General features: G+C 41.7%; 1 protein-coding gene across 1 annotated transcript; it reads right to left on the bottom strand.

Annotated features, from left to right (window-relative positions):
• Window positions 1-79,696: 79,696 nt before the first annotated feature.
• inhbaa (inhibin subunit beta Aa) lies at window positions 79,697-108,846 on the bottom strand. Its single transcript, XM_079259894.1, has 2 exons — window positions 107,679-108,846; window positions 79,697-84,509 (listed from the first exon to the last, which is right to left on the bottom strand). Exons 1-2 carry the CDS (start codon window positions 108,214-108,216, stop codon window positions 83,689-83,691), a joined length of 1,359 nt encoding a protein of 452 aa, XP_079116020.1. The 5' UTR covers window positions 108,217-108,846; the 3' UTR covers window positions 79,697-83,688.
• Window positions 108,847-144,179: the final 35,333 nt, after the last annotated feature.

The following is a 144,179-nucleotide window of genomic DNA, read 5'->3' as shown; positions in this document are numbered from 1 at the left end:
ATTCTGGTTCCTTACCTGATCAGTAATCTTAATTTATTTTACCAGAAAGTCCTGCTGAAATCAGAAATGTAATTTACACAAGGGACCCAACAAAAATGGTGGCTGTGTAAAATATAAACTATATAAGAAACACATATATGATACACAAATGAACAATAAAACAAAAAGACAGCTACTTATGAGTGGTGCCCTCTCAGGTGAAGTTATGATGTTCATCTTTCACTACATTGTTTTGTTTATGGGATACGGTCAATATGATTAATGGATGTTGGGGTTTGGGGGCGAAAGAGGAAAATACCAGTGTCTGGGAATATTTAAAAGTAATCACTTGAAGATGTGCAGAGCAAGTAGTGGAGCTGATAGTGAGAAAGGTGCTGAAGATTTAGAGTTTACTCAGCTGATAATTATACTATAGATAAATTTATACCAGTGACAGCTCTGACAGGTCTGCGGTTGACTCACACTCCTTTCCATTTGGTGGAAGTAAAGCTCCTCTCCACAAACAAAATTACAGAAGAAGAAGAGCAAGAAGAAGAAGAAGAAGAAGAAGAAGAAGAAAAAAAAGAGGAAGAAGATGATGAAGAAGAAGAAGACGATGATAATAAAGAAGGAGAAGGTGGTGAATGTCAATGAAAACCTGCTAAATGCTGTGGTGAGTGACAGATGTTGGATTTATAAAGAAATGTAAAGCAGCACGATACAATGAGCCAATGTTCCTCACCGTGGAGGAGGCTGCTTATCCCCAAATCACACATCAGTCAAAAAAATCACATGCTACCCTAAATGAAATTGATGTTTGCATGCTAACTTGCAAGAGTTACAAAGTGAATATTGGAAATATTAAACCTAATAGTTATGATCTTTTTCAGATTTCTTTGAGAATTCAAACATGATGTTGGTAGCATTTAGCTCAGTCAGTTGCTTTAATCATCGCAGCTGTTTGAATTGATCATTTAGCTCAAATAGTTTCTGTTTGCAATTGGTTTGGTTATTGACTGCTATTAGGAATTAAGCTCAGTAAACTGCTTTAACCATTTAGCTCAGTTGGAGGGTGTTAGCATGTAGCTTAGTCAGTGTCGGTTCACAATTAGCTCAGTTAGTTGATATTAGGAATTAAGCTGAGGGGCTTTAACCATGTAGCTTAATTGGCTGGGTTTAGCATTTAGCAAAGTTACCATCTGTTTGCTAAAAGTTTAGTTAACTTTTATTAGTATTAAGCTCAGTTAGGTGATGTTTTTATTTAGCTCAGTTAGCTTCTGTTTGCAATTAACATGTTTAGCTGATATAAGTGTTACGCTCAGCTGGGTAATATTATCATTTGACTCAGTTACCTCTGTGTTAAATTCACTTTGTTAGAGTGATATTAATATTAAGCTCAGTTAGATGCTTTAAATATGTAGTGTAGTTGGCTGATTTTGTCATTTAGCACAGCTAGCTTATGTTTGGTGTTGGTTCGGTTGTATGCTCAGTTAGTTGATTTAACAATTTAACTCAGTTCCCTTCTGTTAGCAATTTGCTCAAAGGATATTAGTAAGTTACCAACTTTAACCATTTAGCCCAGTTTGCTCCTGTTTGCCTTTAGTTCAGTTAGCTGCTGTCACTATTTACTATGACTTTAACTATTTTAACATTTAGCATAGCATAACATTTAGCATAGTTGACTACTTCTAGCATTTAGGGTGGTCTTCATGAGGAGTTAAATATGAAAGGTTAACATTTTTCTTTAGCATCCTAATTTGTTAAATATTTGCAAGATATTTGATGTGTTGATCTTTGTCCAACTTATTTATTTAAAAAGGGGGGGTGGGGAGAAAGTAATGCCACCTGAAGTTAGAAAATGCTTAAAATTTTTAGTTTTGTTTATATATTCTTTTGTTTTTTTAGTTCAGTTTTCTGAATTTAGTAATTACTCTCTGATTTCTGAGTAGGATAAATATGACCATGAAAATAATATGAAAACATTCTGAAACTGAAGAAAGCATATGTTCTCAATGAAATCTACTCAACTTATTTTTGACGGTCACTGCTGTGACTTATGAAAATATAATTTTTCTCATTTATCGTTATTTTATTTTAAGTAGAGTGAACTCTAAAACACTGTGACTGAACATATCAAATAGCAGTTTAAACAGAAAACAATAGACTGAAATATTTAATATTGAGCAGCTGTGAGTCCCATCAGTCCTGTGTTTTATCAGCCTGTCAGACCGCACTGAGGGCCCATTGTTGGATGATTGTGGGTCTCTGGAGAGGACCATCCAGACACTGAATCCATTGTGTTTGTGTGTGTTTTATCTATTAATTTCATGCGTTAACATTAACTTTTAAGAAATGTTGAGGCTTCAGAGGAAAAATGTTTTTTTTTCTCAGATTTCCTGACACATCATGAAAGAAGTAACTTTATTTGAATTCAAACTATAAATAATCAATATGTCTTTCAGATTTAAAAGTAAATATTTTGAAAAATTCTAAAAATCTGAGAAAAATCAGATAATCAGCAGGTGAAATGAGATTTCTTCTTTAATTAGCTATTTCATGTCAGTATAATTTGACTCTTAGTATCAGACTCCTTCTTTTGTCACCAACTTCCTGAAGGTATTGTTGTACAAACACCCTTGGAGGACATTTCAAAACCCAGTCTGGTTGACCCGAGGGTGTGTGTGAACATGTCAGTTATATAACTGTAATGTGATCAGTGTATTTACAATATCACTTACACAGTGTGTAAATGTGCTCCATCTGTGTGTGTGTGCTAATGGTCTCCATGTGTGTGAATACTACAGCTGGAGGGGACACGAACCAATAAATATACACACACACTAGAAACCAGCTGTGAGGTCAAAGGTCAGCCGTTAGCTGGATGGAAACTGTCCTCATCCATTTCCAGTGCTGTGATAGATGTGTCTCTTTGTGTGTGTGTGTGTGTGTGGACATGTTTTGGTTTTGTAGTGAGGACCTGTTGGCTGATCTTTCTATATTCAGATGTTTGATGGTTGATTGTTTCAGAGACTGATCGGTGGGAAGGTTGTTCTGCTGTTTCCAGTGTTCATCTAAAACATTAAGAAGAAAGCAAAGACTTTATAAATCATCTGAAAATAACCCAAATACGACAGATCGCATGTTAAACGGGACGCACAGGAGCAAGAAAGGTCCAGAATAAAAAGCAGCTGGCTGGCTGAACGTCTCTTCGCTAATGATGCTAACTGGGAACAGCTCAGTAGCATGATTGGGGATAAAAAAAAAAAAGAGGCTTAAGTTACAAAGAATAAGTGGATTTCATCAACTGTGCTTGATAATATGATTAAAGATTAAGAGGATTAGCGAAATCTCTGAAAAGAAGAAATAAGCCTTGAAAGTGGCGTGTGGTGCAGGAGATGTTCAGGCATTAAAAACAGACATGACTGCACTGAAGTGGATGCAGAATTCTCTGAAAGCCATCCTATGGGAAGTTAAAACTCCACCGTGCAACCAGATAAACCAGAGCTCATGTAGGGTGGATGGGCCCGACCCTGGGGTCTCACCAGACATTATAAAACCAGTTTCACTGAGCTGAAGAGATGCAGGCTTGTTTGGATGAAGATATATACTTCCATTCGGAGGGTTGAGCTCAAAGCCGCACGTTTATGGCTGATGGCCGTTGATTGGCCCAATGTAGTAATGTCACCAGATGAGGGGTCTCCAACTCTGGTCCTCGTGAGCTACTATCCTGTTTCCGGTTTCAGAGTTTCCCTGCTGTGACACACCTGACCCAAATCAATGGCTCATGAACAGGCAGGTGCAAAAGATGACAAGTTGGAGAACCTTTACATTTGAATTGTGTGTGTTGTAGCAGAGAAAGACTAAAACGTGCACAATGGTAGCTCATGAGGACCGGATTTGGAGAGCCCTGCACGAGGTGGTGACTCCTAACCCTGCATGTAAAGACCACTGGCAACAGTGGATGTGTGGTTGCCATTCCATAGAAGAAGATAATGTGATAATTGTGTGTTTTTACCCATTGAGTGGTAAATGGCTGCCCAGAAATCATCACTGTGGTCCAATGATGAGGTGCTGAATCTTGTCTGCTTCGTGGCTGATGGTCTTATATTAACCAGCTAGAGTGGTTGCAACTGGGGCGACTGGAAGAGTGTCAAAAGGTCTGCAGCTTCGATCTCGGCAGCGGCCTCAGAACAGTGGACATTTATTTAAAGGCCGTTTTCTATTATATTCATAAGTGAAGATTGGTATGTTTGCAATTTTGCCACTTCAGCGGACATTAGAGTGACCCAACACACCGCCACTCACTGAAGAATAAACTAATATAGTATAAAATTTCATACACATACATGTAATTACCAATCTTAGAAATGATGCTAGTCAATTTCTTTTATAAATCCTTTCTATTATATAATAACATTTTATAAATATTTTTATAGAATAGATAAATGAGATAAAAAGTCTAATATTAAAAGCAGAGACTAGTGTCTCTATATGTCTGAAGGAGTAAAATATTCCTGGTATTGATTTCTTTTATAATTGTTGTACGAGAGGGTTGAGATGCTGATTCACACACAGAAACCTGCAACAGCCAATGGTGGGAAAACAGATAAACGCGGTGTAATGTGAACGTCATCACGACTTCCTTTATGTAATGTGACAGTTTCGTCCAACAGAAGAAGAAACGTCTCTACAAGTAGAATTTACTGTCTGTGTTCACAGTTCATGGTTTTCTCACCAAGAGCTGCATCCATCGCAGGACATTGGACATTTCTGCCATCTTCCTGGCCACCATCAGCTGCTGCTGCAGGATGTTGGTCACTGCTTTTCAGAAGGCAACGCCGCCTTCACTTCTCTCTGGCAGTTTTTAAGACTTGTCTGAAACAAACTTTAAATATATTTCATACCAGGTAGCCGTTAGAACGTTGTACACGATGAAAACTGCAGACACGTCAGCGTCCTCCATTGCGGTTTGTGTCGCACACAAATGATATCACATTTGAGACGCTTTGCTCCAGTGATCCCAGTAAAGCACCTAAACTGGGGAGAGTAGAGCCATGTACAAGTATTCATATGTACCTCACTTTGGATAAGTGTTTACTAAATGACTGTAGAATAGAAAAGAGTAGAAGTAGATTAGATTTTATTCAATGTTGGGAATGATCTGGAAGGACTTCTGGACAGGAAGTTTTTTTTAAGGAATTTTCACAATAAGGATGAAAATAGCAGAGGTCTGCACTCTCCGAGAGCTTTTTGTCTTTATTTTTATTTCTGTAGGTTTATTTGGACCAAAATAATTCAAAGGAAATTTCTAAAGGAAAATTTTGATCTTTAGTTTTTATTTTGTTTTGTATGATTTTGTTTTGTAATTAAGTGTAATTTTTTCCCTTTCTTTACTTTTGGTTTGATTGTTTTCCTCTGTTGTATACAATGTTTGAAATAATAGACTTAATAACCTAAAATTAAACCGAATTATTATAATAATTATAATAATGTTTTGGGGGTTTTGGTTTGTGTCATCTGAAAAAGTTATTGACAGAATTTTAGTACATCTTTAGAAAATCTTACAAAGAACATGTTTTACAACATTATTTATCGATAAAATACTTTTTTATTTTAAATTATTTTATGTTTTTTTTTTAAATGTAAAATAACTAATTATTTTAATATTTTAAATTTTTGTTTTTTTAATTTAAATTTATATTTCTTTATTTTGATATTTTAATTTTACTTTTTATGTTGTTATTTCATTGATTTATTCCTTTAAAAAGGATTCTTTATTTTGGGGAAATGGGGTCTTTTTGCCATTATAGTGTCCAAGTCAGCAGATAGCATCCAGAATTTTAAGACGTGATGGCAGATGTTTGAAGCTGACATTCTTTGACCTGGATTGCGTTGATAGTCGGGATCTGGTGATCCAGATGATTCAGAAAATAGAAGCTACTGGTTGGTATTTGGGGGGGTTTCTCAGGGGAGTGTCCCAGTGGTTTAGCAGAGGTCTGGTCTCTCTGAATGCTTCTACTTACAAATGTCTGACAAGGAGTCAACGCTGAAACTTTGGTTTGGTGCCGGTCCAATGAAACGTGGAAAGATGTTGTGAAGACAAACACATGATCTGGATTAAAAGCCGGTAAAGAAGCGAGGAGGATCGAAGTTTCTTCATTTTTAATTAAAAGTTTAAAGAAACAGCAGAGTTACAGACATCGCTGATAGGTGTGTTGATCCATGCAACGATGGCAACGAGATTCACCCCAAAGCTGCAGCGTGGAAGGAGAGATTGGTGTGTGAACTTTGGCTTTTCGAACTTTATTTAAAACAAATGAAAGGCTCTGCGAAGGCAGGAAAATCCAGAGGCTGAACTTAAACAAATAAAACTCTAGTAAGTTTAATTTTTTAAAGTCAAGTAAGCGCTGATTCCAACCAAGGTATGCGTAACGGCATCTCTGAACACACAGCACGGCCAAGCTTGAAGCAACTTGTCCCGTCCCAATGACGAACATGTTCCATGTGTTGTTTTGCCTCCCGTGTTCGGTAGGACAGTATATCTTTCTTCTCATTCTCAGCTGTAAAACAAAAAAACAAAAAAAAAAAAAAAAAAAAAGAAGTAGTATGCTCTTGTCGAGCTGCTTCTAAAAAATTTGAATCAAAATAACGGAGAGAGTGGTACTTTTGTAGTTTTCCAAGTTATGACAGAAAAGATGACAGGAAACAAACTCTGTTTATTCATGGGAGACATAAGTACCTCATGATTGCCCCCTGTCCAATCAGAGCCCTTCGCAACCCACCGCTCTAAAGCCCAATTAAGTAAGGACTTAAAGTTTCATGTAAACCTCCATTTGGAATTATTTCCATGTAAACTCGAAGGTGAATACTGTTAATTGCGGACTAAAAAACATGTAACCATACCTAATGATCATACAGATAAATCGCACAAAGACCCCCCTTCCCCCACACCAACATCGCCATCACCACCACCACCTATCCCATTATCCCATTTTCCATGTCCAACTCCATCTACTGGTATCGGACTTGATGCCTGATGAACAACAAGCTCCACATTTCCTGTTAGTTTTCTTGTTTTGTTCTGTGTTGTAAAAATAAACAGGACTGAGATTATTTATGCTTTTCTCTCCTGATGGAAACAATTTCATCATCTGTAAAAGTGGAAAATAGTTTTAAATGAGGATTTCAGTTAAGTGTGTGTGTGTGTGTGTGTGTGTGTGTGTGTGTGTGTGTGTGTGTGTGTGTCAGCTCTCTCTGGAGAAATAAAACTTTAAAGCAGATCTGGCTTTTATTTTCCTGCTTTTCATTGTCCCTGTGAGTGTGAAATGATTTTCCTGATTTCCTCCCCTCGTCTCCCAGGAGTTGGCGGTCAGCTTCATCCTGCTGAAGTGCCCTCCAGCAAGGCTCTGAACCGCTGACCTATGAGCTATATGTGCACATGAGGACTTGATGGAAACTTCCATCTCTGCGGGTTCGAACACTTTCAGGATGACTGAGGTGAAATTATTTTGCTTTGTGTCCTTTGAACACCGAGTTCTGAGACTCGGACTGACGGCCGACCGATCTGTTTGTCACACTGATTGTTGATGTCAGGAAGTCGTTTTGGTTTGGTTTAGAGCAGAAAAATGTGAGAAGAACACGTCGTCTGCCGTGCCCCGAGCGCGGTCTAACAGGCTGGTCACAGCTGTGGCACATTACGCTTTACAGCCTCTTATTGTTTCTTCATCCTGCTGTTGTTCATACAACTCACTCCTGGTAAATGTGAAGCTTTTGTTCCTTCAAAGCTACAAATGTTCGTGCTTTTTACTGCTGAGTAAAATTATTGAAGCAATTTCCACGAAATGGAGACGAGAGTTTTGGCGTTGATACTTTGAGCTCATTTAAACCATGAAAGCAGATTTAACTCATGTCATCTCTGTCACGTAGAGAAAACTGTGAGGAGACTTTGTCCACTGACATCAGATTATTTACAGACAACAACTGTTTGTTTGGTGGGAAACACAATCCTAAATCAGGAAACCGTTGCATGAAAATACACATTAATTCTCATGTTTTCCTTTTAAACCAAAGCAGAAAAGTAGATCCTGCACAGGTCCTTTGTGTTGATGAAATGTCACCATTACATGTTGACATGACGCATCAGACAGAAATCTGTTTCTCAGAGCAAACATTTACTTTTAATGAAAATAATCTGCAGAATCTGTTTCATCCTGAACATAAAAAGTGGGATCTGATGGTTTCTCTGTAGAAAGTGTCAATAAAAGCACCACTCAGCTGGTGATCAAAGCTGGTGATGTAGCTAAGAGCTAACTGAGCTAACGCAGAGCAGTGACAGCTAACCAGCTAACGGAGGTAGGCAGGCTGAAGCTGAGGTACTGCTAGCCAGGGAAAAACTGCGGTTATGCTAAACTCTGGCTTCTTGCTCTCAGATATCAGATACCTGTCAATCAAAAGGACATGCCCCTGATTATAAACCCCCCCTATTAACTTGACCTATTAAGCCTAAATTCGCTTACACTGCAACATTCAGCTGCAAGCATGCTTAGACCTTTTCAAATTTGACCTTTTTCATCAAAAATATGCAAACTGATATTTTTCTTATCCTCCAAGGTCTAAATTAACTAAATATACCAGTTATTTTGATCTTGGACCTTGGCTATGCCTGCCTTAAGAGCCATATAGTTTTATTGTTGACGTTCAAAAACAACTGTGTAAATTTTTGCTGGATTCTTAACTAACAATCTGAAATGAAGAGATTAAACATAATTAGTGATAAGATGGGATGTATGTGCATTAAAAGTAACAATTTCGAGATAGTTATGTGTTATATAATGTCATTCATAGCATAAAAATATGAAAGTTTGACATTGATTGAGCATTAAAATTAGTTCAAATTTACACAGATGTGAATGTGTTAACAACCATACGCAAGAACATTTTATTAGCTTTCATTTGGTACAACTTTCAATGCTATAGCCTCAACCTCTGGGAAGCTACAATGAAAACAGAAGCATAATATCCCGAATTTTGCATTGTTTTTTGACAACTTCAACAATAAAACTATATGTCTGTTGAAGCAGGCATAGCCAAGGTCCAAGATCAAAATAACTGGTATATTTAGTTCATTTAGACCTTGGAGAATGGAGAAAAATATCTGTTAGCTTATGTTTGATAAAAAAAAAAGTTAAATTTGAAGAGGTCTAAAGCATGCTGCAACCATTATGTTCAATACTGGAGGTCACTACTAGGGAGCAGTACACAACATGCTGTTAACTGTTAGCTATGAGTGTTTGTCACCATGAAATGGGGAAAATAATTATGAGGAGGCTGGTAGTTGCCAACAAGGTCCAAGAGGCGCTCTTCGAAACTTAAACGGCCTTGTTTACCACCGTTCTTGTGTTCATGCTCTTCTGTGCATTAGCACCTCAAGTCAAGTCAATAATGCACCTCATGCACGTGACACATTACCTTGTATCAATGCCAAAGGTACGCTGAGAATGCTTTGGCGCCATGATCTATATATGGACGTGTCACCAGCAACAAGTTTACCCCACGGTTAAAACATTTTTTGCAACATGATCTTTTTTTTTTTTTTCAACATGGGTGTAGGAGACATAGATGAGGAGGAGGTGCATGGTGCATTAGTATGTGTGTGTGTATGTGGTGTGTGTGGCAGAGGAGGTGGTTTGTGTGTGATTGGGCGTGTGAATGCACAGAGGGGTATAAAGGCGCATACTTACTTGGGTAACAGATGAGAGAGCAAGGGTGGGGTAGTCGCCATAATTTTGTTGACCGCTATCCACACATTCATACATCATTTCTGTCTGTTTATCTCACTGGTTAAAACAATCTGTGTATCAATCTTGGTCGCGCTGTTTTAGCTTGGAAACGCAATAAAAGTACGTAAAACACATCCCTGGATCTCGGCGTATCTATCAGAGAATTTCCTTGCATGTCACAAATAAGCGAACCAGAGGACCCGACCAAACTCTCAGCGGCAACGGTGGTTTGGAAGACGGAATAATGGGAGTCTATGGAGATTGGCTCCCTGTTGGAGCCCCTAGTGGATGAAGGGGGAACTGCAGTTTTTTATTCTTTAAGCTTCTGCGTAGGATTTACTTTTAGCCGCCCAATGTTGCCATTTGGGATGGATGCAGGATGAAACATCTGATGTTTCATAAAAGTCTGGGAACCAGAGCTAGAATCTTCATAATCAGAATCATTTATGTATTTTCAATAAACCTGCGTCCTGCATAATGAAATCAGCTGGACCATGATTCTGCTGGATGGGACTGGATGATGAAGATTTTACATAACTGGGCGGAGCTCTGAACTGGAAGAGGCGTGGCTTGGATCAGAAAAACCCCTTCATCCGAAAACACATAATGTAAAAGTAGCATTTGGTGCACGACTTCGTCATGTTTTGCTTCATCTGGTGGGATTATGTTGGCTTTCTCATTCTGACTGGTTGTTAACACATAAACAGCCATCTTTCAGCTTTTATGAGGGATGAAACATCAGATATCCAGTTGTGTTTCCCGGACAAATGAAATGTAAATACAGTCAATCTGTGATGACATTGATTCATATGGGTCAGCTCATTGTTGTGACTTGTTTATAAACAAACCATCACATGACTTTGTGTGACGTCATTACTTCAGGCGGGATAATGGCAGCGTTTCAAAGTGACTGAGCAGGAAAAAGTGGGAGTGTTTTGGTTCTGACAGTGTTTTCTGACACTGTGTGTGAAGCGTCTTAATCTCCTGCTTGCTTTATGCAACATTCCCTCCCTCCTCTTCCCCGTAGGCTGCTGCAGCCTCTCTGCTCAGCGTCTAGCGCACTGATGTCAGTCTGGTCCTTTAAGGTCAGCGAGCAGACTCCAAACGCTCGGTGGTTCTCCTGATCAGGAAGCAGCGTCTGGATGAGCCTCAGCTGTGTGTGTGTGTGTGTGTGTGTGTGTCTGAAGTGCTGCCACAGGCGGACGGGTGTGTTCTGTTTACAATGCACCATGGGAAATTAGGGGCGTGATGCTATGTGTACAAGTGAGCAGCTGCGTCTGGACGGAGGAGAAATGTCAGACAGCGGGCGTGGATGGATGAGAGAATCTTTGTTCTTCTGCTGGACGTGTTGTTCATCACGTTGTTCAGTCCACACAAACAGAACATCATGTCCATGTTGGGACTGACAGCAGTCTGCGTCGTCTGAAGGGCCACAGGAGGTTCTTGAAGCTGATTGGCTGTCCACAATGCTCTCTCTTGTCACCTGGGTAACCAGGTGAGGGACAACAGGTAGCAAACGTGGTGTTGGACAGTTTCATTGGAAAGAACAGAAGAAAACACACACGACGAAAAAAAAAAACCTGACAAAGCAAAGAGAAAAAAAATCTTGAATTAAACATAAAATAAACCTGCGGAAAAAATAACCCCAAAACACTCAAGCGGCAACTTCAGGCGGTTAAAAGTGAAGCTTATATGCCAAAAACTGCAGTTCCCCCCTCGTCCACTAGGGGCTCCAAAAACAGAGCAACTCCTCACAGACTCTCATGTTAAACAGACCAACTTCACAGCAGAAATAAACATGTTCACAGACTGGTACAAATATATATATATATATATATATATATATATATATATATATATATATATATATATATATATATATATATATATAATTTTTTTTTTTTTTTTTTTTTTTTTTTTTTTAAATAAATCATCTGTTTAGATGGTATTTAATCTAGAAATTCTGCATAACTGGGTGCTTGTCCTTTTGATTGGCAGGTATCCGATTTCTGATGGAAAGACAGCAACGTGAAGCACAACTGTAGCCTTTAGGCAGCCTATAGCGCGCCTTAGACTCCTAACTGTCAGCTACAGGTTAGCTCTTAGCCTCGGGCAGCTCGGAGTTTGATGGACATCAACCCTTAACCCCCACGTTCATAGCCCCCCATCCCAGCTCTCCCATTTTGCCTATTTTTGTATTTTTCAGAGAATGAATGAATGAATGACACGTGATAATAACTCCCCATGAGCTTCAATTCATCTCTTCAGAAACTACGGGAGACATCATAAAGGCTCTGCCCACCTTTTTACATTCAGTCTATGAATAGACTGCAAAAAAAAAATAAAATAAAAATCAACTGCAATGAGATGAACCAACAAAAAAGACATAAACTTACAAAGGGACTAAATATAACAGACCAAAAATATGCAGATACAGCCAAGCATAAAAAGTGCCTCAGATTAAAATAATTAACTTTAAGACCCAAAAAAAAAAAAAAAAAAAAAAAAAGATAAAGCAAATGATAGAATTACTAAATTTCCAAAGAAATGAGGTGCTTTTAATTCTAGAAAACATCTGTTTGACTGACTTAAAGCATATAACCAGCAGCTTTATTTAGACAGAATAAATTCAATTAAAAGCTTGTATTTTCTGTTTCTTGACAACAGAGAACCAGTGTAAATATGAGTCTCTAAATGTATTGGTCATTGAACTGCATGGCATTTTGGAATCTTAATGGTTTCTTCTGCTTATTTGAGCTGCGTTTACATGGATAATAAACATCAATATAATAAATAGATTAAATAACTTTTCTTTCAGTTGGCCTTTATTTGCATTTCTGCCCCAAAAATATCAATCTGTTCAAGCTGGAATGGAACGATACAGATTAGAGCCTCGGTATTGATGCTATTAATGTGTAATACCACACTAAAAACCATACAGACATTATATGTACCGTACATTACTTTATACAGACACACCTCCCAATCCACTCAGATAAACGCACATTTTTTACAAAATGTTCTAATTTAGCGTTTCTTCAGTCTGTTCTTGCAGCTTTGGATGTTTTTTAAAGCCGTTTCGGCCGACATTTAAAGCAGTTTATGGAAATGCAGCTCTTTAAATCATCTTTTGGTTAATTTTATGTAAAAGAAAATCAGATTGTATAAAAGGTGTGTGGCCTTAGGTTACGTCAGAGATGGAAGCTTTTCTGATGGTTCCTAATCAGCAGGGCGATGCTAAATCCAGCAAACAACCAGAGGCCATTTAGCATCTTGCAAACTAGTTTGAAAACCATCTAAAAATGTCTAAACTCAACAGGTTGTGTAATGAGTGAACAGTTCTGACCAATAAGAGGATGAGCGAGCAGGATGAATGAAAATGTCTCAGTATTTTGGTCTTACCTGTAATATTTACATCTGGTAGATTTGCACTGATAAACCATCAACAAACACGTCTTGCAGCTTTGAATTCTGGGATATTTCCTGCAGTCTTGCGAGTTTGCAACACAAAGGAGCTGCAGGAGGAAATAAAAAGATTGAGATGTTTGCAGATCAGACCATCTCTGTGCCGCAGACTGAATCAGTCTTAATGCGCATTATGAAGCACAGATGTTCACGATGAATTTTCTCTAGAAAAGAGGAGGGAATCCCCGAAATGCCCAGATGAAAAATGGCCGCCGCACCTAGTGAATCAACACCATCTGCTCCCATCCTGTTTGTTTCTTCTTCCTCCTCCTCGTCCATTCCACCACTTCAACTTTCCCACAACTTTTGCCGAAGTCGGCTCTTCTTCTTCTCGGTTTTCCTGCCTGTGAAGCTGAGTCTTGTGTGGCCTGATTTAAAACCATCTGCACAGACTGAAGAGGCGTTCAGATCACCGGCTTCCTGACGGAGAGCCTGAATGCAGCAGATTTGTGTTGATGGAAGTCAGTGATTGAGATGAAAACCATGTTTACAAGAAACACACTGCTGGTGTTTGTCTCCAAAGCTGCAAGTTAATGTGCTGCCGCTTTGATGATTCATCCTCAGCTTCAGTCATTCTTCAAACAAAACCTGTCGCTGTTCCCAGATTCTCACATGAATGAATAAATGGTGAATAAAAATGTGAATAAAGCAGGAAGGTCCTGCTGAGATGCAGCTTTCCTTCCAACATGACTGTTTCACAGAAAAAACGTCTTTTAAATCCAACCCAATATGAGAAAACTTGATTTGTTAAAGACAAAGAACAAGAGGGAGAATGTTTCCAGTTTAATCTGTCAGATCAATATTGAACCAATAAAACTATCTATATCTCCATGTTTACTGGTCACATGACCTTTTATTTATTTATTTATTTTTTAAATGTGCTGGCTCAAAGAGACGCTGGGACCTTACCTTGACAGGCAACATTTTGGCCAGTCACATGCAAGGAGAGACAAGGATTGTACCATTATGTAAAAGTAGGAAAGGGGGGGGGGGGGGGCGGTCAGAAGATGGGGAGTGAAGAGGAAGAGACCAGAGTGATGGAGAGAGATGTGGAGACGGATCTATATGACATATTGCTTTAAAAAAAAAGTAGTTAATCATAGATCCTAATTCTTCCTTGGTCTGTAACTGAGATAGTTTTTATCAAAATAACTAGAAACTCTGGAAAGTATATTTATTTTTTGTTGTTTTGAAGATGCACTAAAGAACTTTTGAAGATTTTCTTAGTGACATGCCTGATCATATACAATACCAAAATAGTGATACCTTTTGCTTAAAATTTTACAGATTTAATGATTTTTGCCTTAAATTATGGCTCATATTTATCATTATAATGATCCGAACACAAGATTTCTGTAAAAAACAAAAAACCAAAACATTTATTAATCAACAAAGTTTAAGCTGTTTTGTTTGTAAACAAAAGAAAATAATGTAACAAAGTAGCATAAATGTTTTCTACATGTTTTCTAAATGTTTTCTAAGTCAACAGTAAAAAGTGATTTAACAAAAGCCAAACTAGGTACTGATTTGTCTTCATTTACATTTTATGGCTTTATGACTCCAAAGTCCTCGGCAAGAAATTAGCAAATGCATCATGCTGGTATTGAACAATAGAGATGTTTGCCAAATCAGCCACAGTGTGCGTTGAAATCATGCGGGCTATGTGATATGTGCTTGCTGGAATGTGACGCAGTGTGTTGCAGCAGTGCAACATCATGCAGCATCCTTGTAAAAAAAAAAAGAAAAAAAGATGTAAAGTTTAGTTTTTTAGCCTCAGGATGCTGCTGGTGGAAAAGTTACATGTGTGTCTTTAATATGTTTCCTTTAATCTAATTATAATAAAACTGAGTGTATTAGATGAATAAAATTGAAAGTTATTACAATAAATTATTAACAAAAAAAAAAAATCAAGGACACTAATCTGAGCTCCATCTCTTGAAGTGGACATGAAGCAACAGTGTCTGGTCATAATAAACATTTTCTAATACCATTCTTGTCTTTTATCTGTGTGAGGGGAGTGTTATGTTTGATTCCAGGTTAAAATGCTTCCTCTGCAGATACCGCGTACGTCATTTAGCGGTGCAATCTTATGCACACACTGAGTTTATTTCAGGTAAAGATGATGCAGTATGTATACATAGAGGAGGAGGCGGCGGCAATCTTTTAAAAATAATTATAGAGAAAAATAAAACCGCTACTCCCGATAGTAAGCAGCAGTGCAACGCAGAGTTTTACAATGAATTTGAAAAGGTAAACTAGGGAGAAGGGCTTTGAAAAAGACTTGGACTTAGACTTTATTTAATCTCACAGTGAAGAAATTCACTTGTTACAGCAGCTCTAATGGAATAAACTACAGGGAGCAAAAAGAAAAACATGAACAGGAATCACAACTAATTATCTATCTATGGATCTATCTATCTATCTATCTATCTATCTATCTATGGATCTATCTATGGATCTATGGATCTATCTATCTATCTATCTATCTATCTATCTATCTGTCTGTCTGTCTGTCTGTCTAGAACACAAAGATACACATACATATTAATAAAGTGTAAGAAAAAGCAACCTCACAAGCCATCCATCCATCATCTGTTACTTATCCGGGGTCGCGGGGGCAGCAGCCTAAGCAGGTAAGCCCAGTATTCCCTCTCCCCAGCCACATTTGCCAATACTGTGGGGGGGGATCCCGAGGCGTTCCCAGGCCAGCCGAGAGTTAAAATCCCTCCAGCATGTCCTGGGTCTTCCCCGGGGTCTCCTCCCAGAGGGTTGTGCCTGGAACACCTCACCAGGGAGGTCCAGGAGGCATCCTGACCAGATGCCTGAGCCACTTCAACAAGCCCCTACTCTGATCTCCTCCCGGATGACCGAGCTCCTCACCCTATCTCTAAGGGAGAGCCCGGCCACCCTGCAGAGGAAACTCATTTCAGCCGCCTGTATACGAGATCTTGTTCTTTCGGTCACGACCCACAGCTCATGACCATAGGTGAGGGTAGGAACGTAGATCGACCGGTAAATCGAGAGCTTCACCTTCTGGCTCAGCTCCTTCTTCACCACAACAGACCGGCACAGAGTCCGCATTAGTGCAGACGCCACACCGATCCGTCTGTTGATCTCGCGCTCCATCCTTCCTTCACTCGTGAACAAGACGCCGAGATATTTAAACTCCTCCACTTGAGGCAGGACCTGACTCCCGACCCGGAGAGGGCAATCCACCCTATTCCTCACAAGCTACTGCATATACAAATTGTATAAATATTGCTTTTGTTTTGTGAAAAACTAAAATGAATCTGCAAATCCAGTTTAGGAATGGGGCAGTTCCAGTCCATAACCCACCTGGAACCAAAAGGAAGTAGTCCAACCAGATCTCTGCTTCCTGTTATTCCACATTTATTACTGTGGAGAATTCCCAAACAAAATGTTGGTGTTTCTGTCCACACAGCGTGTGTGTGTGTGTGTGTGGTGAGTCACCCCTGGGAGTGCTGAAGTGTGTGATGAGAGCCTTACATAAATATAAGGGTGGTATGATTTGTTTACATAATGTTTGCTGAAGGTGTCGTCGGCTGTACGGTGTGTGTGTTGTTGTTGTGAGGGCGTTGCATCACACCTGCACAGCCTCATGATGTTTCAGCTCCCACAGCTGAACTGCTCAAACAGGAGGGTCATCTCTGCTTGGCGTCACACCGACTCACAGCTGCAGAAGAACACTCTTTGTGGCGTCTCCATCTAACTGCAGCCATTATGCTGAACACATTTTAGAACTTCTGCAAAGGTAAATTTGTCCTCATTATTGCTGAAAACAGTCTGATTTTCTCTTTAACGGCTACTCAGAGAGAACAAAAATCACCCTAAAACCAGCGATTACTGACACCTAGTGGTGAAGTTGGAGATGGCAAACATCTTAAATATTGTTCATGCTCTATCATCACATCTGCTGAAAGGATGGAGACGGGAAACAGTTGCAGTGAATTATAAACCATTTCCAGTGATGTCACATTGTTTAAGCCGCCATGCCGAATGGCAAAAAGCTAGCTGCCGCTATCAGCTGTTAAATTGCTGGTAAGTTTCTTCTAACTGGGATGATGCTAGCTGCCTTCACACTTTCCCAACCAGTTCACTTCTGTGTTCAGGTCAGACAGCCAAATTTATTTCTAAAATGTGCTTGTTGGTACTCGAGACCTGCAAGATTTTCCTAAATTCTGGTTTACAAAACTCCAAAACTACCGACTGACTGCAACTTTGCCACCCAATTTAGCTCACCGCAGTATTTACACTGATCTAGTCAGTAGAATTAAAAGCTTTTAGGCAGTACAGGTTTATACATTTTTCAGGACAGGGTGGGAATCAGACCTCAAGCTGGGAAAAGTTCTCCAAAATATTTTTTTTTTATGAATGAAGAATAACATTCATGCATGTAAAAATGAGGATTTTCTCTGTTATATTTAGGAGTTAACATTACATTCACTGTAAGTGATCATTGTAACTTTACGTCTCTTTATAGACACCATGAAGGAAAAAACGTAACTTTTCATTAACACTGAAACTCTTGTCCCCATATCGCATTCACAACATTGTAAATGTGTCAAACATCGAATTAACGTCACCACTGTCTCATTTACAGCTGATATTCTTGGTTCTTTTGCTGCTTCACACCAACAACATGGTCCCTAACACAGCTGAGGGTCAGCAGGGAGTTTGCACAGCACCAACGCACCATTATTTTCCTTAAGACAAAAAGCTAACCTTAGTAGCCGGTCCGGTTGCAGTACGCCTGCTTTGTTTATCTCTTTGCACGCTGGTGACGTTCATGGGGGGCAATCACAAAGTCAGTGAAGAATGCTGCGAATGGTTTGTAGGAACATGTTGAAACATAAATGTAAACAAGCAGTCGGGTACGACGGCTTGAAATGAATAAAAATTCTCTGAAGGAGCTGAGAAAGATGGAGAACTTCTGATCAAGACCGCTTTAAAAGATTACAAGAAGTGAGGACTGGGTCAGGATTCTGGATCAGAATTGTCCTACTCAGATGTCACTCTGAACCTTTTTCCATCTGGGAAAAACCAGACCAGTTTCCTCCTCCTCCCTACGGTAGTTTGGCAGTTGTGGGTCCAGAAAAAAACATGGAAGACCACTTTGACCAGTAAAACTTCCCAGTCTGTTCTTGTATTACATAAAAACCTGATTCTCTACTTCTCAAAGTGATGATTCCTCCACTTTCTTCTTCTTTCTCCCTTCCGAGCAGGACTCTTCTTCTTGAATAGATGTAAACGGATCATTCTGATGTCATGAAAGCATGTAGATGCTGCAGAAATGGAGCTTTTAACATCATTAATTATATTTATTCTAAGTTATAAACTGCAAAGAGAAACAAAAGAATACCAGAGAAAGAAAGTGACTGCAAAGAGATGATGATGTACATTTGTTTTATAACCCGTTATCACTCTTCTTTAGTCGTTTCTGTTCCTTTCCTCCAGCTCTTTTCCATCTTTCCACTTCCAAACTCTCCTCCTTTTTTCTCTCTTGGCTTCCTGTGTTTTCTGTTTCCAGAGGAATATTTTCTTCCCTCAGATTTGCTCCTTCATCCCTCTTTTCCTGTGTGTGTGTGTGTGTGTGTGTGAACATAAACACACATTCAGACGGTGGAGACCGGCTTCCCTGATGGGAACAAAACTCAAGTCACTGTAAGGTAAATCATTACTTTGTAGATTTGAGACTTGGTTTGATGTTTGGAGTGAGTCTCCAGGAAATGATTGCAAGTTAGCATAAAGTTCTCTCTGTGTATGTGTGTGTGTGTGTGTGTGTGTGTGTGTGTTAGAAAGACCCTTTGTCTGTGGCGTCCGTCAGTTCCGATGTGTTTCCCAGACTTGAAGCAGGTCAGCCAGAGAGAAGTGACTCAGCTCTCCCAGTAGACTTGTACAACCCCATTACTGGATTCACACACACACACATACACACACTTCATTCATAAATCTGAGCTTTTGTCCCACAACATTTTGGTATATAAATATATATTACATACACATATATGCGGAGATACACACAACCCAATAATAGCAAAATAAATAACATAAAATCCATTACTAGTCATTATCCATCCATCCATCCATCTTCTGCCGCTTATCCGGGGTCGAGTCACGGGGGCAGCAGCCTTAGCAGGGAAGCCCAGACTTCCCTCTCCCCAGCCACATTTGCCAACTCTGCGGGGGGGATCCCGAGGCGTTCCCAGGCCAGCCGAGAGATATAATCCCTCCAGCATGTCCTGGGTCTCCCCCGGGGTCTCCTCCCAGAGGGACGTGCCTGGAACACCTCACCAGGGAGGTCCAGGAGGCATCCTGACCAGATGCCCGAGCCACCTCAACTGGTTCCTCTCGATGAGGAGGAGCAGCGGCTCTACTCTGAGCCCCTCCCGGATGACCGAGCTCCTCACCCTATCTCTAAGGGTGAGCACGGCCACCCTGCGGAGGAAACCCATTTCAGCCGCCTGTATACGAGATCTTGTTCTTTCGGTCACGACCCACAGCTCATGACCATAGGTGAGGGTAGGAACGTAGATCGACTGGTAAATGGAGAGCTTCGCCTTCTGGCTCAGCTCCTTCTTCACCACGACAGACCGGCGCAGAGCCCGCATTACTGCAGACGCCGCACCGATCCGTCTGTCGATCTCGCGCTCCATCCTTCCCTCACTCGTGAACAAGACCCCGAGATATTTAAACTCCTCCACTTGAGGCAGGACCTGACTCCCGACCCGGAGAGGGCAATCCACCCTATTCCGGCTTAGGACCATGGTCTCAGATTTGGAGGTGCTGATTCTCATCCCAGCCGCTTCACACTCTGCCGCGAATCGCTCAAGCGAGAGCTGGAGATCACGACCAGATGAAGCCAACGGGACCACGTCATCCGCAAAAAGCAGGGACCCAATCCTGAGGCCACCAAGTCGGATCCCCTCAACACCTCGGCTGTGCCTAGAAATTCTGTCCATATAAATTATGAACAGAATCGGTGATAAAGGGCAGCCTTGGCGGAGTCCAACCCTAACCGGAAATGAATCCGACTTACTACCGGCAAAGCGGACCAAGCTCTGACACCTGTCGTACAGGGACCGGACAGCCCTTACAAGGGGGTCCGGTACCCCATACTCCCGGAGTACCCCCCACAGGAGCCCCCGGGGGACACGGTCGAATGCCTTCTCCAGGTCCACAAAACACATGTAGACTGGTTGGGCAAACTCCCATGCCCCCTCCAGGACCCCAAAGAGGGTATAGAGCTTGTCCACTGTTCCGCGACCAGGACGAAAACCACACTGCTCCTCCTCAATCCGGGATTTGACTATCCGGCGGACCCTCCTCCTGAATAGACCTTACCAGGGAGGCTGAGGAGTGTGATTCCCCTGTAATTGGAACACACCCTCTGGTCCCCCTTCTTAAAAAGGGGGACCACCACCCCAGTCTGCCAATCCAGCGGTACTGCCCCTGATGTCCACACAATGCTGCAGAGGCGTGTCAGCCAGATCTGACCGGCCTCCTCCCCCACCACCTGAGCCAACTCACCACCAGGTGGTGATCAGTTGACAGCTCCGCCCCCCTCTTCACCCGAGTGTCCAAGGCATGTGGCCGCAGGTCCGACGATACGACTACAAAATCAATCATCAAACTGCGGCCCAGGGAATCCTGATGCCAGGTGTACATATGGACACTCTTTTGTTGGAACATGGTGTTCATTATGGACAATCCATGACGAGCACAGAAGTCCAATAACAAAACACCATTTGGGTTCAGAGGGGGGGGGGACCATGCCTCCCAGTCACTCCCCTCCAGGTCTCACTGTCATTGCCCACGTGAGCATTGAAGTCTCCCAGCAGAACAATGGAGTCCCCAGAAGGAGCACCCTCCAGCACTCCCTCCAAGGACTTCAGAAAGGGTGGGTACTCTGAACTGCTGTTCGGTGCATAAGCACAGACAACAGTCAGGACCCGTCCCCCCACCCGGAGGCGGAGGGAAACTACCCTTTCATCCACCGGGGTAAACCCCAACATGCAGGCACCAAGCTGGGGGCTGATGAGAATGCCCACACCTGCTCGGCGCCTCCCACCATGAGCAACTCCAGAGTGGAAGAAAGTCCAGCCCCTTTCGAGGGTACTGGTTCCAGAGCCCAAGCCATGCGTCGAGGTGAGTCCAACTATATCTAGCCGGAACCGCTCAACCTTGCGCACAAGCTAAGGCTCCTTCCCCACCAGAGAGGTGACGTTCCACGCCCCTAGAGCCAGCTTCTGAAGCCGGGGATCGGACCGCCAGGGTCCCCGCCCCTTGCTGCCGCCCAGCTCACACTGCACCCGACCCCTACGGCTCCTCCCGCAGATGGTGAGCCCACGGGAGGTGGGGCCCATGTAACCCTTTCGGGCTGAGCCTGACCTGGCCCCATGGGCGAAGGCCCGGCCACCAGACGCTCGCTCTCGTACCCCACCTCCAGGCCTGGCTCCAGAGGGGGGTCCCGGTAACCCGCGTCCGGGCAAGGGAACATTCATGCCCAGGTTGGTCGTCATCGTAGAGGTCGATGAGCCGTGCTTGGTCTACTAGTCATTATTTTGCATAATATGCCTGTTTTCTCCTATATCAAGCATTATATATTTTCTTCAGTCATTTAGCAGATGCTTTTATCCAAAGTGACTTACATATGAGTGAGAACAACACAAGCATGACATCAAACAGTAGAGGACATTATAGGAAGGTGCTCGTCGACTGTCCAGTTGGACACAGGTCCTTCTATGAAGTGCCACAGGCTGTTTTTTGTTTTTGTCTTTTATTTTTTTTTCTCCCTTCCCACCCCACATTATTACCTATGCTTAAAGAATTAATACCATAATGTTTGTTGCAAAGAACTGGGCTAAGTTCTCCAACTTTTCCGACAAATATAGCTAAACTAAATGTGGAAGTGCTCCTTTAAGAGCCAAATACAGACACAAGTGTGTTGATACCTTATCGAAAAGAATTTTTAAATATGTTATATTTAAATGATATATTTAAATGAAGAATAAAACATGATGTTTATGCTCTTCCTTCAAGGTTTCAATAAGGCATCAAGCATTTTTAACAATCTCTTCAGTTATTTTTATCTAATTTTTTATTGCAGAAAAGTAAACTGAAGAATCTGGAGGAAAGAAAGTGTTTTTACTGTGGTGGTTTAGCCTTAAATTTGACCCGCAGAGTTTCTCCAGATATGGTGACCTATTGCATCACCATATTGGTACAAAAAGTTGCTCAAAGCTCCTTTGTTTACAATCTACTTGTTTTCTGCCCCCTAGTGGAAGCCTTCAGCACTACAGTTATTATGAGATAAAACATGGGAATAAATGTTTGATATATATTGACTCAGGATTCATATATATGAATATTATCTGCATTACTGGAGTGTTGCCAGGTTATGAACAGATGGGTATTATGAATGTCCACTATGGCAGATTCAGCAAAGCCAGAAGACATTATAGGAGAAAGAGAGAAAGAACAAGAGACCAGACAATCGTCAAAGTAAAACTGACATTTACTGGATGGAAAGATCTGAGAGTACTTGAAAGCCAAGTCTGCCAGCAAGTGTTAATATAAGTCTTTTCTTTGTTCAGTTGATCCAGTAAATTAGCATCAAAATGAGGAAACAGAAACCGGCAGGAGCACAGCACAGAAAACGGTGAAAGGAAGAAGAAGGAGAGCAGCGTAATCGGAACTGAGGTGGCTGAGTTGTTATTGTTTCCCCTGAAATGATCCGTGTCACTGTAGGTGGCGGTTGAAACAGAACGGCTATGTTAGCAAAGTAATGTGTCCGTGTTAGCTCATGTGTTGCAGAAAGTTTAGCAGATTTCCTTGTTCATCAGAGACGCGAGTGATGCTTGTATTAATGTTGGCTCTGCTGATAACGCAACATTTTTCATCATAAAACTTTAAAGTATTGGGTATGTGTGTGTGTGAGAGCGTATTATCAAGTGTGTGATAGTCTTTATTGGAGTGTGAAGCTTTTATATATGTTGATTAAACTTTATTATTAAAGCACTTTGGGCTACTTCCATATGAAAAGGGCTTTATAATTAAAGTTTGATTTGACATGCTGGGCAGGTATTGAACAGTGCAATTGGACACCCTGCATGTGCATTATACCCTCTCTGGAAGCCTTTTCTGGTAGCCCTCTGCTTGTATAGAAGGGTTGCCGACTGCTGAAATGCTGCACGAGAAGCAGATTTCGCTTAAAAGACCAAATAAATTCATCAGCACAAACAGAACATCAGTGTCGTCACCAAAGTGTTCCAGTTTCCACGAACAGGAATCACCTTTAGTTTTAAGAAACTTTCCCGCAGGAGCCATTCTCAAACTATTGCAGTTTTGTCCAACATAAACTCTGTTACCGTGGAAACGAAAGGTCAAAACTCAACAAAACTTGCCTTTTGCCATCTGTGTCCTGTTCTTAGCTAACTGTCGCTACCAGAAAGTTGTGCGTGTATTCTCTTAATTGTGTCTAGCCTGTTTTTCCTGCAATATTTCCGCTTCATATATTCTCAGGTCCATTTTCCCCTCTGTCCAACCTGAAGTGATTGGAGGACATAAATCCAGCTCTGAGACCTCGCTCCTGCCTCTGTTTGTGGTTTCAGGAGGTGTGAACTTCCTGAAGGCGTCTACAAGTCGTTATAAAGTGATGGATTAAAGCGTTTGTCCTCTTTGGGCCCCTGTCCTGTAAATACAACTGGAGTCGTTTACATATCTTTAATTTTTACTGCCTCTATTTATCTGTCCTCTTCACTTTTCTTCCCTCCATCGTCTTCCTCTGCTGATCCCTCATGTCTGTGTGTTTTTGTCATCCTTTTCCAAAATATAACTTTATTCTTCTTTTCATTATTGTGATGATGTGATCTCTATCTATCTCTCTGTCTCTCTGAACCATCTGTCTATGTTTAGCTGGGGATCACAGAGTGGGATTCTGGCAGTAACTTGCTTCTTCTTGTGTTTATAACAATATCGTGTCTCAGCGGACCCCACCCCCATCGAGAGCCTGGAAGCTGCCACCACTATTTACTGTTTGTCAGGTCAGAGGTTGCGGCTGCTGGTCGTTCTTCACCCGAGCAGACGCTCACTGTTTGATATTTCGCCGTTGTGTATCACCGGCTGCTGTTTCTGCTGTTTTTACAGATTTTCATGTTTTTGTTTTGCGTGTTTTTAGCAAACGGAGATTTCCATCTCGTCCCTGGAGGCTACAGGTTTCTAGGAAGCTGTTATCTTCGGCGTATCCATCATACTCTTGCATGTATTTGAGTTTGTAATCATTTATTTAGCTCGGACAGTTTTCCATCTACTCCTCCAACTACCCGAGCAACACAAGTGTTTGCAAATGATCCTTAATTCCTCTCGATGGTTACAGATTAAAGCGGGTATCGAGTCTGGCTCCTTCGGGACTGGCAGTCTGGGTCTCTGGTTTTCCCTTTCAACCATAAAGATAGTTTCCCCTCTATTCTCATTCCTCCGTAAGTAACAGCTTACAGGCAGATGAAAGTACTCATCCAGGCAGCAGTTGGCCCATCTCGTGGCAGGATTTGTCTGAAAATTTGTTCCGAAAAGGATTCGCATTGATTTGGAAACAGTTGCGTTTCTGGAAAGCCAACCAGCCTTCTCATTATATATATTTTGAATATTATTTACTATTTGTCAATTCTTCAGAATGCTAGTTTGACTATTTATTGTTTCCTATACAAAACAGTCCTTCACATGTCACCGAGGAAACCAGATTATGGCTTCTGGAAACATGGAAAGCTTAATTTTCTCAACTTTTTATGGTTTTGCAGGTGACGATGATATCAGATTGTGGTATCAGAAGTAGATGGAGCGTGCAGAACAGGGGTGTCAAAAGTCTGTCCTTGAGGGCCGCTGTCCTGCAGGTTTTCAATGTATTCTGGCTTCAACACACCTGACTCAAATCAAAAGGTTCCAACAGCCTATGAACTTCTGCACAGTGACTCATTAATTTAAATCAGGTGTGGGATTCATTGAAAACCTGCAGGGTTGTGGCCCTCAATGACCGGAGCAGGACACCCCTGGTGTAGAAGATGGATGGTTCAAATTTTGTTAAATTTCTTCTTATCACTAACTGAGTTGCAGGGTTTTCCTCAAACTTGCTGCTGCTCTCAGCTTGAGATTGTTATCATCGCCTGAGCAAACGTCATTCTTTTTCTGTCTACAATTCTTCTCTTCAGTCCTCTATCACACTGCTGTTGCAAAGTTTAAAATAACAAGTAAATCAATATTTTCTGCAAAGTTACAGGTAGAACATGAGTTGGTTGTTGGAGCTTTACTACGATGCTGCTCGACTGTCTTGTTGACAAATCGGAGCTTTTAATGACCAAAGATCTCTTAGTTCCTTCTGCAGGTTTACTTGTGGGGTTCTGCAAGCATAATGGGTGGCAGAACCCAGTTTGTGTTCAGGTTCAGGTCTTTTCTTACTGACATATTCCTGGATCAGGCTGACTTGGTGACCCCTGTCCATCATTTTATTCTGCTTTACATTTTGGCTACACTGGACTCCTCTCTGCTCTCGTTCCTCTCCATGTACAATGTGTTTTTGTCTCTGTCTTGTTTCTTTTCCTCTCCAGAGTCTCCTCGCTGCTCTCCCCTGCTAGGTAGTTATTTTTATTGTTTAATATTTACAGAGTTATAATGCATTGGCCTGATGTGGATGATATAAAAAAATTGTTTTAATTGGATGATATCTGAACGACAATGAATTGTGTTGATTTGAACGTCTGTAAATCCATTGGGTTGACAGATTCCTTTAGTTCAGATATTATTGGGGAAAAATGCCATCTGTCTCCTTCTTTAAAGCTCCATTTCCACCAAAAGGTCTGAATCAGAATCGGGTAGGATAATATCCAATATGTTACCCATTTGGAGGTCTTCTATTGGGGTTCCAAACTTACCGATCCGACCCGACAGGGTGGAGGTGGACACACTGCAATCCAGTGGTTAAAAACATCATCACTTCCTGTGTGACTCAAAACAAAGCAGGAACAGCTTGTTTAAATGTATGGTGGGCGTTTTATTGGTTAAAGCCACATGCCTAAAGGAAAGAACACAAAGTTCTGGAGGTCCACCACTGTTCTTCGTTACAAATCAAGGAGGGAATCGCACCTCGGACATCAAGATTGACACTTCTATCCCTGACTGGTTGATACCAGGTCTGAGTACCGTTGGCTGTGGGAAGCTAACAGATATTAGGGTTTACCACACCAAACCGTTCCAACTGAAGCTGGATGGAAACTGTGCTTAAGGTCCCCCTTCTAGAAAATCCCGTCCTCTGAATGGATGGCTTTCAGAAGCCTGAGAAGAAGCTGTACACATGAGCATCACATCGTCGTCATGTCAACAGTTTGGTGGTTTTAAAGACAAACAGGAAATCCAATGAAAATATTTCTCATTTATGACTGAAATTGAGACTTTTAAATATGTTTGATTTTGAATCTAGGCTGCATGGTAGTGTCGTGGTTGGCACTGTGGCCCCACAGCTGGCAGGTCGCTGGTTTGAGCCTCATCTGTGGAGTTTGCACAGAGTACCCAGAGAGAACCCATGTGTGCATGGGTTCTCTCTGGGTACTCCACGTTCCTCCCACCTTCCAAGGACTTGCATTTTAGGTCAATAGGTTACTCTAAATTATCTGTAGGAGTGAGTGTGAATGGTTGTTTGTCTCTGTGTGGCCCTTTGAGGGACTGGTGATCTGACCAGGATGTACCCTGCTTTTTGCCCAGTGTTTGCTGGGATAGACTCCAGCTTCCCCGCGACACTTAATTGGATTAAGCGGTTCATAAAATGAATGACTGACTGACTGACTGACTGACTTTGAATCTATTCTGTGAACAAACTAATATTCCCTCTGTGTGTTATCTGCTGTGTTTACGTTTGACAATGGAATTCACCTCTCAAGTACACATACTGTTGATTATTTATAGATTAAAAAAGAGGATAATATAAAAGTACCAAACACCCACCAGTAGCTTGTTGGGGATTCCTGAGAACTTTGTGCAGCACTCTGAAGGAGTATTTGGGAGCGGTGATGTCCTTTGTGGGTATGACGTTGCTTTTGATTGTGTGGGAAATCGACTGTTCTCTGATTTCACCTCGGCATGGAAGTAGGAAAAACAAGCTGTGAAATCCAACATACCTCTACCAACTTTCCCCTCATCATCATCCCTCATCTCTCAAGTTTACAATGAACACCCGTTGCCGATGACAGGAAATGAGAGGATAATTCTCTTCACTTTAACTGTTGTTGATGAGCTGCAGCTTCCCTTTGTCCTCCTTCAGACCACATTTTGGAAACAAAACTGGGCTTTTGGTTTCCATCCTCTGCAGGAATCCCCTCAAACAACAGAGCTGGAAACTTTCTGCAGCTGGAAACTTTCCCACCAGGAAACGACAAACTGAAGCTCTGCAGATATCATCATCCTGTGTGTGTTTTAGGGTATAGCCACACATTTACTGCAGCTTGTGTGCAGCTGAAGGCTCAGATGGGACGCTTCACCTCGTTTCACCCTCATGCTGCAAAACTTTAGTTCAACTACACAAACGTTTTTGTAGAAAATAGCTTAAACAGTGATGCGATGACATCATAGCAGAGGTCAGCTGACACCCTCTGGGATCATCAGGGTGATTTTCACCACCATTTGTCAAAGTTGATTCATGCTGATGGCTGTTTGGGTTTGAAAGGAGTGAACTGATTGTTTTTACGTTGTTTTATAATAAATGCTTCAGTTTGCTCTCGTATAAGGACACACACACACACAGTTTATACGCAAAATGACTTAAATAAATAAATAAATTCACATCATTGGAGAGAAGAGGGAATGTGTAAAACTATACAAAATTAAATAAAACGATGAGTAAATGAGATGGACAGAAGAAAGGAGAGAGGAGATGGATGTGACCCTGCAGAGGACGGACCTCAGAGACCTCAGTCTAGACACAACTGAAAACCAGATTAACACACACCTACAGTGTGAGAGCTGCTGGTGGTCTCAGGAAGTGCATTACAAAGTGGAACTGAAACTTGTTGCTATGGTGGGATCTTCATCAGCAGGTTGCTGTTTGGGAGAGTTAGGTGTGACTGGAAATCGTCATCTATTTAAGCTCAACAGTTCAGCCTGTTTCTAGACTGCAGGTAGAAATACTAACAAACCCGATGCTTGAGACCTGAATTAACCATTTCTTTAGGAACATCAGGAAACAGGTCAGGTTCACCAGAGTTCCTTCGGGACAACTGTTTCAGTGACCTCTACAAAATCCTCACTCTCTCTGCATGACCCACACAGCCAACCAAGTATTCCTAGATTATCTTCAAAAATAACCTCCTCACTGATCACTACTCTTCAGGGGCTTCTGGACTTTTGTGATTGCCTCGTCTGTGTCCTGTTTAAAGAATCCTGAAGCCACTTCAAGAAAGTTTTCATTGACCTTAATACCATCCTTACCTTCACCAGGAACTTAAAAGACCTCTCATGACACGGGTGTTCAGCTCTGGTCCTAAAACGCCCCAATGTATTCCTGCTAAAACACACCTGACCAAATTAATAAAGTTCATAGGCTGTTGAATCCATTTATTTTGAATCAGGTGTGTTGAAGCAGTAATACATCATAAATCTGCAAGACGGTGGCCTGCATGGAAAGACTTTGGGCACCTTGGTCTTAAGAAAAATTTGAGGATTAGCTATGAACTATATAAATGTCTTTACGAGTCTGAAAGTTGGGTAAAATGTCCACCCCTTATCATTTTCAAAACCTTTGGATTCTTTGGAAAGATCTTACCTCTGACATCAATTTTTGCGTAACTTTATGGACCATCATTACCCAAAACCTTTTTAAGGTCTCCCAAAATCTCACATGCCTGGATCTCCCTCTTATCTCCAACTTTGTGTTCCAATCTGGGCCATCACTTTAAGCAACTGGATATCAAAACACTGGCGTTTTGAGTGTACTGTGTGGCAGAGAAAGGGACAGAGCAAGAAATAACACAAGATTCAACACCAGAATGACTTTTACCGGCTGGAGAGAGTGCAGAGAAGAGACGGGATGTAAGATAGGTGCGGCATTGCTATTGTTGCAGGGAAACAAAAATGTGAAAATCTGTTAAAGTACTGTTGCTTAAAACCTTTTAAACTACATCAGGAACATCTGGGAGAACCTTGTCATTCTCATCATTGTTTGTTTTAAACTAGAACCTTCTTACAGGCCATGCCAGTTCTCTCCAGCCTCACATGAAAGAATTCTAGGATCATTGATAAACCTTCATAAGGTCATCTAGATTGGATAATTTAGTCAGTTTATGGTTTTATTATTCAAAACAACCTGATTCATTAGAGGACCTGCAAAGTAACATAATAAATCTAAAACATCTACTACAACATTAAGTCCCACAATATCTTTCTCTAAAAACGTTTCTTCTATCTTTGCATGTTGTTGAACCTCAATGCTATCTTAAAATCCATGATATCCTCCTGAAACAGCCTTCTTGTAAACTTTTATAAACATCAACAAAACCACTTCAAGGACCTTTGGTTACTTACTTCAAAAAATGTTTGTACGGATTAATGTTCAGGTTCAATCTCTGAAGTGTGTTTTTGGGTGGGGGTCAGTCAGCTGTCATGTGGGGTTGATAGTTGACTGAAAAATGAAGATTTAAAAAGAAACGCTAAAGAAAATCATTTGATGGTTCTTTGAGACAAACTTCAGGAGGACCTGAACCGTAAATTTAGGTCAGACAAACAAAACGATTGTTCAATGTTTGATCTCCTGCTCAACTCAACCAAACAGGAACGTGGAAATTTCTATTCTGGGTTGGTTTTGACCAGAAATGAGTCACAATTGGTAATGACTACACTCTGGTGTGGATCACACACACCAAACATTGCATGCAAATCTCTGAACATAACCCAAAAACCTACATACCATCAAATCAAAGGCGAAAAGAACAGAAAGACTGGATGAAGTATGATGTATGAAGGATACTGATGTGGACTGAAGTAGAAAACTCAGACACACTCAGAGTTTTGCTCCTTTTCATCATCTGGTTCACATTTCAAACACACTGACTGAGCAGCTCAGTGGATTTTACACCAATTAAACAATTACATTTTCATTTGCAATTATCTCTAGCCAGTCTGGTCATGTAACATCTTTTTGTCTGCTTGTTATCCAATTTTGGTTCCTGCCTTTTTCCATTTTAGACTAAACAAATTATATTTTAATAATACAACTAAAACTGATTCAGACAACATATAAACATAAATACAGTAACCCAATAAACACCTGGTGTACCACATTTATATATCAAACATTGACAGGTTCAGTGGTGTATATCAGTTCAGAGAGAGAAGAATGTTAAATGTTATTTATTCTGTCTTCAAAATGAGGTAAAACATCTTGAAGATATTCAAAGCTATCAATAATATTTGATTCCAGTTTCTATTTTTCATGAAAATGGGAAGTGGGGTCCAGTTTATGTCAATGTAATTTGTGGTTTGGGCATTTGCTCGCAGTTGAGGCCTCATTAGTCTGAGAAAGTCCAACAGGTCACTCTATGGCTGACCACATGCAGAATACCAGACAGAGGAGATGAGGAACAGAAAAATAAAAAAAATAAAAAATAGGTAAAATTTTCTGGAAACAACAAAGTTTGCCTGTCACTGCTTTTGACTTCCAAAACAAAAAGAACTGCTTCATCTGCATATTTGTGTTTGAGGTTCTGGATGTACTAAAGGCATCCTCAAGGTCCAGTTAACTGCTTGTGTTCTGGTTCTGGTATCTATGTGTTGCAGATACATACAGTAGCTCATGTCATGCCAGCATGAACTGGTTCAGTTCAACAGACTAGTCAACCCGAAGGTCTATGGATTACTCAAGAAGAGAGAAGATGAGGTCTGGGTTTTAAATGCAAGTGTATTATGTACACAGTGAATATGTATATATATATATATATATATATATATATATATATATATATATATATATATATATATACACACACAACTGAGTGCTATATTCACATAGTATCAGAATAACAGATGTTCCAACCCAAAAGAAGTCCGACCCAATAGCAACCCACAGTCCACAGTTCACAAATAACCCACGTCTGGGTTTGATGTCTATCAGCAAGGGGAAAAACAGATGAAGGAAAAAAAAAAGATAATGGAATCTGGGATATCAATTGGACAGGGCAACAGGGTATGGGATGGTAAAATGATGTTTAGTGGCAATGGGAAAAAGAGAGAGCAACAGTGAGCCCCTATAGCCTAGCAGGAAGAATTTCATCCATCTTGGGTTCAGATCTTCAGGTCTTGCCTAAAAGCGCTGGACCTGCTCTGCTTGCTTACCACCCAGTGCCACAGAAATAATGAACCCCGTTGCGGATTTTGATGTGGTAGCGGGCTCCTGTAGCTCGTCCCAGTCCAGCCTCCCACTGCTCTTCTGCAAATCAACTACCGGCGCTTCATTTACGTGCACAATTGGCTGTGCCAACCTATATGACCACATGATGTCTTCAGAAGTGGCGTCAATGATTGGCTAATATCAAACAGCTGGACCAGCTGTAATTGGCTAGTACAATGAATCATTAAAAAGGTATTTTTCCACCCGGGTTACAATACCATGCAGTCCCAACATGATTCTCGGAGATATTTACAACTGTAACTAAAGATTTTTAACACTGAACTGATCCAGCCATTACATACGTCATACCAGGGACTATAGCTGGTTGGTCTACATGGGTCATGGGGATCAAGTTGCTTAGATGTTGGGGGAGGGGGGGGTCCTATGGTGCAGCCCTGTGGCTGTGGTGTAGTATCTCTACTTGGGTAGTTTCTAGTAGTGGCTCATGAGGCTGAGCTGTAAGATGAACACTGATATGTTTTGACTTTTTAAAAATGTTTTAAAATGTAAAATAGCTCTACATAACTTTATGATAACATTGTGCTTCTGCTAGTTTTGATTGCACACTGACCTGTTTTTTTGCACCTTACAGTGGCCATCATTGCTTTGCAACACTTCACGCCTACACCTGGAGCATTACATGACAGCTGAGTTTTTATTTTATGGTCACTAGATGGATGTGCACCTGGGCTGATTCAGCAAATAAACCCATGAGAAAATCATCTGAGGAAGTAAGGATAAGGGAGAAAGATAGTAAAAACGCAAAAGAGAAGACAAAAATCAACATTTTAGTGACTTTTACTGACTGGAAAGAGCTCAGAGAAGAGACTGGGTGCAAGACATGATGAAACAGCCTTTGTTAGGGACAATCAAAGTGTGAAAATCTGCCAAAATTCAGTAGTTAAACCTAAAATTGAACTACTGCATGTATCTGTTCATTCATGTATGAGGTAGAGATGACCTCATGCAGGTAGAAACCTTGTTTTCCTTTCCTTCCTACCTTCCTTTTATCAAAGACAGGACAGAAGCATTTCTTCACACTTTGATCCAAGTACCAAAAAATTGTGTTTGAAACCCGTCAGATGGAGCTAATCACCCAGCAGGATGGATTCATTCCAAATTTTAACCTTCAGTCATAACTCTGAGCAGGATTTCTTCAGGGTTGGTGCAGAGCTGCAGCTTTGTAACAGGAAACATATGCACTACTCTTCGGTTTCAGACTACGACACACTGAGGTCATATGTTGCTGTAAATGGACGTTTGATCATGATCAGAGCCAATTATGTTCGTGTCAAACCTGAAAATCATCACAGAGGGAATAATCCTGGTATGTGCCAGATTCACTTTATGTAGGAACTGTTTCAGTCCTGGTGCAATGAAACCTCAAGCTGTTCGACAGCGAACATGAAGCTTCGCCATGCTGCTTCCGCATTTCTCCAACATCATCAGTCTGGATGGATTTGACTCATACCGATTCAGCAGGGTTTGTAGTTGGGGTGATCAGGTTTGAGCAGTGTTTCTCAGTTCCGGTCCTCAGGACCCCCTGCCCTGCATGTTCTATAGGCAACCCTACTTTAATACACCTGAATGAAATGAAGGACTCGTTAACAGGTTGCAAACTTGATAAGGAAGTTAAAAAATCTGACTCGGGTGCTTTGGAGGAGGAACATGTCTAAAACAGGTAGGGAAGGGGAACCTGAGGACTGGAACTGAGAAACACTGGGTTAGAGAGACACAGATGTCAATCATGGATGGATAGTTGGAGCCAGTTTTCAGCCAAAGTAGTTCTGACTCTTGAAAAGTGAAGTCTTTTGGAGCCTTTAGCAACTCTAAAAAGTCATGTCTCCTCTTTCCTTTTCTGCAGGTGAAGACCACCGTTTATTCAGGAGTGCAAGATTGTTCTAGAAAAAGTGTTGAATGAAGCATCTCCAAGAAGAACATGAGGTTACAACACCATGAAGACAAACTCGTCATGTGGGCAGACATGACTCCAAAGGAGGATCTTCTACGAGTCAGAACTGGATTCCTGCGGCTATGAGATCAGGCTTACAGGTAAACTAGAACTAATGTCTGCAGGGCTTTATTATTTTATCCAGGATGACAGGTAAAAATAGCAAAGGTAGGTTGGAATGTAACATGCATGCAGCAGCATGCTGTGTCTGTGTGGCTGGTGTTGCATCATGAGGATACCCTGTCGGCTGGGTATGACACAAAATCCCTTGTCAGACACATGCATGACTAACAGCAGCCGTCTGGAGGTGTGCCCTCTGATCACCAGCTGCTTCATGTGACCTGAGCTTAGATGCAACAAACCGCCAGTCGTCATCATATCTGTACATGTGAGCAGGTAAACATAACAGGTTAGATTAGGTTAGAATTCACCCATATCAGCCACCTCTGACTGAATGAGTTCACTATGCTAACATGAAGCATCACACAGTTGCTACACATCCATGATGAGGATCTCCTCATCATGGATGAGATAGATAACTGTAACAGCAGCTCCTGAAACAGTCATAAATCTTCTCCCATCCCAAAGTTGCTCCATTGACTCATCGCTAAGCTCCACCTCCTATGGTTATGTTTGCTGCGCCTGGCAAGCTTTCTATCCGCCATTTTTCTCCCTGCTAAAACATGGGTTTCTCAGTGAATTCAGTTAAAGATATTCCAAAATAAATCACTTCAAATTTCTGGAGTAAAATTTGGGAAATGTCGAAGAGAAGTAGAAAGAAAGTACTGCAATATGCTTTAAAGATGTGCATTCATAACATCATTTGTCCGAGGTGCAATGGTGGCAAAAAAGAAATTAAAATCAACATGAAGGCTCTGGTTCGTAATAAGACTCAGTCACCCCACGTCTTGACTATTCATGAACAGAACAAACTTATTAAGGAACAACAATGCTCCTGCATTGCAGAGTTTATCAATATACTGTTTTATTTTAAGCTAACTTTAATGGATGACTTACTGTGGAAGTCAGTCTCTGTTATTTTTTAACCTGCTACTAAATATTGGCATCCAACGTTACTTGGTAGTCTGATATATCTATTTAGCCTTAAACAAGCATACATTCATTCATTCATTATCTGAACTGATTGGAGCTGGTGCCCATCCCAGCAGCCTTTGGGCGAGAGGCGGGGACACCTTGGACAGGTCGCCAGTCCATCACAGGGCTAACACAAAGAGACAAACAATAACATTAAATTAGTTTTATAGCAAACAACTGTGTGCTAGTTAGTGTTAGCATATTACCCTGGAACAGACAGTTTTTCGTTATATTCGATGGATTCGGTTGTTAGTGAAGTCTTTCACACTGTTTCATCCATATTTGGTATCTGTCCAGTTGTGTTTCGAGAAAGCAAATAATTCATTAAGCACGAGCCGTAAACACACCACTTTGGCATTTTGTACAGGAAGAAAAAGCTTGTCACACCCTTCTGTCTTAGTTACTGTTGCTAACGTATGATTGGTAAGTGGCTGTTCAAGGGCGGGACTTAGCATAAAATCCACTGGACTGAGATCTGGTGATTGTGGAGCCGTTGGAGGACAGTGAACTCATCGTCATGGTGGAGATGATGTGAGCTTTGTGACATGGTGCATCATCCTGCTGGAAGTTTCCATCAGAAGATGCTACACTGTGCTCATAAAGCAATGGATATGGTCAGCAGCAATAGTTTGTATTGAAAATATCCCAATACCACTACATCACCAGACGGCTGAAGCGTTGATACAAGACAGGATGGATCTATTTATAGACACACTTTCACATAAAATCCAATGACTGCTAATATTCATGACTAACTGCTGCAGTTTGATTGGCTGTTTATTAGCAATAGAACTGGTGGACCTAATAAACTGGCTGGTGATTGTGTTGTCTGCTTTTAAATATTTGAGGTGTTAGTGGTTCCAGATTGTAAAAATATTGTTTTCTGTGCTTCTGCTGTGATTAGCTGTTAGCTTAGCTCAACACGTAATCCTCCTCAGACTGACTCTACTTCAACACGACCAACTCATCCATTCAAAAGTACAGATAACTGTAACAGCAGCTCCTGAAACAGTCATAAATCTTCTGATTCATGTCCTGGAACATGACTCCTGCTGTACACAGACATTAAAATAACTACAAACACGTGGGAATACACTCTCACTGCAGTTTGTGACTCTGTCATGGAGTGACTGATACAGTTTAACTACCAAATAGGTTTACAGTGGAAGACTTTATGGTGGGTGATCAAGGCTAACCAGTCCATATTCCCTCTCACATGAGTCTTTAGCTTCTACTTCTTATTTCACCTCCTGTTTCAAGTCTCAACTTTCATTTTTTTTGTGTTTGGTAAACAAACAGACAAAGGCAAGATTCAGAGGAATTCACTTCTCGGATGTAAGAAAACAGAAACGATATATTGGAAGACTTAGGTCATATTTTAGTCTGGTCAGAGCAAAAGAGCAGAGATGGTCAGTTATCATTGAAAGCAGCTGCAGTGTCATTATAGCTGGAAAGAATGTGCAGCACATCCACGGGGTAAGGGATTTCAGATGCAGCACACATTTCCTGCAGCTGTGTGATGGGTTACAGGTGTTTTTCTCTGACTGCAGAGAAAAGGCTTTTATTACAGACAGAGAGAGATGTTCCCCAGCTGCTCTCCACTCGGAGATGTTTCAGTTCGTGGTTGGCATTTTAATGGAGAAGCCACATCGACGAACCTCCAGGTGCATTTAAATCTCCAGCGTGCGTGAATGTGCAAGACTAAAATAAAAAGAAAAAGGTGTTTTGTGGTGTTGGAGCCTGAGTGCACATAATCTGCATGTATTACTGGATGAGAATCCAGCAAAAGTCTGCAGTTTGTTTAAAAGAACATCTCAGAGTTTCTGAAATATGACTTTTTGGTGTCATTTTCACGTTGAGTTTGGTTTGTTTAAGATTAACTGGAACAGCGAGTCACAAACATGCAGAGAGCAGAAGTACACTTACTTTCTCTGACTTTGTCGGCATGATTCAGACAATTACTCATGGCTCACACGTGTGTGTTGTCTGTGTGTGTGTGTGAGTGCATTGGTGTGTGTCCATTATCCAGTCATGCTGTTTGTCTGGCCTTCTGTGTGTTTGTGTGTGATGATGTGGTCTGTGGGCGGGTTGACATCAGTGTGGGCCGTGCTTGAGGTAAGGATGGGCATCTCCAAGAACAGTCTGTCTGACACGGTGTGTTTGTGTGTGTGTGTGTGTGTGTGTGTGAGACAGGTCAGTCATAGCAGAAAGACACAATGAGCAACAGATGAAGTAAATAACGTTGATAATGAATTGGTCTGTGTGAAGGAGATAAGTCAGTTTAAAGACTTCTCCAGGTCAGCAGCAGTGGTACCAGCGGTGGTCTTTCGCTGGTTAACACAATGCCAAGGAGGAAAGACCTCAGCAGCGGATTTCGTGAAGAGATAGTTTGTTTGTCCATCTGGGATGGGCTATAAGGCCTTTCCAAACTGTTAGGAGTTCATCATTCTACAGAGAGAAGGAGGAAACGTGGTAGAAAGCTGCCAGTCTGCCCAGTAGTACACATCCCAGTAAGGTCAGCCCAATGCTCAGAGAGACAGCAATATAATAAAATTAGACTCTTCAGGCCACAGTTAGCCTGTTAAACGTTAAAGTTCATGACAGTCCAGTTACAGAAAGACTGAACATGTCTGGCTTGTTTGGGAGGGTTGCAGGGAAAGTCTCTTCTCTTTAAAAACATGACAGCGCCCTTTATCGACTAAAAAAGGTATTTTAGCTGTGGACATGTCAAATGTCACGCAACCTCCCCCTACTCCCATGTGTGCTTCGCGTTTCAGACAAAAGCTAACATGGTGACTGTGCAGCAGGTCTGAATAATTCACAGACACAAACATCAAAATGGAGCTAATACTTGTGATTAAAGACAGCACCACTTCCTGTTCTTCATTTCTTTCATTGATCACACATAAGCTATGCTACGCAGCACTGCCCCCGATGGCTTCTGGTGGTACTACTATGCATTCGCACGCTCTCTAAAAACACACTAAATAAAGCATACAGCAGACGGACAGAAGTTGCTGTCTGTATCTGTCTGTGAATTTAACAGAGAGTATAAATGAGGCTTTCGGTGTGAAAAGCTGTGTCTGAACAAAACACAAGACTTCTGAATCTGTGGTTTTTAGACAGACCAAATAAACACACCCCTGTTTACCTCGGGTTTTCTTTCCAATCCACAGAAACGCTGTGCTGTGTCTGGCTGCGCTGCAGTTTGCCTGATCTTGTATGTTTGTTTGTTCCGTTGTGTCTGACTACTCGGGTCAGGTTGTACTGTAAGTCAGATCTATTTGTACTGGGACGCCAGTTCATTGACGATAAATAAACTTGTGATTCTGATACTGATCTCAGCACATACGGCTAATCAAGTGGGCTGATGATTCAGGCTTGCTCTGCAGCCACAGGACATGGACACCTTGCAGTCACTGAGTGGATCATGAATTCCTGTAAAAGTCATAATTGTGGACCAGCCCTTTAGGACACTGGTTGTCCACTGATAGACAGCACCCAGCCTACTGGGATACACTCTCATGGATGATGGACAAACATTTTAGGAACATGCTCTTCATTTTTCCCAATCTTCTCGTGACGTGGGTTTTGTTCATGTATGATAAGACAGCAGCTGTCAAACTGGAATCAATGAGCTGTACGAATACTGGATATAAACAAAGAGAACTGTAGAATCCCAGTATCAATATGGTCGTGAGTTTCTCCCCATCACATTTACATGGCTACTGAGCTAGTTTTTCACCACCACATCGCTCCGGGTTGTACCTCTTTGCTGTCCTCTGGACACCAAAGTGGTCCGAGTCAAATGTTAGACCATCAGTCTCTGAACAGTCAAGGTGTTGACATGATCCAGTCAAAGTCCAGACCTTAACCTGGTTGGGATGGTGTGATGGACCTACACAGAGCTGCAGACACAAACTTCAATGAATATATGCAGAATTTGTGAAGAATGGACCAAAGTTCCTTCAAAATCCTTAGTTTAGTCCAGTAAACAATGACTCTAAATGCGTGACAAGTCATGTGCTTTTGTCCATCTGAAGTTGGACTTGATTAATTGTAAGACCTGGTGAGGACCAGATGATGTCCTGATAAATCAAACCTTTGAGATGAAAGACTGTTTTTTCTTATTCACATGACTGTATGTGTTTGACTCCTGGTCCATTACACCCAGAACACACACACACACACGTCTAGACACACCATCTGACCAGTGCGCATGTAATCCCTGTTCACCCAAACAAACACACATGAACACACAGATGGCCAGACGGAGCATGTGGTCTCTACAAAAACACCTAGAAATATTAAATATCACATGGATGGATAGATTGATGTGCGGATGGGTGGATGGTCAGCAAGGGAGGAAAAGGAGCCTCTCCAAATATAACTCATAGTTTTCTGAATCTTCTTCTCCTAAACACAATTCAGCCACATTCCTGTCATCCTGCACATTCCTCAGCCTGTAAACACATCTCGGTGCAGTCTGGACATGTGTTCGCAGAGCAGAGGATCTAATAAATATCTGACGTTGGAAAAACAGAAGCAGTGAGAGAGGATGGCAGCGATGGCTGAGGACAGGAAGGGGTGCAACAAAAACGTTGCTGCTGTTTCACTGAAAGCTTTTCTGTCAGAACGGCTGACCTGCAGCATTTTTCACCACATGCTGCAGATGGCTTTATGAAATGAGCCTTCATCATAGCATATGGCAACAAAAACAGTGGATGTAACCCTTAGATATGTCTATGGCAGGGACTATTCAACTCTGCCCTATGAGGTCCGCAGTCCTGCCGGTTTTCAGTGCATCACTGGAAAATTAGGGTATTGGTAAATGCATGATAAAGTCTAGGCAGTTTGGTGTGTGAAGGTAAACAAACCCAAATGAATGGTGCAAAACTTTTCAGACTTTGCTGCCCATTCAAACCAAGTCCCCCAGAATAAAAGTTATGCACATGACTTGTGTGCCGAAGTATGATCACATCTCCTGTGATTCCTTTTACTGGCTTCTAAGTAGATCTAGTACTGATTTCAAAACCTACTTGTTTGCCTTGAAGCCTTAGATGACCCCAAATACGTCTCAGATTCAGTGACCTGGTACGTTCCTCCCAACCACTCACCTTTTACAATCACTAGATCTGTTTTTGACAAGAGGAGGACTTTTTCCACCAAAGTCTCCACCTTCTGGAACTCTGTTTGCTGCTCTCAGACATATGATACCTTAATAACCTTCCTTAAAACATTCCTTTTTTATAGGATTTTTAGTTTTACCTATTCTATTACTGCTATTCTTCCTGCCATGTCCTCTCTTTACTGGATTAACACTATAAATTTGTTAGGCATGTTTTGTACATAAAACTTTCTGCAGGTCTCTGTTACAGAGTGGAACATTTTCTGTCACTGAATAATCTAAAGACTCATTACGTAACTTTCTGACCTTAAATATCAACATTAGATGACACAGTAACATCTACCATGTGCATTTCTTGAATGAAATGCTGATTAATTACTGATTAAGCAAAGAAACACAAGACGGTGAAAAGACAGAAAGAGACAAAACAAGAGTCATTGTAAGATCGTCTTTTGCTAGCTGGAGAGCGCTAACAGATCAGGTAGGATGCAAGATGGATGCTGAATTAGCCGCCGATAGGGGGCGTGTGATGGGAAAATGGCAAAAGTTCTGTAGTGAGTCTTTAACGTCCTCGGTGGTTTAGTTCAGGGATCACCAGCCTGGTCCTTGCAGGTATTAGACATTTCCCTCCTGTAACAGACCTGACTCAAAGCAAATGTTTCTCCAATCATTTTTTTTTGTTTTTTCATTCTGCACAAGCTTGTTAAGACCCAATGAGTTAGGCCAAGTGTGTTTAAAGCAGGGAAACATCTAAAACCTGCAGGATAGTGGTCTCCAGGGATCTCTGGTTTTACTAAGTTGACATGTACCACATGGCTCAGCTCCGTTCTGTTCTTTTTTTAGTCTCTACCTCTTTGTGGTATTGAGGTTCATAATAGGAGTTACCATTTTTATGCTGATGACACCCAGTTATACATGCCCATTAAACCTCAGTGATCCCGACTGGGGCCTTCGACATGACAGTTTAAGTTGAATAACAAAAAATTCAATAATATTTTGTTTGGTTTTTGCATTTTCACATGAAAGTCACTGATTGGATTTAGTCTTGGCAGTTTTTCAGTGAGCATCACCCAAACTAAACCATTCATATTTAATTCTAACCCTTTTCCTGAGTATCACGTAGTTTGGTCTTTCCAGCTGTAACCCTTTGTAGGGCACTCAATAAAATATGTTGAAATTAGAAATTTCAACCTAACAGTGTCCTTCTGGTATGTAACAAGACCTCCATTCCGTTGTAACATTGTAAAAGTAAAATAGTTTCATGCTGAAAATAAAAGAAAATGAAGTGATGAAAAGTAATTGCCCCATAAAGTAGGGATGCACAATTAATCGTTAAAGCATCGCGATCTCAATTCATACTCCTTGTACCACGTGAAACAGATGCCGGCTGGTAAGAAAAAACTTGGTGACTTTCCTGCTAAATCTTTCCAAACCCTGCTTGGCGACTGTTTTTTTTGTTAAAAGTGACGAGTGACAAACCTAGCGACTTTTACTGGAGTTATTGGAGACGTTTCTGATGTTTTGGTGACTGACTTGAAAGCACATATTGTTTAGCAGTTACTGTCAGGAACGAGCAGCGGGACCCCGTCCCCGTCCTAAAGCACTCCCAGGTGGCCAGTCTCGCAGTCGGCTCCAGCTGCACCTCAGAGGAGCAGAGAGGACACCTGCACAGTCAAAATGAATAGTGCATGTACAAATCCACCGCTGTTACCACCCTGGCTTACAGAGTGGGATGTAAACTTACATCATTTCTCTTGTCTCTGTTTGGTCCATTTAGATTGTTAATGTCCAGTTTAAATTGGCCATATGCATGTAATGTAATGGATGTTGTAGGAGAGAAGAATAATGTGGGAGAAACAAAAGATGAATCAAAAACACCCTAAATATGTTTAGTCCTATGAATAAACTCTTTTCTGTTTTTTTTTTTTTTTAAGTTTTTTATTTTGCCATTGAAATAGGTTCACTTTAAAAAAGTAGATTTTGAATACCTTTAGACCCACATTGCATAAATCACTTTTGTCCTCCATTGTTAAATGTCAGAATATCAAATTTAACCAAAGGAAATTTCTAGCTTCATGTCCAACCCTCCTGTTGTCTATATTTTAAGACACATTCCTACCTCTCATCACCTTATGCACAGAAAAAATATTGTTCAAAAATTTTACTATTAAAATCATTCAAAGTTTGTGTGTGTAAGAGAAGACAAGATAGACATTTATTGTTTTTATGTTCAGTGTCAGCCGTTGCAAAGTTGATGTGCTGGTAATACATTAAATAAAATCGTTAGAGAATCAAGATTTCGATTCTACGCAAAACAAATCGTGATTCTCATTTTATCCAGAATGGTGCAGCCCTGCCATAAAGGGTTAATACATACATTTCTTCAGAAAGTTCTCCATGTTCCATATTTTCTGGTTTAGAAGTTTTGTAACCTTGTTGGAAAGGGTGAAATTTTCATAAAACCTTGTTCATTTTTTTTTCTTTTACTATTTTTTGTTACCTTTTATCAAACGGAATTTTTTTTTTTTTTTTTTACTTTGATTGTATTTATTCATTTGTGGAAGTAAATTCTGCCTTCAAATTTCATCATTCATATTCAATGTTATTATTTTATATAACTCTTCATTAGTTTATAGTTTCATTCTCTGTGTGTTTTTTCATTTTTCTTTTCTATCATTAGCATTTTATCAGATCAGGTCTTAAGTTTTTAGTTCAGGCTGTTTTCAGTTTTGGTTGAATTTTGTGTGTGTGTGTGTGTGTGTGTGTGTCTTGCTTCCCATGTCATTTTGTAGTTTATCCCCGGGTGAATTTACTTCCCGTCCCTCCTGTCACACAAATCTCTTGTATATTTTCTGCCTGCTTTGCTTTGCTATCTGCGAGTTAACTGTTTCACGTGTTTTGGCTTAGTTAGTTTTATGTTTAGTCTCATGAGCATCATTTCAGTGAGTGGTGCTTTCATTTAGTTTTAGAATTAACTGCTTATCTAAATATAGGGATAAACACAGACAGTGATTTCTGGGAGTGCTCTTGAGTTCATGCAGTGGTTTCTAGTAGAGAATCATATCAGGGCTTCATGCAGTGCTGCCCAAGGGACCAAAAATCATAAGAATCCAGTTTTGATTTCACGATTCCTCCTGATTCTTCCATGGTATCATACACTGGGATCTTGAAAGTTTTTGCAAAGTTACAATGAGAAAAACTTTTGGAAGTTTTTATGCTGTCTAACAAAGATCATTACGCCACTGCCTATCCTTACATCTGAGGAACTCTGCCTCTCTGAAATGCTCTTTTTGTACCCAGGCATATTACTGACTCATTGCCTCTTCAACTAATTAGCTCTCAAATGCTTCTCCAGATTTGTACCAATGACTTTTCCAGGACTTTGTAGCTCTTGTCCCAACTGTTTACAGATGTGTTGCTGCCATCAGATTGAAACTGAGCTTAACGTTTCCATAAAATTGTAAAATGTCAGTTTCAGCATCTTATGCCATTTTTATTCTTTTGGTCTTAAAATATGGGATTTGTTGATTTGGAAATCATTGTATTTATTTATGTTCTACACAGTTTTATTGGGGGGGTGATTGATGTTGTATCCGCTTGGATCTGGATTAGAATCCAGATCCAAGCGGATATGTATAATCTTTATATATTCTGGTCTTAAATTGCGTAAATGAAGATTTCCAGTAAAGAATTACTCATCAAGCAACTGTCACTGTCAACAATCTGATAATTTACCTTCTCCACCCCTCTAACCCACCCACTCTCTCCCAGCACTTCCTGTCTGTGTGGGATCGCCAGCGGCCACATGGCCACATGGGAAACCCGACAGTGGTCCGCAGCCGTCAGGCTGATCGTATCTGACATCTCCTTTCACAGAACGCTGTGTTCTTCCACTGGAATGTGCTGACAGCCGACTCTTTGAAGTTTGTGGCATCGAATCATCAGGATTGGATCGGTACTGGCCATGTAATCCGGCTTTGGTGAAGGTTCAGGATTGTTCCTCACTCTCAAAAGAACCAAGGCGAATGGTTATGATTAAGGCAAAAATCTGGCTGTATGGGAAAATTTATGATACTTAAATCATTCATAGAGACAAATGTGGAATGAACACAGAAAATATTTTTAAAAATAAAATATAACTATATATCTTTTAAATTGCTTTGTAGGATCACAGTTAAATACAAGTGAGAGTTTGCTTTATAGTTTCATCTTTATTTACATTAGTAAATCATTTCAAATACTTATCATAAGACCGTTTCTGTGATGGATCAATAAAAACTATGCATCTTAGAAAGCCTGGGATTGTACACAAGCTGTCAAATGTTTGGACACACTTTCCCATTGGATTTAATGGGTAAGTGCATCCAAACTTTTGACTGGTAGTGTATATTATTGAAGAGAAAGTAAATGGAAATCTTAGCTGACTTCATTCAATGCAGAGAAGCAGCCTCTCTCAAGATGTCTGAAATCCTCACCTGATCTCTCAGCAGAAGCCTGACCACCTCCCAATGGAAGCTCATTTAAGTTGTTTGTGTCTGCAATCTCTTTTTTTGAGTGACTATCTAAATCTCGTGACCATGAGGTTGGAACATATATGACTCAATCAAAAGCTTTGCCCATATTACTGATGATAAACCCCAGTCTTACTCCTGCTTCTTTCTACCATCATCCTGCTAAAAGGGAAAGGCTGATTCCCAACCAAAGGCGCAAGCACTCCACCCTTTTTATAGACTGAGAACCATGGCTTCAGACGTAGAGGGGCTGACTTTCATCTTGACAGCTTCACGCTGAGCTGCAAACTGCAGGAACTCAACAGAACCACATTATTCTGTCCTTGCCATTTCCTTCTGCTAGACAGATAGATAACTCCTCCAATGATGACAAGACTGTTGATCTTTACCAGATGTTTATTGCACCATTGGCCAGAGTAAAACTGTAAACAAGAATAAACCATATTAACATAGTTTACAAAGGCATTTGCTACCTTATTTGTAAAATAAAATGACCCACTCGAGATAACTTGTTAGTATACACTAAATGCACACACAGGTACAAGGCTAACATGTAAACGCTAGCGGGCTAATGCTAACGCTAGCGGGCTAACGTGCTAACCGCTAGCTTAAATGCTAAAGGTAGAACCCCACACAATTAGCGTATTTTTCCAGAGCAGGCGTAATAAAAACCATAGTGATACTTAGTTCTAAGTCTAAACACTTAAATGAAGGTATTCTCATAAACATACAGGCTGTGCTCGCTCAGGACACAGGTGCTGGAGTAGGAGTGAGCCTTCGCGCTCGGCTTGCATGACAGGAAGTGAACTCTGCTATTTCCTGTTGCCCTTCACAATACGAACTAGACATGTGCTTTTATAAAACACAAGTAACAGTTGAATTAACCATAAAGGCATCAATTAACTTGAGATGGCTTTTGATGAGCCAGAACACTCCCCGCTTGACATCAGTAAGATGTCACACTTAACCCTTAACTAATCTTGTTGCACCGCATCAGATAAAAGAAGTACAACATCTGTAACTGGCCTTAAATACACTCTGCTAGTACCGTCTTTTACCACTTTAACTTCAACTTTCCTAACCCGTCCATCACTACTGGGGTGGGCTTTAGCTATCATCCCCATTGGCCATAAGTTCCTCTTAGAAAGAGGATCCTTCAGGAGGACAACATCCCCCTCTTGCAGGTTTGGTCTTGCAGAATGCCACTTCCGACGGCATTGCAGGGTGGAAAGGTACTCCTTCCGCCAACGATGCCAGAAAGAGTTGGCCAAACTCTGGACCCGTCTCCATTGCTGCTTGTAGATGCCCCTTTCTTCAAAGTCACCTTGAGGAGTATGAGGAGCGCCAATCTTCTGTGTTAGGAGTTTAGCTGGAGTGAGGATGAATGGGGAATCTGGGTCACTAGAGACAGGAACCAGTGGCCGTGCATTTATGATTGCAGCCACCTCTGCTAGGAAGGTGGTCAAGACTTCATGTGTGAGGTGCTGTGGTCCAAGTTGTGCGAGCTGGGAGTCCAAGATCCTGCGTGCTACTCCAATCATCCGCTCCCAACTTCCTCCCATGTGAGAAGAGTGGGGAGGATTAAAGATCCAAGTGCAACCGTTGTTGTTGAGGAATGACTTGATCTTTGGGTCAGTAGGGATCTTGGTGTCAAACTCTAGCTCCTTGCAGGCCCCTGTGAAATTAGTCCCACAATCAGATCTCAGCTGTTTTACGGGTCCCCTGATGGAAAGGAACCTGCGGAGGGCATTGATAAAACTTGATGTGTCCATTGATTCTATGACCTCCAGGTGAACGGCTCTTGTGCTCATGCACGTGAACATCACTGCCCACCGTTTGCTGTTTGCAAGTCCTCCCCGTGTACGGCGGGAAGTAACTAACCATGGCCCAAACACGTCAAGGCCTACATAAGAGAATGGGGGTTCAGTACTTAGGCGTTCTGTAGGTAGATCAGCCATCTTCTGTGTCTGTGTTGCTCCCCTTAGCTTGCGACAAGGCACGCATGAGTAGATTAGACTACTGATCTGACGTTTGCCTCCTAGGATCCAATATCCCGCAGATCTCAAAGCACCCTCTGTAAGGTGACGACCTTGATGCTTGACCTTCTCATGGTAATGTCAGATCAACAGGTTGGTTACGTAGTGTTGCCGTGGCATGATAGGATTTTTCTCTACACTTTCTAGATTTGAGTGGAGAAGGCGTCCGCCAATCCGGAGGAGGCCTGCTTTGTCAAGATAGGGAGAAAGTTTTGTTAAGGGACTTACTTTTGGAAGGTTCTTTCCTGCTTTCAGAAACTTCAGCTCCTCTGAGAAGGTTTTGTTTTGGACGGCTTTTATAATTGTCTCTGTTGCTTGTTGGAAATCTGATGTTGTCAGCTCATGACACATATGCCATCCCTTGCATTGTCCGTATTTCTGCTTTAGTGTGAAACTGTGAGCAATGTGGGCCAGCCTGGCAATGGCTCTGGTAAGGGACTCCCAGCTGGAGAAAGACTGTAAGTTTGCAGCTTTTAAACAAGGGTGTGATGTGGGGGAGACCGATGTGAGCAAAGGATGGACTTCTAAGTCTGTGTCGGGGTCTTGCAGCTGGAATGTGTCTTGTGAGCTGCTCTCTGCGGGCCTTAATAGAAAATCGGGCCCTGTTAATCATGTGCTAGACAACAGTTTGGCGGCTGGAAGGGATCTGGATCCGTGGTCTGCCGGGTTGCGCTCAGAGGCTACGTAGCTCCGTTGAGTTGGTTGTGTTGCCCGTCTGATGCGTTGCACACGGTTGTTCACAAAGACATGAAATTTCCTGGACTCGTTATAAATATAGCCAAGAACGACTCTACTGTCAGAGAAGAAATGCATGGCACTAATCTGAAAGTCCATTTCATCTCTAATGAGCTCTGCGACCTCCACTGCTAACACTGCTGCACATAGTTCAAGTCGAGGTATGGTAAGTTCGGGCTTGGGTGCAAGTCTTGCTTTTCCGAACATGAATGCAAGCTCCACCTCACCATTGTTGTTGGTTGCCTTTAAGTAAGCCACAGCCGCTATTGCTTGGGTTGATGCATCACAGAAGATGCAAATTTCCTTATGTTTTGCATTTGCAAGGGAAAACGAGCAGTAAGCTCTTGGAATGTGGGTTTGCTCAAGCTGTTTGAGAGCGTTTTTCCAATCTAGCCATTCCTTGAACATGGTCTCCGGGAGTGAGTCATCCCACCCACAAGTCTCTTTGGTTAGTGCCCTTAACAGTGCCCTCCCTTGGATGCTTACTGGCACTGCAAACCCCAGAGGGTCAAAAAGACTATTGATTGTGGACAGGACACCTCTTCTTGTATAAGGTCTTTCGGCTTCTGACACTCTGAATGTGAATGCATCTTTCTCAATGTCCCAACTTACCCCCAAACTTCTCAGCATCGGTGGGAAGTCGGTGCTGAAGTCTATGTCTTTGAGCCCGCTTGCCAGGTCCTCACTTGGAAACGCTTTCATGACTTCGGGACTGTTTGAGGCAACCTTATGAAGCCTCAAGTTGGAGGCAGCAAGCAGGTCTCGTGTGTCCGTGAGGAGTTTGACTGCCTCGGACACTGTAGGCACGGATTTTAATCCATCGTCGACATAGAAATGTCTCTGAATGAACTGTTTGGCTGCGGGAGAGTAGCACACGTCTGACTGGCGTGCTGCGTTTCTCAGGCCAAATATGGCAACAGCTGGTGAAGGACTATTGCCGAACACGTGCACCTTCATCCGGTACTCAGCAATTTGTTCTTGTGGGTCATTGTTACGGTACCAGAAGAACCGGAGATAGTTCCTGTGATCCTCTCGTACAAGAAAACAATGAAACATTTGCTGTATATCCGCCGTAATTGCCACTGCGTCTTCTCTGAAGCGGACAAGCACCCCAACAAGGCTGTTATTCATGTTTGGGCCTGTAAGCAACATGTCATTTAAAGACACCCCCTGGAACTTAGCACTTGAGTCGAACACGACCCTAATGTTGCCCGGCTTCTGCGGGTGATAAACACCGAAGAAGGGCAGGTACCAGCATTCCTCTTCTCCCCCCAGGCTTGGAGCTGGTTCTGCATGGCCCTTATCAAACAACCCCTGCATAAAGTCCATGAAGTGCGTCTCCATTTCAGGACGTTTCTTGAGTGTGCGGCGCAGTGACTCTAACCGGCTGAGAGCTAGACCTCTATTGTTTGGCAGGCGAGGCCTTGGTGTGCGGAAAGGAAGTGTAGCTATCCAGCTGTTAGAGTTGTCTTGGTGAAACTCTTGTTCCATAATTTGTAGAAAGGCTTGATCCTCTAGCGAGGGAGCTAGCCTTTCGTCTTTCTCACTGAGCTGAAAAATAGACTCACCGATTTGACATGAGCTGCGGGTGTCCCAGGGCTCATTGCGTGGCTGGAACTGTTCTTTAACTCGGAAGCTGTTCTGGCAGGGTGGCAGGAGACTTGGACGGCCATTCTCTAGGACGCAGGTCTTGTATGAGCCAACAACGGATGGCTTATGAGCTCCCCCTAGGCATACATCCCCGACAATGACCCACCCAAGTGCGAGTCTCTGAGCAAACGGAGCATTCACTGGGCCATTAACGCGTTCATACACCTTGTTGTTTAGATGTTTATTGCACCATTGGCCAGAGTAAAACTGTAAACAAGAATAAACCATATTAACATAGTTTACAAAGGCATTTGCTACCTTATTTGTAAAATAAAATGACCCACTCGAGATAACTTGTTAGTATACACTAAATGCACACACAGGTACAAGGCTAACATGTAAACGCTAGCGGGCTAACGCGCTAACCGCTAGCTTAAATGCTAAAGGTAGAACCCCACACAATTAGCGTATTTTTCCAGAGCAGGCGTAATAAAAACCATAGTGATACTTTGTTCCAAGTCTAAACACTTAAATGAAGGTATTCTCATAAACATACAGGCTGTGCTCGCTCAGGACACAGGGGTGCTGGAGTAGGAGTGAGCCTTCGCGCTCGGCTTGCATGACAGGAAGTGAACTCTGCTATTTCCTGTTGCCCTTCACAATACGAACTAGACGTGTGCTTTTATAAAACACAAGTAACAGTTGAATTAACCATAAAGGCATCAATTAACTTGAGATGGCTTTTGATGAGCCAGAACACACATCAATCTGTAAAAATGCAAATATGCAATCTTGAGGTTCCCAAACCAGATACCATCTTTTCCTAACTGCTTCTTATGACCCTGTCCATGAGTGTCTCAAACAGGATTAGTGATGAGGAGTATCTTTGGTGGAGTCCATAATGAGCTGTGAATAACTTTGTCCCAGTAATTTTGACACACAGCTTTTACTTTGGGACCTAAAAGTCTGCAACACTTGTGTGTGATACTGCAAGATTTGGTAAAGCTCAACAACCAAGTGCATAGAGAATAAGTATCGCTGATACCAATACTGATACTATATATTATAAATTAATTATAAATTATTCCATTAATGCAAAGAGATTACAAAATGGCCTTGTCTAATGCCCTGTCAATCGACGCCACACACACAGATGCACACACACACAACTGTACTCACCGGACGGTTGTCCCGAAGACCAATACGCCACCAGCAACATACCCATGGTACGGGGTTAGCAGCCACATTCTCGACATTTGGCCATCAGCCTGTTATTAGAGGTGCACACCTGATATGGGCACCAACCCTACGGGGAATGTGTTGTTTACTCACTGTGAGTTGCCATTTTGCTGTTCACGTCAGTAAACCTTAAGCCAAAGCTTAAGGCACGGACGTGTGTCGCAATGCGGGAGTGTCATCATCGTCACGTGCCGCACTGAAATGCCGCTTCGCGGCATATTATTCTGTTTATTTGTCACTGTACAATGTTGATTATCCTGCTGTTGGGGTTGTTAGAATGTACATCCATTCTGAATTGTGATAAAATAAATAGTTATGCAAAACAACTGGAAATGATGAAAAGCTGTATTTTCTGAGCTAATTGGTAAGCTTCCTGTTGTGGGAGGCACTTCAGGTATAAAAAGAGTTCACTCTGACTTGTTCGGGGTGGCAAGCAGGTTGGATTGAGTTGCAGAGCTGAAGTTTAGAACACGTATGATGAGAACCCCTTGTAAATACTGTAAATATTTTGTAAATATTGTACATGTTACTCAGGATCACTGTAAATATTGTTTCACATGAGGAGGAATTGGAAATAAACCACCTCAAACGAAACCATTACGTTCCCTTCATCACTGAGAACAGCAGAGAACCTTGTGACACTTGCAAAAGGACTTGCGTAGAAGTGGATCTAAAGAAGCTGAAGAAAAAAAAAATGCCAAAAGTTTATCTAACCTGCCCAAGAAGCCTCGAAAACATCTTCAATCGCAATTGTATTGGTTAAACCAGCCCACCTTGCAGTTCTGTGATGTTTTCAAATGTAGTAAACATGGTGGGCTGCAGTACTTATTGATAAACAATTTCCTGGCAATAGACTCCCTGCAGCCTCCTACTCAGGCTGCTGTCTCTCAGGAGTTATCAATGGCTTTAGAGTCATCAGATGTGGCTGCGCAGCGGCGTACCTGCTGGTGTGATCATGTCCTCCGCCTTCCCCCTGACAAGAGTCATTCTCCTGCTGGATGGAAACGGCCATGACTCAACCCTGTACTCAATGGCTGGACATTATTGCAGATGACCTCTGACAACAAAGAGTTACCATGGAGAATGCAGAGCAGCTGGCTCAAGACCGCCACGTTGGGAAAAAAAACTGGTTCACCTAGTGGTCTCAATGCTCAGGGATGCCCCCTCCCTCACTGAAGCCCTAGATATATAGAAAGATGTCAAACCATAGACAAAATGTTCACTGCATAACCAGGATATAGGCTTCCTTATTGCTCAGTCAACTTCACATATCCAGGATGCTTGCTGGTGTTTCATCACAGAAAACCAATGAACACTTTTTCCCCTTTAATGTGACTTCTCTCCTTTGACTGGACCAATAATGAAAACTATCTGGCATTGTTCTGATTTTCCTGGTAAAGAAGACTCTATGGAGAATTCCATGGATGTTCAAGCTTTCTAAGTTGTGAGCATGCAAAAGTGGAGTATGAACAAATTATGCAAATTATTATGCAAAGGATCTATTAATATGTTAAAACCTCATTAATGCATAAGCAGCAAAGTTATTTCTCATTCAATATTAAAGATCTGAATTTGACTGTATCTTGGAGAGAGAGGGTGGTTTGGGACATGCAGGTGCTTTGTCACAGCTTAACTGAATCCATCAAAAACCACTATATCATCCTTATTATTATGATAGTTTCAAGCCTTACAGTTAGAGGAACCAAATTTGGACCTCTTGGGTCAGCGTCCTACAGGTGTTTTGTAACACACCTGCCTCGAATGACATGGATACACCACCAATTGTGCTCTTGTGAGTCACAAATGTTTGTTCATGCTTGAAAAATCTGATTTTTATGTTTACTATCGATGACATAAAATACAACCAGAGCATCCAGAAATAGTTCATGCAGAGGAAACGCAGATATGTAACAATATGAGGTGTTTACTTCATGCTGACAACCACTGTCTGAACACACCCCAGTTTTTTTCCTAGTTGATTTACCTGGACAAGAAAGTGGTACCACATCTGTGGTTTTATATGCAAACAGACACAAAAAAGATAAATAAGATTTCAGATTTACGATGAAGGCTGAAGACTTCCAGCCTGCTGTTGCTTCTGCTGGACTCAGTGTGAGCTTGTATTAGTGATCTCACGAGGACCTATTTCTACCAGATTTCCTGTTTGGGGTTAGAAAGGATGTCCTCATCATTTAAATCATAAAATGTTGTGTGTGCTTCAGTCAGTAGTAATACCTGCCATCACTGTCCTTAGTGATGTGAGGTCTCATTTATGATAATTTTCTCGCTTTTACTTAAATTTAACATGAATTTAGGCTCTAACACTGGTTTAATAATCAGTGTTTTTTACACGCATGGCATTAGTGCCCCACACCAATATAAAAATACCAGTTCACCCCCACTTAAGCTGTAAACAGACTATCAGTAACAGTTGATACTGAATCCTGGAATAAGCTAAATATCTCTAAGTTAAATATTTACATTGTGAGCTTTGGAAATTGGTTGCGTGAGTAAAACGGTAATATGAGTCCAAAGACACTGACAGCTAAATAAAAGCTCATGGACATCGACAAAAGTTCTAACTAAAGAAATATCAATACTTTGGCCAACAAATAAAAATGACTGGTTCTGTCGGCTGCATCAGGCCACAATCCTCAACTCAGAACCAAGTGTGAAGATGCTGAGATGAGAATTAGCACCTCCAGATCTGAGACAATGGTCCTTGGCTGGAAGAGGGTGAAGTGTCTGGGATGATTCCTGCTCCAGAGAAGTTCGTGTTGGGGTTGTAATGATTATGGGAGATTAGGAGACTGATGGGGCATTGGCAGTGATGAGGACCTCTATATCGTGTGTTGTGATGAAGGAGGAGCTTCGAAAGGCCATGGTCTTCATTTAGTAGTTGATCTGTGTCCCTACCCTGACCAGTGGTCATCAGCTGTGGTTTGTGATGTGAATACAAGCACCTGAGTTGGGCACTGGTTTGAACATATGGTGAGCTCAGAGTCAAGCTGCTGCTCTTGCACATTGAGAGGAGCCTGATGAGGTTGCTTGGATCTGTTTAGGATGCCTCTTGAATGCCTCCCAGGAGAGGTTTTGCAGCTGTTTGCCATTGGAACAACACTCCAGGGAAGATTCAAGACATGCTAAAGGGACTACATCTATGGGAAACACCTCAGTATTTCCCTGGAGAGAGGGAGGTTTGCTTTGGGTACTGCCCCTCACAGCCCAGCACCAGAGAAGTTGGAAAGATAAAACTGAGGAAACAAGATCCAATCAGGCATAATTTAGTTATGTGGAAAGGTGGGACAAGTTGGGAAAAGATCCAGTTAGACATAATCTCTGTTTTTAAGGAACATGATTCTGATCTAACTTTGGGAAGAAGGTGCAGTTAGCGCTGATGAATTCTCATGATAGTAACGTGACAAAATGTTCGCACCTGTGAGAAAAGCAGGCAGGGACACACTTCAACTGCTGTAAAGTAAAACTGGATGCTTTTTCAACTGTGAAGTAGCCTTTAATGGTAGAAATAGCTCAGCTAAATTGACAGATATGCATGCTAAGCTATGCTAAGCATGAAGCATGCTAAAGCTAACTATTTATCATTAGGTGTCTTTTCAATTTTGCAAACTTAAAAGGTTCACAGCTGTTATCATCACTGAGCAGAAAGGTTAACCATTAATCTGAGGTGATGATGAATTAACATGGCACATTTAATAACTAACTAGGCAATAAATGACAACAGTGACTGACCTAATTCATTCTACAACAATTTAATAACTTTACATCAGGTATCAACAATGACTTCAGAATTTCATGGAAACCTTAAAAAATAATACATCATTTTTTCTGTATATATTTCAATCAACTAAATATGCCTTAGTTGGTCCACTATATTATTTTGTGAAATGCAGTAAAACTTGACCCAAACTTGCATTATTTAAATGACTAAATTATGACTAAAACTAAAGATTTATCTGAACTAAGCTCGTCTGCTAGTCTGTGTGATTGGGGGGGTTGCAAATTTTTTTTTTTTTTTTTTTTTCGTCTTGTCCAGCATTTAAGCAAGCAGACTGATGTTCTGGATGCTGTGTTCTGCTGAGCAAATTTATTTTGCAAAGGGGAACTTTTATAGATGTAATGATCCCCTTGTATTCCTGGATTCTTATTTTATTTCTCAATTTGTTTTGGATAATTGTTCATATTACAGAGTTTCTGCTGCTGGACCTGACTGGAAAGGATAGAAAAGGGACAGAAAGAGAACAGAAAAGAAAACAGAGAAAACAAGAGAAAGAGATCAATGCATACACGTACACTACTCACAAAAAGTTAGGGATATTTGGCTTTCAGGTGAAATTTATGGAAAATGCAATATGTTCATGCTACAGTGATATAATATCATAAAAGTAAGACATTTAAGTAGAAGGATGCACTACTGATTTCCTCATCTCAAAAAATTCATTCAACACAAAAGGTAACAACAATGGTAGTTACACCACAACAAAAAATTTGAACGTCTCAATATCTCGTCATGTGCCCTTGAGCATCAATTACAGCTTGACAACGACGTCTCATGCTGTTCACAAGGCAACTTATTGCCTGCTGAGGCATGGCATCCCACTCTTCTTGAAGGGCAGCCCTCAGGTCATTGAGGTTCTGGGGTGCAGGGTTTCGAGCCTCTACATGACGGCTCAGCTGATCCCACAGGTTTTCAATGGGATTCAGGTCTGGAGAGAGTGCAGGCCATTCCATTTGAGGTACACCAGTCTCCAACAGCCGTTCCCTGATGATGCGGCCTCGATGAGCAGGAGCATTGTCGTCCATGAAGATGAAATTAGGCCTGTGCTGTTTATGTAGGGGCACAATCACTGGATTAATGATGTTATTCAGGTAGTATGGGCTTGTCACTGTACCATTCACAAAGTGTAGGGCAGTTCTGTACCAAGTGGACACCCCTGCCCACACTGTAACACCGCCACCACCAAAAGCTGGCCTGGTGACAACAGTGGCTGATGCATAGCGCTCTCCCTGACGTCTCCAACATCGTTGCCAGCCATCATTTCTGCTCAGTGTGAATCGACTTTCATCAGAGAACAGCACTGAGGCCCACTGGTTCCTCGTCCAGCGTAAATGCTCCCTGGCCCATGCAAGACGATGATGCCTGTGCCTGGTGGTGTGATCAGGTACCCGTGTAGGTCGTCTAGCACGCAGACCACGCTGATGGAAACGGTTTGGAATGGTCTGACGTGACACTTGGGTGCCTCTCACCTCTCTTAAACGTGCCTGGAGTTGAGTGGCATTCATCATCCGGTTTCTCAGGGCAGTGTTCACAATGTAGCGGTCATCAGCACGGGATGTGGCCAAAGGACGTCCACTTCTAGGCCTTTCTGTGACTCTTCCAGTCTCTCCATATCTCTGTTGCAACCTGCTGATGACACTCTGTGACACTCCAAGCTCAGTGGCCACTTCTGTCTGAGAACATCCTGTTTGAAGCATCGCAATGGCAAGGGACTGTTGTTCCATTGTTAGGTGTCGTCTTGGTCTCATGATGTCAAAATGTGAACAGCATGATGAGGACAACTGTTTAAACACCAGCTCTAATTGAACCAGGACATTTATTGGTCAATTCAAGGATCACACACCTGCCGTGATTTTTGCCGTTAATCTCCTTGTTAGAGAACAGCAACTTGTGCAAAATTTATTGAAACATTTAACAGTTGGACATGTGCATTTAAAAGTTTATAGAGAAGATCACATTAAGTTCACCTGTACAGGTTTGAATGCATATTAGGCTTATTGTGAAATTTCACCCAAAAGCTGAATATCCCTAACTTTTTGTGAATAGTGTATATGCACATACATACCCACCTACATACATACTCGTATATACACACATACACACATGCAAAATTATTCTTATTAATTTGATTTAATATTGAGCTCAAACTAACAAAACAGCTTAAATATTGTGTTTCCATGAGACAGCAAAGTAAGACTTGTGTTTTTGGGTGAGCAAGAGTTAATGTCTGATCCATATCAGAGTTCAGTTGCACATTCACACCTCCCCAGACGAACTGGACTCTTCATAGAAATGAAGAAAGATTCCATCCATCAAGGCTGGTGTTAATAGCCCCAAATGACAATAAATCCTAATTTTATGTCAACATGGTCAAAACAAATAAAATATTGTTGAAAGAAAAGACTGATAATAGTGAAGCCATTTTAGATAGTACTGTTTCATAGTTAAGACCCATAAGCATTTTAATGTCAATACAGCAGCACTTTGACCACAAAATCTTCAACATCACCATGACAACATCAGTGTTGCTAACCAATACCACAATTACGTTGACCTAACACAACCAAAGCACCACATCCATGACTCCTGCTGGTAGTTTTATATTATTATAGATCTTCTGGTCTAAGGTTTCGGGTGTTGGCGGCTCATCAGTAGCTGATTCAGCTGCTGTTGGCAGTTTTTCTGCTTCCTGTCCCCACAGAACGCAGACATTGGAGGTGGTTTTCTTGAATCCTCATGCATGTTGTAATTTACTGATTGTCTTCATTTAGTCTTGAATTTTTGGATCAAATTCAGTTTATTGGATAAAAAAAAAATCCCAATTAGGTGCTGAAATGGTTCTTATTATGTCAGATTGTTAACACACATCCAACATGGCTTCACTCCACCTGAACACACACCTTCCTTACATTGGAGCTGCATGACCAGCAGTTATCGCCGTACCACCACATAACTGGTCCATCATCACAGTAACAGCTGTAACAGTTTGAGACTAGACTATGCTGAACCTCCACATCTGAAGCCTGTTAACCTCGCTCCCTGCATCTTCCCAAGGACTCCTTTTACTTAACTCTGCTCTGTTTCTATACTGCCTTTCTTCTCATCTCTGTGCATTCGCTGAGGAAGAACATTGTTGTTGAACCATCTGTGGTTTTGATTTACGGTGGGAACATTTCCCCCCTCTCATCCGCCACCTCTTCTTCCTCCCTCGTTTCTCATCCATCCATCCTGCAGAGATGTTTTTTAGTTTCTTTCTCCTTTTAAATGTCAACGCAAAGAGCCATAAAACATCTGCCTAAACGCACACACACAAAAACAACAAATGCACACATATGCATGCTTCGGCCCTTGTATAAGACCCCTGAGGTTTGCGGGGTCAAGCTTTTCTCTGCGTATATGTAGGAATCACAGGTGAAATTGAATGTTTTCTGTCTTTCTCCTGCTGGGTGAAAATGCTGATTAAGATGACTGTAAAACTACCGAAGTGAAACAATAAGCAGCTAAACATGGTCAGGTTGAGCTTTTGATGATTGAATTTTGCTGCTAAAATTCCAGGTGCGAGGAGCCCAGTGCATCATGGGAAGTTCCCCCAGCAGCTTCAGTCTATAGCTGCATAACTAAAGGGATGAAAAATGGTCACCAACCTAACTTTTACACTTATGCAAATAGAAAGTTTTAAGTCTAATCTTAAAGGTTCTTTTTCTTCCTGAAGCCAAACTGGGAGCTTGTTCCACAGAGAGGGATCTGATAACTGAAGGTTCTCCTGCTGGTCTCCTTTAGAACGTCTAGGAACCAGCAGTGGAGCTGCAGTCTGAGCAAAGCGTTCTGCTTTGTGCATCTCTGTTTCAGAATCTCCATGAGATGCAAAAATCTACATATCTGCAGCTGCAGCAGGTTGTTGTTTAGCAAGAAATTAAATGGTACCTGAAGACTAAATCCAGATGTTTTTAATGAGAACGTTTGGACATATAAAATATCCACATTTAACCAAGTTTTATCTGGTGGAAAACTGAATTTGTTGAATAATTTTCATAGTTAGTTTTAACCTTTTGGTTTAAAGAACAAGTTAGCATGTTATTGTGAAGGTGACTGAATGTCATGTTTTCTGGATCGGTCTATGGAGGTTGCAGATAGAAAGATGTTGATAAGTTTAACGTCCATCATGGATAACTGTGATGCATCCTGCTGTCGTGGCCTCGAGCAGCTCCTTCAGAGCAAAGCAATGCAGGAAAAAGTGCTGCTGGAGGTGCAACGCTGTGCCTGTCAACCCCATCACTTCCCACCTCTTACAGCATAATACATGTAAATTATTGTTGACAGTAAATTACTGTAATCTGGAGGTTTTACAGTCTTTTCATGTTAACTGAGGATGCTACAACATATTTTAATTATTCATTACAAAGAAAACGTATCGACTTTATATGTCCCAGGTTTACTGTGTGTTTATCTCAATGTTTCTTCCTCCTTCAGGTCAAAATGCTTCGCCGGTTCCTCTTTCTTCTCCTCATTCTGGATTTAGTTGAATCTAAGCTGGAACTGCTGCGTTTTTCATCACACCATAAATCTCCGGTTTAGTTTGGAGCGCTACCAAATGGCTTCTTTCCATCTTTCTGAAGTGGAAAACACACCAAAGCACAATGTGTACACACCAGGACTGGTATCGTTAATCTGAGGTGAATTTACTGTCCGCTCAGCTTGTAATCTCCCCTCAACGAGGAAGCAGCAACAGTTATTCATACGTTTCTGTTCCCGAGCACAAAGACTGATGATGAATGGAGAAATGATCAAGATCAAAGTGGTTAATAAAAATTCCAAACACAGCGTTAATGGATGAGCGGCGCTGCGTCGAAGATTCAGAGCAGCGGCAGGAAATGAGAAGGGAGAAATGAAAGAGTTCAGAGAACAGGAGGAGATAAAGAAATGAATGAGTGGAGAGAAGGATGGATGAATGGGAGAGACAGACAAACGAGTGGACATGAACTCTGTGACACACACTACAATAGAAGCTCATTAAATGAAGCTTGTTTGACGTCAGTTTTCCTGCACGTGTATGCAAGAATATGAGCAGCATGCCCACACACACACACACACACACACACACCTAATTATTCCAGGATCCTGTCAATCAAACCGCCTGACTTCCAGTCTCATCACTGCGGTAATAACCCTCCCTCACATTGTCCCTGTCCGAGGTATGAAACAATCATTTTCATCTTCAGTTGCAAAGATGGAAGGCGCTGTGAGTCACCAGCACTCCTCCACTGCCATGTCACAGAGAGACAGCCGGCGGCTCTGATTGGTGCAGAGGCGACTGCAGGAACGTGGCCGTCCACGATTCTCTAAAAACACACACATCCGAGTCAAGGTGGGTTACTGAGTTCATTTCAGCTGATGCACTCGCAGCGCTCCAGGAAAACTTCAGCTGAGAAACCAACTCAGACTTTCAGAGGAAGAGCTGGTCACGTCCAGCTCCCAGAAAACAGACACAAAGGCCATTTTCTGTTTCAATAAAAGCACAAAAAATCCAACAAGTCCACCAGTTCTGCTGCTGTTTGGTACCAGTAAGTTGCAAAACATGGAGGACACATGGCTCTCGGAAGGTCCACAGCTAACCCAGGTCTGAAGGTCCACCAGAGCGTCTCATGTAGCTTCAGGTCTGGAGGTCCACCAGAGCGTCTCATGTAGCTTCAGGTCTGGAGGTCTACCAGAGCGTCTCATGTAGCTTCAGGTCTGGAGGTCTACCAGAGCGTCTCATGTAGCTTCAGGTCTGGAGGTCCACCAGAGCGTCTCATGTAGCTTCAGGTCTGGAGGTCCACCTGAGCGTCTCATGTAGCTTCAGGTCTGGAGGTCCACCAGAGCGTCTCATGTAGCTTCAGGTCTGGAGGTCCACCAGAGCGTCTCATGTAGCTTCAGGTCCTAACGTCCACCAGAGCGTCTCATGTAGCTTCAGGTCTGGAGGTCCACCAGAGCGTCTCATGTAGCTTCAGGTCCTAACGTCCACCAGAGCGTCTCATGTAGCTTCAGGTCTGGAGGTCCACCAGAGCGTCTCATGTAGCTTCAGGTCTGAAGGTCAACCAGAGCGTCTCATGTAGCTTCAGGTCTGGAGGTCCACCAGAGCGTCTCATGTAGCTTCAGGTCTGAAGGTCCACCAGAGCGTCTCATGTAGCTTCAGGTCTGAAGGTCCACCAGAGCGTCTCATGTAGCTTCAGGTCTGAAGGTCCACCAGAGCGTCTCATGTAGCTTCAGGTCTGGAGGTTCACCAGAGCGTCTCATGTAGCTTCAGGTCCTAACGTCCACCAGAGCGTCTCATGTAGCTTCAGGTCTGGAGGTCTACCAGAGCGTCTCATGTAGCTTCAGGTCTGGAGGTCCACCAGAGCGTCTCATGTAGCTTCAGGTCCTAACGTCCACCAGAGCGTCTCATGTAGCTTCAGGTCTGGAGGTCCACCAGAGCGTCTCATGTAGCTTCAGGTCTGGAGGTCCACCAGAGCGTCTCATGTAGCTTCAGGTCTGAAGGTCCACCAGAGCGTCTCATGTCGCTTCCGGTCTGGAGGTCCACCAGAGCGTCTCATGTAGCTTCAGGTCCTAATGTCCACCAGAGCGTCTCATGTAGCTTCAGGTCCTAACGTCCACCAGAGCGTCTCATGTAGCTGCAGGTCTGGACTTTGTCTGGATCAGGTCCACACCTGGATTCTTTTCTTTGCTGCTGTTTGGACCGTTGTCCTGCTGCATGAGACAGATGGACTCATGTTTGACTGGAACGTTCTGGTATCCAGATGAGTTCATGGTTTACTGCACGGTGTCCAGGTCCAGATCCTCGTCCCTCCACCACAGTTTGGTCTGATGTGTCTCTGCTGACAGGCTGTGTTTGGACATTCGTCAATGTCGGCTTTATTCATTTAGGACATTTTTAAAAGCCAACGCTTAGCCAGAGAGCTTTACAGCAAGATGTATGCATCTAATAAAGCACATACATACACACATACACACACACATACATACACACATACACACACACATACATACACACATATACACACATACATACACACACACATACATACACACATATACACACATACATACACACACATACATACACACATACATACACACATATACACACATACATATACACACATACATACACACATATACACACATACATACACACATACACACACATTCATACACACATACACACACACATACATACACACATACACACACACATACATACACACATACATACACATACATACACACATACACACACATACATACACACATACACACACACATACATACACACATATACACACATACATATACACACATACATACTAAAATAAGTAAGAAAATAAGTAACAATGAAAAGCAAAAGAGTAAAACAGATGAGAAATAATGAATTGTGCTCAGACTAGGGTAAACAGGTGGGTCTTCAGATGAGTTTTAAAAGTTAAAAGGCGTGTTGCAGACCAGACATCCAGTCGTGATGAGTTCCATAATGTGGAACCCAGAACTACAAAAGCTCGGTCCCCTCTAGACGTCATTAAGGATCTGGGAACTTCCGAGACCATCTGGTCAGCTGACCTAAGGGCTCTACAGGGTTGATGAATATTCACAAGGTCTGATAAATAATAAGACTGTGACGATATGAATTTGTCCCGTTTCGATTCCAACTTTTTGGATGCCGATTCGATTTAAATTGCAATTCTTCAATATTGCTGATTTTTGTAGATTAAAAAGCAAAAAAAAAAAAAAATAAATAAAAATGTACAAAACCTTTTCTTGCTCTTCATTTTTCTTTATCAATGAGGAACAAACAACCCAGTAGTCAGACCATCATTCTGCTGCTGTGAAGCCCAAGAAGACAAAAAGATCAATAAAAAACAATAAAAATTACAAAACTTTTTTTAATGAATTATTTTTATCTTTGAAAAAAAAAAATCTATTTTTTAACAAAAAAAAAAAAATCTATTTTAAAACTGTGAAGCAAAAAATCCTGATATTTGATTTTTTTTTTTTTATTTAATTTTGATTTTCCCACCCCTAATAGATACGGTGGTGCCAAGCCATGGAGAGTTAAGAAATGATTTTAAGATTCTTTTAGGTGTTAACTAACTGGCAGCCAGTGAGGAGAGGACAGCGCTGACATCACGCGCTCATGTTTCTTTGTCCCGTTTAGCAGACGAGCCGCTGCGTTCTGAACAAACTGCAGACGACCGGCTCATAGCAGCATCACAGTCCTGTCCGTCCACGACTCGCCTTACCAGCTCGTTATGCTGCAAGTGACAACACGGTTTGATTCCCAGATTAATCAGTGTTTTTCTTTTCTTCACCTGACCATCAGACTCCTGATGATCAGAATGACATGGCAGGACTCTTCCTCTCTGCGTCATCATCATCATTTCCCTCCATTTGTCCTGATCAGAGGACTTTTTCTCTGTACCTGCTTTAGTGCTGGTAATTATTTCCCCTCTCACCTCGCCATGCGCCAGCGACCTGAGCGCTCTCTGACAACCACATACATGTGTATTATTACACTATATTGGTCTCACTCGCACTGGGCTATAAATTCTTCCTTTAATGCACTGACGGCAGGATGTGGACGTCAGCGAGATGGAGGATTTTTGAGGAAGATTTTTTCAGTGAACTTGAGTAATTGGAGAACTTGTTAACCCTGAGTTCCTCAGCTGCACGTCACTGCTGATTTATCCTCCAGCTCAATGAGTTCTGCTGCTGCTGCTAATATCCTTCATCTGCCTACATGCTTGTGTAACCTTTTCCTCCTTCCTGCTCTCCTCTTCTTCTCTGCTTTTAGTTTAGTCTTGCCGTTTTCTTCTCCTTCAAACTTCCCGTCTGTTTTCTGTTGATTAAACTAAATGGGTTTACTTTGTCTGATTTGCTGCTTTATGGCATATATTTTATGTGGAAAAGTTTGGTCGGTTTTATTGAATTAGATTTATAATACAAACCTGGAGGAAAAGCAGGTTTGCAGGTTTGGGTTATTGTAAGACTGCGTTTGTGCTGAAGGATTCTGGGTAAGCTGCTTCACCTGCACACCGGGAACCTGAAGGACTCGCTGTCGGCTCGAGGACTTGTTCAGTTTTCCCTCCAAGCAGCTGAAACTGTGGCCGCAACATCAGCAGGTCACAAAATCCCACAGTCCCCTCAGAGCAAGATGCTCACACAGGACAAAGCCCTGCAAGATTCAATGTTTCCCTGCTGCAGCACATCTGAGTTGAATCAAGTGTGTTGGAGCAGGAAAACATTGAAAACTTGAAGGACTTTGGTCCCTGAGGACTGCAGTTCCCCACCATCTAGGCTTATCTGAGTGAAGGAGGTCTACACTAAGACCAAAGTTTGAAGTTCTAATGATTTTATGTACGATGTGAATATTTTTTACCTTTATGGTGTTTGTTGACCTTTTCCCGTCCTCCCCACCAAAACCCGTCAACGCAAGTGGATACCCTTCCTGGTTCTGGTTCTGATTGAACTTTTCTTTCCTGGTTTGGGTTCTGTTGGAGGTTTTCCTCTCCACCGTCATCTATATATTCTACATTGAACTAATATAGATCATAAGGTAAACTTGTGTTTATTTGATTACAATCGGACTGTATCTCTAAGCGATGGTTTTGGCTTGGGTTAGGGTTAATTAGATAATAAAAACTGTTTGTGATGGACTGGTGACCTGTTCAGGGTCTACCCTGCCTCTCGCCTGCTAAGTGAAAGTTTCCAGCTTCCCAGCAACCCTGAGTTAGACTAAGCGGTTAAGAACAAACCAAAGAACCAGTAAATCTACCAGTTTGATAAGTAATGCTGTATGTTGTGGAGTCAATGTTACACATGTACAAACACAGAGAATCTGAAGGGATATATGTTGTAGACCTGTTGTAGGAAAGAAAAGGAAAACTTTACCCAATCTTTACCAAGAGACAACTGCTGGATTTCAGTGTATGTTAGAAAACCTGAGATGTTTTATGTAAATGCAGTTGATGTAAAACCCATTTTACAAGAACGATGTCACTTTGTTGGATACAAACTAAGAGTGTAAGAAGAGTTTGGGACCATATTTACATCAGATGGACCTGATCGAAGCCATTTTAAGTCACACTGTGTCATCTTTAGTGTTCTTTTTATTTTTAGATGCAACAAAGGAAATGGGAACAGATTTAGGTTTCTGTTGCAACCTGCTGGAAACGGGGAGCCTAACGATCTTTTATAGACTCTGTTTGGTTCTTCCACTGACTTAGGAGCCTATCTAACGCTAGAACAAGTCATAGGTCAAAGTTAGGTGAAAAACGCTGAAGTGCTGGACTGAAAACGAGTGAAAAAACAGAAAAAATCTGAAGAAAAAACCAAACTTTAAAGATTAATTGAAGAAATGTGTCGGGGACAACACCACATGCGAACTCATGAGAGGTTGAGATAATTGTCTGTGAAGCGGAGCGATTGTGTTATATAAGAGTTCAGGTGTTTGTTAATCCTGTGGAAACTGAGACGCTGAGCAGAGTGAAGACCCTGGAGGTGTTACACTGTGTGTGTTGCCTTGTGCAGTCATTTCCTCGCGGTGGGAATCATCCTTTATTAAACGCTCTAATCCTATTTTGACGACTCTGCAGAGTAAAATGATAGCAGGCCAGGAAATTAAACAGACGACACACACCAGAGGGAGTGTGTGTGTCTGTGCCTGTATAACCATCTCTGCAGAGACCACTTTCATTTTAATACGGTGTCCACTGACATCTGTCCGTCGTGAGGACATTTAGTTCTGTTCGTACTTTGAGACAAATATCAGAGGCTGTTTCGACTCAGGACTGTTTTTTATGACCACTAAGTCCTCACACCTGGATGAACAGTACAAAAAAAAAGCATAAAATATTTTCTTTTCTTTCATGTCTAAATGACTCTCCAAATCTGAATATCAGTGTCTCAGCGTGTGTCTATTCGTGTATGTTTTCTTTTTTTTAATAAGGTCTTTAGCTTCATTACTAGTTTATATTCATATCAAAAGACCACAACGTCACATTTTAGAAGGGATAATATACTGTAGATAATAATGCAGGTTTATTCTTTAGCTAACCAAACCTCATTGTAAGTTTTTTTCTTTTTAAAACTGGACCTGAGATGAAAATATCCACCCAGTTAATACCTGATTACCTCCAGATTAGCTCTGCTGCATTATAACTGGAAAAAGTTTGAATCATTTCACAACAAAGCTGAAGCTAAAGTGTCGTTTGGTTGAATTTCAGGAGAATTTTGAAATGAAAGCAAAGAGGTGATGGGATTCATATGCGCTCACAGTTGTGCTGTAAGACATCAACTCAGACCCAGAATCTGACGGTGAACTACATGCTGAACCATCATAAAGATCGCAGCAGGACATCAACTGTGAAACAACACGGATGATGTTGTCTTGCACTTCCTCACCATATATACATGGATAATTTCCTGAAACCTCCCATGTTAATAGATGCAGATGTGAGAAGGGTGGTAAACTGATGCTGTGGCAGAAAAACATCTGCTGCAAAAATCTAAGAAGGTAATGACGCTTACACACTCCCCCACTGTTACTTGAGGCTAAGTCGCTAATGACTTTTCCTTGTACACAATGTGTGACGTTTCTGAAGGGAACCTGTGTGAGGAACTCCATGTTTCTGAGCTGTTATGGCAGCGACACACAAATATGTTCAGCTCTGCACTGAACCAATGGATCAACAGAAATGACTGTTTCCTCTCTTAGCTGCTTATATGTTGTCCATTATGTGGTGAGTGGACAAACGGGAAAAAACAAGGCCTTAAGAGGCCTTGAATTTAACGATTGCACCAACCTGATCTTTTACTTTTACCAAAGGAGTTCATGTTTTTCCTTATTCGTCCATGCTCGTAACTACCTATAAAAGTTGGAAAGTTCGGGTGAAATCTCTATAAAGTTGTGTTTAGCAGGAAATTGCGAACAATGCCAGAGAGGAGTTTCATGTTTGACTGTTCCAGTCGAAGAGGAGAGAAGTCACGTAAGCGGGGAATACGTTTCCATTGGTTTCTGATTAAAAACACCAGCGATTCTGAGTTTTATGAACCAGCAAGACCAATAAAAACCCTGTTGGCCCCAGAAACATGTTAGACAACCAGGAAATGGCTGCGCTATGCCTGATATCTGTCTGTCCATGTGTATGGAGTTAAATGGGTTATTTTTTTCTCTGTACAAATCTGCCGTTTTGTACCAGACATACCATGTCTGGTACAAATAAGTATTTTGCTTAGTCCTCATCACAGGAATAGAAAAGGATTTTTAGTTTCTTGATTTCAGAAAAAGCCAAGAGAGCTGTAGGTCTGTGACATACCTGCTGAGGTCTGTTTGACCGCCCAATGGAAAGCCTGGAAGGTTCCTATGACCTGGTCGTTACTATGGTAATTGGTGTTTAATGGTAGAGTTGTGAAACTGGTCCCAGCATGGAAGACTACCAATGCTAGATCTGCAGCTTTGCAGCATCTCATTGTCTTTGCTGGCAAGGTGGACTGGTTTAACCAGCAGAAATGTGATTAAAGATGTTTTAGAAGGCATCTTGGGCAGATTAGAGTAATCTTCGCTGTTGACGGCCTTTGCTGGTTACGAGCATGCACAAATGTATGAATTATGAAAAGAATAGCTACCATTTACCCCTTTTCAAAATCTGTTAACTAGATTAAAAGCAAGGTGCGACTCACATTCAGGTGTGCTGTATGGTCTGGAAATTAATCCAGATAAAACTTTTTTTTTTCCCCCTCAGCTACCTCAACCTGCTGCTTTTACACAAACAGAAGTTTTCCAGGTTGAATTTCCACTTTTAAACCAAATGATCTTATAAATTCTCTAGGATAAAATAATCCTTCAAGAGGTGCATAAAAACAAAGCATGGCTTATAAAAGCTAATGAAGGCCTTGAACGTGTTCAGTTTGTCCACCGTAGAGCCAAAAAAAGCCCACTTACACTAAACGGTACAGCAGTGAGCTGCAACTTTGGGCAAAAACCAGGCTTTAACAAAAGCAAATGGCTGATCATTGATTTCAGCGTTCTACAGCACGAGTCATGAGAATCACTGGATTAGAATCCTGATCCCGTTCATTTCTTTCTGTATTTCCAGGAAAAACAGATCTTAAAGTGAATATCAGGCCTGTAAACTCTTTATCACAGTCTTGTCATTTTTTACGTGGTCTTCTCGAGTAGTTCTCCAGGCTTCTTCATGGACTTTCCAAAGCTCTTGTTTGGATATTTGTTCTGTTTTCTGTCCAGATGATGAGGTCCAGACTCGGGGGAGGATCCATACCTCCATCACACCTGTTGCTGATTTTCGGTCCAGTTCTTGTCATGTTTCCCTTCCTTAAGAAGGGCTTCTTGTCAGCCAGCCTGCATGGAGACCATTTCTGATGAGGCTTCAGTCAACAGATGGATGAACTTAAGCTTCAGATCCTGGTTCAGGTCTTTGCTGGATTTTTCCCTTATTTCTTCAGGACATCACATCAGGTCCTCTTCATCTGCTGGAGATAGTTTTTACATGCATGCATCCTCTTTTGTCCTCCACCTGTCCAGTTTCCTCAGATGTTTGAAAGACATCATGCAGATCGAAGCAAAGTCTCCAGCTAACAGCTCTAAGAATCACTCTGCAAAAATCCAGTTTTCTGTCCATGAAGGGTCTTTCCAAGCAAGCAGCGATAGAAATGGGAGCTAATTATTTGTCTTACATGACAAAAAGCCTTTAAACCTACTTTAAACCTATTTAAAGTAGGTTGCTTATGAAGTTGCCTGTTAATACGTTGACAAATCCCCTGAGGTGGGAGCCTTTATATTTTTGAATGAATCATAGGTCAGAGTTAAGAGAAACACCTTGTGAAAATGTTCATGTTCAAGGACTGGGATGAAAATCGGTGAAAAAGCAGAAAATGTGGAAATAAAAACCTTGAAAGACCTCTGAGAATTATTCATCAACACTGTTTAAATGATTATAAGAAGGGGAAAAGTAAAAATTTGAGTCCTGGATCAGTTCAGAGATGACAGATGTGTCCTTCAGGTGGTTGATTCATCTTTCTGTGAGTCTGAATGACTTATTCTGCCTTTTTAATGTGTTTTATAAAGTCATTTAGCCGTTACAGGAACAGATTTTCTCTCCAACTGGTAAAAATGGAGGATCTAATTTTAAAATTGTGCAGATTCATGTTTCTGCTCTGTGCTGCAGCTCAGCGGGATTTAAATGCAGTCAGTGCTGCTCAAATCATCCAACCTGACATTTAAAGAGTTCAACAGCAGTTCCAGAAATAATCTCGCTGCCTGCTTTACCTACCGACTGTTCATGCAGCTCCATATATATGCATTAGCCATACTTGGTGTTGTGCTGTGGGAGAACAGGGTCATGTACACCTGGGAGAGGAAGGTATTGGATGGGGAGATGATTTAAGGAGCACAGGGAGGCCCAGAGATGAGTTTTCAATTCACAGCAGGATTTAGGAGGGAAAGCAGTAAATATGTTCATGTGACAGCAGGAATCCCTCTGAAAGGCAACACGGACAGTCGGTCAGGAACCATCCAACCCAGTTTGTCACTGGTAGGGAGACAAAGAACCTGAAACATGACCGACAACAGCGTCTCCCCAGAATATTCACAGGAAATCTGGTGGAAGGAGCAGCTTCATACCAAACAGCAGAGCAGGAGGAGGCGCCTCGGACAAAATAGATGAGTCTTTACCATCATGACCTTTTTAGCCCTTGTGGACCCTGATGTCTGGTACCAGTGGTTTGGTTGTTCCTAAAGTCAAACTAAAGCTTACGGCGAGGCCTCTTTCCATCATTAAGACACCCAACTGTAGCTGTGTCACCATCACACCTAGAATTGCTTAAAAACTAAATATCACAATAAAAATGCGAATGGAAATACTTCCAGTATGAAAAAAGACTGAAATATTGCTAAAAAGTTTTTATACTCTCATGAGGTGGTTTTTCAGACATTCTGATAAAGAAATATATAGCAAAAGTGTCACAGAAACACTTTTTGTGCATTTCTGTGTCTCCGGACACACGTGGGGTCGTGACAAGTTGATTTCCTGCAAAGAAAATGAAGGAGAAAAGCCTCAAAAAGCCGTCAAATTCTCCACAGCAAGTAGAAAACCGCCCAAAAAATGCTACATGACGACCTTATAAAGGCCACAGTTCTCAATATTCGCAATGAAATATGACAGCAGGGCAAGATTTTACAAGAACCGAGGCTTCGCTCTTTATGAAATAATGTAATGGAAATGCAACTTGTGGAACATCCTGACAGAGAACGTCAGGACTGCAGACACTGTTGATGTTTTTAAAATGAACCAAAACCTTTTCAGCTTAAGTTTTAATTAAATCACTTTTGTGAAATTTATTTCATTTATATTCCATTATTCTAATTTTAAAATGACCCAATTTGTAACTTTTTCAGTTTTGTTACGATGGTTTTGTTTTACCAAGGCACATAGTATCAATTTAAATTTTAATACTTGTTGCTTTTATTTGATCTAATTGTTTTGAGAAAAGGTTTATTTGATTTTCAATTTTTCTAAATGATAAACTTCAGTGTTTTCTTTTTGGAGATCCTTCTGACAGGAGCATTGCCTGCTTGGTCTGCAGGGTTGTTGCAATGAGGAGGACTTTGCCTGGATGTCTGCAGGGTCCTGCATTATAACTCCAGTCTGTGGTTGTGGCATGGCCCCTCTCCTGCCCAGATGTGGGCTGTTCCTGTGGTGGTGGTCTCTGAGGTCATTGTGGCTCCATCCAGTGTGGATGGATCTCCAAGATTATACAAACTGTGTTGTTGTGTAAAGCACTTTGTGCTACTCATGGAGAAAACCTGATTAATAAAATGTGGGATTGTTTTAACAAGTTAAACAACCCCGCTGAATGGCCAGTCAAAGTGAAGTATTACACTTAACCATTTTATGCAAACACACACACACACACACACTAATATTGGCATTGATTGTAAAAATGCCTCTGGACTGGCAGACTGGGGTGGTGGTCCACCTTTTTAAGAAGGGGCACCAGAGGGTGTGTTCCACTTACAGGGGAATCGCACTCCTCAGCCTCCTAAGGTCTATAAAGGGGTCCTGGAGAGGAGGGTCCGTTGGAAAGTCGAATCTCGGATTGAGGAGGAGCAGTGTGGTTTTGTCCTGGTCGTTGAACAGTGGACCAGCTCTTTACCCTCTTCGGGGTCCTGGAGGGGGCATGGGAGTTCGCCCAACAGGTCTACATGTGTTTTGTGGACCTGGAGAAGGCATTCGACCGTGTCCCCTTGGGGACTCCTGTGGGGGGTACTCCAGGAGTATGGGGTACCGGACCCCCTTGTGCGAGCTGTCCGGTCCCTGTACGACAGGTGTCAGAGCTTGGTCCGCATTGCCGGCAGTAAGACGGATTCGTTTCCAGTAAAGGTTGGACTCCGCCAAGGCTGCTTTTTTTTTTTTTTATCACTGATTCTGTTCATAATAAAATAAAAATGAAATGAAAAATACTTTCTTAATCCCCAAAGGGAAATTCAACATTGTATTCTATAATTAACTTGAGGAGGTCTTGTTCTAGAGGCTGATGGCTGCTGGTTAGGGTTATCTTCTGCATCTTTCAGTCTTACAGCAGACCTGAAGAAGCCTCTCACTGAACACACTTTGTTGTTTCTTCACTGTGTTGTGGAGAGGGTGTGAAGAATCCTCCATCATCTTCAAGATTCTGATAGTTTCCAAGCCTTAGATATAGATGATTTCATTTATCCCTAAATTAACTATTGCATGCTTGCATCTAATATTCTGGTCCACACTCGGCGGATACTCTGGTCTGGACCGGTGTGTCGTGCCGGTAATGCACCGAGTAGTATCATGCACACTACCAACAAAACAACAATAAGACATTGCATCTTTGTAATGTTTGATCCTGACCAGAACGTGATGCAGGAAAGCTTTTTATTTTTCAAAATGCCAGAATTTTTTATAGAAGTGTCGGATTGGAACGGTGTCACCGATACTGGCTCTAATTTGACTTGGTGTTAGAAAGGAAATCAGTGGTATCGCACATGGCCAACAGCTACACACACACTGAGATCTTCCAGGTTATGTTAGTGTGTAAAACTTTTCTGATTAGAAAAACACATGCAAAACTCCCTCTTTCACACCACTTTATCATCATCATTTTCTGTGTCGTCAGATCGTTGTAAATTATTAGTTGATTAGCTGATAAACAGAGGAGCAGCTTTGCGGTTGAGGTCACTTCCTGATGAAGGCAGCAGATCTTCATCCTCACCGATCTGCAAACTATAAACTAAACGCTGATACAACTTCCAGCCCGAGTCTCATTAACGTCTGCTGAGCCTTTAAACACACAAAGTGTTTTCCAAGAACGGCAGTAAATCAGTTTGTACATCAGGAAGCCTCAGTCTAACCACTGACCTCAGATCTGATCCTGCTGACCTGAGACGGCATTCATGCGGCCTTATGTGGCTTTCTCCAGGTTTAGCTTCATTTATGTTTTATGTTGCGATTAAAAATAGCTGCAAAGGATTTTTAGGCTCTACATCACAGTCATACAGACATTCCTCAGCTGGCTGCAGATAAAATAAGACTTAAAGGGTGGTTTAGTGAGGAAATGCTAGAGGCACTTAAATATTTGGTAACAAGTTGCTTCAGTCTGCTTTATATGTTCCCCCATAGATCTGGAATTTAAAGCACAAGTGGAAAGATGTTTCTGATCTGTGGGCTTTACGTTAACTTTCTGAAAGTTGAAAAAAGTGCCGACTCAGAGTTTTCTCTCATGCAGAGGTGTGTTTAAGCTCTAAAGGAAAAGCTCGTTGGATGATTTACTGCAGCATCATTGCATGAACTCCGACATTTCAACCCTCATAGCAAACATTTTGAAGGACCTGGATGAATCTTAAGATTAGAACAAACTGAATTAAACTTTCTGACCTTAAAAACGCGTTTCTGACTAAAGATGGATCTTAAAGCAAACCGCTCCTCTCAGAGTCATTGGAAAGAATGGTTCATTCCTGTCATTTCATTTTCTTTTTAGAATTTAGTTGCATAACTCATCATGAAACTTGAATGTTCCAACAATATACACTCTGCTGGGAATTATTCTGAAATATTGGTCATAATTTCATTTGTCTTTGTGTTTTCATTGTAACCATTTCATAAGATGAGTCCATATCCACGTCTTAGACTTAGATTACTACTTTGTATTTTCTTTCACCAAAGTCTTTATAGCACAAGAAAATTGAAACAATGTCACAACTTTATTTCTGACTTTTTATTTAGAAATGTATTTCCTATGTTCCTCATTAAAAGAGAATTAATGTTAATGGGCATTCAACACAGAGTAAACAAAAACAACAAATACTGAAAAATAAAAATAGCATAAATAAAAATGGTCACACCGAGAAAACGCTGTAAATGTAGAGTTATGTGTCTTGTCTAGTTCAGTAACCTTAAACAAAGTTAAAGAATATTTTTAAACACTCAAAAAAATTAATTAAATAAAAAATAAAAAAGCATTCTCCGGGTTAAAAAAATGTAAGAAAAAATTACAAATTTAGAATAAGATTTAAACATGAATATATAAATTACCCATTACCCGGGTTTCACCTTCTCATGAAAATACATTTAGCTTACTGGGCAGTCACATTTTCCATCATGTAGACTAACTTTCAGAAAAGGTTTCATCCAGTTAATACTTTTTCTGAGAACCATCAACAAAATATGTATTATATAGCAATGCCCTGTGGTAAACAGATGGTCTGGGAACGGCTGACTCATTTTAAAAGGCACAGTAATTATTATGTACATTCCTGTAGCTGTTGCTGCCCAGCTGCATCCTGAGGCTGGACCACGGTGTGATGAGTAAGTTTCACTCTACGCTGAATCCACTTTGGATGCTGTGTATCAACACATGAGCCTTTTATAATATGGACCATGGCTATGTCATCAAAGAAAGGCAAGAGGACATTATAGGAGGAAGCAAAACAGAAAAGAACAAAGCAAAAGAAAAGAAAAGAGTCAGCATTGGACTGACTTTTACTCACTGGAGAGAGCTCAGAGTAGAAGCAGGATGCAGAATGGATGCTGAATTATCCACTGTAAGGAGGCATCTCATGGAGAAAATCTGCGAAAGTTTAGTCGCACTTCTTTAAAACCTTTCAGAAGAGGAACATTTTCATTTTTAGAAGATCTCAATGCCAAATTACGGAAGCCGCATGTGTCCATCTGAGTTCTATTTTGGGAAAAAATAGGAATGTTGACATTTTCTGATATTCTATTGAGTGGCTGGCAGGGAAACTTTACCGCATCAATAATCGGGGCAATGATGTCAAGTTTTCAAGGATGGCAAGCTTCTATCTTCTCTGTGCTTTTGCAGCAATTTTCCATCAAATGATACCAATGATCTCCTTGTGGGCTCAGATAACAGATTTGTATCTGTACTGGTCCTATTGGATCTTAGAGCCACATTTAACACCACATATAAAAACATTCCGTTTCAAAGGCTTGAACATGTTATTTGGATTAGAGGTGCAAAATTACATTAATGTGAGCCATCAGTAATCAGTGAGTCTTGGGAGTTCCTCAGGGTTCCATGCTTGGACTCATACATTTCATGATATGCCTGCGCAAATGAGTTCCAGCTTGTAACTCAACATGATTTATACTTTTATAAAGTCCAACTCTAAGTTTCAGTGTGTAGATCAGACTGGCTTTACAGGGTCTGATGTAGTTTCCTCCATTTTCCCCAGATTGATCAACCTTGTTCCCTGCAAATAAATGAATATAATCCAGTCCTGTAATTCTGAATCCATTTTTCCTGAAATGAAATAAAAACATCAACAACTGGCATATTCACCTGAAAGACTTCTGGTTTCACAATGAGTTTTTGTACTTTCCCAGCATCCCAAGCAGATTTGTGGACGCTGGAGGGGAAATGAGTGTGCTGTCACACCCTCTGTACTGTAAGCTAACTCCCAGCAGCCTCCCTTTCACAGGGAAAATGCAGTCATTTGTGATAATTGCCCTGAGTAATTTTATTCCTGTGCAAATCGTCCATGTCTGTAATTTGTCAAGAAAAACTTCCACATTAAATTACCCAGTGCTTTCATTACCAGAGCCGCATCTGATCCTCTCCACCCAGTGGACTTTTTCAACACTACTCATGTTTATCAGCAATTCATCACAGCAGATACACATGTACTGAATGACTATTGGCTCGACAGGGTGCAAAGCTCTGATGAAGCAAGTAGACAATGAAAAAAAGGGAGCATTACGAGCAGAGGAGCCTTTTATTCCTCATTTTTTATATTAGTATTCTGTTTCTTGGAGCACATTTTCATCTTCTGTTGCTTTAAATGAGGCAGATTTATCTGCTGCAGCTGCTTGCAGAGCTTTCTGGTCTCATGTTCAAACCATAACAACCAGGTTTGAAAACATACTTGACGGCAGATTTTAAATTGATTCCCAGGAAAAAAAAACATCATCATTGTAGGGCTGATGCAAAAACAAATGACATGTTAGGTACATAAAGCTTTACTTTTGGAATTTTGTCATCAAACACAAGTTAACCCTTTAGTTGCCAGAGTTTCAGGGTGGCTTTTTATTTGAAACTCGGGTCTTCTACCGGAGTCCTGGGAGCTTGAAGATCCAACGTAGTGTGTTAGCTGTTCTGGATGGAGATGACTTCTTCAGCATGGGGGACACAGCCCCCCCCAGTGATCCAATGACTATAGGTACTTTACCTTCCAGGTGTTCCATTCTCTTTTCCTGATAATTCCATCATTGCTTTGGCTTTCGTTTGCTGTTTGCCTATGATAATCATGTCTGATTGGCTGGCCACCAACATTCTGTCTTATCTGGAAGCATATATACTCATCCCTCTCATCCCTCACCCACCCTCCTGATCTTTCTCCACGTATCGATTAGCAGAGGTAGAATTAGAATAAAGTAGTCCTGCCATGTTTTTGGATCTACTGATGCATTTAGAACAGGTGTTTTCACTAACAGGCTCATCTACCCTTCTATGGAGCTGGGCTAATTTAATCCAAATGGTTTAGTGACTGGTTGGAAAGAGCTGCTAGACAGAACTTCTACTTCTACTTTATACACCTCTGTCGATTAGAGCCACTTGCCCAGCCTGGGAAAAAACCCCTGGGCCCCTGTGACTAAGGGTACTACTGTTGATTTTATGTATATACAGTTCCAGTTTGGACACATATTCCCATTAAATTTAATGGGAAAGTGTGTCCAAACTTTTGTGTATATACATTTGGAACCATGTATATAAAAAAAACCTGTGATGGTCTTTCTGAGTTTTCTTATGTCATCTTGACATAATTTCCCAGTGAAATGACACCACATCTGCATTTCCTCCCACCGTTATGAAATATGCTTCCATTGTATTTTGTCTGAGTTTTCCAACAACACGTCATCTCCTGAAACTGTTGAGCGTGAAACGTCGGTCGACCACGATGGCCACCCTGCTGATGGGGAACCTCCCTGCTGTGGTCTGCCGCCGTCTCTGATCTACACACACACACACTCAAACCATGTCTGCTGCTGTTCACGCGAGCACCACAACCGGCAGCTCATTCCTGTTGGGTCCAGCTTTAATCTGGACCATTGCATGCTGTCCTCCACCTCAAGCCAGGTCTCCAAACGTCCTCACTTTGCTGCAGGGTCCTCATACTCAGCTCGGTCCCCACAGAGACCGTAAAACCAAGAATACTGTTGATCTTTTGATGTGCCGCCACCAAGGCGGGATGGTTTCATCTGCAAGTCATTTTACTGTCCTCCTGTCATTAAAAGTGCCTTCTATATATACCCTACACACACACATTCTCACACCATCCTAAACATGAAACCGAGTCTTCTGGCCCTAAAATGCTGCCGTGTGAAGAGCTTTTTGATGTAGCACACACATTTCTTCCCATCTTCTTCAACAAAAATACAATTCTGTTCATTCCCCACAATGCAACACACACATAAACCTCAGTCTATTACTCCCACTCACTCCCCAACACACACACACACACACATCCACACACTTGTGCACCATGTTTTTGAGCTGTTTGTTGGGGTTTCTTGGTATGTTGTGGCAGCCAAAGCCATGGCACACACACACACTGCCGATCAGTCTAAAGGCAGATTCTGACTGAGGGATGTGTTTCAGCTCTAAACCATTAGTGGGATTTTCTGTGGAAAACAGAAGTTTCTGACAATAAAATCTTAACTTGAACCTCGCGGGATGATGTCACGAAGAGACATACAGGAAACAAATCAAAACGGATAATGCTAGCTGGCTCTACCAACCACGTTACGTCTTCATATTCAAGGCTTGTTTAGATTTACTGATTATGTTCTTATGTTGCATTCAGGTGGAAAAATCCTTCAGTCAGAGGCTGCAGGATGTACAAGCAGAGCTTGTGTCATTTCTCATGTATATTTTTTAGCTGCGCTGAGTTGTTTTCCTCTGAGTGATGGCTAATTACTATTAGATCTGTGATAGAAGCATCTTGAAGTGAAGATGTCGAGGAAAACGGTCACGCCGAGGGTCAACCACATGAATCCAAACCTGAGAGCGAGGAAAAGGTTGATGGTCATCCGACATGCATATGAGGATGTTCATAGACGAGCGTGAACATATCATTATACAAGGGTCGTGTCAGTTATCTGACTTGGAGAGAAAATTACCTGCTGTGACTGTAGCATGCTGTAAGATGCCTTTTCCAGGTTAGAACAGCAGGTCTCTGCTTGCATGGTAAACCTACCATGAGCGTCCAGGTTTCATTAGTGAACAATGATGATCATTTAGTTGTGACTGAAACGTTTCACACCTGCAGTGTGGTTTTTATTGTTAAAATGAACTCTGCGTGTTGCATTTAATCTGATCTGAGATTAAGAAGGAAAACATCTACAGATGCATTATATAATAGGCAGAATATTAGTATCAGCCAATGTTGGCATAAGAATTAAATATCGGATATCAGCCGTTAACCAACATAACTAAAGTAACTGGTGCTGGTAGATGTAGGATACGATGCACGTCTTCTTGATTTGCTTAAAAACAATTGTCATGATTCAGTTTGACATGTTTACGACTGCCGTTACCAACAGGCCACGGATAACGCAGTTTTCTTCATTCACCTGTCTGCCTAAACTCAGCCTTCGCAGAGATATATCACTCAATTTGAACGTTTTCCACTCTATACTCACCTGTAAAGTACGCAACAGCTTCTTACCTCTCGGTTTAGCAGCTAATGCTGAACAGATGTTCAGCTAAGGCATAAACTTTGTGACACCAGGAAGTGAATCTGAGTTATTTATATTTGAATATGAATTGTTCAATTTAAATCTGAACATCCTGCGTGAATAAGTGCTTTAAAAAATGTATAATTTTTAAAACATTTAAAAGCACTTATTATTTAAAAATGTGCTTTTTTAAATGTATATTGGTAGTGAAATTTAAACTTTTGTATTTGAAACATTTCTTTCCCTAATTGATTGTCTGAGCTCAGTTTCAGTTCTCACCAGTCAAATTCAGATCTAAAATACAAGTTTAAGTCTGAAATTCAAACTTTTGCGCCACGCATCAGGAACATGACATGAGGCAAAACAAGTCGGACAGTTTTTCTTTTAGCAGATAGAAAACGTGTCATTTTACAAACCTGCTTTCTCATGTTTGTTGATCCAAGATGTACCACCACCCACGGCCTCTTCAGGGAGTTCTGTAGCAGTCAGGCACTGTCATTGTAAAATTAGTCAATTTTATGTCTTGACTCAGTTGTTTGGCCCTCAAAGGCCGCCTTCCAGCTCAGGGCCCCAAACTTTTGCCTGGTTTGCACCCCTGCTGATTAATATCTGATTTTCACGGTCATCTCAACAGCCTTCTTATTTTATAGAAATTAGTCATCTGAGGTTGTGGTTTTTACAAAAAAATATCATCTGTAAATTAATCGAGATATTGGATCATATTTAATCGAACTGAATCAACCTTTACCAAATCACAACAGGTTAAATGGCTAGAAGACCGATAATCTTTGCTCCTGAGGACCCTCGGCAGGAACTTAGAATCACGAGCAGCAAAATGCAGTGCTGGAGAACGTCTTAGTTTTTAATATAATCGCACATAGTGCATACAGGCACATCGCTGGAAAAGGCATTTCTCATCTCATGGGTCCTTTAAGAGGTCTTTAAAGTGTTTCATCTGCCGCAGGTGTTCAGTTCCAACATGCTCAAGCAGAATATAAATCCTTCAGCTGTGTATTTATCTTTTTAGCCTGCCTCTCAGATTGTTTCCACCCTCTGAGGAACTTTAATTTTTCGTTTGGTAGCGCAGGGCAAACATTCAGCCTTTTAGCAGCTTTAAAGTGAAACGGTGCAGAGAGGCGAAACCGCAGGGCTTCGGGCGACCTCTCGGCCTTTCCCTCTGAGTATCACGGCTTTAACAGAGCCTGAAGTTTTTCCTCTTCCAGAGGAAATGAATCCCTGCTGCGTTTCCTCCTGTATGAGCTGGAGCTGCTCCAACCTCCCTGACCCTGATGCTGAGAGTTTGTTACCATATTTAGGTTGAAAACTGGTGAAATTTGACATTTTTCAACTGTAAGAAGCTTTTAGTTTCGGAGAGGTTGCCTCCACCGTAGTGACGTGCCGTTTATGAACGAGCCAGTGTCCGCACCAGATGTGCTCGTAGTCTCTATGATGGATAGATATTTTTGCTTTTATTTCACATTTACTTTGGCAACCTAAACTTTTTTCCCAATATAGCCAGTTTAAATGTAGATGTATGATCAAGAAATAAAGTAGAATTTGATTCCTCTTCAGACTCTTCAGACTCTTCTAACACTGAAGACTCAATTACTGTTGTTATTTAGATGTTTGTCCTCCTGGATATATTACAGTGAGCTAATTTAGTCTAGTCTACATTTTGTGTATGGCTGACCTCTACACTGCCAAGGTTGTCGTGGCAACTCCTCAATACATTGCAAACCTTTGCAAATATGAATTGAATATGAATCTCTAACTTGAACATCAAGTCACACTATTACCTATTTCTAATCATGTAATTTTTCAGTGCGTTCCAAATGGTGACCTTTCTGCTCTCGGGCCTTTTAGCGATGATGGTCAGCCTGTGGTAAATCTCTTCTAGGTAATGGTGGATTTCTTTTTAAAGGACGTCCATGTTTCCTACAAAGAAGAACTTCTATCCCGTTTAGTGTCCAGAAGTTGTCCGAACCAATCAAAGTCTTCTCCGGCATAATGCCAACATCCAACCAATCATATAATGTGCAGCCATCAGCAGGCACAGGACCCCCAACAGATCTGACTACCTGTGCACATCTGGTACACCAGTTCTTTCTATTGAACGAGAAGAATTGATTCCTGTCTAAGGGAGCCAAATCTTTAGAAGGTACAGGGCTTGGCTTTAGTACACACACACAATGTGGTCCATTCCAAGGATCATACCACTATAAATAGAAGGAAGACAAGCAGTGTGGTGGTACAGACCAGGTACACAGAGAGAGCTGGAAGCCAGATTTAATTCAGAAATGCGTCAGGAAAAGATGGAGAAATTAGGAAGTGAAAAAACATTCAGACTTTGGCCTTCATTTACTTGTGTGTTTAGTTGTTCTTTCAAGGGTTTGATTAAGATATTAAATAGAAGCATCTTAATAGAAAAATGCACTAAAATAAGGCTTTTATTATTCAAAATGAATAAAAACCAGTCATGATTTCTATATGGGACAAAAACAGGTCTGAATGAAACTAAATGAGAGTAATTTGAGAGCCAAGAGTCGACTCTTTTAAGAGAGTTGAGTCAAAAGAGTCAAATCTTTGAAAAGAGTTGAACTTCCCATCACAACTCCACTAATGGAGGAAGAAGCTGAACAAAAAATAAAAATAAAAGGAAAAACATTCACATTTTGTTGGTGTACATACTTTAAACTTTAATGGTGAAGCCAAAAACAAAAGAATATCGTAAAATAAATTAGATTAGAAAAATGCCACAAGCACATTTGATTTGTACAACAAAGCAATGCAACATACTGGAATCTTTACTTCCATATATACAGAATAAAAAATAGACTTTTTATTCTTTGTCCACTTTGTTCAGTGTCAGCATTACTATTATATTTTTTTTATTCTTTTTGTCTTGATAAAAAGAACAAAATCTGAACAATTACAACTTTTTTTTTCAGCATTTTACTTCTTTTTTCTTTTTAGAGGCTTTTTTTTTCTCGGCACTGACTTTTTATTTGTGTCCATGTACACATAAAATGGACTCTGAGTTCGTCCCACAAAGTCCAACAGAAGAGGCTCCGCTCTCCATTAAAACACTGACGGCAAAAAGATAATAAGAAGACACAAAAAACTGTGAAGCTTCATTAAAAAAAGGCCACGATACACTAAATCTTTTGGTGAACAAAGTCGACAATACTGCTATAAACACGTACAACACAGAAACACTGAGTGGATGTTTGTTTTCTCCCAAATGCAAAACTAAGTGACTTGTTGGTTGTTTATTTTCATGTTTTAAGGAGATTAAAGTGTAAAGCACTGTGGGGAGTTCTGGGTGTGCAGAGAGCCAGGAGATGATTAAAACGCCACAAGTTAAAGAAAACTGTGAAAAACTGACTTTTGTTCCAGATTGTTAAAGAAGAACTAGATAAAAACTCTAAAGCATTAATTAAAACTGTCATTATGCTGTCTCGTACCAAGTTAAACCTTTTTTCTCCACAAAGTGGCGGCATATTTTACAGACCCTAGCAATACTGAGTCATGAATGTTTTTCTAACATAATATTTCTTTTAACTCTCAGCATCAGGGAGTTTAACAAGTGTGCGAACTGACTCTTTGGTGTTCTAAAAGCAAACTAAAACTGGACATTTTCTCGACAAAGTTAAAAGACAGTGTGAGACACTGCTGATCGCACCACGGTGGAATTTACAACCTTAACCTTCTGAATATCTTCGAGATGAGCTGCTTGTTCAATAAACCAAAGCTGCAAAGGGCTTTAAAGGGGAAAAAGGCCCTTAAATTGATCTAAAATGCTTCAGTAAGACTGTTTAACAGTTAAAAATGGCATCTTGTCTTCATTTGTAAAAATGTTTTAGTCTTTTAAATGAGAAATGTTGTCACCATGAAGGTGAAAAACATCTTTGTTGTCTTTCTGGGTTTCTTTATTAAAGGAGGAATTGTGACAAAAAGCTTCTGATGCTCTTCTGTTAGATTTAGTTTGAAAACGTTTGAAAACGTGTGGTTTAGGAAGATTCTTTGTAATCAACATGTAAAGAACATGTGAATTACATGACAAATGTGTTTCACATGTGATTCACGTTTAAAACACGGGATGCACAAGTATATCACATGTAAATTATATGTGTTTGACATAGGATTAGCATGTTTTTAACATGTGACTCACATACAGATTGCATGCATATGTTCTAAAACCACACATGTGGATTACACGATTTCCATGTGAATCACATGAAAAAGTTCCAAAAACACACGTTTTCACATGTACATGTGGAGCATGTGTTTTTTTTTTCTCTGAGTCTAATGAAGAAGTTGTGTTTTTACTTAAAAATTAAAGAAAATTATTTGTTGACAGATATTAAAATTTGGGGCGGAGCACAGTCAGGCCACTTGAACTGACCAATAAGAGCAGAGTAAAGGTGTATCATGGTTGTTTTAGAGTTTTCTAACTTTTATTTACTTATTTATTCAATCAGTTGATGCCAGAAAAATCCACATAAAAATCTTTTCTTCCTCTAAGTGCTTTTAAATCTCATGAAACTAACTTTATAACATCTGAGGTCATCATTACAGAGGTGACGTCTTAGAGGAGGAAATAAAGACAACATCTCTTGTAAAATGCCACCATTCACTTTGATTATATTTGTGGTTACTCTGGTAACATTTTATGTGATCGTATCACACATAATTACTCTGTTTAATCTACAACTTAAAATGCCATAACAAAGATCTGAGGAAATTGGGAAATCAATGCAATGCAATGCATTTCCTGTTACAAGTGTGAAATAAGTGAAAATGTGTCTGCAAAGGAAAACATGGTATAAAGATGGACTTCTTCTGTTTAAATAAAGCGGTTCAAACCAGAATTACTGACTTGGGCAAATAAGAGTAGCTTAGATACTAAGTCCAGCTGATGTGGGTAGGAACTGACATTTTTCTAAATACCATTTAGATCATCTTATCATCTGATCGAGTCTTCAGTAATTTGGATTTTTAATGTTTAGTGCATCAGCCGAAAGTGCGTCAACGGACATCGAAAAGATGGACCTTTCTATTCGCTCTTCCTAAACCAAACAAAGTTTAAATATTTGACTGTTTTTTCTGCTTTTTCCAGAAGGAATATTGTTCATGATCATTTTAGGCACGTTCACAAAGCTTTGAAAGTATTTACATTTTAACACATACAGTATACAAGGAGGGGGGTTTATATTCAACAGAAAGTAAACAGAAAGCGATTCAGTTACGTGATTTTTATTTATTTTAAAGCAGCATGAAATCAGATTTGATGTTTGACATATTTTCATCTCCCTGCCTCAGTATCTGTGATAAACACAAATGCTTGTGGTCATTGTAGTGTTTTAGAAATCATTGAACTGTTGGCGACTAATGGTGCGTTCAGCTGTCCTCAGAATATTTTGCCTGAAATGATGAATGGAGAACTTGTAAGATTCAGAGGACCCCGAGGTTCCAGACTACAAGATGACTGCGCCCAATACCACTTGTTGTCCTTAAAATGGTTTGCAATATTTTTTGTGTTAATGTTTCTAATTCGAACCGCAGTCAGTTGTTGCGTTGTTGCGGCAACCTTGTTTGTAAAAAAAATCACGTCAGTATGTACGGTTTGTTGCTGGCAGTGTCCTAAAAAAGGCTAAAATTCAGAATTTGCAATTTAAGGCCTTAAAAAGTCGTTAAAATCTTAAAAATCTAAATTTAATTTAGTCGGGTCTTAATTCTTTATGTTCATTCATTGCTGAGAGTTGTTGGCCACATTAAACACACAAAGACGCAGTAATGAGAAATGAGGTTACAGCGGCCTCATCATGGGGATCGAACCTGGGAAGTGACCCGCTCCATTGTCTCTCTCGGATGCCGATTTTCTAATTTTAACTCGAGTGTTGCTATAGTGCAAAAATTAAAAACGTTCAGAACGTTTCTTAAAAAAAGACAACAAAAAAAAAAAACCAGACATAATAACTCAAAATATTATTAACAACAATTACATTAATATTATTAATATACTTACTAACAATAATAATTATAACATCAACAAGGTTACCATGGTAACATAAAGAAGAGTTTGGTTCCAGCAGCCGGGCCAACTTGTTTCTTTCAAGTATCTCTCGACAAACACACACACACACACACACGCACATACGTACACTACAAATGTATACTTCCAAAGAAAAAATACAAAAGTCTTCTTCTTTCCTCCTCCATCATTTTCATAAAGTAAACAACAACAACAAAACAAAAATAAACAAGTCAAAGTAAAATGCAATAAGATCGTAATATGTGAAACAAGTTGCATAGTTTTGAGATTTTTTTTTCGCAGTTTTTCAGGCACCTCGTCTCTCTAAGGTCCAATCAGTCGAGTGGTGCTTGAACGTGTCATCCACATAAATAAACCTCTCTCCCTCAGTTTGTAACAAAAATATATTAGATATTCTTTTTTTATTCTTTTCATTTTTTTTCATCTGAAAGTGCCATCGAGAGTTCCACTGAAGAGTTTGTATCCCAGAGAGCGACTCGGAGGAAGGCAAAGGACGGGTAAAGTCTCCTGCTCGTCCTTCCCTCCACCTTCCATCTCCTTCATCTCTGGGTTCAGAGGTCTTCCTCCCCATCGCCGCTCCTCTCCGCCCAGCTCGTTCGATCTGGTTCTGGTTGTTGTGTTTACGAGCAGCCGCACTCCTCCACGATCATGTTCTGGATGTCCTTCTTGATGATCTTCTGCTCCTCGTCGTAGTACAGCATGGACATGGCTCGTAACCGGGTGGGCACGCAGCACGACCTCAGGGTCTGGAAGGGGCTGTAACCCCTCATGCGGTAGTGACTGATGACCGTGGAGTGGAAGGACAATGAGGACCCGGTGATGCTTGCTACATGGGAGGGGCACTCGCCCTCGCAGTAGTTGGCGTGGTAACCCTGTGGTGCAATTATCCAGTCGTTCCAGCCGATGTCTTTAAAGTTGACGTAGAACTGTCGCTTGCAACAGACGCGGACCTTCCCGTCGCACTCCAGGCCGCGTTTCCTGCGCCGCCTTGAGTCGCTGCCATCCCCTTGCCGGACTACGGCCATGAGGAAGGGGCGATGGGACTGTTCCCGCTGGTTGGTGCGTTGCGACGTCTCAGAGCTGCCTGACACCAGAACAAGCGTCGCGCCGGTGTCCGCGCAAAGCGGGCAGGACACCCTGAGGCTCAGCGTCGCGCTCTCCGTGCTTTCCAGCAGTGCCTGCACCGCCGCCGACACCGGGAAGGTGTGCCAGCCACTGCGGCGGGTGTCCACTGTCTTCTCCGCCAGAAGGATGTCATCCTGCGGCGGAGACGGGCGTCCATTGGGAAGACGACGCTGCTGGAAGAGGCGGATGGTGACTTTGGCTCGGCTGCGGTTGGTCTTCGCCAATCGGAGGAAGAGCCAGACGTTGGCCTGCTCCACCAGGGACATTTCACCTCCTTCTTTAGAGAGGACAAAGTTCACCACGCCTTGAGACTCGCCTAGGAAGACAGACAGATGGACAAAGTTAGACGATTACCCACTCTCTAATTGGCTGGTTCATATACAAAACATCTCAGGAACAACAAGTACAACATCATGTTCAAGATTGTACTACGGTTTGATCCTTATTAGGCTAAAAAGAAACCTCTTGTTGAGACTGCAGGACATCCGTCGTCATGGTAACAGTAACAAACAGGCAGGTAATTAAAAGATGCTGACTCGGGTTATATCAAAATGTGAACAGAGACTTTTTGTGTTAAAGTTTAATATTTCTTAGAACCACGATGGACGATACAAAACTACTGGTCACCATGACAACAGCACACAGGCTTACAGCATGTAAAAACACACAAATCTTCTGACAGCGAGGCGTTCACCGTCTCCCCGTGACGCCGCATGTCAACGTGTGTGTGTGTGTGTGTGTGTGAATCAGTTGTCTCAAATACACACTCATAATGTGTTAGCCACATCTATAGAATCATCCACACGCTGCACACACTCATTATGTTACTGTCACACACACACACACAGTGCTGATTGGACTCTTCCTGCTGACTCGGCAGCAGCGGTCGGAGGTTTTGGAGTCAGGCGGTGTTTAAGGCAGCTAATGGTTCCCACCAGGAGCTGTGTTGTCATTACTGCAGCCCAGCGTGTCTGAAAAATGAACAAACTGAGCCGTTCATCGCACTGAGGTGTGTTTAAAAGCTGCACCACAAACGTGTGACTGGATGAAAACTAAAATAAGCTGAAGGGTCGGCAGGGTCAGACTTATTCATCAGATGGTGAATTCGGCCTCCCTGTCAGCTTTTTCGGAAAACCTCTTTTACAGGACTGGCATTCAGTTTGTAAATGGACCATAAGAAAGCCACTGATGATTGAAGTTTCCAGCCACTTTTTGACTGTAAAATACTTTAAAAAGAGCTGGAAGTGCCTGAGCAATAGTCCAAAACTCAGTTTACAGTCTTATAAAAGGAGGAAAACTAAAAGCTCTGTGTGGTCATGCTTCATGAAAAACGTCTGCCAAGGCTGAGAATTTCCACATGCATGTGTTGGTGTTTTTAACTACAAATATCTATTTTAGAAAAGCACTAAATGGAATATTAATCCCAGAGGAAATTGTTCTGTGGCTTTATTTCTTTTATTTTTAAGTTTACTGGATCTACAGTCATCATGGCAGCATTAAGTCCTGCTTTACGAGAGAATTACAGAAATAAAGTGGTAATTTGAAAGACAGATCGATTATGGTAAAAATCTGGTGACTTTGTGACTGTCGTTGCACAGACTGACATATTAAACCCTAGTTTTGTCTCCATGACAGTCGCGAATCCAGAGCTGAAATCACTGAACTGAATCAGTGATATAATGCTTCTATTGATATCACATTTCACCTGATTATTATTTATACATGCATCCAAATTTGGCACAAATTTAGACTTTCTCATCCAGACAGGCTTTTGATCATGTCTGTAAAACTCCAAAATGTTCAAATTTGTAAAGACATAATGTAAATTCCAGATTCTGTCCTGTTTGGTTCTCCTGTGCCTGGTTCAAATCAACTGCTTGAATAATCCTGCTAATGAGGCCTAAGAAAGCTCACTGCCTCACCAAGACAAATATTTATTTTGACGATTTTAATGAAACTTCTCTCTTTTCTTTTTTTGTTAAATTGTCTTTGTGTCAATAGGTGAGGTTACATCTGTTGTACAGTCATTTGACAGACGCTTTTAACCAAAACAAAGATATCAAATAACTTGTCACACATGTGTTATGTACTGTTAGCGATTTCCTGCCATGAGGCCAAAGTGCTAACCACTACTCCACTGTGCTACATGTGGAGTTCCCCAAGGCACCATTCCAGGGCCTCTTTTGTTTAACATCTCTGTGCTCCCACTGGCCCAGGTCATAGAGAACAACAACATCTGTTGCCATAGCGACGCAGATGACATGCAGATTTGTAGTACAGGATGCTGAGGCCTTGTCCAGGCTTCTGGTAAATGCACTGAGGAGATTACTGACTATCTTTGTTCCTTAAATTTTTGTTTGATAAACAAAACAAAAACTGAGACACAATTAAAGATCAGCATAGAGAGCTTCATGATATATACCTTAAAACTACCAACCAGGCCAGAAATCTGGGTGTGGTGATGGACTCCGGCCTCAATTAAAAAGAAAAAAAAAAAACATGAAGGGAGCCACAGAGCCCGCCTACCATCACCTTGTAGTAGAATATATCAAGTGTAAGAGACCTGATGTCACGACAGGACCTGGGGAAACTAGTCCATGCTTTCATCTTTAGTCAGGCTGATGACTGTAACTGGGTCTTTTCAGGTGAAACCTGTCAGAAACCTGCAACTCATTCAAAACTCTACTGCCTGAGTCATCTCTAAGGCCAAGAAAGTGGACCACCCAGTCCAGTTTGGAGGTCTTTACCCTGGCTGCCTGTCTGTCAGAGGATGGACTTTAGTTCTGTTGCTGGTCTATAAAGCTGTGAAGAGACCAAAACACATCAGTATGAACCTACCAGACCGCTCAGGTCATCTGAATCTGGTCCTTTGTCTTTCAGAATCAGAACCAGACATGGAGAAGCTGCATTCAGCTTCTGTGCTTTTTCTAATCACCCTGAGGTTGAACTTCACTACACAAATACGCTCTCTTTGCTTTGCCTCGAGACAAGATGGAGCCCATTTGACCAAATTTCGAAGGTGAAGTTTCATCTTCTTTGCTTGTTTCAAGTCATGTCATGAATTTCCACTATTTCATATCTAAAATATGATGTAGAAACCATTTGTAATGATTTAAGCACTGAGAGCTTCCCATCTGCAGATGTTTTGGTGAGAGCACGCTCGGGTGGAGAGCCTTACAGCAGTTATCAAAATGTTTATGTTCAGCTGGTGTGAAAACAAATGTTTAAAATGAATAATGTGAAAGTTGCGTTCTTGGAGCTGAAATATTCTTTTAAGACCGTTTTGCGCAAGTCTTCACTCCCTGAACATCTTCAGTGGAAGGGCGGCGTCACCGGCAGAGAAACAACAGAAACTACGGCGAAGTCTGATTCCAGAAGTTGCTCTTCATCCTGTTATGGTTTAATTTACTTACTGCTCTCATCTGACAACAAGGAGCTGAAATACTGAAGGATTTAACATATTTTTACTCATAATTTTCAATATTCTTCCAGCTTCTTGCTGATCAACACTCACACATCTCTGAGCCTGTACTTTGCTTCGTAGAGACCTTTGAGCCAGGCAGCAAGCTAATCATCCACCATCGTTACATCTCTTTCCCCGTCCCTCTGTCTCAGGAACGTCTCTCACTCGTGGGCGTCCATACAGAATCTCAAAGTCACGATTTGAGAGTTTATGAATGTCAGCAGCAGAGATGCTCTGTTAAACGGTGTGAATGGGCGGCTTGTGTGTGTATGAGGAGGCGGACGGCACTTTAGCGAGTCCATTAGTGCCGTTCAAGCGCCAATTTGGAGGCGATTATCTCACTTACATCATCATCACCTCCGAAAGAATGAAAAATAAATGCCCTGTTCATTCATCCTTTCTGAGAATAGTGCCTGTGGTGTTGTTTTAACTCCTGCAGCCTTAAAACAAAGACAGGCATCCTTTGTAGTGTTGCAGTTTGTTTGGCGGCAAGACTGCTCTTATTATAGTCTGGTGATGCTCTGTTTGCACCGTATCTCTCTTTGTGCTCCATGAGTGTGTTTCACATGAATAAAACCATCCTGCTGCATCAAACCGACAGCTGAAAGTTGTCCCAACACAGCTTGGTTTCCATCTGTTTGACTAAAAACCACAGTTGGAGAAAGTTCTCTACCTTTCTAGTAATTTCTAATGCCATGAATTGGCTGCCAGTGATGTAAAGGAGTCTGAAGGCCTGATGAGACACGACCCGCAACCCTGTACCAGCTGTAGCATTCAAGGAAATAGCATTGAAATTTCATATCAGATGGTTTTTGTTGGAATATTTGGGCCAGACAACCGGAGACAGTCAGTCATGTGCAAATATTAACGTTGGAAACTGCTCTTTAAAGATTGTTAGCTTTGGGATTTACTGAGTTGGTTCCACCTCGGGCCCTGTGCAGATGTTTCAGCCTTTAAAAACCTGAACAGGATGTGCAGGTACTGTCATCTCATAAACTCCACCTCAGAGCCTCAAAAAGACCCCAAATCCCTCTGAAGGGGCCGTTACCGTCAGCAGCAGAGGAAATCCTGGCTCCACAGTGTGGCAGCTGTCACATACTCCCAGGAGGTTTTGGCTGCCCAGCTTGACTCTCACAACTGAGCTACACCAGGTCCAGAAATCCAGAATTTCTCAGGCTGGGAAGCTGAAGCAAGATGATCTCTGCTTTGGAAAACAGGCTAAATGCGATCTTCTGAGGCCAGTTCTTTTTGGAAAACAAGTTCTGCAACAATCTGGTTTTGCTCGTGGAGGATGTGTGTGCACGATGCAGCACACACGAGGCCGAGTCTTGATCTGGAGCAGGAGAGCGCACAAACAGATTTCACTAAACCTGAAGGAGAAGTTATTGGAGTTTGGCAGAAGAGAATATTTGAACATTTTTCATTTTTCTCATGAACTTCTGCTCTTGGTTTAATGAAAACAATCTGCGGCATGCATCACATGATTGTCCATCACTGAGTGGAATTTTGAAGCAGGTCCAGATGCAGATTCAGAACCTTGTAACTATTCAATCATCTCAGTAATGTGCAGCTTTGGCGCTGTTTGGAGCACTTTTGCGGGCACCGTTACGACCAAAACAAACATAAAAATAAATATTTCTAAAAAATAATTCCATAAAATTGGAGGAAAAATCTCTTCAGTGTGATTTGGTGCCGCAGCAGTTGTGGAGCATAAAAGCAAGAAAAGGATGAACGGCATGAAGCTCGCTGTTGGCGAAAGCAGCCAATGGCTGCATGGAAGGAAAGAAGTCCGTCCAAACACTGGCGACGCTGCATTTCTTTTACCTAAACTTCATTACCAGGAGGAGCAGATGGGACATGAAGTTCCAGCAGCTCTGCAAGTCTTTACCTCGCAGCTCATCTTTCTCCTTCCTTCACTCTCTCTGTAATCCTCCTCCATTTGCAGAAGATGGATCTTCACAAACTGATGTCTCAACAGCTCATAAAAACTCATTTCTGGCCAGAACTTTTGTAAGTGGGGGAGTGTGTGGATGAAAAACTGAAAAACATGCACAGTTGTCCTGCAGAAACCTATTTCATCATCATTTGCATCTATTTTTTTATCTGCATAAAACATAAGGTGGAGCTGGGAAAAAAAAAAAAACCCACAAAGCTGGTTTTATTTCTTTCAGAAACAGTTTCTGACTTGATTTTAGCTGGTTTCAATGTCGTCATTATTACTTGTATCCTCACAATGTCCAGTAAACGCCACCAAATATCCATCAAAATCTGAGTTAAATGAGCACAATTCAGATTATACCATGAAAAATCATCATACATCAAGCCAGGATGAATGATGCCAAAAATTCCTATTAGTTTATGGTACTTTTTCATCGGTACTGATATTGATACTTTTTACCCCTTAAAGAAAAAACACACGTTTTCGATTATTCTCACTAATGCTCCAGCAAAATGCAATGTAAAAGAAATACTTTTAAAACAATTAAAATGATCCTGATGAGTAAATTAAACAAACAAAAAATTATAAAACTGCAGATTATTATAAGATAATTCACATTTATAAAATGGAAAATTAAAAAAAAAAAAAAAAATCAATATAATTAATTAAAAACAGAATGTGCAGTGTTTACGTCGTCAGCCTGAAAAACATCCCCTGAAGCCCCCGCCGGCCCTCGCCGGCCCCCACCGGCCCCCACCGGCCCCCGCAGGGCTCAATGACTGATGTTATTTATCAGACAGAGAAGCTAACCTAGCTAAATGAGATCTTGCCAATAAGTGACACGGACACTGGTTGGGATGTTATTAAAAGGTTTCTGGTTTATAAATGGCATTCAGTCCTCTGTAATCCCTCTGCAAACACGCTGGAAAGAGATGAATTTGTGTTATTAGACGCCTGAAAGTTGAGGCGCCTCTATCAGTCGCCCCGCTGCATGGACTTCCTCAGCTCCTAAACCCGCAGAAGCTTTCTCAGACATGAACGCTGCCAAAAGCTCAGACTTGGACATCTTCAGAGATATTTGACTAGTTGAGTCTCTGCCAGTTCAACAAGGTTTTTTATTTGTTGATATTTTCTAATAATCGTTTAAACGTCTGGCTCCCGCCTCTCATCTGCCAGTGTTTGGCGCCGTTACTGACAGATTAACCGATGCTGAACTGTTTAACCAAGCGTCCCGACCGCTGAGGATGGAAATAAATACGACGGTTTGAGAGAAATGACCTGAAAGCAGGAAAGATTCAGACCAGAAGCAACGAAGGGACTTTTTCTAACCTGTTAACATCTGACCCATCTAACGGAAATCTCTCATCTCATAAATGTGACGTTTTTATTTGATCTTTTATTAATATATATATATAAAAATTAAAAATGAAAGAGTTTTCTGCCCCCAGGGGCAGAAGAAAAGTACCAGATTGTTTATTTCAGGGTTTTGGGGAAGGTTTGACTATAAAGTGATGAAATAGGTCTTTGACAAATATCATATAAAACCCAGCATGAAAGGGTTAATCCTCCGGCTGCGAGCTGCTGCAGGGCCCTCGGTTCTGAACGCAGCGCTGACCTGCAGCCTTCTCTATCTCCCACAATGCACCGAGACAATCAGCTGTTCATTGTTTATCAATAACTGATCACATGACCGGTCCATGTGGGATCACCTGGCAGGCTGAAGTGGGAGGAGCCTGAACTGTGACTCCACTAATGCTGTTGAGATGAGTGTGTGAACACACCCTCCATCCTCCTGTTTCTCCTGTTTACACACAAACACACACAGTGTCTGTGTGTAAATGTGTGTGTGTGCCATTGTGCATCATAATCCCTCCTTCAGCAGATGAGCTGTGTGTGTTTCTACTAATGTCGAAGCACAAAAGGTGGATTTCAGTCTGTAAGAAGTGGATGGAAGTCTGGAGGCTGAACTTTTCTTCTCCAAGCTTCATCTGCAGCTCAGAGAATTAAAGGAGATCTGCCGTTTGCACAGCTGGTTCTCTCTTTCTCACACTCAAATCAGACAAATACCTTCTGCTTGTGCTTGGAAGAGGCCGAATCAGGAGGCTGAGACGACGAGCGGGGGAACGGAGGCGGCTGCAGGTAGAGGATCCCATCATCCAAACATCCTGTCCCGCCTAATGGCAGCTTTAATCTGAAGCTGCGTCTCCTCTCGGCCTGCCGGTTTATATTAAAGCGATGCGGTCTCTTCATCTCTGCACTGCTGCTGCGTCTCCTCGCTGGAAAAACATTTCATCTCAGGCCTTCAGAGCGGACCTGATGGAACAGCTAGTTCCAGCACAAACAACTTCTCCTCCATCTTTAACCCACAGATACCAGACTAGTTTATCCCACTGGGAAAACTAAACCAGTACAGACAAACACCGCGTGTGTCAACATGCAGTTTGGAAAGGATCTCATGTGATCGACCTGTGAAGAACATGTGAATCACATGTGCCAAGCACATTATTAACATTTAATTTTTATATTCTTAACATGTGTCGGCCAAATGGGATTCACATGTAAATCACAGGTCATCTACGTGTGATTCACATGCTTTTCAAGTTTCCTATATGTGGTTCACATGTTCATGTGATTGACATTTGCTTCACAACTGATTCACATGTAGCTGACATGTGTATGTAACTATGGAGCACATGTAGTTAACCAGTGTGAATCATGCGAAGAACATGTTCTTCACATGTGATTCACATGTTCAAATGTTTATTAGATGTTTGCACATGTAGCTCACATGTGCATGTAAATTTGGAGCACATGTGAATCACGTGTGTGGGAATCTCATAAAGAACATCTTCACATGTGGATCACATGGAAATGTAGCATAGAAACACATGTGCACGTACACGCGGTTTTTCTGGAAGGGAACATATTTGGGTTCATCTTCTGGAGATATTTAACTCAGAAACTCCAGTTTTTCTCGTCCGAGTCTGAATCCACTCAGGATTTTGCTGATTTAGAGAATTTATCGATCACAACGGTCATGTGAGAGACCAACCAATCAATCAGACAGGAAGGTGATGATGTCATCTGACAGCTGTACAGCAGGAAAACCGGAGATTATTCAGTATTTTAGGGTTAAATGATTTATTTTATTCTCCGAACACTGAGTGGTGATTTTCTCCAAACTGAAACCAGAGATGTGATTAATCCACCTCCCATAAGCCTGTTTGTATAAAATGACAGAACCTTTTATTGACCTTTTAATTTGTCTTCTAGGAATTTCTTAAGCTTTACATGTTCGGGCCTGTTTTACATGAAGAGTACCGCAGTCCAGCCTTCCTTCTGTCCTTCCAGTTTACATTAGGAGGACTCAGCGGGCTGGGTCAGTGACAATCGCTTCATCCTCGTGTTTATCAGCTGCAGTTTAAATATGCTCGGCGTTAAGTATGCTCAGAGGCATTGACAGAGTCCCTGCTGTGAGAAGACATTTAAAAGCTCCAGGAAAGTCTAAATATTTATGTAAAGGTATCATAAACATGACTTGTTTCATAATGGTAGAATAGCTTGATGCATTAAACTTGGGACAAATTAACAATGTGAAATCCTTCTTGAAAATGACGAATGTCTGCATTTTATCTGGATGTTATGACATTAAGGTTCGTCTGACACATTAAAAGATTTTGGTTCGTAGTGAAACTTTGGCCAGACTACAAGACAAGCATACTGGAAGCCGCCCTAAATGGGCATTTCTATCGCTTATAAGTGAAAGAAACTATAAGGAGACATTAAAGCAGCCGTCTGTCTGACAAGAGGAATGTCCTGAAAGCAAAAAGAAAGAACTTTTGTCTGTCTGAGACACTTTTAATAAAAACTTCTGTGTATGGGTGGATCAAAGCGCAGAGAGGGAAAGAAAAAGCATGAAGATCGTCACGCGTTGGTGCACAAATCCAAAAACAGCAAGGGGACACTCAGTGTTTTCATCTGTTCTTATTTAAGAAAATTATATTTAACAGTTGTTACAGTCACTTTAAAGTTTAGTGGATGAGACAGTTTATCCTTTAGAAAAACAGCCAGAAATGTGACGATCCCCAACTTGTACGTTAGGATCAGAGGATGACACAAAGCAAGTCCATCCTCCACCGCGGTGAGTTAACCTGAGGTTTCCGGAAAAAACTCCAAATTGTGCCAAAATGGTCATTTTGGAGATTTGAACTAAATTGTCTATCATAAATCTGCTCTCATTTACTCGATACATTGTTGTAAAAGAATATTTATTTTCATCCTGGAAGTTTGTTTTGTTTGTTTTTTTTTTTTTTTAAGCAAGCTTGAAACATTTTTAATTTGTGCTTTGTGCCAATGTGATTTATTCTTTACCATTAACACATGTACTAATAATAATACATGTGTTTCACATTTACATGTCACCAGATGCAACGTAGGGTCACGTGACCAGTTTGTTTGAAGTCAAAATGGCTTCTGGATGACTTCTGTCCTCTTCTGAATGAGCAACAGCTCCAAAACGCAAAAAGATTTATTAGACCTACGCCGTCTGGGCTAAACACCATGCAATGGCCAGACCCTCAAATCGCGGTTGTACTTTGTTGAGAATTTAGAGAATTATAGCTTTTATTTTAAGAAAAACTGTAATGAAGACACAGCCAGAGAAATGTCAAACTAAAGTCATGATCAAGTGAAAGGAAAACGGGACAATTCCAGCTTAACTCAACGGGAGTAAAACCTTCATACTATCTTTCAGATCACGGCGAGGCTTCGGCTGGCATCGGCAGCTGCATGTGGAAAGAGTCAAGTCAATTTTCCACTGAGACAAACAGAAGACAATATGTACAGCTCTGCAGATACCTGAAGGATTTTAGAGCTGCTTTTGGCATTGTTTTGTTTGAGCATCTGTTTCCCTTTTTGTCACTGAAGCCAAATGGAAGCACTGTGCAGCTTTCAGAAACCACAGGGACTGTAAACACTGCCAACCTGGCATTTATAAACCTTATTAGCAACAGCAATGCACTGCGGATATTAGTGATAATGCAGAATGAGGTAAGCTGTGTTTCAACAGAGGTGACAGACTGTTTCCTTGGACGGTGGTCCCAAACAGAGTGATATAATAAACTCCAGAGCTGCAAGGAATAACAGACTAACAAAGCAATGCAATGACGAGGCTCTGCTGTGCCTCTCTGGTCTGTAGAAAAGAAAACTGCTTCTTCTAAACTTCACCACTTGGCACAAATGCAGCAGCCCTGAGGCTGAACTGTGTGTTTTGGTCTAAACTCTCGTTTCCACTGATTTCTTTTTGACTCATCTTCACTGTCTTTGTTAGAGAGCTGGTAAATGTGACCAATCCTAGTTTCCACCAGACGCCACGTTTCAAAAGCTCCACTAAAAATACACAGCTGTATCATCTAGGGTTAGCTGTCTCATCTGTATTGTGCCAGTCAGCCTGCAGTAGATGCTCTTGACAGGAGGTCACACCAAAAAAGGAATAAAATACTGAGAATGTGATCATTCAACTAAATAAACACCAACCAAGTATCAACAGCTGCAATTGCAAACTGAAAACAAACCTGGACGAGAAAAATAAACAACTGTGATGGACATCCACAGGGGGAAAATTGAAAGATCCAGGAGTTACTCTAGGAATATTTTAATGTTATATAATTTCTGGGAAGACGCTGGTCAGTTGGTGAGTTTAACCTCATTTCCACCTGCATGTGTGGGCCAGGACCCTTTTTTTGTTTATTTGTAGGATGCAAAAACTGGGAAGCGTACGCATTCATTAAACCCGAACTGGACTACTTTTTGGGACCCAGTATCAGTTTAACCGATCCAAATCAAAAGGGTGGAACTTGACATGCTGAATTTCTTTGTTTAGCTGAAAAGAAAACACCACTTCCAGTCCAACCTGGAATGAAAGCGAAGCAGGAATGACTCTTTGTTGAGAGCAACAGATTTTTTGTTGAATAAATCTCTTTAAAATGGCGTTACAAAAGCATGTGTGGACGTCCATGTTTTCCTCAGGATCATATGAAAGGAAGAGGTCCAGAAAGAACTGGAAGAAGGAAGGCCTAGCGCCGCAATGGCGCTGTTACATACTCTGTGTATCTATCGCTAACTGGCTGATACACCGGTCACGGTCAGCTGTAGGAACACAGTGACGTCACTGTTAACTGACCCGACCCGACTCGAGCCGCACCCGTTTGTGGAAACAAGGCTTTTGTTTGTCGGCTCAGACTAGAACCAGCTGGTGAGTCATTTCAGTCTTTGTTGGGCATTTGGTTTCACAACTGATGAAGACACGATGAAGTTTTCTGGATTAGATGAAAGTTTTTTAGTTTTTTATTTCATGTCCTCTACAACAGCAATGAAAACTGTTTATTAAGTGTAAACAGAAGTTAAAATTTTGTGCGAACTGATGATCTGTGACACTGATTTGCTTCTGTCTGGTAGAGGCCACATGAGGAACTGAACTGTGGCGCTTCCAGAACAAGGCTCAACCGCTTGTGGTGGAGACAATCCTCCATGAGATGAAAACCAAGATGAGGTTTGGAATATGAGCCGGAGATGCTCGTGTCTGGAATTACTTAAACATCTGCAGCAGGGTTTGAATTCATGTTTGATCAACGAGCTCTTGTGCTGGTTACTCTTCATTATCACTTTGTTTCTGGAGTGTATTTTGGATCGGATTGCAGTTTGTGGTGTTTTTACTGCTGCTGCCAGGCTGCTTTCTCTCTTGAAGACACAATAAAATGAAATGAAACTGGAGAACGGGCATTTAAGATTTTCAGTCTGAGCTGTAGCTATGTGTCAGCTGGTCTTGCTAACCATACTGTCCTAGCATGGTGTTGCTAACAAATATAGTAAAGTGATTCCAGCAGTAGAAGTTGACTTCAAATTCAGCTTGAAACACAAGGACAATAACAAACACGCGAGCCATTCCAACATCAAACTGACCTCAGTTGCTCTGTCTTCTTAAAGACCTCATCTGTCATGTTTGTTGTGGGCTCCACAAAGTGGCATGTTTTTCATTTTCAAACCACGTCTACAAACCAGATTCCTCTCTGGGGACGGCAAAAACTTTAACTGAATTAGAGTGGGAGTGCCATGATGCTGCTTTGTCTGTGGAGGTTCTCAGGCTGGTTTATTTCCAAAGAGATAAGTCATAAATACTCATCTCTAAAACAGCCAAATGTCAAAAATCCTTAAATTTCTAGCTCTGAACAAAGAGACTGCTCAAATCAAGCATCCAAATATGCATCTGCTGACTAAGAATTTAATGACATCTATGGAAGTTTGCCACCAATGTAAAGCAAAGTCAGCTAGCATAGAAGCTAAATGAAGTCATTGTGCTCATTAATGCACAAAATCTGTTCATTTGGTTTCTAATTGTCTATCATTTGATTTATTTGAAACATTTCTGTTAAAAATTGTTGTTTCGAGTCCAAACGTTCTGATCTTGATAGCAGTTTTAGATCAACGTGAAAAACGCAGCATTTCGGCTGTTTATACTGAGCTTAAACTGCCACATTAGGAGGCTGAAGCCAAAAAAGAAGTAAAACCAGCAGAACTAATGTCATATTAGGACCTCTACACCAAGGTGAGGCCATTTTGGGTCCTGAGAGAAATTTCTGGTTTCTAAAAACTTGCAGCAATAGAAGTTGAAAGTCATACAGTGAAACTATCTGGGAGCAAACCTGGAGGTTTGTGACCATGTGTTGCATCCATGCCCAGAAGGAATCCAGTGCTTTTTTTTTCTCAGGTTTTGGTCCCAACAGTTTTGTGGTAAATTTTAGGCTTTCTTTACCGGCTGCGTACTGAGCAGTTGACCATTTTGGACCAGGTTCTGGTGCTGCAGCCAGTCCAGAACTTCAGTTTAGTTTCAACAACCGGAGAGCCATCACGGAGCCACAGATGTTTTAACATCCCCAGTTTAGTTGATAAAAGCAGTTATAAACAGAGTGTTGGAGAATGTTCTGTGCAACACGGGCCAGCATTTCCAAATGCCGAGCAGCAAGCGTTATTCACACGCACTGTTTGGAGCAGGATCTACAAACACCAGCTGCTTATAATAAAACAAACAGCGACTGTGAATGTTGCTGTTTGCTACGCTGGGCGACCGGCATTATTAAAATATTAAATATGAAAGCAATGCCAAACATACGTTATTACACCACTTTTTTCTGTTGGATTAAATAAATCTATGCTGGGAGTCTTAGCTGCCCCCCAACCTGCCCTGGCTACAGATGTAAACGGTTGTGCTGGACCAGAAACGGTTTCGTGCTGCTGCAGGACTGGTTTTCCTGTGCTGGAGCTTCTGAGACCAGTCCTTTCATAACCAGCTGGAACTGCTTTGGAAAAGGGGCTTGTGCTCACCAGCTGGTCTCTAATGATGTCTGGCTGCTGTTTGCCGTCGAGCAGGACATCTACAGGCGTGTTTTTTACAGCTGCCCGCTGTGGCAGAAAACAACACAATGAGAGTGAAGCAGGAGTTAAACAGTAAGCTGAAACTCAGTATAAAGCTCCATAAAGTTGGAGCGGAGCTGTACATTCAGCCCATAACTCCCACCGCCAGAGGCACCTCCAATGCTGCGTCCACATTACAGACATGTTTGAAGAAGGTTTGCAAGAAATAAAACTGGGACTCCAGTTTGTGATAAAAAAAAAAAAAAGCAAGAGGAGTTGCCGAGGCTAAGACGGTTTATTCCGCTCTATAATTCCCGACGATCCCTCCCCCGCCCTCACACCGTCCTCCCCCCTCTGTTTGAAGTGGCCACGCTGCCGCTGCCTTCCTGTCCTCCCCGATTCCTCCCAAAGGGACAACGAGCTGCAAGCATCTTTTCATAGCAGCCAACACACTGCTGGCTTTGTTTTAACGAAGGCAGCACATGATTCAAATTACATGTGGGATTATAAACTCTGAATTATGGCAGACGTTCACTGTTATAACAACTTTTAGCATCAACAGCAGCTCGGGCTTATTTTCTGATAAACTTGTAGAAACGCTCATTTCAAGATGAATTCTGAGTTCTGTAGTTTCACAGATTTGTTCTGATTAATCAGAAACAGCAGATATTTATATTAAATGATGGGAATTCATCATTTTATTGATGCAGTTTTGAACAGTTTTTACAGAAAGTGTTTCCTTTACTGGTTTAGAAGTTTGGTAAAATTAAAATAGTGTTATAAGAAGCAGAAATTGCATCCCTCCGTCCCGGCTACCATCTCCTGCTAGTTTATTCTCTTTCAGTTAAATATCCTATGAAGCATCGGTGAATTATGTCACAGTGGTGCCGACTGGTCACCACAGCAGAGCAGCTGAGGCTTCAGATTATTTGCACTCATGGTTCAGAAACCAGGGCTGCGAAAACAAGCAATTGTTTGGGATAATTATTCAAACTAATTTGGCAAAAATGTCTGGAAATTGCTAGAAAATTAAAGTAGGAGAGATGTTTAGGCATTCGAATTGTGTCACATTATCCATCTGACCTGCGCTGCTTGAGTTCAAGGACGCGTGAGATCTCAGTTCACCACAGATTAACTGTGCATTGGATGGCGGCAGGTGTCTGTTCGGGTTGAAACTTTCCTCCACTCAGAAAGGTCCTCTGATAAAATCAGTTTTCTGATAAGCTCTCATTTCTTTGTGTCTCTTCCGAACATCCAGACGTCATTGTGATCTTTTAAAGTGTTCTTTATCAACAATTCTGCAGTTTTCTGAAGGAGTAAAAACTTTTCTTTTCTGCTTCAAGTTTTATTTTCAGTCCCGTACCAGAATATTCTCAGAGGAATTTGGTGCATGTGTTGCTTTTTAAGTCGCTATACTGTGAACTATGAATTATTGAAACATAGTAAAGATTCCTAACTCAATAGATGAACCAGTGTTGTATAAACAAGTACCAGGCTAACTTAGCAAGGAACCAGTCTTAAACTGGCTTTTCTGTCACCAGCTGCATTTCCATCACCTCTAGAACCGTAAAAATCTAAATATTGCAAAATGAAACTGGTAATGGAAACTCCTACGTTTAAAAAAACGTCTTAAATAGTATCACTAAAATGTTTTTAAGGTCTCAGGAGGTGGTTTTTCTAGATGTGTTGATGTAGAAAAATATCACAAGTTTGCAATGGAAACACTTCTTGCACATTTACACGTCACAGGACGTGCTGTAGGGTCACATGACCAGTTAAAGACGGCGCAGTGCGTTTCAATGGAGGACACTAAAAATCTTTTTTTTTTTTTTTTTTTTTTTTTTTTTTACAAATAATTAAATAGAAAAATATAAACATCCTCCTTCATAAACTCCGAAACAAAATATTTTTGTATCTATTTTTATCTCCATCTTCTTTAAAGTGAAATCTGGCAGATGGGATTTTACGAGAACTGCGACTGATTTGAGAGACACCGTTTGCTTGAAACGCCTGCAAATTACAACTATAATCTGCTGAAATATCACTTTTATTTTGTGAAAACACAGCTACTGGGACAAAATTTCATTAGTTGCATGTGTGAAAAACAGCAAAAATAAGAGAACAGCAGCAGGCGATTCCCAAAGCCAGAAAACCATCCCAGCATGGTGTGCCACGTGTCTTTCATAAAGTTGAGGAAACTGGACTGAAGAAGTGTCAAGACAGAAGAAATCTGGACGCATAATCCATCTACTGTTGGCTGGTCGATGTGGTCTTTATGGACAGAAGGAAGGGAAACGGGAAAAAAGCTGAGATTTGCACATGACACAAGAACTGGACTGAAAATCAGTGACAACAGTTCTGATGGAGGGATGGATCCTCCCCAGAAGCTGGAGCTCAGCAGTAAAAAAGCTGTGTGGGATCATCTGGACAGAGAACAGAACAAAACGAAGCCAAAACCCAAAGAAGAGCTTTGGAAAGTCCTGGAGAACTTTTCCCAACGACGATGGAAAGAAATGTCTTCCCTGTAACTGTATCTGGTGACGTTAAGCAAGATGAAGTCCTGCATCTGCTGGGGATTAAATGCAGCGGCTTATTAATCCCCGATTTATGTGATGGATAGTTTTTAATACACAATGACTTGAGTCATTCCCGATCGTCTGTATCTACAGATTCCTTTCAGGCGGCTTGTGTGTCTGTGCAGCAGGTCTGCACACAATCTGTAGTTGTTTACTATCGAGTGATTCATCTTTCTAGGCGTAGAGCTCCTCTGGTGGTTGGTCACACATCAAAGCAGAGCCAAAAGATGTGGTGGGATGACGACGAACACAAGCCACCCTGGGATTCAAACCAGCAGCCTTCTGCTGCTTTGACACGACCATGAACACGCCGTCGGCACGGACACGGCGATAAGGGGAAAGCGCAGACGATGGTGATGAGAGGAAAGTGGAAGACGGGAATAAACAGAAGAGAAGATGGAGTTATTGCCAAGAAAAAGATGAGAAGGAAAAGGATCAAAAGAAAAGGAGAGTGGTGGAAAAACAGGAGGAAGGGAAAGAGAAACAGACGGGTGGGTGGGACATGCTAATTGTAGTTTATTTTCATATGAGACAGATGTTTTTGTCTTCCTATCAGCTGCTTTGATTCAGTTTCCTCTCGGCTGTCGGAGGTCAGGGAAGCGACCCCGAGCTGGTCGCTGTGTTGCCAGAATAGACCCAACAATGACCGGTTTATTCTGTCTGCCAGAGCGGCCAAGGGTATACGGAGGTTAGAGAGAGAGCAGGCAGATGAAAGTGGATTGTGGAATGTCGCTAATGATGTGTTCAATTAAGTTCAATTAGCCTAATTGTCCTCTGTGTGTGGTGAGAGACAGGGGGACGAGGGGGGAAGATAAACAGGAACGGAGGAGAGGATTTTTAAACAGAACAGGCTGATGGAAAGAAAATGGCAGACAGATAGATATTGTGTCAGAGCTGCTAAATGCAGGTCGACACTTGGTTTTCGCCAAGAATCCAGTCATCCCTCCGCTCCTTCACTAACCATCGCCATGGCCCGAAATAATTACCGAGCCCCCTGAATGCGTCGGTTATTCCCAACAAAGCCGAGGACTGGCTGGGTGCAACGTATTCTCACGGCGGGTCAGGTTACTTCTTAGCAAAACAAGCGGCTCATGTGGAAAACAGCGAGCTCATAGACGGCCTGAAATAAGCCGCCGCGTTCGTCTCAATGTAGGACAATGGTTTTCTGAGCTTAAAAAAACATGTAGATTGTTTTATGTCCAGATTAAACACGAGTTAAGATGGAGAACTGTTGGATGAAAGGTGTCACGAATCACAGGTTTCTATTCCTCTGCAGCCCAAACCCAGTTGTTCCCATTGGCCACAACCCAACATTTGTAAGAGCAAGGTGCCTCTGTACTTTGAAGGGTCACATGGATGGGGTCACCCAGCCCTTCGGGGTGGATGTAGGGAACCGTTTGGATGGCAACATGACCACTAAAACCAAAGAGACACTGAACAGAAAGGTCATAAAGAGAAAACCGGTTTAGGCATAAATGGTCTGGTTGAAGCATTGCAAAGTTTAAATGGATGAAAAGTAAATTTGCCTCTTCATGGCGGATAGATGGCATCAGGAACTGTCGTACAACTGAGTTGCTTTAGTTCTAACTGGATTGGATCAAACTGGACTGAAAATTCAGCATTTTGTTTGGTGAATTAGCATCAAACATACGAAGCTAAGTGGAAATATGCACGTTTCATCGTGGCATCGTGTTCATATTTTCTTTGTCCTGCGGAATAAATCAGCACATAAATTCTTTTGGGAAACTGAAGTGAAAACTTTGAGTCGTTCAGAAATCCACCAACACAGTGTTTCTGAAAGGCAGCTCGCTGTCTGCCACGTCGCTTCCTGATCCCAGCAAAGTGCTTGAAGAGGGATGGAGGAGACTCACACGGCTGATCCGACTCGAGTTGGAGACCAGCGAAGCAAAACTAACCTCAACTCTATAATAACAGCAAATTTATTTGTTTAAAGTTCCAAAAGGAGGTAAAATAAAGAAATGATTTCATAAATATTAGTCAGTGTACATCAGATGCATGTTCCTGCATCATACGTCCTCCTTCACCGCTACGATGTTTATCTCATCTGAAGCTTCCTTTAACGTCTCATTTACTCGCATTCGTCCTGCACGGGGGGGTTGCCAGGTCTGGTGACAAAAACAAGCTACTTGCAGAATAAAAACACGTCCAGGAGAAATATTCTGCAGAAATAAGACTGTGTGAATGAAGCTGTGAAGAAATGACCTTCTAACACTGTAATACGTCTACATGTTCCGCATAGTTTGATTAGATTAATATTTACTGTTTGTTATTACTTATTCATGATGCAGAAAGCAAATGTTTGATATTTCAACCTTCAGCTGCTCCTCTGAAGTCGACAGGCAGATAAAGGATTTAGAGCTAATTCAACTTGAACACCGAAGTGAAAAGCAGAGAAGTTGAAGTTGACGTTTCTCTAAACCTCCTCCTGCTTGTTCGACGGCCTTTCTGTCGGATGAAGGCGAGTCTCCACATCATTTTTACTCAACTTCTGTAAATTCTGGTCAGCAGGAATGTAAATAGTTAATCAGCAAATGTTTCTTTATGTAGTTTTCAATGAGAAAACACTTCAAGATGTTGGAAGAGTTAAAAGTCCCGTCTAAACCACAAGTGTTTGTTCTAGTTTCCTGACACCAGCTCTGCAAAGCCTCCGTCCAGAGCGGGGTGACGGATGGTTCACCTTAAACGCCTCGCCAGCCGCCGTGGAAAGGGAGGGCATTAAGGCCACGTCGCTTTCAGAGAGTCAGTAAACGTGTTGGACGCCGCCGCCTGATTGTGCTGACAGAAAGAGGCTTTCTGCGGCTTTTTACTGCCTGGTTTAGTCTGGGAGTTTACAGCCGCAGCTGGCAGAGAAAAAGCTGTAAACAGCCTCTGCAGAGCAGCAAACAGCAGCCGGAGATGGTTGGAAACAATCTGCTGAACAAAGTGGAGCACTTAGCTGCTAAAGAGGAGAAGACCCGGCTTCGCCTGATGGACACACACACCACCACCACACTGAGGACTGGCAGTGTGTTAGGGTGTACGGCTATATATGGAGGCTCAGGTATACATTTTCTGAACTGTATCAGAGGAAATTTACAGTTTTTTACAGTTTAATTGTATTTTTCTTTGTTAAATCTGGTCAACAAGTTGCTGCCTGGTCTGATGCATCGTAGCTCTTCTGGATGATTTCATTTCTGTTTGATTCAAATTTAATCATACGTTACTTATTGTGTGAATGCTTTTAAGCATTCACACAATAGTTTTCCTGTTTCTCTTTATTCACGTTTATTATTGTGTGAATGCTTTTAAACATTCACACAATAGTTTTCCTGTTTCTCTTTATTCACGTTTATTATTATTCTTCCGCCGTTTTTCGGTCGTTCACTGCTTCCGCTAGGTTCTATCAATTTCAACAAGTTTGGTATCAAAACGTTCAGCTCATTCAGCAGAAGGTGGGAAACAAATTTTCTACTCTGTAACTGTTTTACTTTTTAAAATATTCTACTTTTTCTACTTTTTTTCTACCATTGAAATGAATGGAAACAGCTGAAAATTCCACAAAAACTTTCGCCTTTTCAAAACGCTACTCCTTCCACAAATTTTCACCTAGAAACACCATTCAAACTTTAAACAAGTCACAAGAAATTCAGCTATTTAAAAATTACTTTTCTTGTCCATATGTTCTACCATTTTTGAAATATCGCAGTTTTAAAATCATACAACTTTTTTCAAAATCAGATTTTTGCTGTCACTCTAGCTCCACTCTAAATTTTTTAAAACTTTTCGCTCCTCGAACAAATTCTCATAACTCCTGAAGCTTTTGCCCTACAGACACATATTATACATCAAAACCTTGCAAATCTTCCTGGCTTTAACTCAGTCAAAGAATGAAAGAGCTGGGATCTACAGATTTTGAACTACGGCCCTCCAAGCGACCTAAAGTCTGCTTTTTCCCCATTCAAGCTGTCATAGACAACAGAAAAAATGTCCTCTCAGCTCCACTTTTTTTTTTTAACTCGCTGTCATTTAAATTCAGTTCGGTCTAGGATCAAATAAATTACATCCCTGTGTTTCTGAAAGTCTTCTGCCACTCACGGTGAAAGAATTATTTTGATATCTGTTACGGTTTTCGTGTAACGTCGAGCAGTTCGGAAGGCTCACAGAGGGTCTGCGAAGCAAAAAGTCTCCCCCTCTCAGCCCCAGCGTGTCATTTTGGAACTGCAGTGAGTGAAGGGAGGGGCCGTTGTCATGACAACTAATTGGTCAAAGGTGTTCAGTGATGATTCAGCACTGTTAATACAGAGCTGTTTATGTCCTGTTACTGCACAGATCTTCCTCTCTGTCTGCTTCCTGTATCTGATTTGTGCCCTGATTAGTTTACCTGTCCACTACCTGTCTCATATATGTGTTCTGATCAGGTTATCTGTCCCCTACCTGTCTCTTCTGTGTGTCCTGATCAGTATACCTGTCCCCTACCTGTCTGCTTTATGGGTCCTGATCAGTTTACCTGTCCTCTACCTGTCTCCTATGTGTGTCCTGATCAATTTACCTGCACTCTACCTGTCTCCTATGTGTGTCCTGATCAGTTTACCTGCACTCTACCTGTCTGCTATATGGGTCCTGATCAGTTTACCTGTCTTCTACCTGTCTCCCATATGGGTCCTGATCAGTTTACCTGCACTCTACCTGTATCCTATGTGTGTCCTGATCAGTTTACCGGTCCCATACCTGTCTCCTATGTGTGTCCTGATCAGTTTACCTGCACTCTACCTGTATCCTATGTGTGTCCTGATCAGTTTACCGGTCCCATACCTGTCTCCTATGTGTGTCCTGATCAGTTTACCTGCACTCTACCTGTCTGCTATATGGGTCCTGATCAGTTTACCTGCACTCTACCTGTATCCTATGTGTGTCCTGATCAGTTTACCGGTCCCATACCTGTCTCCTATGTGTGTCCTGATCAGTTTACCTGCACTCTACCTGTCTGCTATATGGGTCCTGATCAGTTTACCTGCACTCTACCTGTATCCTATGTGTGTCCTGATCAGTTTACCGGTCCCATACCTGTCTCCTATGTGTGTCCTGATCAGTTTACCTGCACTCTACCTGTATCCTATGTGTGTCCTGATCAGTTTACCGGTCCCATACCTGTCTCCTATGTGTGTCCTGATCAGTTTACCTGCACTCTACCTGTCTGCTATATGGGTCCTGATCAGTTTACCTGCACTCTACCTGTATCCTATGTGTGTCCTGATCAGTTTACCGGTCCCATACCTGTATCCTATGTGTGTCCTGATCAGTTTACCGGTCCCATACCTGTATCCTATGTGTGTCCTGATCAGTTTACCAGTCCCATACCTATCTCCTATATGTGTCCTGATCAGTTTATTAACACCATTTCAGGCTTCAACACTTGTACTAATGGCTTCCGCTTGATAGTAATTTCAGCTAAAGGCTTCAACAGGGACATTTCAGCCATGTTGAACTGTCTTCCACTCTTTTCAGTTCAACTTTCAACCCCTTTTTACTCCTTTTAAACACCATTTCAGGCTTCAACACTTCTACTGCTTGCTTCATCTTCATAGATAGTTCAGCTAAAGGCTTCAACCAGGATATTTCAGCCATTTTTTTTCACTTATTTTTTGCCATGTTCAACTGTCTTGCACTCATTTTACAACCTTCAAACAATTTCTACACCTATGTGCATTACAGTTTAGCATTACAGTTCAAGCTTTCAGCATGAAAGCATTCACACTGCTGTTCTGCAAGAACAGCAATTTTTCTAGTTATTAAACATTTTCTGTGTTCATCATCAGTTATCATCTAAGTTGGAGTGTGTGTTTGTTAGAGGAGCAGCATGTTCCCTGTAAGACAGAACTCGGGGTGGTAAATCTTTCAGTGTGAGAGGAGTTTCTGAGGTGAAGCACCGCAGGTAGAAATCAGTTTAAAATGCTTTGAAAAGGAACTTTCTGTCTGAACTTTGTTTCTCTTTTCCGAACTTTAGCTGGGATTGAGCTCAAAGAAAAAGTTCTGAAAGGTTTGAAAGAATCTTTTTGGTTTTTTTTCTGAGGAGAAATTGTCCAAAGCAAACGGCCCCGGCGTGTTCTAACCTGTTCTAACCTGATCCCCGTCAGCATGGTGTCCCTGACGCCACACGTTTCATTCTACCAGCTCGGATCAGCTGCGTCTCACACCACGCTTCTCCACAGAGAGGAGCTCTTCAGGCAGCTTTAGATTCTGTGTTTTCTTTTCACTAAAGCTGCTCCGTTCAGCCTGTTTGCACAGATCCAGTCCATAAAAATCTTTTCCATCTGCTGTTCCAGACTCTCGCCTACAGAAGGCCAAACTGCAGCAGCAGAAAATCCAGAGGAGGACGCAGACGTCAGAGTCCCGCCCACACCGCCTGATTGACAGGGGAGATGCTGGAGGTAGGAATTCAGCAGAGGAAGATGCTGATCCTGTGATGAGTCGAGTTTGTGTCACTATGAACATTCAGGTTTTGGAGGAAAATCTTCTGAACTTGTAGTTTTATGTTTGTTCGGCTAAAACGAGGTTTTCTACGATTCAGCTTCGTTCTTCACAGCTTCAGGCGACAAGAGAACTTCCTGAGAGACGAGGCGAATCCGAGCGTCAGGATAACGTTTAAACAAAAGGAGAAAAAAGTGGGATGCGTTCCGCCTGCGTTTGCCGACACACACACACACACACACACACACACACACATACTGGTTTAAAGGCGTTAAAAAAGGGTCAAAGGTGACGCTTAACAACAGACCTGCAGCCCCCAAATCTCTGACTCGCCCTGTCGCTGTTCAAAAACTGTTTCAGCACTCTTCAGAAAACACACACACACACACAGGCGGTGACACACAAATCCCCTCTGACTATAAGTAGATAATGAGGTATTCTCTGAAAACAGCAGGAGGCAATTACAGTGGTAAGTGTGTGTGTGTGTGTGTGTGTGTGTTTGTATGTGTGTGTGTGTGTGTGTATGTGTGCGCGCGCAGGTGGAATTAAGCAGGTGGACATACACATACACAGATGGAGCTGCGTTTTCATCTTGAACACAAACACACACACGAAGCTGTTGGGACTCACCGGCCTCGGCGAAGGTGATGATTTCCGTTGTCTCTGGTGCATCGCCGCCATCTCCAGCCCGGACTGCCGCCACCGCCGCTCCTCCCCCTCCTCCTCCTCCTCTTCCCCGACCTCCCCTCCCTCGCACCTCCTCCTCTCCTTCGATTTGCACGCTGCCGTCGTCTGCCACCCGCCCCACGTGAAGCTTGCGCAGGGCGTTGAGGAGTGCGGCGCGCGGCACCGGCCGGGTGATGTTGGGCCGGGCCTGCAGGTGCAGCATGTTGAGGATGTGCCTCTTCACCGCCTCCACCACATCCTGCTGAGCCGCTTCCTCCTCTTCCTCCTCCTCCCGCTCGTGTCCCATGCCGCCGTCCGCCGCCCCATCGTTTCTCCGCATCCTGGCCAGGGCACAGGACGGGCAGTGGGAGCTGGCGGCGGCGTCTGGATCGACGGTCAGGGAGCGAGGCTGGAGCCTCGACACTGGGTCCGAAGATGAGCAGCAGCTCTGGACCTGGACCAGGACCAGGAGGGTCCAGCTCAGTAGAGGTAACACAGACATGATGGCAGGAGACACCTGATTGGCTGCTGCACTGGATTTGAAGATGCTGTCTGCTGCAGACGCACAGACGGAGCCAGAAAAGATGAAGAAAAGTCTAATTTCTGACAAAGTGAATGAAAAAAACGAGTCCTGGGTGAAGGAAAAAAAAAGAGTCCCTTCCTTCTTCTGCCTTCTCTCTGTCTTACTGTCTTTGTCTTTCTCTCTCGTCCTCTCCTCAGAAGTTTGGAAGCTGCAAAGTTCAGCACAGCTCGCAGTCCACCTGCGAAACGGAGGGAAAAAAAGCTGTAAAGAAACGAGAGAGAGGACGACACAAAAAAAAAAAGGAAAAAACACAACGGCGAGGGAGAAAATGAGTAATCCTTATCTTTTTTGTCAGGGACAGATGGCTGCAAAATGTGGAGGCGTCACAAGAAAGAAAGAAAGAAAGAAAGAAAGAAAGAAAGGACAAGAAAAAAAACAAGGAGAGGAAAAACTCTCAGATGTGATGAATGGATGAAGGAAAAACTGGTGCAGGAGGATCCTTGTTCCCGGGGTGAAGTTGCTGCAGAGTGTGTGTTCTCAGAGTGTGTGTGGACTAAGTTATCCCAGACGAAGGGAGTTCCTCTCTCCCTCTTTACCTCTGTTGCTCCCTCCCTCTCTCCCTCTGTGAGAGTTGAATGCGTTCTCTCGTTCACCAGTTGAATGGTTTTAGCGAAGTGGGCTGGACTCCCTCTCTCCTTCTCGCTCTCGTCTTTCTTTCCCTCCCTCTGCTGCTCTCCTCTCTCTCGCCCTGGTAGCCTCCTACCATAATTATACCTCCCTCCTCCCTCCATCACTTGAGTCTCCTCCCATCTTTTCAGTGACTCATAGCACTTTTACCTTCTCTCTCCCTCTGTTTGGCTGTTAATGGAGCGAAGCTGGGAATCCTTTATCCCTCCTCCTCTGTCCTCCTCCCACGGTCGGCTGTGAATGAGTTACGTATTAAAAAGGGGAAAATCTAAGACGAAGTGTGACTCTCCTTTCCATCTGGTATCAGTTTGTCTGTCTGTCAGTCAGTCATTCTGTCTGACACTCTGCATGTGTTTTGTCTTGTTGCTCCAATCAACGCTTGGTCATCGGCTTGGTCCTCTCACCTCATCGTGTCATGGCGAGGATTCCTGTCGTCTTCCCCAAACACGACCCCTAAAACCGATCAAATACAATCATCAGTCTGATACACACTCGCTGTTCCTGAGACGATGGTGAATAAAAGGACCAATCATAAGACAGCTGGTTGTTTTGGCTGTTTGGTTACATGTTAGATTCGTTCTCCAAAGAGAAACTTGGCCTCGTCTACCATCTAGGAGGTTTGGGGTCTAAATGCCACAGATTCGTCACAGAGTTGGTTTAAACCAAGCAGCTTCTGAAAAGTTAAGTAAATTTGTGAAAACAGGCCGACTCTAAAACCAAGCCACAGACCAGCCTAAAACTTTATGGACAAAAGAACCAGATTTGTAAACCAAAAGGTTTGGGTTATATAATGGACTTGTGTAGTGGTGAGAGCTGTATGGGGTTTAATGGCGAGGGTCCTGCGGCGCAGCCCTATGGCTGTGATGCAGGATCTTTACCTGTCCTGATCTGGTTGGTTTCCAGTGGTGGTCTTGAATCTGCTAGCTCCTGGTATGAACAGGTCCTCACAATATCTTCTTGGCAACAGCATCAGGCCAGATGTTTACTTTTGGCATGAAGAGTGCTTTTAAAAGTGTTTCAAAGAAATTCCAGAGCCTGATGTCCAGTGGCTTGTCCTTGAGTCTTAATCAGATCCAAAGTTGGCATCACGATGGGATAAATCCATTCTTTGTAGTGTGTATAGAAATGTGATGCTCTGGATCTCAATCATCAGAGGAGTGAAAATGTCACACGAATGACTCTTCTTTGAAAGAAACTCCATTTAAGTCAGCTGAACAGGCATAAATCAAACCAAGTGACAATACTGCAGCTGTAGAGGAGCTGAACCCAAAAATACAAGGAAGTGCAAATGTGGTCCAAAGGCAGAACAGGAAGTGATGTCATGGCTTAAAAGTCCTTTTGATGTTTGGTGGTTTTTAAAGAGATTTCAAGAAAGGACTTAACTTTAATTTAGAAAGATTACCACTGGTTTCCAAGCTAGTTCCAACACATCTCTAATGGATTGCGAAGGTCTGTGTCATCTATGGCTGTCCAATCAGAAATGCCTTGGAATAAACAGGATTACCCTATGGGATCGAGCAGGATCTAAACAACTGACTGTTTCCTTCTCATGAAGTCTTAAGCAAGAATTTCATTGGGATTTATTAGTTTCCAAGCAGGTTGTGAGAATGTTTCCAGTTTAACCAGAGAGGTTCTGGTGGATAACAGGAAGGTTAATAAATCCTGAAGTGGATTCTACAATGGTCCCAATAGGTTACTGGTCTTTTGTTGAATCACAGAAAAATAATCAAGAGGACTGAGGTTGTAAAGACTTTATGGGTTTTTAGAAAGTATGATGACTTCAGAGAGACAACAAAGTTGTTCCAGGTAAGATCTGAGTGAATTATGATGATTTGTACAGGTTCTAGGGTTCGTTGGCTGTTCTAAACAGGAAACAAAGTGAATGTAAAAGTTCATAACCATATTTTAAACTACATTTTTAGGCAGTTTGATTGACACACTGCTGTTGCACCTCTCCCGGATGCCATTGTTACCTGGTTAGCCATAGCTTGTAGGTGAAGTAAAGATAGGAGGTAAAAGATTAACAAGCTTTTATTGTGCTAAAATCGGATATTCACAAAATCAAAGATCCTTTTTCGAGTTAATTAAATAATTAAGGAGTCATATAGTTAGTCATATAGAAAAGAGACATGATTTCAGAGGCCAATCTGACAGCCTGAGCATCATAATGTGACCCTGAAAGAAAACTGAATGGTCTGATTGGCTCAGAGAAACCAGACCACTGGCCCACTTCTCTGTTACAAATGACGTCATTTAAAACACAACAATCATCTTAAAATAAACCACAGTGACTTAAAACAATTTCCTCCCCAGTTTCTGGCTAAATATCTGGCTCATCTTTGTTTTTGCTTACTTTGCCGTTGACAGCTCATCCCAAATGTTTTTATTCACAGAAGTAGAGAAGCTTTGGAAAAACACTTGCTCAGTCATCTTAACTATTTGTAATGCCTTTGTTTTCACCATCACCAACAGTCATGCTGCTATCATCCCCAAAATCTCGCCAACGGGTACCTGCTTCCTCCTCCACTAACCCACGATTTCCTGCTGCAAACATCCCAAACAGGATGAGCACCGCTACAGCAGTGCTAGTCATAATTACTCCTGAAAGAATGGAAAAATTGGATGAAGTTCATCCAAAGAGCACTCTGGGAATCTTTCCTTCAGATTATGACACAATATTTCTAACTTGATATTAAAAGAACTTTCTGTCTTCTGGGACGGTTTAATGGTCTTAAAATGTAGGTTTGTAAGAGTTTATTTCCATTTCCAGAAGGTTTAAGGGACAAATTTCAATGTTCTGCCATCAAGATTTTACCTTGTATCAGAGCTGTAATGAAGTTCCTAAAGCTTAGTCTAGATGTTGTCTTCCGCATGAGATTTTAAGGCTATTAAAAGGTCACAAAGTAAGGCTTTAAATGGGAAATATTTATACTTTTTGCACAGTTAAGGGATGGGGGTATACATTGGATAAGGTTTAGTGTTATTTTAAAAGTAATGAATGAAAGATTTTTTGTAAATGTAATAGCCTGCAGGTTTTCTGGCTTTCTGAGGTGTCAAAATGGGTTTCATAAAGATGTTTACCTTGCAAATGGTCTGTTCAGACAGGAAAATCTTCTAGGCAGCATTTTAACCACATTTAAAGGTCTGTAAACAGATGCTAACAGGGTTACTGTGTTGCTTTAAAAGGGCTCAGAGGGAACAAGAAAAGTGAAAATTTAAAACAATTAAGCATAATAAGAGTGAATCATTAGAGTCTGGTTTTCACTCGGAGTCATTCATTCTGATTTAATAAGCACGTAACAGTCAGATGTGAGTGTAGAGGAAGCTGAGAAGACGCAGAGTTACACACTGAAGTTTCCTGCTTTAATCACACGTCTGGGATTCTCCCTCTTCTGCTCTGACATCACCACTGCGGGGAAAGTGTGTGAAACCATGAGTGTGTGTGACTCGTCAGTTGTCTCCACGCGTTTTGTAAAAACACTTCAGCTCATGCCTGCGTGAGCTCACCGCTCGGCGAGTTGCCTTATAAAGTCTCTGCTGTGTGTATTATTTGCATTAACGTGTCTGCACTGGTGGCTTCTTTAAATAACTCCCAACCTTTGAGTCACGAGCCGGCAGAGCGCTGATGCACTTTGTTTTCAAAGCTGCCTCCAGGCCTGAAAACCCACATCCAGGATACGCTCAGAGCAGCTGGAAAAGAAGGCTTCAACGGAGCTTTCAAAACCACACAACTTTATTTAAAGTTCTAATGGACATCCGAAAGTTTCCAAAGATACCAAACATATCAAGTTGAATTTTGGGAGAATGATGTGAAACGATGCAGTAGTCACGGGGTGAATCCACCTCAAACATGCTGTGTTGACTTAGTGGTCAAATTTAAAATTCCTGCTTGAACTTTTATTTTACTAATTAAATCCAGTCGCGAGCCGGATCGCTCCATTCAGCCCCGCTGCTGTCTGAATGTACCAGAACTTTTCCTTTAATGTTTCTGCAGGAGGCTGAAGGGAAGGACCGAGGCGATCAAACACACTTCGTGTTCAAGCTGCCTTCGTGTGTGTGTGTGTGTGTGTTTGTTTTATTGGCAGAAGATCACTCATTAGAGCTGCTCCTCTGTTTTCTCCACTTTCCTCTGTGACAACTTTAGTAAACTTGTTCCTGGCGTGTGCTTCGTGAGTGTGTTTGTGTCTGGACGCTGAGCTGTAAATAAGTGGGAACAGTAGAGGCTGGTGGTCCATCGCACGGCTGAAGGCTCGCTGAACGGCCCCATCTAGTGGACGTCCGCTGTAACCGCCTTGTTTTTGTCTTTCTTTGTTTTATTTTGAAACTTTTACTGTACTTGTGTGACTTCACACTCATCACTTGTCGCTGAAAGGATCGTTACTTTAGCTTGGAAGGAAATCTTAGCATTTGCAGATCTCACCGTGCAGCTTTTATTTGTTTTGTTCTGATTCCAAAAACCTTGACTGCGTTAACAGATTAATGGATACACAACACACACACACACACACTTATACACTCCACTGCCCTCTTATTTGTCATGATGTCAACAGCGGTCCTCCAGGTGTGTGTGATATGTGGTGTTTCTTCACAAAGCAGACATTCTGCGGTGAGGCGTTTCTCTCTTGTGTGCTGAGGTGAGGAAGAGGAGTTAGAGGAGAACAGCAGGGACACGGTGAAATTTCACCTGAGAGTAACAGAAAAGAGAGGAAAGTAAATAGTGAGGTGAGGCCATCAGTAAAGACGAGGGGGAGAGGGGGAGGAAAGCAGAGCTGACCAGAGGAAGGGAGGAGAGGGAGGCAGAGGAAGTAAGGGTGCAGGATAGAAGAAGAAAAATAAATAAAGCTCGGTTCAGGCCCGGTTTGCCTGACAGCAACAGTTTCAAAAGCAGACTGAGAGTCTGCAGCGGTGCCAACAGAACCCAGAGGTTCTGCTCAGGCTCAATGGTCTGCTCCAACAAACCACGCCGGCTTGTCAGAAGAGGCAGAAAGAGGTGTTATGCAGAGTATTTCAGGAATTTCTGAGATTCCAAGAGAGTTTTATAGATTTTTAATATTTGATCTGATGAACTGCCTCGAACTGATGCGTCTGTAAAGTCTCTCAGATGACAGAAGCTGTTTTTCCATCACCCCTAGAATCATGCAAACCTAAATACCGCAATAAAATATCGCTAAAGGAAACAAGTATTCTATTCTATTCTACAGTCTTTTAGCAGACGCTTTTATCCAAAGCGACTTAAAACATCTAGAAAGATTCTGTCATAAAGTTTTCATGAAGTGGTTTTTCAAATGTTTTGAGAAAGAAGTATCACAAAATTGCAAAGGAAAAAACTTGTTTCAGATTGATGTGGTGTGAGTCATGTGACCAGTTCCTTTCCAGTAAAGATGGCGCGGTGTGCAGCAAACAGCAACAAAAGGCAGAGTTTTACAGTGAATCAGAGGGAAATGAGGTATGATGGCTTTGAAAAGCAGTAGCAAGTCCTCCACAGCAAGTACGCTACATGGCTACCTTGCATAAGCTGCAGTTCTCATAAAATCAAGCCAGCTGAGAGATTTTATGAGAACTGTGGTGCTAAGCACCGTTCAGTGGAAACGCCTGAGAACAACACTTGTAGTTAAGCAACAGTCTCCTGTCTCAGCAGGTCTCCCTGGCCGGGAGTAGCAGTTCCTGTTGTCTGTTGTCTTTCTGTCCTCTTCCCCCCACACAGCAGAGCCAGATGGCTGCCTGTCCTGAGCTGGGTTCTGCCGGAGGTTTCCTTCCTGTTAAAAGGGAGTTTTTTCCTTCCCACTGTCGCCGTGTGCTTGCTCAGGATGGGAGATTGAGTTGGACTCAACTCAATCTGTTGGTTTCCTTATAGCTATTATGAATTGGCTTTCATTATGTTTTTTTTTTCCTGTCTGTAAAGCATCTTGAGATGACATTGCCGTGATTTGACGCTATATAAGTACAGTTGAATTGAATTGCACGGCTGCACAGTGGCATGGTGGCCTCACAGCAAGAGGGTCACTGGTTCGATCCTTGGCTGGGGAGGGGTGCGGTCAGTGGCCTTTCTGTGTGGAGTCTGCATGCATGGGTTCTCTCCGGGTTCTCCGGCTTCCTCCCACCATCCAAAGACATGCATGTTAGGTTAATTGGTCACTCTAAATTGCCCCTAGGAGTGAGTGTGAGCGTGAGTGGTTGTTCGTCTCTCTGTGTGGCCCTGCGATGGACTGGCAAGCTGTCCAGGGTGTACCCTGCTTGTCGCCCAAAGCCAGCTGGGATAGGCTCCAGCTTCCCTGCGACCCTGAATTGGATTAAGCGGTTCAGAAAATGAATGAATGAATTGAATTGAATAGTTTGTTGAAATTCCACAGTCCTGTTGCCGTCCTCTGAGTTTCCCTGCTGCAACACAGCTGACAGACATGATTAACAGACTTGTCCAGAGCTTGACATCAAACTCTACACAAGTCTGCTAATTTCTCATTGACTTTCTCAATTTTTCTTATGACCTTCAAAAAATTTCACCTGCTTCAAGACAACCCTTCCACACATAGAGGAAGCTAACAGACACCTGGACCCCCACCCCCACTGGTCATCTCATCAGCCCAGGCAAACAAAACCCTGAGGGGGATCAAACCCTGTAAAGCTGCAAGACCAGACAACACCCCTGGACGCGCCTCAGAGCATGTGCCAACGAGCTGACAGACATTCTCACCTCCATATTTAACCTCTGTTCCCTCCTGCTTTAAAACCACTACCATCACCCCTAAGAACAACCCACCCACCTGCCGGACCAGCAGCCCTCACTCTGGTCGTAATGAATTATGTTGACGCACATTTAGAGCCGCATACCAGACACACTAGACCCTCACCATGATGCCTACAGACCCAGCAGGTCCACCTATGATGCTATCGCTGCAGTCCTGCACACACCACCCTCTCACACCCGGAGAACAAAGACTTCTATGTCAGGATGCTCTTTACTAAACTCAACCATAAACTGTTTTCTGTTGGATCGCACCCCCTCCGCTGTTGGCGGGGACAAAACAGCAAACAGGAGGGAGGTGGACACTCTGGTGACAAGGTGAGGAGACAGCAACCTCACTCGCAGCATGGACAAAACCAAGGAGATGGTTGAGGACATGAGGAAGGAGCCATCGTTGAAGGTGAGCAGCTCCATGTCAGGGAGGACCTCGGCTGGATACTAGATGCCACACAGCTGCTGACAAAACCTCAGCAGTGGCCGAACCTCCTGAGGAGGATCAGGAGGTTTGGCATGTCACCAAAAATGTCTACAGCTGCATTGTAGAATCCATCCTGCCGCCTCTGGTATGGCAGCTCCACCATCATGGACCACGCACGACTGCAGGCGTTATCAGTAGGACTCCCTCGGCCTCTCTGCAGAGTATCTACTGCCACAGAGTCCACCGGAGGATCAGCCACATGGGGGATGATTGTGGGGTTTCTATTCACATTTTTAAATAAATATTAGTGTTTTAAAGGTTCAATATTCTAAGCGAAAGGTTCGGACAGCAGTGATAAAATGGAATTGATGACTTTTAAAGTGTTTCCAAGATTCTGTTTCCATGGAAGCTTTTAGGTGGATCCTTTTCAGAAGTCTTCAATCCGCTGAATATCTTTTTTTAAAAATGAGAGAATAAACATTTTGGGGGTTGTTCTGGGGGAGGGGGGGGGGGGATAAAATAATGTCATGATAATTAGAATAATTTCAGAGAAAAACGTTTTAGGGATGTTTCAGGAAAGTCATTGGCTGCACTCTGCAGAGTTTTAAAGTTTTTTTCTTTTTCAGCTTCTACTGTTTGGGATGACTAATAGTGAGTTTTAGGAGTTTCCAGGTTTAAACAATAAAGGTTCTCAAAGGTTTCTATTTCTTTTCACGAGGCTTCCATTTAAACATGTGACAGATTTTCAGGATTCTTTATGGCTTGTGGGAAGTTAAATTCATGGTCTCTTATTAGTTGAAGGAGTTTGTGTGTCCAAATGCTGCACTTCTCATTTAACAAGATTTTAAATGGTGTCTGATGTTTAAACTGGGAAATGGGGGGTTGTAATTATGAACAACATGCCATTTTCTGTACATGTGGGGGTTATAGGTTGCACCAAGCAAATGATGTTCTGCAAAGGATTTGGTGTGATTTTAAGTATTTCTCAAGGTTTAAAGGGGATTTTGGAGCTCATAAAAGTTAATTTAAGACAGGTTTAAATTATTCGAGAGATTTAAAAAATTGGTTTTAAAGGTCACAACAAGACTAAGTGGATTCCAAAGTTTTTACAATAGACTTTAGAGGATTAAAATGAGGATTTCCACGGGGAATGAAGGGATATTAATACTTACAGGATGGAGCATGTTTGTGATTTAGGTGGTCCAGTTAAGGCTGCAGTGTGTAAAACAATCAAAACCAATGACAGATAAAGTTAATATGTCGTTTAAAACTTTGCTTTGGGTTCTCATATGTGACAGCTGGATATGCTATGAAGTGAGAACGCTCTGAGCTTGAAGGGAACATTGACATTAGCATTTTTGATCCGAATCAGAGTCCATTTGCTCAGAAAGTCAGCTTCGTTTGGGGAAATGTGAACATGCCAAACGAATTCCGATTCAGATTAAAGAAGCGGGCTCGGTCCGCCTACAAACGCAGGTCTGCTTCAAGCAGACCAAACACCTGAAGTGGACTACAAAACCAGTGACTTCCTGCATTTGGTGTAGCAATGCATTGTGGGTAAATACATAGCAATGGCGTTAAGGGTCCTCTGCCTCTTCTGTTGTTCATACTGCGTCCATTGTTGCAGCGTATTTCTGCAGGATACTTGCATAAGACACAATAAAAAACCCAAAACCGTGATAGTTTTGTCACCGTGTTTATCTTGCAAGAGGAGGAAACAGTTTTCTTCTTGTTCTCTTTTGCTTTTGCTAATGCAGCGCCACCTTTGGTGAGAATGGGGATATATTATCTTAATGGCTTGGTGTGTTTGACCAAAGTCTGCATGGATACACCCCCCTACAACTGAGTCCCCAATCGGAACAAGTCTAACGGACTATTCTGATGTGAATTAAGCCTTATGGTGTGTTCAGACCAAACGCGTTTTGAGTGTCAAGAGTGGCAGGTTTCCATGTAAAGTCTATGTGGAGGTGCAGCAAGGGGGCGTCTAGCTTTCTTGTGTCGGCGTTCCGCACGAAACACGCTGAAAATTTAAGAAGTTTTTTAAGCTCGACGTGCGTTCCATGCGGAACGGCAGATGGCGGCTCTCTGCTGAGTGCGGCTCCTGTTGCATTAACAGTGATTATCACTGCCCTACGACAATGTCCTCTAGCTTTATTTATTAAATAAAACCATGCCATCGCTCTGCTGAATCCGCCATCATTCAGACTGACCGGAAGAAAAGCGCCGCCTTTCCCCCTCTCTTTTCCGCCACGTTTGCTGCTCGCTCCAGGAGTGTTGGGAACGTTTTGGGCGTCGGACACAAAAATGGCAGTTTAGTGACCAGCGTCAAGCGTTTTCAACGCTCAAAACGCGTTTGGTCTGAACACACCGTTAAACTACAGTACCAGGTTTGTTTGACAGGTACTAAACCACAAACAGTGGTAACCTGTAGTATGTTCATCAGGTGCACTGAGGCCACTGGATCAATTTCAGCAGCAAACTAAAACATGTTGATGTCTGGAGGAATTTTGGCCACTAATGGCCACCGTCCATTCATACTTGTACTTAGCTTTTGAAGTTATTTCTATGACAATTTTTACCACTAGATTTCAGTCATTCTTATTTTACTTGTATTTTTTTTTTTTTCATATTTTTCTAAAGTGTCCCTGTCGCAGTTTCATTAAAAAAAAAAAAAAGGTTTTATTTTGGTTGAGGGTTTCAGTGTATTCTTATTGTGTTATATTGTTTTATTTTTATTCTATTGTACAGCACTTTGTTCAGCCATCCAGCTGTTTTTAAAGTGCTTCATCGATAAAGATGGTAAGACACAAGTGTCTGAATTGCAGACAAGGTCCAAAAAGGCGCTCTTTAAAACTATACATCATGCTTACCTATAACCTTGTGTTCATAATCTTGTTGCACTAAAAATCAAAATTACAACTCCCACATCTTGCAATGTCTGCAATACAGCTCACACAAGCCAAATGAATAAGCACATGGCAGCCATGATGCGTGTGTAGACGTGTTTCTAACAGCATATCCCAGCCTAATGCAGACTGTAGCATGGTTCTAAATGGTTTTTATCAGTCAGGAAGGACTTTGAGCTGAAAAGGGTTAAAAGACTGTCCACGTGAAGCTACAGGTGGACATTATGGGTTAGAAATGATTAAAGCAAGGTTTAACGTGTTTTCAAGGTTGTCCTACAAAGGCTGTCGGTGAATACAGATGTGATTAGCATTTTCAGATGATTTAAGGGGTTTGAGGAAGAGCTGAAGGCAGTGCTGTTTTAACGGGCTTTTAGGGATTTTAAACCCAAAGTGTGTGTCGGAAGATTTTAATGTGGCTGCTACATGAACGGTGACATTCCTGACATGGTGATGATTACCTGATATAATGCTCAGCACACTGACAATCTGTTGTTGACATGTTTACATGTGCTAACTGGCTGTAAACACGAAGCAGCGACTGGTGCAGATTTCAGCATTATGAATGGTTCTGGAGATGATGAAAACATCTGGGTGAGGTGGTTTATTTGCAGGCTGTATTCCAGCTGTTTCTTTCTCTTTCAGACATGGGAGAATTCTCCCACATTTCTTTTTTAATGGGCGTGTGTGCATGTGTGTGTGGAATGCACAAGTGGGTATGTGTCTGTTACGTGAGTTTGTGTTAACAATGTCCTTCCACTTGCATTGATGTGGTTATCCTGTTGGAAGGATGAGACCCGCAGACCAGTCAGAAAAGAAGAGGAAGTTGATTATAGCATTCCAGTGGTGAGTCAAAGGTCCGTCATCCAGCTGGACCGGATCCTGGTTGCAAACTGGTCCAATGTCCTTGATCATCGGCTGATACAGATGGACGTAAAACAAACTGAAGTAACTTTATTCCATTTATATGACTGATTTTTGTCCTCTTGTATTTCACAATTTAAGAAAAACTAGTTTTTCGCAACAAAGAGAAAATCCCATTCACATTGTTTTAGCACATGACAGATGTTTACAAGTGTACCGCTAAGTCAGCTGTGGTCTGACTGTGATAAATATAAAATTAGGATCCATGTCTGAAAGGTGGGGGGGGGGGGGGCTATGACTGTGTCTCATCTGGAAGACCCTCTGAATACATGCAACAAACCTGCGGATGTCTGGCATGAAGCTGAGGCTGCTGGTGGTGGAGCTTCACAGCCTTGTCTCTCCCATAGTGCACGTCGCACAACGTGGCAATACAGCGCCGAGCTGTAGCTACGTTTTCATTTATTTACCTCACTTTAGCAGAAATGTGACAAAGCCAAATGCATCAATGAAAATTAATTGTGGATCTTTAAGTGGTTAATTACGTGTCTACTGGCTTGAAAATAGTTTTTTCATTTTTAAAGTACAAGTAAATAAAAAAATAAAGTAAATCTTTCAAAATGTAAATTTAACTGAGGAAAATCCCAGAAAGAACCGAAGTGCCTGATCATTAATCTTTCACATTTTCAGACAGGAGCCTGCGTCTGTTTTTTGCTTTCATTAGTGAGATTCTCACCATAAATACTGTATTATGGCTCAGAATGGTCAAAGCCTGGGGACCTGTTGTGTTCTTTTGTGAACCCTCTTGGGTGGTTCCCAACCTGGACCCCAGGTTGGGAACCACTGACAAAGGGAACTCTGTAGTCTTGGTAACCAGTGCACTTAGACCCTAAATTTAGACACAGGTGATGTCTTCCCAAGTAAACCCCTCTAGCTGTACTTTTTAGGGCAGGGGTGTCAAACTCTGGTCCCCGAGGGCCGCTATCCTGCAAGTTTTTGTTGTTTTTCTGTTCCAACACCTGATTTAAATCAAATGGCTCCAACAGCATCTTGCCCAACTCTTCAGCCAGGTGTGTTGGAGCAGGGAAACAAAAAAACTGCAAGATAACAGCGTCCAGGACTGGAGTTTGACATCCGCATTTTAGAGCAGGACTATTGAACTCGGTCCCACAAAGGCCTCAGTCCTGCAGGTTTTCAGAGTATTCCTGCTCCAACACACCTGCTGACCCAATGTTGTCAGGGCTTTGGACTCAGGGATGCTTTTGAGACTGACTGGATTGGATTGAGGCCAGAACTTCGTCTCCAGGTGGGTCCTGCACTGTAAGAACCCACCTGGACCCTTTAATAAAACTGACTAGTTTCAGTCTGACTCTCTTTCATGTGGTTTTCCATCAGCTCAGCTGAGCTTGACATCATCTGGCATGTTTTCCCCTCTCCGCTCACGTTTCAGCCCGTGATGGTGTTGACTTTCTGTTTGGAAATATTTGCTGAGTGATCGTCCAGCATTTGATAAAATCAGGTCCTCATAAGGTCTGCTGTTTTCTGCAGACACACACGTATGATACTTCATCTTTAAGGCTTCTTGTGTGTTTTTAAGTTTACAGACATTCTCTAGACTCAGACCTCTGACACTTCAAAGCCTCAGAGTTGATTCACACACTCATTAAAGAGTCTGCATGTAGAATAAATTCTGAATCAGGACCCCCAACATTTCTGTGCTCCTCCGAGTGTCTGAATCCCTCGTGGTTTCTGACATTACCAATGTGTCAGACTGAATATCTGGAGCCATAAAAACATCTGAGAGTTCTGGTGGGGGATCAAACCGCTTCATTCAGCCTATTTTATGACTCTGCTGCTCACCTTCTGGATCCTCCATCAGTTTTTACTCACTGGAGAATTGTTCATTATTTATTTGGATCCTCCGCAGCAGTTGAGATTTCATAGAACTGAATATTGTTCACTTAGAAACTTTATGAGCTGCATTTTTTTTTAGTTTGTAGATCACAAAACCTTCAAGGTTAATTTTATTGTTAGAAAAATTAGTTTAGTGAGATTCTGGTGCAGCAACGCTCAGTAAAAGTTGCACAGTCATGTTTTCATTCTGTTCTTTATACTTCTTGTTATGAGAGCTTTTAATAGTTTTGGGAACTAATGATGCAGATTATTCCAGTTTTTCAGAGGAATCTGTGTCCCTTCCTGCTGAATGCAGGACTTCAGCTGCTCAGTGGTCAGTGTGACTGGTTTTTGTCTGGTCTCTTCATGATGATCCAGATCAGTCAAACACAGACTATGTTGATATGAAGCAACTCTGTCTGAAGTCATGCAGAGTCAGGTCTGACATCGTCCTGCTGAAATAACCACGGACCTCCAAGGATAAGACGTCTCTGATGCATCAGTGGTACCTTCACACAGATGAAGTCCTTCCCTGGACGCAGCAGATGCCAGATTTTCCCAAAAGCAGTTGAAACGTGGACTCATCTGTCCACCTGTCTTTCCTTATATCAGAGATCAGTGTGTTCTGCACTGTTTTTCAGTCCATATGTCGTCTTCCTTGTGTAATCCAGCTCCAGGTTTTGGTTCTGCGTTGAGTGAAAGTGGTTTTCCAAAGTCCTCCTGAGTCCATGGCTGGATTGATCATGTTGTTATGATGGTTTCTCCTGCAGTGCTGTCCAAGAACCCATGGGTCACGGTCATCCAACGTTGGTTTCGCTCCTGAATCTTTTATCCAACATTCTGCGATGTAGATCCTGACAGACCTTATTTCTTTACAGTCTGGATTGAAAAACATTTATTGGTCTTCTAGATGATTCTCAGATGGAGTTTGATACGGAGAGGTGATTCATGACCTCTTAGAAAGGTTAGACCCACGATGGATGCTGCTTGTAAACCCAATCCTGACAGCTGCTTATTAGGGAATTTTAGAAACTATTCTGTCTTTATTTCCATAATCAAACATTTGTTAAGTGAGTTAATTAAGACTTTAAACATGATCTTTGTTTTTAGTTTGTTAAATGAAGGTTAAACCAGTCAAGGTTTAAGTTTTTCCTGCATTTTTGAAAACTTAACAAATTTTTTTGTAAGTTAAATCTAATCAGCATTTCCTTCTTTTCCAGTCAGAGCTTTTTTTTTCAGTAACTTGTGTGGTCCAGCATAGTGGCTATAGACCCCCCTTAAGATCTCCCTGAAGGAGCCACAAACTTGTCATATTCAGGTAACTTCTCTGGATTTGTTGGAGCAAACAGAACGTACAGGCTGGTTCAGAAGATGGAGGACACCACACACACTGAAGTTTTGATTAATGCAGATGAGAGGCCCCGTTTTATACACAAAATCTGTCATTGTTTCAAATAAATGAAGCAACGTCCTGTGGAGCTCCAAGATGAGCCTTTTAAGGGCATGAAATGCTGAAAAGGCATGAAAATGCTTCATATTTTTATTATCTAAGCATCTCTGTTTATGTGAGGATCATCTCACTCAGTTCTCAGTGAGATTTGTAACTCGCTGCAAAAGTCCCAAGGAGGTTTGGTGACTAACTGCACGTCAGCGGTGGCTGTGAAGCATCGAGAAAGCAGCATCTCAGGGAACTGGGTCATTAAGCTTTAGAGCAAAAGTGATCTTACATCAGACATTTTGACTCCTGCTGTCAGATCAGGTCCACTTAAGTGGAGACAGACAGCAAACCTCAGTGTAAACAGAACGTTACAGCCCAAACACTGCTGGACACACCAGCGAGAGCATGAAACAAGCACTTTCCCTGCATGAGGGGTAAAAACAAACCAACATTTCTTCTCTGAGTTTTAAAGATTCCCGGACGTTGATAACTATGTAAACAAACGGCAGCGTGGGCGAGAGCATTTACTGACGAGACTGTCTGAGTCATCTGTGATGGAAGCAGCTCTGAAGCTCTTCACTTCTTCATTAAATCTGAATTTCTGTCCCTCATGGTACAGTTTGGGATGCTCAGCAAAATCCCAGCATAAAGAATGATGCTTTCGTCTCACCTGGTCCCTCATCTCTCTCTGTCAGGCTTCTTATGGATTCAGGGACTCTGACCTGACACAGTTGCTGTCATATTAAACCTGCTGTCCAGTCAGGATCATTAAAGGAGCTGCGACCAGTGAGAACATGGACAAACAGCATATGAGCTGTCCTGGTCTTCAGTACCAGAGGCGGTATCTGGTTGCATTTGTGGGTTCTGGACCGAGGTGTTTGTTGATTGGGTTAGCTTCCTACAGGTGTTAGATTGGAATAGGGAGTTTGGCGACCTGTTTGTAGCATCGGACTGGTAGAAGAGGCTGCTGTACAGGAGACATGATGTGTGTGAAAAGTCAGGTCGGGATTCAGGTTTTACCAGCTGAATACTGAACCGTAACAAGGCCAGCAGTGACTCAGCGAACTGACAGTGATTTTCATGTGGTAGTGGATCAGTGTGTGCTGCTATATGATGGCATAGATGCTGGCACTTTATCCAGGGAAGATTTAAGCTTTGAATTGGCTAAAATACCAGTCAGTCCAGTTCCTTATACCTGGAACAGCTGCTTCAGATGAGCTTCTGCACCAAAAGGATGAAAACATGGAACATTTTGGATGTCTATAACTTGTGTACTGATAGGTGGTAGAAAATGGGATTAAGACCCTTCATGACAAGTCCGGCTTTGCTTCTGCTGCTGTGAGTACACATTATGGTGTCTTATAATGTTCTTGCTTTCCATGTTTTATGGGAACTGGCTGTTTTTATCCATCATGGCCTGAATTCTTTGTAAGAACTCAGCTTACGTCATCTTCATGATAAAGATTGCTGAGACATACCCTTTATTCATTCATTCATTTATTTTCTTAACTGCTTTGTCCAATCACGGCATTTCTGGAAGCTGGAGTCTGTCCCAGCAATCATTGGGCGAGAGACAGAGACACTCTGGACAGGTGGCCGGGCCATTGCAAACATCCCGTTTAATGGAGCAAAAGCATTCATTTGCGTTAAAATAAGCTCAACTCTCATGTTGTTGTTGACGTCTTGCTTAGCAACCTCAGTCTAAGGTACATGAACCGGAGCTGATGGAGGCGAGTCCAGCAGGGACCACTTGCAGGTGAGAACCAGAGCCAAAGGTACAGGAGGAGCATCTCTTTCCAGAACCCCTTTGGACACATGAGCGTTCCATCCTGGGAGCTCCTCCCCTCAGAAACAGGAACCACTGGAGATGTCCTGGGACCCTCTTGGAAACAGGAACTTGAGAAGAAGGTGTGGTGAAGTTCACAGGATCCCATGCAGGAGCAGGAGCAAGGCATGGTGGGGGTAGTGTTTGCAGCGTGGACCAGAGCTCGGAATCAGGTGGCGTGGACCAGAGCTGGGAATCAGGTGGCGTGGACCAGAGCTGGGAATCAGGTGGCGTGGACCAGAGCTGGGAATCAGGTGGCGTGGACCAGAGCTGGGAATCAGGTGGCGTGGACCAGAGCTAGGAATCAGGTGGCGTGGACCAGAGCTAGGAATCAGGTGGCGTGGACCAAAGGCTCTATTATGGGATGCTGTAGATGACACTGGAGACATGAGGTGGGATGCAGGAGACAACACAAGACAGTGAAGTCTAGGTATTAAAGCAACAAAGAAGGCTACGAGACGGAAGCCGGAGTGCTGAAGAATCTCAAGGTCCACCTCCACCTCCATGAACTCAAAACATCTGAGGTTTGGAAGTTAACAGTTTGACAAATATCTTGGCAGCAGCCATCTGTTTATGGATAATGTAAGACAATACAAGCCTTCGATGCCAATTACATCTTCCTGCCGAGGTGCGAGGAACGTGAAACCAACCAAAGGACTTAAAGACACAAGCAGGGACGCATGATGAGGATCTGGCAATGACTACAAGAAAACCTGGAATATATCAGAGATCAGATTATAAAACTGGAATTAATTAATGGCTGGAAGTAACAGGAAGTAAGGCAGCAAGATACACACGGCAAAGTGTCTCTACAAAATAAAACAGGAAATGTGACAAAGTTTTAAAAAATGACAAAAGACTAGAAACTAAACGGACCACAGTACAGGACCTAAAACCACAAATCAGGACAAGCAGAAGCAGAGATTGATGAGTAACACACACACACACACACCACAAGTAATTACTGCAAACTCTGACAAAAAACATTAAGACAAAATATATTTAATAACATCAGAGTTCCCTTTTTTATGACTTTATGGGGAAGTAACCTCAGTTTGAATGAATGGAAAAGCCTAAAACCATTCAAAACAAAGACATTTTCCAGAGATCAGCACCACAATAACCACACACACACTCTGCAAAGACTGCTGTGACCACCACTTCATATCATGCAGCCTAATGAGGCAGATGTATCATCACATCATTACAACACATTCGCCATCAGTCACAGGTCATTTTATTTCTTTTCAATCTTCCTGGAGTAATGTAGGTTTTATAGTCTCAGTATTTCACTCTAACAATGTATTTTTGGTGGCAAAATACAACCAAATAATGAGTTAAAACAAAACTGGAGGTATTAAATGAAACAGCCCCCCCCCTTCCCACAGTGCAGCTCTGCAGAGTGCTTCTGCAGCTTCTGAGTCATGGGGGCTTTTGAGGGTGGTCGGCCGATTGTCCTCTCAGGCTTTGTCAAATAGAAAAACACGCAAATCAGTCAGGAAGCACAGCAGCTGTTTATATAAGCTACAGTTTCTTTTTAAATCGTCTCATGGTGACGGATCATTGAGAGCGAATGGGTCACTGTTGTAGGAATCCGCTCGCAGTTGGCAGAAGAAAAGGAGACAGAAACTGTGGTTTCCATGCATGAAGTGAATTATCTGCTACTACACAAATCTAAAAGTCTAAGGAAAAACTGGAGCTTTTGAAGCAAACCTCTGCAATAATAATCACTAAAGTGGGTTCTTAAAATAATGTTTTACAGTTGTGAACGCAGCAGAAAATGTGATCAGTCACCACTGAATGTGTCTCAGTTGAGCTCCTTCATTTTATGAAATGGCTCATTCAGAAGCGAGCACATCTGCTAGAGTCCATAAAGAGACATGAAAGATCAGCTGGACATGGAAAACATCTCAAGAAGGTAATAAATGACCTTTGATTGTCACCATTCAACCACATGACACATAGAGACATTTCTGTAATGACAATTAATGACCAAAAACACCAGAATGTCACAAACTGTCCTCAGAGGGAAATAAACCTCTTTAAAAAAAAAAGTCAAAGTTGAAACTTTGTCATCTTTCTGTTATTGGTTTAATTTATTACAACTTTAAGGGACATTATGTAAAATTTTCTGTTCACAAAATAAATATCTGCATTTTGTATATGTGTAACATCAGCTCAGCTAATAATCTGACAGGGTCTCTGAAGCGAATCATTTAAATTTGTTTATACTTACGGTGGGGAAGCTTGTAGGGAAGCACCATGACAGTCGGCCATCTTGAAACTACAGCCGCCAAACAAAAAACACCAGCGTGGAAGAAGAGGACGTTTTCCCTGCAAACCAGTGATTAAGACGCCAGAGGAGAACATAAGCAAGAGGTTTACCACCCTGGCAAGTCAGAAAATCTGTTCCACTGTCATTTACAACAATGCAGAAGCTTTTTTCTTCTTCGCCAAGAAAACAGAAGAGGCAACGTTACCGCAGGGATCAACATGGCCCTCGCCATCTCCAGGTGGAAGCAGCTCAAAAGGAGAAAGATTTTAAAAGGGGTGTTAATGTTGCAGCTTTCTTTTCCATCAGAAAGTCAACCATTCTGCCTAAATTAGCCTGAAACTGTTTTCATTGGGTTTTATTAGACAGTGTTGCGTGTTAGCATAGTTAGCGTAACAGTAAACTCCACCAACCAGTTCAGTTCGGTTGACTTTATTTCTACCTGTAGGTAGATTTGTTGTACAGAAATTTCAGGTTTGGTATCAAAGAAGACAGCAACAAAATAGACACATAAACAGACATCCTGACATTTACAATGGCTCGCTAAGTCAAAAATCATCAGAGGTGGATGTTTTTGTGGTTTCAGTAGCTTCAAAGTTGCATTAAACACCAGTTTTGACTGACTTTTAGTCTGGCTTTACTGCCACTGAAAGCAGCGTTAAAGTGTTAGAGGACATGGTTTCATGGTGTCATCAGTGTTGTCCGGGCTTTTTGACCCACGGTGGCTACCGTTGTTGCAACAGGTGGAAAAAATGAGCTTCTAGAATTATTAGTTTAATGTGATTTTAACCTTAGATGGAAGTAATTTTTACACAATGTCACTTTAAAATCCAAATATCTCCAAACTAATGGTCCTTGTCATGTCATGGATCTGCAGCCGACCAAACACTTTCCGTCACCTTTCTGCTGGTTTCACTGAAGCAAGACTCTTTCTCAGTTGTTTGGAAGTCAGAGGTCCTGCTTTCTGCATGCAGCCTCAGGCCTGTCGCAGTCTCAACACCCACTTTGGCGGCTTGGTGCGAGCGTCACGGAGCTCCACACCCAGCATGACTCTGCAGACCAGTGTGTACACACTAACTTCTGCTGTATTTGTACTGAGTCTCTGCACTCCATCATCACAGCCATTATTATCAGTGTCGCATGCTTTGGAACTGAAGCGATTCTCAGAAACAGCACAGAGGTTGAGAAACCAGCTGACCGCAGCGTCAATTTCAGCCAAACCACCGTATGCAATCTGTCCAAACATGACAAGGAGCGGCGGGAAATTATGTGAGAAACAGTGAGGGTGGAGAAGGGAAAGACAAACTGGTGTTAGGAAACCATGAGGAGAATGATGTGGTTTTACAGCTGGGCACTCAGACTGTGTGAGAACACAAAAGCTGTTTCTTTCTCTGCCTGAAAATGAATCTGTAAAAGGCTCCCGCTGGGAAAAGGTCACAGGTTTGATCCCCACATCCAGCTAGTGTCACGTTAAACAAGAGCAGATTTTATCTTAGAAATCAGTGTGAGCTGTGCTTTACGCTTCATCCAGCTCTAGAACTTCGTAGGAAAACACAATGTTGTGAAAACTCACACAGAACTTTCTGAGTCCAGAGAGGAGGAACAGCACGTTTACAAAAACGGGAAACAAAAAAGTTTTGGTTTGTTTCTTTCTGTTTGTGCAAATTTTATCTCGATGTAGATTCACAAATTGTTTCAGTTAAACTCCAGAAAAATATGTGAAAAACAAGATTTTTAATCCTTTAAGACCTGACACATGAAAAAATGACCAGGAAAGGCAGTTTTTTAAAACACAAGGTGTTAAATGGGTTTGGATATTTACCTTTTTTTTTTTCTTTTTTTTTTTTTACCATGTTTTGTATCAAAATTATTATCTTCTGCTTCCTGGGGTTTACTTGGATGCAGAACACAAGGATTAAATTGTGTTCAACAGATTTTAAGAAAGGGGGGGGGGGGCTGGAACTGAGAAACACTGACCTACAGGGAGGAAATTGTAAAAATGATCAATCCATAAAGCATAAATGCAGAATTTCAGCCAATAATATAGAAAAGGTCCTAAAGCGTCCTTTTCTCTGCAGTCCTGTGAATATGACCTTAACATGTTTCTGTGTTTCATATTTGTGGATCCAACAGCCTTTGAAGTCCTGCACAGGGACTCGTTGATTTAAGTGAGGTGCGTTGTTTTCTCTTCTTTCTCTTTCTGTCTTTCTTCTGTCCTCTCCGGTCCAGCAGTACAAACTCTGCAATTCAAACAATAATGCAAAATAAATATAGAAATAAGATAAAAATTCAGAAAGTCAAGGGGATCATTATATCTATAAAGCTTCCCTTGGCAAAGAAAATTTGCTCAGCAGAACACAGCATCCAGACCATCATTCTGCCTACCTAAATGCTGGACAAGACCTCGAGGACCAGAGCTGGACACCCTGGTCTAAAGTACCAGAGTGGGTCCACATCATTGTTACACCTGTTCTAAGAGGAAAGACTTTGAACCAGTTAAACAGCCAATCAGCTGGCCCGATGATGCATCTGTCAAAATGGTGTGTAGGCTCATTATAATGACGACACCCTGGTGACTAATCCTGTGTTTACTGTACACGATGAAGTCTGGCATCTGGAAATCATCTGGATTTTCTGAGAAAGAAGGAACTTTGGACAGACGTCATGGTGAAACCTTGGCTGCTGGCAAAAACCACAAAACTCTGAATGTCAAACAGGAAATTAAAAAACCAGTAATGCTGATAAAGAACCTGATTTTAGTGTCAAACGTGACCAGACTGGTGCATACACCAATTGATCATAAATTAGTTGCTTTCAGTATTTAAATGACTTTAACTAAATATGTAGTGCAGTTTCCGCACTAAGTACTTGCACTTTCATCCGTAAATCACAAGATTTTAATGCTTCGCCATAACTTTGCTAACCATCTGCTCAGCAAACGTGTTAACTCCGACCCAAAGCTGGGCGTGCTGGTATCTCTAAGAAGCATCTTAAAATGTTTTAGTAGAGCTTTTAAATAATTTTTGAGGTTTCATCCTAATTTTACATGTTAACTTTTATGTTTCATGTTTTTATTTTCTTAAATCTGTAATCTCCTTTTTACCTTTTGATTTGTCTTTTCATGTTTCTTACTATATTTTTACTTACTATGTTTTTATTCACTTAAATTTTTATTTCGACATTATTTTACCTGTTTACTCTGTTGTGTACGTGGGTTTCATGGGTTCTTGATTTAGGGGGATTTGATGGGTAATATTCCTTTTTTCTCTTTGTTTTGCTTTATTGTAAAGCAGTTTACACTACATTCTTTATTACATGAAAGTTCTTTATAAATAAAGATTGTTTGACTGAATGAAAGAAAAATGGGTCAAAAACATTTTTTTTTTTTTTTTTTTTAAATTTTATTAATCTTGAGTCTTTATTTTGCTGTTAAAGAAAAAAATTCAACAAAAAGGAGTTATTGGTATTTAATCTATTATTGTAGTATAATTGGGTCCACCAGGGGACAGAAGACACATATTTACCGCTAAGTGATGCAACAGGTCTCAGAAGCGTTAAGGGTCAAACGGCGTATCAAAAGGCTGGCGGGATAGAAATAAAGACATGTCCGATAACACCACAGATCACAGTAAAACACTCAATCCAACATCTGGAAATCTGCTGCAGTTTATGAGAAAAGAGGAACTTTGGAAAAAAAAAAAACATCTGGAGAGAATTGATTAAGTTCCGATTTCAGTGTGAATCTTAGAGTTTAGAAACAACCAACAAACAAGATAAAGATAGTTTGTCCACCCACAACTCAGAGGTCAAAGGTCATCACAACCGTCAGAGTTGTTGGTAAAGATTTACAATCTGACATATTGTTCGCCTAACACACACACACACACACACACACACACACACACACACATCTAGATATCAGATCTTAACAGGAAAAAGATACACATTCGTTAATGAAATACATGAGAAGGAATATTAACCAACAAAGTGTCGCATGTCGTCTGCGTGGCTGCAGCCGTCAGGTTTCTGGATTTAATGATCATCTCGTCTTGTTGATGATGTCACTGACGGTGAAAGCGATTCTGGTCTGAACCGGATTTAATTTGGTCTTCGGATCTAAAAGAGTTTCGTATCTCAGCTCCTGAATCATAATGAGAAAGTTTTAGTGAGCTGCAGCAGAGAATCAGTCTCCCAGGAGAAGCCGAGGGATGAAACGGTAAAAAGCTGTGACGCACAACAGGTTTCCCTCTTCCTCCTCCTCCTCCTCCTCTTCTTCATGTGTTTGCTCCGTCGCACACAGAGCGGTGACTCACTGCAGGTACGCTCCACCTGTCTCTGTGATGTCATCCGTCATCACCTGTCATCCCCCTCACATCTGCTCGTATATCCTCCTCCTTTCTGTCCTTGTTATCCTCTTTTTAAAAAGTTTATTTCTTCCACCTAGTTTTGGTGTCGGTTTGTTTTTATCGCTTCCTTTCTTCTTCTTTCTGCCTTCAGTCCCTTTTTCTGTCCTTATCTCTGCTTCTCTCTATTCCATGACTTCCTCTGACTTTCTCTCCATCTTTGCCTCATTAACTTGTTCCTTTTGCTGCTTTTCTGTCGTTCTTCTCTTCCTTCACCTCTTCCTCACACCAGGATGATGAAGGGAGCCGTGAAAGCAGCCGCCTTGGATCTTGTTGGCTTTTTGAAGCTGTTTCTGTGGTTTTACCTTTTAGCTCACTTTGTGCATCATCGCTCCACAGCGTGTTCGTCTGTCTGCGTGTGGACTTCTCTCTCTGAAGAGCTTTGAGTGCTTTATGTAACCTCGTCACACACAGCTCTCTGCAAATGATCTGATTGCAACACACACGCAGAGTGTTTGCCCATCTAGGTGAGGAGCCTGCAAGGTTTTAGCTGCATTCCAAAGACTTTGAGACAATCCTGATTCGTACTTGTTACAGGAAGTCGGAACACTGATAACAGATACGCAGACAAACACTTTGTCCCTTTCCTGCGTTGTTTACAGGAGTAACTGGTGCATTTTCAGAGGCTTTGTGCTTGAAGCAGCAAATTGATAAAGAAAGTTTCTACTGTTGGTTGCATTGTTTTTCACTGGAAAAACTGGGAAGAATATTCAACCCCAACTGGCTCTTTGTTTTGGGACCCATCTGTTGGGGTCTCAGTGTTATCAACCAAAACCAAAGTGTTGGAGTTTGACAAGCTTTAATCCACTGATTGGTCATGAAAATCATCACTTCCTGTATGATTCAGCACTAATTAATAGAACAGCACCACCATGATTAAATATAAGGTGGATTTCTTGTTGGTAAAGATATGTTAGGATGTAAAACGCATCAGTGATCAGGATTTTACCAAACCACGCCGTCTTGCATCTACCTGGACTCGTTGGTGGAAACAGGACAAACTATGGGTTAAAACCTAACGCGGTTTTCACCAGAGGGTGTGTGTGGTGCTTTGAGAAGCAGGACATGTTGGGCCGTGTCACACTGCATCACTCCTCATGTCACTTCCTTTTGTTGGTTCACTTGATAGTCCGTTTGCTTTCACACTGCAAGCAAATGGCACCAGGGTTCACCTGCTAATGAAGCAAGAACCCCAGTTATAAAGTGGAATTGTTATTTTTTTGTTTTTAAAAGCAGAATTTACCTACATTTGGTATTTGTTTTACCACTAACAACATTTTTATGTTTTTAGTAACGCACCATATAAAAATTGTTTTTTTTCCACTTTTTTGTTTTGATTTCTTCTCTTTCCTGTTCCTTCAGGTGTTTCCTAGTTGCCAGGCCAACACTGTAAATAAGAATTTGTTCTTAACTCTTTACTGTTCCTCCCACCGTCCAAAAACATGCATGTTAGATTAACTGGCTACTCTGAATTGTCCCTTGGAGTGTGTGTGAGTGTGAATGGTTGACTGTCTCTTTGTGTTAGCCCCGCGATGGACTTGCAAGGCTTGATCGGGTTAAGCGGTTCAGATAATTAATGAATGAATGTTCAGATCCGGTATGAGCAGCAGAGGCATCATGTTGTCACTTCCTCTGCTTGGATCACTGAAAAAATCCATTTGCTTTCACTTTCACGTGAATAGAGACCTCTGGTTCATCTACTCGGTCCTCATGTGAGGACTCAAATGTCCCCCCCCAAAAGATTAATCTGAACTGTTCTTCCATAATGACGCATGAACAATAGTGTACAAAACCATCATTGTTTTACATCAAACAAAGTTTAGAAAAATATGAACTGTTTCGCTGTTTATTTTCCAATAACATATCAAAGCAAAAGTAAACAAAAATCTGCATTAGCAAATGAAAGTGGGCAAAAAAGTCCCGTAACAGCTCATCATGGCACTTTGTTTGCCAAACCCAAAACAAAAGCCTGTCAAGCTACCCAGACTTGGCGTAAGTAGTCCATCAATCAATACAAACTTCCTACACCAGCTGAAATATGCCATGAAAATAACCAAATAAGTCATAATTTAGCAGGTATTAAACATAATACATTGAATTAGGTGAAATAACAGACATGTCAAAGCAAAGCAAAGAGCAAACACAGACATGACCGCTGCATGACATCTCACATGACTCGTGTTATTTGTGAGAGCTCTGCTGTATTTAGTTCAGTACAGGATGTGAGTACCTCTGAGTATTTCTACTTTGCTGCTGCAGACCTGAAACAAGCCAGCAGAACCAGAATAATTATTCCTGAAATAATCCACCTGTGTTATTGCTGAGCAGCATTCTGCTTCCTTTCCCACAACCTTGACGTCAAAGTCTTGGTTTTCCAGTTTGAATTTCTGCTTTTACAGTTGTTAAACTGTGGAACAAATCGAGCATTTACCCTTTTGAATCTGACACTTAAACCAGCGAAATGGGTCAATGAAGGCTGAGATCATTCCAGTTCACGGCAGACCGACAATATTCTGACGAAGAGCAGAACCTGAGGAGAAACTAAAGAAATGTGTTCAGCTCTAAAGCAGTCATGACCTGAGCTGACTGCAGGTGTGTGCTGTGTGTCCAAACATCTGCTTTAAGCCCACTAATCCTCGCATCATTCCAGTTGAGCCCTCTGGGTGGATTCACATATTTCCACAAATAGTTTCACTTGTAGATAAAAAGGAGGCACGCCGGCTGAGCTGCTGTCTGAGGCTTCGCAGCAGAAAAACCAAGCAGAACTCTATTTTCCCACAAAGCTTTTCATCTGCAGCACACACGCTGCCAGCATCACCACCGTCAGATGGTGAGGTGAAGTAAAAGTTAATTAGATAGCTCTCTGAAACGCGATGATTTTTCATGTGCAACAAGTCGTCAAGCAGAGGAAAAAAAAGCTGCAAACTGTCAGGAAATAAAAACTGAGGACCCTAACAGCAACGCACATGCAGGAGGCTGCGGTGAGACACGTGCTCTGAAAGACAACAACGTTTCGAGAGTTTAAGCACTTTCAGGGAATTCAGAGACGCCCCAAAAGGAACATTTGTCTTTATTTAAGCTTTATTTCACCAGGCGGTCCTGTCAGACCAGAGCAGGGATGGGCAACTCCACTCCTTGATGGTGGTATGGGTGTCCCTGCTGCAACACACCTGACTCAAATCAATGGCTAGTTAGCATGAGTTTAACGTCAAACTCTACACTAGTCTAGTATGCGTTTCATGTGTGCTGCAGCAGGGAAACTCTAAACAGTTGCAGGAGCGTGGTCCTCGAGGATCAAAGTTGCCCACCCCTAGACTAGAATCTATTTTTTAAGGGAGACCTGACCAAGAAGGGATACCAAAGCAGGCTACACATATAAAACCCAGCAGACAATCGACTGTTTTTGTAGTTTATGTTCGTCTCTTGTAACGACAGAAAGGCAGTCAGAAAGCTTGGATATCCACTGAACTCTCCATAGAGCAGGGGTATTCAGTCGGATCCTGCGGGGGCCCCAACCCAGCAGGTTTTCCATGTATTTCTGCTTTAACACACTTAAATCAAATTAAATTAAACGACTCCTTCATTTGAATCACCTGCGTTGAGCAGGAATACATGGAAACCTGTTGGATTGTGGTCCTCACAGGACCTGATTGGGTACCCTTACCACCGAGAGTCGTCTTTACCAGGAAAATAACAGAGCCAGAGAGTTGTTCTACTGTTAGTTGGACCACAGATCTACTGATTTTTATGAGCCAAGGAGACCAATAAAAGCACTGTTGGCTCCAGAAGCACATCAAGCCACCAGGAAAATGGCTGCTATGCCAGATGACCAGTCTGTTCCTGTGTGCGGGGTTAAATGCGTCGTCGCTTTTCGCTGTTTTGTATCAGATGTTCAATCAGTGGAACACAACTTATAATAATAAGTATTTTGCTTGGTCCGCAACAAAATAATAGAAATAGATTTTCAGCCTGTTGATGTCAGAAAAAGCCAGAAAGCTGTAGGACTCCAACGTCCTTGCTGAGGCCTGTTGGTGAAAGCCTTAAATGGTAAGGCGGGCTGGTTTAGCCGACAAAATTGCAATTAAAGATATTTTAGACTTCTTTATTGACTCCTTTTATTGTGATTTTTAAACCCCCTCCAATGAGTGTGTAGTCTGATTTTATTTTAAAACTAACATACAGGAGCACATGTACGTAACCCCAACCCTGACACCCAACCTTTTACATCAACAGAAGCACAATGTTTCTCCTCATCATCCCAGGGAACTCTTTTACAGCCAAATATTCCCAATTCTACCAGCTGCGCCAGATGTAAATGTCATGAGGAAAACATCAACAGAGAGTCTGACTCAACAACCAGCACAGGTAATGGAAGGAAGATGACTTGCATTGTTTTCCAGGTTAAACATCCAACATGGCTGCATCCAGGATCCCTGTCCCTCCACATGAATGTCAGTGGTTGAGAAGAAAGTAGAGCTTTAATGATCATCGTTCTCATCCAGCAGACTTCAAGCTCAGCTTTAGTAATCTCGCTGAGTTCTTGAAAAGTGTCCGTAACTACAGGACATCAGCTGCAGGATGACGGAGGCTTTCAGCTCATGAACTTCTGAACCATCTGAGCATCAGTACTCTCTTCACCGGTTGGAGGTGTTTGGGAGCGGGTCAGTGCTTCAGAGCCTGGCTGACTTCGGTTTCAGGAAACGGTCCAGACTAGACGGAGAGGTGGGCTGGTTTCCATCGCTGGCTGTTTGGATTTTCTGATATTCCACCAGATTGTGAAGCTCAGTCCGGTGGTTTGACCTTGCTGTAAGCTTTGACGTTTATCCCTTTAATCCTTGAAGCTCTGGCTGTTTTTCTCTTGAACTGTTAAAGTTCTGTCTGCAGATTTCTACGAAACCATTGAAATACATCGCTTTGACCCTCAGAATGAACTTTGCGTCTTCCACGAGGCTCCGCCACACTGTTCTGCAGGACACATTTAAGCCTGTAGAGGGCACCAGCGGGCCCTGCAGCTCTGTGTTGATGACGCCTGCTGGCGTCACGAGTGTGTGTGATACATGTGTGAGTGTGTGATGCAGCTTTGTTGGCAGGCTGACAGGTGCAGTAATTGCGTGTTGAAAGTGCTGTTATATGAGCCTGAGGCTGTGTGTGATGTGGTCTGTTTTAATGTAAACTGCAGATGTCATCGCGTGTGACATCACACTTCAAGCTGTGAGGGTGTCACGCAGCCAGCTGTTTTCCCAAAGCGGAGATGTTTCAGATAAATGAAATAAGTTTCTAAAGTTTAAAAAGAATAATAAAGAAAATGGAAAAATAGTGAATTTTAGGATAAAACATAAATAACAATAGTTAATGATGATTTTATTGTTTAAAAACAAAAGGCACATTTAAAACCCACCAGAATGCTTATATTATAAGTTTTAACTTTATGGACATGAAAATATGATCTTCTGCAGAGCAATCGAGAAACAGAAAAGTCACGTGAAAATAAATAGAATTCGCGCCTGACATGTTCTGTTTCCTACGGTGGCCATGATGCCCAAAACACATGGCAATGCAATAATTCACTTTCATAGAAAAGTTCATGTCAACATTCCCTGATTTTCATCACCACCAGCACAAAATAAAACACGATGATGAAGATGGTTTCTAGTAACTTTTGATCTCAACAGTTTTGATGAAGGAAAGAGTCACATTGATGTTTTAAGATTCGCATTTTCATGCAGGCTTTCATGTGACAGCGGTGTCTGCTTTATGGCATAACATCATATGCTAGCAACTGGATATCAACACACTGGCCATTTTGGATTATTTAGCAAAGTATTTATAGAGAAAAGAGAAAAAGTTATCAAGAAGAGACTAGAGTCAACATCGGACTGATTTTTACTGGCTGGAGGGAGCTCAGAGAAGAGACAGGATGCAAGATGGGAAACCTACCAAAGTTCAGTGGAGAGAGAAAGAAATTGGGTCAAAGTATTTTACATCAGACTTAGCTTTAATTTTTTGTAAATCTTCGAAAAAAAAATAAACTTTTCAAATTCTTTATCCAAATATTTTTTTCTGTTACATGAATTACAAACTATTTTCCATCTGTTATATAATCTGATCCAGACCTGAACAGTTCAAGTGGTGTTATTTTTTTCTTAATCCAGACCAGAGGGTCTAAATCCCAAATAAACCATGAAATGGCCTTTTTCTGCCTTTCCCTCTGCAGAGTCAAAGCTGACTTCAGCAGTCTGATTAAAGCAGAAAACTTTCTTTCACTTGGAATAATTTAATATCTTCACTTCCAATGAAAAGTTTTTTCTTTTTTTTGTAGCAGCAGCTTTTTTTTTTATTTTTATTTTTTTTGCACTTCAGGGCCACCGTAGTTTGTAGCCCTGATGGCATGAAGTCCAGTTTACTTGGTTACTTACTGAAATATAAATAAACAGAACTGAGAAGAGAAGTTTAATAGGATGAAGTGCCTCGTCACAGAGCTGACCAGATCAAGTGTTTAGTTTGTAATATGTGTATACTTTGTTTAGTGGTTTGAAATTTATGAGAAAAAAAAAATAGTATTACAGTTAAAAGGTTCAAGATAAAAAGAATAAGGTTTTTTTTCCTCATAAAAATGAAGCTGGTGTCTTTCTGGCATGATTGAGATGGAAATGTGACAAATTAGAATATTTTTTTAATAATGATGAGAAGAAACATCTTTTTTTCAAACCATTATTTTTACACATTTAGTCTGTTCTGGTTCCGTTTCATATTCTGCTTATTTAATCATATTTTCTTTACTTTTTAGACTTTTTTTCTAGCAGTTTGCATCCCTGATCCAAACCCAGCTGAACTGCAAGTCTTCAACCTTCAGACTGTTCTGGATTCTGTCTTCAGGCTGAAAACTTTCTCTTCTGCCTGAAATGTGATCATATGAGAAAACATTTTAGATTTTAGAATCAAACTTTTTAAGATTTGTTACCTTCGCTGTTCTTTCCTCTCAGCACTGTTTGCACGTGTGTGTGTTGTTCTCGTGTGTTTGTGTGTTGCGATGAGACTGACAGATTATATAAGAGACGTTTTGTTTGGGTTTTTCACTGGAACCTGATTCTCCGTCGTCGCCTCTAATTGCTGCTTTGCACAAACTTTTATTTGTTAGAATTTCCACATTTCAGCCCATGTTTGCGTCTTCTGTTTAATTTATCACTTTATTTTTACTCCCTGCACTTCACAGCTGCAAACACGTCTGCTCTGAATCCAGACACACAGACTGGATTTGACTCGCTTCCCGACTCTTCATCCTCACCTCGATCTCTTCGTCATCATTCCCTCCTGGTTCCGTCTTGTGAGCGCTGCGTTCACTGACTGCAGCTGCTGAATTATTCATGCTGGGCTGTAATGTGAGAGGAGTTTATGTAATATTATGTATTTTTGATGATTTGATGTCACACAGAGGCTTCGGTCTCCTGGGAGGATTTTATGTAACATGAATTGTTTCGCAGAGTTTTTCGTGAAACTCATTTGTGTGAATTAGATTAAAAACTGAAATGAAACTGAAAACACAAAGTTTTCTGCCAATATGAAACGTAAAACCTTATATTGAAAAGACAGAGTCAGAGATTTAGTTTTATTTAGGATTTTATTTTAATTTAACTGGTTCTGTGTTTGAGGTCCAGAAGTTTTTCAAACAGTGATCCTTTCATCAGTATCAGATTCTTGTTCTGAGGACATAAAAGCTCATCTGAACTGCTGAATCACACTGGAAGAGGACTTTGTAATCTTTTAAAATGGTCTTGATGAATATTTGTCCAGCTTTCTGGAGGCAACACTGACCTCTGAATCATAAAAACATTTCTAACCACAGACGTGGACCAGTAGTTTATCAATGTTTCACTAAAGGTTTAGCAAAGAAACCATTTTAAATGGGATCTTTAGGCTTTTTTTCTGTCACAAAGACACAGGAAATCAGATTTCAGCACAATGTGATTCCCAAAGAGCAGAAAACGTTTGAGGAACATGGACAAGTGGAGGACAAACGAAGAAATGTCAGGACTAAACAACCCTTCAGCAGATGAACTGGATCTGACAGATGTCCTGAAGGGATAGAAACAAATCCAGCAAAGACCTGAGAGATGTATCTGAACCTTCTGCTGATCCATTTACTGCAGGCTGAACGTTCATCAGAGACGGTCTCAGCTGTGGTTAATCAGGGTGAAGAGGCTGAGATATGACCCAAGAGCCGGACTGGAAATCAGAGGCTGCAGGTCTGATGGAGGGATGGATCCTCCTGAGAACGCAGACGTCAACATTACTGAAGCAGTTTGGGATCATCTGGACAGAGAATGGAACAAAAGTCAGAAGCATCCAAAGAGGAAGAAGCCTGGAGAACAGGGGCGGAGTGGGACAACTTTTCAGCCCGGGAGTTTAATGGCCAAGACCAGCCCATTTTTCACCACATGGAAAATTAGGCAAAAATTTAGCACGTAAAATAAATGTTTTATTACAGTATGGAAAATAATCATGAATAGCAAATAATAACTAATAAATAATAACTAATAATGACTAATAAATAAAGAATAAATACATTTAAAAAATGCGGTTAAACAAAATTATTTCACAGTAAGATTATGTAAACAAAAAACAAAGGCTTAATTGAACTGTTTTTAGACTAAAGCCAGGACACAAACAACATCTTTTTTATATTAATGTATTCAACACAATGAACTTTCAGCAGTCCTAAAAAACATTTAATTTTACAGCTTTTTTACTCACCACTCCATTCAGCTGTGCCTTTCCCCTCCCTAATTTCACTTTCATCAATATTATCTGCCTGGCTTTGCTCCTCAGATGCAACAAAAAGCATGCAATGAAGGGATTCTTTTACACTTATTAGACTTTAATTTATTTAGAATAATAATTTATTTTATTTTAAATAATTTATTTAAAATATTGACACATATTTCAATAGCCATTGCCTATACAATGCATAAATATTTATCTTTAAAATGCCATAGTTTAGTTTGGTTACTAATTGTGGTAACATAGCACAGCATTCAAAGTGACAAGGTTTTTAGTTAAATTATCAATTAGGCTTCACATTATATCTCCCTTACCATTTGCCTCTTCTATCTGTCTTTTTAAAAATATGTCTGTGAGCTATTTCATTCCCACCTGGTCTCTTCCTATCCATTTTTCCTCACTAACCAGCGGCTGGCCTACTTCTCGGCCCCGTCTCGACTTTTTGGTAGAGACGCACTATTGTGGACTCAACCAACTGTGAGCGATGCAACCGGGTGTTTGTGTCACATGGTATCTCCCAAACTGCCGGTGCTGTCTCCTGAAGGACAGGTCAATTCAAAGTGGACAGCGCTGAAAAGACTCAGGAATTTGGGATAAAACGCCCTGAAAACAATGTTGTTGGACATCTGACATCCTTGTGAAACTGTTGGAAATAATGTAGAAATTTAAATAAATGACAGAGAGCTTCTCTAAGAAGGTTCAGATTAAATGTTCACTTTCAAGCTTCTTCAGTTGTTGGCTGCCAAAGACGTCTTTTTGCACTTTTGTGGTTTTTGTATGGAAAACTGATTTGGCCAGGCGTGCATCAAAATGCCTCCAAACTGCGTCCCCAAGAGGGCACCCAGTGCGTGCACAACGCATTGTGGATGCACTCTGAGTGCGCACCCCGAAGACGCCCCAACGTATGCACTTGGCAAAGTCTTCCCCCACATCCTGCAGTGCCGTAAGGTGAGCCGGAATGCTCCAAAACACACGAGGCTTTCTGCTACAACAATGCAGCCAGTGAGTAAAAATCCCACAAAGCTGAACGTTTCCAGTTTTCCTGGGAATACATAAAGAATCGAGGCCGGATCAGGATATTTTCACTGAACTGTGTGAGATTAAAGAGCAGCAGTTAACTGGAACTGGTCTACTTCAGGTCTGAAAACCAGGAAAAACTCTGCTGATTGATTTTAACACCAAGTCAGGTCTGATAAGTTCAACATCTGCTCCATTGCACGTGAGATTCTGGACGAGTTGTGGAGATTTTTCCATTCTTGGAGCAGCCAGTGTTTATTGTGTGCTTATAAGAGGAACTGTCTGTGTTAGTTGCTTTCACAGGACACCAGCAGGTCCTTTGGTGGAGACACGTTTATTTTCCTGTGGCACTGATCCCGGCACAGAAGCAGTCGCCTCAGAACTTCAGCCGCCACTCTGGATGTGCTCTAAAGAAAACACATTTCCACACTGCAGTTTTCATATCATGTCCTGCCTCCTGTGTGTCTAAAGAGACACTCCCCCACATCTCTTCTTTCACATTTCCAGCTGTGAGAACATCTCCTGCAGAAAATCTCCAGCTGTGAAGAAGTTGTCTGAGCAGCAGCTGTGGAAAAAGTCTGGATCACGTTGTCCACACACTCCCACATGATAGAGCTGCTCACAACTCTATCAAGACCCGCTGGACCAACGGAAACTGATATCAGTGTAGACTGGACAGATGTGGAGTGATGGAGTTCCGCTCTACTGAACATATACTGCATCAACAGCGCATTAAAGCCCCAGTGTGTGAGACTTACTGCCATCTAGTGGAGCACCAACAGAATGCAAACAACCGATTTGCACTCTCTGGAAAAACGTGTTTGAGCAGAATATTACAACTACTGAAGCCGTGGAGAGTCAGAAATGTGAAAATATCGACATCTTGCACAAGTTAGAGTCCCGTCAGGGGATGAGATACAGAACGAAACATAATTCTTTCGTTATTGATGCTGATAAGTTACAACCTGCCCTCCATGTATTTGGTACCAAGCTAATGCTAATAGCTAATGTCATGGTGTGAAATCATGTGACTACAGGGAGGACATCAACCCCCACCCCCTTGACAAATCAGCTGAACTGAATGATGAAACATGAGGAAAATCCGTCTGAAAGCAGCGTACGGTGGCCTGGTGGTACGACTTCTGTGAAGAGTAACGGCAACCACAAACTGCTTCAACGGAGCTTTTACACTATAAGCTAGCTAACAAATTAGCATCTCTGCCTTTTTATACAGCAAGTAACAGTAAATGATGCGACTCAAACGGGAGGATAAAGTAGCTGCTGGACTACCTGCCCTGTTTCTAACATAACGACAAAATAAGCTTCACAGTTGGACTGAATGAACTTACCGGTCCCGCAGAAAGCTGCAGCCTCCGCCTCAGTTCTGAAGTCCCCATGAACTGTCTCCATCTGGTGAATACTAGACACGTGTAGATTCTCCTTTTCTTTTCTTTTCTTTTCTTTTCCTTTCCTTTCCTTTCCTTTCCTTTCTTTTCTTGCTATTTTTCCTCCTGGCAGGGCAAAGAGTCTGGATGCTCCTCCATTTCAATGGAAAACAAAAAGTTGAATGATCACCGGTTGTCTTTCCCTTCTCATTGTAAGCAACCAGAACATTTTTATATGGATGTGATTCCGATAAGACTTCAGTAAAATACATATTTATCAAAATAATACTTGAGTTTTGCTATTAAAAAGCCAAATTAGGCTGCACTGTGGCTGGTTTGGTCAGTGGCCTTTCTGTGTGGAGTTTACATGTTCTCCCCGTGTATGCGTGGGTTCTCTCTGGGTACTCCGGCTTCCTCCCACCATCCAAAGACATGCATGATAGGTTAATTGGTCACTCTAAATTGTCCCTAGGAGTGAGTATGAGCGTGAGTGTGGTTGTTCGTCTCTCTGTGTGTGGCTCTGCGATGGACTGGCGAGCTGTCCAGGGTGTACCCTGCCTGTCGCCCAAAGCCGGCTGGGATAGGCTCCAGCTTCCCCGCGACCCTGAATTGGAATAAGCGGTTCGGAAAATGAATGAATGAATGAAAAGCCAAATTAATCCACACTGTACGTTCAATGGGAGAGACAGCAGAAGAGGAGTTTTCTTTCCTTGCAAGGTAGGAAAATAAGTTAAGGCTAAAATGGACGTCTTGTCCTGTGGACTGATGAAGGCAAAGGGAATGTTTTGGCTGAAGCATATTTGGAGGTAAAACAAAATAAACAAGTATACTGCTGGAAGTGAGTGGATTTAATTGAACTACGGCAAGACTAGTTCATTTATATATCCTCTTTTATATACAAGACCATTCAAAGTGCTTTATATGAAACAAAAAGCATTGCTGATGTTGTAAAAAACATAAAAGACAACACAAATAGCAAAATCACAATAAAATCAGCAAAGAAAATAAAAATGAATGACAAGAGGAGGTTTCTGCAACGGAAAGTTCTGAACTCAATGCCAACAAAGACCACCAAGAGGACGTAGCTGAAGGTTTTACTCTGATCAGACCGACTTAAGATCCTGACAGGAGCAGAACTTTCTGACCTTGGCAGTGTCCGTAAATCTGCAGTACTCACAGAGGCGTTACTATGTCTGAACATACACAGGCAGATCTATGCGTACATCTACGGTGGCCCAGAGGTGCAACTAAACTGGAAAGCACAGCAATCTTTCATCAAACACAACAAAACAAACCACACTGTTCTGTTTTATTAACACT

Source organism: Telmatherina bonti (assembly GCF_933228915.1).
Source record: "Telmatherina bonti genome assembly, chromosome: 20".
NCBI classification, from domain to species: domain Eukaryota; kingdom Metazoa; phylum Chordata; class Actinopteri; order Atheriniformes; family Telmatherinidae; genus Telmatherina; species Telmatherina bonti.
Note: the sequence above shows the minus strand (reverse complement) of the source record. Positions and strands in the feature narration are given on the sequence as shown.

Excerpts from the sequence above, each read along its gene's own strand:
- inhbaa (XM_079259894.1), bottom strand. The coding sequence starts at position 108,216 with ATGTCTGTGTTACCTCTACTGAGCTGGACCCTCCTGGTCCTGGTCCAG. Across the intron at positions 84,510-107,678 it reads CATCACCTTCGCCGAGGCCG|GCGAGTCTCAAGGCGTGGTG; the intron begins GTGAGTCCCAAC and ends CTGTCTTCCTAG.